Below are 121,896 nucleotides of genomic sequence, written 5' to 3'. Positions count from 1 at the left end.
TCACCGATAATTCCCTCTGAATTGAAACCCACCCAATCTGCCGTGGGGGCTACAGTTCCTGCATCTGCAGAGCTTTGGAGTCCGTCACCTGACCTTCAGCCACAGCATATGCTACAGCAGAGTCTATGCTCTGCCACTTTTCTAGAGGCAAAGGGACAGTCTGCCTGGTCCAGCATCCAAATGTATCACTAGTCCAGGTCCATCCTTTCCAGCTCATGGGGACTGGGGGCAAACCCTTGCACCCTCAGCCACACCACGGACCACTGCTGCTCCCCGCCATTCAAGCGCCCAGGCCAGGCAGAGGATGACACATGTTGGCTGAGAGGAACGGATGTCAGCCGAGTGATGGCTGGAAAATCAGTTTCAGCATCTGGGCTGTCCCTCTCAGTGCGTGTGGGTGTGTGGTCCATAGCGCCGTTGTTGGCAGTGTTTGTGTGTGTGTTGAATCAAGCTGTAGCCGAGCAGCCCGTCTGGTCATGCAACAGAGACAATGTCATTCAGCCTTGGGGCTGAAGCCTTACCAAAGTGGTCAGATGGACAACCGGCTTCCCTGTGGTTGCACCAGTGCTCCTGAAAAAGCTCACCACATCTGACTGACAGTCACATGGCCAGATTCCTTTGGACAGGGCTGTAAATAGCTGCACAAAACAGTAGGGCATCTCCCCAAGACCTCTCCCAGTGTTCCAGCCAGACCGTCTGGCCATATCATGCCATATGTGGCACTGTTCAGGCAGGATCAGGTGGTGAACTCATTCAGTGAGAAACCTTACCTTTGCCTAGTGTGAAAGGGTAAGGAATGATCTCTAGATCGGCCAGCTTGATCTCTGCAATGTGGTGTAGACACCCTCAATTCCCACCATAGCTTGCAAATCCAGTTGTCCTGATTGCCCGATGCAATTAAAACCACTAAAAAATACCAAAGGTGAAGCGTGATGGAGCTAAATGACTTGCGCCAGCGGGTAAGGACAAATCTTTGAGGAACTCCTCTTTGCCAATAAAACAGGTAGCAGAAGTTTACTCCACAACAAAGTCAAATGTGGTTTGTTGATATGATTATTATAACATATCTTGCTAAACTTAATGGCATTTGTTGCTGTAGACCAGTGGCTTTGTCTTACACACCCATTTCAGATCTAGGAGTCTTTTCTAATGAGCTAAATGACCTGAATCAGATGTTTGAATAATAGGGAGACATTCAAGCTGTCCAATTCTCTAGGAACAGGGTTGAGAACAATTTTATAGACTACATGATTTAGATCGGTGTTTCTCAATTCTTATCCTGGGGACCCACCTACCAGAGTATTTTAGATGTCTCCCTATTTAAAACACTTGATTCAACTACAGATTCATTTACTAACAGCTTGCACCAATGCAAACCCTCTTTTGGCATTAAAATTACTTTCAGGATTTATTAAAGGCACGCAGTGAAAAATAAGCTTTGTAAAGGCGTTGATGGTTATTTTTGCAGCTGATCTTATTGCATATGCATCTGTGGGAGTTTCCCTTTCAAACGCAAAATGTATGGGACGAGAATATTTAAATTAATCGTGCAAGGTTATTTAGTAAGGTTTGCGCTCGTCTATTTACTGGTATTTGCATTATTATTATAAACCAGATGCTAACTGTTTGATTGCATTATGGAAAATATCAGTTCTGTTTTTTCATTTGCGTGTCAGAAAACTTCACGTGCTGAACTTTCCACTCCCATTGGTGCTTTTTTGGAATTGTGTTTTTACACTAATTTGCCCTGTTTAGTCAATTTGGCCCTTAACATGTTGACTATGGAGACATCTAAAACACCCTGGGAGATGGGTACTAAGGATTTAGATCATTGTTTCCCAAACTTGTTTTTGGTATCCCAACTGTACACATTTTGGATGTCTATCACATTTCAAGCCATGGTGCCTTTACTAATTAGCTGGTAAGTTGTTAGATTAGGGAGTCATCCAACATATTCAGCACTGGGAACCAAAGTTCCCTGTCATGAATCAATATATTATTAAAATTAATTTTGGCAATAGGTCTAAACATTGGGACACTGATGAATCAATTACCTGCAAACAAATCTATGGGCATGCTTTAAAATGTGTTAATTTATAACATCACTGTATATCCTTCTGACATTGTATGTATAGTGTATTGTGCATCTACAGTAACACATCATATAAGCTTGCCCTCCATTTTTGTCTGACTGAGAGACATGTCGACAGTAGTGGAAAGTAAACAATGCGTATAGTTTTTTTTTCTTTTTTTCTCAGTGCTTTGTGGGGTTTTGTAGGGAGCAACCATTTTAGCACACTGGGGAGATTTTTACAATGGGACATGTCTAGATATGTCTAGGCTCCCTGGTCAGAGCAGTGATACTGAACTATGTAGCTAATTGAAACACACACTTAGATGGTGATGTGATATAATAATAGATAAATCCTAAAGCAAGTGCTTACAAGACAGCAAAAGGATAGCCTTTGGAGTATAAAAGGGTTGGTTTAATACTTAGGGTTTGGGATTTAGAACAAAACCTTACCCGAATGTTTGATGGATATCATTATAGTACTTCCTGCAAGCACTGTAATGGAGGAAAACTTCACTGGGCTAAGTCAATTCAGGATAATGGTGCCGGAAGAATACAGCTTTAAAAACAAGAAAAAGAAAAAAAGGTGGAGAAGCGAAAAAACTGTTGGTTAGGCAGCAGTTGGACTTTTGGGACGGGCTATGTGCTATGGAGCCATCCTCCATCTGTCAACACGGGGAGTTGTGATTCTTGCATCAGCAGAGCAGGGCTCAGCATCAAGAGAAATGGGGTGAGGAGGGAGGGAAAGTGAGAGAGTGAGAGAGAGATGGATTTTAACAGCAGCTAAATTCTCATCAGGCACGCTAGACTGAACGTCCCCTTTTCGTAGCAAAGCACGAAACACCGGTGAGGAGCATCTGCTCTGTGGCTTTGTTGCTTCTTAAAAAAGTGCAATGCGGCGACTCTGGAGAAATGGTTGTCCATCTTCAGTGTGTAAATATTTGTTTTGTGGTTCAACCATCGCATATGGTTCATAAATGGACATGGTTTTTGTGTAACTGTCTGTATCCCACCATATGATTATTCAAGATGATAATGGCTATGGTATTTTTACATTTGATTGATGTAGCAACTTGATGAATTTGTATGACTTGGGAATGGCCTGAGAGACTGTAACGTTGTAGCAGTTTTCCATTTTAAGTCTATTTGTATACTGATGCCTAGTCTCCTCCCCTTTGACTTGCATGGCATGAAAGGTTGCCTGCAAGCCAGACTCTCAAGATAAGATGGCTCCAACAGCTTATTTAAAAGTATCAAAACATGTTCCATTCTTAAGTCAGCCATCAAGCTGACTCACAGTATTTTGGATTGTATTCCATTTTGGAGAGCAGATTTTTTTTTAAAGTTTTTTTTTTTTTATCTTGGACAACTCACACTTTTTAAAGTTTAAGAATGTTTCCCCAAAACATAGAAAACAACTCCCTCTAAAAGCTTTAGAGTACTAACTCTACAAAATAAAGAACAAGGACAGAGGGCCTAGAGCATATAGGTTTAGGTGTATATACTACCTTAGGTGCTTTTAACAGAAGTTTCCCAGAGTCGACAGCCCAACGATTATCTTGAGGTAAATCCATGTTTTTTTCAGCTATTAAATGAATTGAACCTGAACTGTTATCACTAAGCTGTGCATTATATTACATTTGTTTTGTTGTCTTTGGTTAAACTAGGATTCCCTCCCATATCTAAATTGGCAATTATATTACAACTGAACCGTTTACAAATGTTAGGGTTGCATAAAGAGACTGGGAGTAAGCCATTATGGTTTAGCGTCTAACTCTCTTTGAGTCTTATACTTAATAATTCTGATATTATTCTTAAATTTGTGTAAATTAATGTTAAGTACAAAAAATGCTGCGGTTACAACCGGCCCCCACACTAGATGAATTAATTGTGATAATATATATATATATATATATATATATATATATATATATATATATATATATATATATATATATATATATATATATATAATTTGCTTCAAAATAATTAAGCCACTCAATTTCATGCTAACAATTTTAATTCAAACCAGCAAATGAATTAAAATGTTACAACTTATCTTTTTTTTTTTTTTTTTTTTTTTTTTTTTAAAAGCTTGCATGGATCTTGCATTAGTTGCTTATCAAACTAATAACCTGCTGATTCAGATGATATCAGCTATGTCAAAGCTGAAAATATAAAAGAATCATGGGGGATACTGTCTGTCAAGTGAAGAATAGCCATCACGCATAATCTCAAGGTGAGAAAACTGCTTAACGAAGAACATTAAGTAAATACACAGAGAAAATGATATCTATCCTCTACCAACACATCCCGAAAGGGGCCTTGTGCGTAATACAATTGATGTACTCAGTGCTCGCGCAGGATTTGTCATAATTGACACTCACGCGAGAAACAAGGAACAGCCCCCATCTGCTGGTAGGATCGCTCGTGTCTCACCCTCATCCATCCCTCTCTCACCGCAGCACTGCTGGGGCTTCAGGACGGCGCTCAGCGGCTCACGGTAAAAACACTTTTGAATTGCTTAGATACGTGAATATGCTGTTTCTCATTGTAAAGGATAATTTACGTTGCTTTGCATATTTGCCACAATAATTCGAAAAGAGTACGTATACGTAGTGGGCGAGGAGAGACCTTCAATTTGCACATATAGGGCAGGTGAGACAGGTAAAAGTTAATGCAGGCGAAAATACGAAATCGAATTAAATATCACTGTACATATTGAAGCCTGATTCGATATGAGCAATATTTAGATGTTTCCCTATTCGATTAAAATAGCCTATTAACATCTCGATTTTGTGTGATCAGATACAATAAAACTAAATATAACAGTAATTTAACTGATTACCTTTTTCGTTTGTAAAGAAAAATGTGATGGTCTTTGAGAAGAGAGCACAGATTAGGATATTTTTGGATAAAATTGACTAAAACTTGATTCATTTTTGCTTGTAATCATTTTTCCTCGCGTAGGCTATAAGGATATAGCCTAGTAAAATAATTAGATGGTTAAAAATTTTACATCTGAAAAACACGATTTTTTTTTCCGATAAATTAATTTCTGAAGAAAACATAAATGTTTTTATAAAGCAATTAGCCAGTACGCAAGCTCAAGACTCAATGTAATCTGCTTCGTATTCCTGTATGCAAAAGTTGCTGCTGTATGGCATTTAAAAGGATCAGATTTTGACATGATTTCAGAGGGACCAAATTAACACGCATAAAGCTCATTTGGTCTCTGACTGACATATTATATACACGTGAGATAAATATTTTCCGTCGATTTTATGAGGTTTACGAAAAAATAACCGCACGATTGTAAGCTGTATTAATGAGATGTAGCCTATAGCTACTCAATATCAGGATTTATTAATATCTTCTAATGGCTTAAATAATTTATGAATATTTTTTGGAGAGGAGTGCATGGAAAAGAAGAATATATTGATTGGCTAATTAAAACAATAAACATACTAGACTGAATAAAAAGATAAAATGGCACAAAGAAGCGGCTGTACATAGACTTTCGAAAAAAAAAAAAAAAATTGTAAACCAAAAAAAAGGATAATTAGCTACAATGCTTACACAAATCATTATTTAAATTTAAATCTAATAAATGGCCTGTGTAATTTAATAAATAAGGCAATGATCCTGCAATAATTCATGAAATAAAGTAGCGAAACGAGTGTTACAGTTTAAAAGCTGTAGGAGATGCAAAATATCGCCTACATAATCCATGCTGCCTTAGATATAATTACTATCACGACTAATTGGATTTAGACTGCTATCAAGAAGGTAATTGTTACCATTCTCAAATATAATTTTAGACCATTCCTAGTGTGTTTTCGTACAGAACAGAATCTGTGGCAATGAGATTCATTTGACGTTTGACATCTGAAAATCAAAGAATGTAAACAACTGCTTATTCCTCCTCCCAGCAGCCTCGCTCCCCCTTCCCTTCCCTTCCCTCGCTCTCCTTTCTCTCTTTCACCCGCAAACAAGAGAAAGAGACCATCACACACATACACACCTTGATGAAGCAGTTTGACAACTTTTTAAATTATGCCTCCACTTTAGTCCACTTGCATTTTACAAATGTCACACACTGTGCTCGTTGTTTTACATTTTCTTATTTAGGCATACAATACATTATAACTGAATTTATGCAGTGCAGATACAAGGTGCAGAGTGCAAATGTCTTATCAGCTTAAAGTGTGTGTGTGTGTGTGTGTGTGTGTGTGTGTGTGTGTGTGTGTGTGTGTGTGTGTGTGTTTATATATATATATATATATATATATATATATATATATATATATATATATATATATATATATTATACAAAATATGTGCATGCAAATTTTTAAACAGAATATACAACTGTACTGTTTTAGGGATATACATTTAATTATAAATGACACATAACAGGCTTCCAGTTGCATCATTTACGATAAGAAACCAAACAACCAACTCCAAAATACAATTTCCCAATCTCCAAATTCCTAAATTTCCCAAATTCTCCAAATTCCCAACAAGACACAAAACTAGAGAGGTCAGATGACTTACATTGTGATTCAACACTTAATTAAGTTACACTTTTCAACACTTCAGTTAGACTACGCGCATTAGAAGCACAAGCTAAAAACTACAAGAAAAAAAGCATCCCCAAAAAAGTGGCAAAGTGGCAAAACACCAGCTAAAAAAGAAGTAAAAGGTCTGTACCAAGTGCTTTCCAAGCTCGTGTTGCCCATCACCATCGGTTTGAAGAGAGAGTGACAGGTCTTTGTTGGTGAATAGAAATCAGTGGCATTGGAGAGAGGGAGGACTCCTCCTACCCAATTACCCGAGCTGGGCAGGCGTTTGCTCTCTTCACAAATAGGACACAGGATCTCTAACACACACAGTCCCAAACCTGACTTTCAAGCATTCGGATCCCCTGTAGGAGATTGGGACTATCTGAAAAACCAGGTTTAAAACATCCTTCAGACTTCAGCTTTGCCTTATATCGTCCGGACTATACTTTTTTTGACACTGGAGAAAGTGGACTTGTTCTCCAGACTGATCCTGCGCCATCCATCAAATTCCAACCGGCTATATTTTTTAAGTATTGATTGCATTTGTGTGAATTTGTTGGTGTAGATCCACTCGGATGTTTTAAGGATCCGGAAAGCTGTATATGGAAGTTGTGGGGTGCAAGGCGAAAGAAAGCAGTTGCACATTGCGTCCAGCAGCCATGCTTTTCCACGGCATCTCTGGGGATCATATTCAAGGGATCATGGAGGAGATGGAGAGGAGATCCAAAACGGAGTCTCGTCTGGCTAAAACAGTCCAGATGAACGGCCGAGAAACGGTAAGATTTGGGCATTTTAGCGTGTGTTTTCCGTTTGAGCAAATCTCCCCGAACTCCTTATCGTCGCACACAACACAGCGAAAATGAGTTTTATGCACGATGCTCGTTTATGCAAGATTAGCAGGCCTCAAGAAACAGATAAAAAAAAGTCATATTAGCTATAAAAGATTTCAAAAGTAGCTTATATGAAATTGTTTATCTGGCGTGGCTACCATTATATTTTGTAAGTAAAATATAAAGTGATGGATAAATACAAAAATAAATCAAAACATTTTAGCTATACTCTTACAAATATTATATAGGCTTAATTTGAGCGGTTGTCACAACGCAACATAATTTCTTATAAGACCACGAAATAAATAACACTACAACAAATAAGTAGGCTAGCTACTTTGCATATGCCAAAACATGCACAAACACACACACACACAGGCTAATAATTGTAGTAATTAGTAGGCTATTATTATTATATATTCATACTTTTGTAAATTCGAATTTTTAGAGTAAGATACACTGTATAGGTTATAGAACATATATAACTGCATTATATCTCATTTTAATAAATTGGTGTATTTATCTCGCACTCTAAAAATGATCCTAATAATTAAAAAATATATAGGCATATATATATATATATATATATATATATATATATATATATATATATATATATATATATATATATATATATATATATAAAGCCATATAGGTTAGTTTGTTTGATTTTTAACTTTTGTTCTAAATCTATAGCCTAGTGTCAAACTTAGTTGCTGTGCTATATTTTGATGATCGCATTCATTCACTCACTCACATCTCTTTGTTTTGGTTTTTGTTTTGTTTTGTTTTTTGTTTGAAGACTATGCCCTCCATGAGCCCAGAGAAGCCCGCGCTGTGCGCCGGCTGCGGTGGGAAAATCTCCGACAGATACTACTTACTCGCCGTTGATAAACAGTGGCATTTAAGGTGTCTCAAGTGTTGTGAATGTAAACTGGCCCTTGAATCCGAGCTGACGTGTTTCGCGAAGGATGGCAGCATTTACTGCAAAGAGGATTACTACAGGTAAGTTTAACTTCGAGGCTTAAACCCTGCATTAGGCCTGTTTAGTAGGCCCTGCTTAGTAACTTTTTTTAAACACCACAGCCAGTGTAAGCCATTGACCCATAAACGAGTTTGAGCGATTAACTTGACACACTTAAAGTAATCTAATAAATCGAATTAATTCATGCTGAATGCATTGTTGTTGTTTTTTTAAATTATTATTATTCGTTTAGGCTAATTCGTAAAAGTTGTGATTATGGAATTTAAAGGAAATCCAAAATGATTTTGTTGCTTTAATATCATCACTTTTATTAAAATAATTCGAAACATTTAAAATCCCTATTTGCACGTGCATGCGATTTCGATCTGTTTAGCGTGGTGTGATGTTTGTTAATAACCCAATTTACGTTATCACCAATCTAAGAGGTTATTTTGATTATAAATGGCGTGTGCTGTTCCAGAAGGTTCTCCGTGCAGAGATGTGCCCGCTGCCACCTCGGCATCTCCGCCTCGGAAATGGTGATGCGCGCCAGGGACTCCGTGTACCATCTGAGCTGCTTCACCTGCACCACATGCAACAAAACACTGACCACGGGTGACCATTTCGGCATGAAAGACAACTTGGTTTACTGCCGGGTTCACTTTGAGACCCTTATTCAGGGAGAGTATCACCCTCAATTAAACTACGCTGAATTAGCGGCCAAAGGCGGAGGGCTCGCGCTACCTTACTTTAACGGCACCGGCACAGTGCAGAAAGGAAGGCCGCGGAAGAGGAAGAGTCCGGCGATGGGGATAGACATCGGCTCTTACAACTCAGGTGAGGTGTGCATTAAATGGACTTTGGGCTACTCAAAATGGACGGATGCAATTTATTTGGTTGCACTTTATATCCTTCGATGTTCGTTTAATTAGCAACATAAGATGTGAATAAGTGTGCCCTCGAAAAAACATTGATTATATTTTCACTAGCTTAAAACCAGGAGGAAGTTCAGTAAAAATAAGCAATCAAATGCAAAAGTCTAATAATTATGAAAAGCTAAATGCGTTTCTCTCTATGTGTTATCACGTAATATTTATCATTTGTCAAATAAATTTAGATAATTAATGTGGTTCAGATAACAGAATATTTTGAGTTTCTCCATTGTAATAACTCAAATTTTAAATTTCAATTGACTCAGTTTTAAGGCAACCGGATAACTCACTTTTCTTAAGTTAAACAATATATATGTTTTACAGTGTATAGCCTATTTTAGTGATTTTATATATTGCACTACATGCAAAATTTCAGTACAGTATTTGATGGCAAAAAATTTTTTGGAGCACCATGTTAAAGTGGGACATGGTCTTTCAGGGAAAGGGAGACACTTTTAAAACTTGTTCTGTGGGATTATGATCATTAATCATTATACTGTTATGAGGGAACATGGCATAAACCATGTCATACAAGGAATAGAGCCTGCATAAATACTGCATAGACATGAGATTAGCTGGTGGCTGTTTCACGGTTTCATGCTGGTCACTTATGGTCATTAGTTGGTCCAAGCTGGTCAAGATAAGATCAGATGGATTATCAGGTGGTCATTGTAGATCACACAATGTTCCAACAATAACCATCTTGATACATAAAGATGTTTAGTTTTTAGTGTAATGTCTGCAAACAATAGCTAGCTGTCCCACTTTCAGGTTCACTTTTCAAGTGAAATGTCTATTATTAGCCTATTACATGGCATTACAAATTGTTTTAAATTTAGAATGCTTGTAGCATCACACACACACACACACACACAAACTGCGCTCTATCGCGAATTTACCTAAAATGTCTTGCAACTGTTCACCCTCCATTGTAGCCTACACCGACATTGTCTTAAAATTATTACAGTATTAAAACAGCCTAGTCTAATAAAATAATGGGATATGCTCTGCATAACAAAGGAGTATTGTTTTGTAGGCCTATTTTTTTAATCATTAGTCAGATTGTATTAGCGACACCAGTAAAATGCATATCGCGCTCGCGTCTTGATGAATGGATCTGATTAATTATAGGCCTCGCTCATTAGTGCGTCATCAAACATCTAATTTGAAATTCTCAAAGGAGTGAACCCGTGACCCAGCCCCACGTGCAGGCATCACAGCAATGTAAATCCATCGCCCACAGGCCTGCATCTGCCTTCCTATACCAGTCATGATTTCCCGTTACTCGCTTTTTCTAATTTTTCTACTTTTTTGAATTCAGACAAAGCCTACGTCATCACGCATCCCCGCTGCGCCTGTTTTGTTTTGGCTGTTACAATTACTGTCTGCTTGGAAAAATGTGGCTTTGTGTGCCAAGTTTCTGCCGTTCTTCATGAATGGAGAGAAATAAGGGTAATCTGCCTGTTAATTGTTCTCCGTTAATTGAATGTGACGTCGGAATCTCTGGCACTTGAAGGTCATGGCTGTTCTCAGGACACAAGCGCGAGCGCACGTTTACGCGCATCACTCCGCCTTTAAACTCTTTCGGGTTTTTTTTCTTTTTCGTTTTTTTTATCCAGACACTAACGTATTGTGAAGTTTGCAATATTTTATCATAGCTGTAGTTTGTCTTACAAAATTAAACGGTTGTCAGTTACAATAATTCTCAAGGTAGGCTAATAGGACTTCCGCGATATTATTGATGATTGTTGACAGTTTTATTTATTCAGGCCTATTATTGTCGTTTTCGTTGTTTTTTTTATTATTTAAGCTTTTTTGTTTGTTTGTTTCTTCTCATATCATTTTAGGTTTTGTTTTCTACCTTTTGGTGTTTTTCAGCCTTCAGAATGATTTGCTTTCAAATGGAAATTATTAGCTAGTTTTAAACTGTTTGTTTAGCATTTCAAAATTATATATAATTTAGCATAGCATTTAATCGTTTTATATTCGTTAAAAACCAATGCACCAGTCGACTTGTTGCTATTAGATATTTGTAGATAGAGACCTCTGGTGGCAAAAAAGGCGTGAAGGCAACACGCGTGAGAACATTTTGTTCTCTTCATATCTATAAATTCAAATGAATTCTTGCTGTGCAGTTTTCGTTTGTATTGCTGTAAATACAAACGGGTGAAATGAGCATCGTTCGGATTAATTAGCCAACCTAATGAATCAAATAGAGCAGCGATTTAACATATACGCTACAACTGACACTTTTGATTAATAAATCATTTTAGCCATTCATGGCACGTAGTTAACAGGTATTAATAGCTATACCTTCATAAATTATCAAGCACAGTCATTTTAGATCAAACGAAGGTGACGCAATTCATCCTGCAAAATTTTCAGACGATTATTGTAATAAATTACAAAAGGTTGGCAAGCAGTTGTTTTGATTTTAGGTGTTTTTAAATAAATTTCGTCATGTGATTTAAATTATTATATTTACAAAAAATAAAGGTTCTTTATTGGCGTTGATGGTCCCACGAAGAACCCTTAACATCCATGGAACCTTCAATGTAAAAATATTTCATGATTTGTTTCACAACTTTTTATATTTTGTCAAATCAACTTAACATTTAATAATTAATGTGGTTCAGATAACAACCAATCTCCTTAATTTTATTATTTCAATGAACTCAACAATTTAAAAAGAGGTGCCAACCTTTTTAAGGTTTTAAATTAAACCAACTATATTGCTCTATAGTGTTCTTTAAAATTGTAAAATGCTCTTCACACTAATAAATAATTTCCTGTTCAATGGTTTCTTTGTAAGCCCAAATGGCTCTTCTTTGGCATGGCTGAGAAAATCCTCTTTTCGGAACCTTTATTTTTAAGAGTTTAAGAAGTTAAATATGAAATTTGCGACCCTGGACCACAAAACCAGTCAAAAATGGACCACAAAATATTATGATTTATACAGCTGAATAAAGCGGACTAAATATGCATTCCACTGATGTATGTTTTGTTAGGATAGGATAATATTTGGCCGAGGTACAACTATTTGAAAATCTGGAATCTTAGGGTGCAAAAAAATCCAAATATTGAGAAAATCGCCTTTAAAGTTGTCCAAATGAAGTCCTTACCAATGCATATTACTACTAATAATACATTTTTGATATATTTATGTTAGGAAATTTACAAAATATCTTTATGGATCATGATCTCTACTTAATATCCTAATGATTTTTGGTATAAAAGAAAAATGGATCATTTGGGCCCATACAATGTATTGTTGGCTATTGCCACAAATATACCTGTAATGACTGGTTTTGTGGTCCAAGGTCACATTTGTGGTCCAGTAAGCAATTTATTATGATTTCAGCAGTATAGTTTTCATTGTACTCCATTGAATCCTCAATGTAGAGTTTGAAGTCCAATTTTACTCATTTATTTCTCATTGCTTTATTTCCGCCTTTGTTCCGGCACTCAGGTTGTAACGAGAACGAAGCGGACCATTTGGATCGGGATCAGCAATCCTACCCTCCTTCCCAGAAGACCAAGCGCATGCGTACATCGTTCAAACACCATCAGCTTCGCACCATGAAGTCCTACTTTGCCATAAACCACAACCCCGACGCCAAGGACTTAAAACAGCTTGCCCAAAAGACAGGACTGACCAAGAGAGTTCTTCAGGTAAGCGTTGCCACACAATAGACTCCATTTCACATCCACACCAACACCTTCTCATCCCGTCCCTGAGTTTTTTGCTTTCCATTTTAATCCATCAATCATTTATCTTTTGTTATGTCATGTTAGACATTTTGCAAGGCAAAAGGTTTAACTTTTATACTAAATAGAGGCTTAATTCAAGGGGCAATACTTGTGCACCAAAAGAGAAAAAAAATCCAAATTGATGGTCCATGTTTTCCAGTAGAATCCCTTTCAAAAGTTGAGGCCTGAGGCCTGATTCACTTTGGCATTGTTTAGTAGTGATTAACTTTGTGATGTGAAATGATATGACTTATAAGTAGGCAAAATATGACAATAATTCGCAGTAAAACACAAAAAGAGTAAAGACACTGGGATTGGTTTGCAGGTTTGGTTCCAAAACGCACGGGCCAAATTCAGAAGGAACGTTTTGCGGCAGGAGAATGGGGGTGTTGATAAGGCTGACGGCACGTCACTTCCGCCGCCCTCTTCCGACAGCGGTGCTCTGAGCCCACCCAGCACGGCCACCACACTAACTGACCTGACCAATCCCTCTATCACCGTAGTAACATCAGTGACCTCTAGTTTGGACAGCCACGAATCTGGGAGCCCCCCACAAACTACCTTGACAAACCTTTTCTAACACGGATTTGCTGTTTTTGTCTTTATCCCCCTTTATTTTCAGATTCTATTTTTATTTTCCACAAAAAAAAAAAGAACAAAAAAAAAAAACCTTTGGCGACCACAGAAAGACCTTTGGAAATGTAAGACGAGACCTACTAAAATGTGTAGCATTTGCAACCGCGTGGCAGCTGAGTTTGTAGTACTTGTCATTGATTTGTCATGTCATTTGCAATTGACGTTAATTTTATTTCTAGACAGTACAAATGTTTTTACATTGCTTTAACTCATCAAAAGCAATTTCAACTTACTTTTTATAAGTTACACAAGATTCAACAATTTGTTTGTAATTTAAGCTGAAATGACTTAAACATCCAAGTTGATTGTACTTAAACATTTAAGGCAGCAACTTTTTTATAATTTCAGACATTAAATACCCGCCACAGAAAAAGAAAAAGTATGTCCGCATTTCCAGTTGTATTTCCAAAATGATTTGAGCTTACAATGGGAATGTTTCCCATGAGCTCAAACGCCATGCTGTGACCTCAATAGGTCTGTTTTGTCACTGATGCCGGACTGTAATACCAAATAACGGCGGTAATTGTTTAAAACGTTACCACCTAATTTGCCACGATGTGTGCGAATCAGATCACAAGGTGGCCTGGATCGCTTGCCGGGCCTCAACTAGTGGAACAACTGTTTTGAATGAAGATATCCAACGCTCAGTGACAATATGGTGCCCAGTAGGAAGCGTTATGAGTGATTTGTGAATGCTAAACAGGAAGTTAATTGGAAAAGACAGCATCACCCTGTTTTGTTCTGCCCCCCTCCCCCTCTTTTTTTTTTTAAAGGGATAGTTCACTTAATCACCCTCAAGTTGTTCCAAACCTTGCGTTCTGCTGAACACAAAAGAAGATATTTTAAAGAATGTTGGTAATCAAGCAGATCTCAGCCCACACTGACTTCCATAGTAGGGAAAATAATATCCGTCAATTGTCTGGGTACCAACGTTCTTTGAAACCTCTTCTTTTGCGTTAAACAGAACACAAGGTTTGGAACAACATGAGGGTGAGTAAATGGCAGAATTGTAATTTCTGGATGAACTATCCCTTTAATGTTCTGCCACCGAACAGACCAAAAAAACAACAAGATTTACGGCTCAAGTTGGAGAACGGTCGGGGCTCCTCGCTAGGGTGAAACATTTCCTTGTGTGATGACAAATTTGTTCTGTTGTAGAACAAAGTGGTACACTAGATCTGCTTCATGAAGTAGATGCTTAACTCAGTTCTACTATGTGCCTTATGCGACTTGGAAGAGAGTTTGTGAAATTCAGGAGATACATGTTTGTTTGTTAAATGATTTCCATCCTTGGAACGCCTCACTAGTTTTGTACTGTTCTGTTTTTCATCTGATTTTTTCTGAAGATCTTTTTAATGGTGTATTCTGTTACAAGGGGGTGGCGATGTCATAGAAGGCAGTTGTGCACTCTTTCAGAACTAGTTGGTAAATCCGAGAATCATATATATTGATCTTCGTGTTAATAGTACAGTACGTGTTCTATCAAGATTGTCCATGTTTCCTTGTTTCTTGAAAAAAGATGGTGTATAGAAACTATTTCCCCTTAAATATTTATGGACCAAACAGTTGTTATATCTTATTAAATTTGTGTGAATAAAACTACTTTGCTTTACAAGCGTTTTATTTTTCATTACACAAACCATTTTTGTGTTGCTTTCAGATTTAAACTTCTGCTCACACCCAAAAAACACACACGACATAACAGATCGAACCTTGTCTTGCTTTCATTTTGACATTGATTTCAGACTTTATTCTGTTTCTGTTGTTAAAGTAATGCCCCATGGATTTGAACCAAAGCCCTGTAGTCAAGAAAAAAATGCTTTTTAATGCATGAACATGGCTACTTTATACAGAAATACCAGCAAAGGAATGCTAGAAAGCCTTTTTTTGAAAAACTAGTACATAAACCTCTCAAAGCAAGGTTGCTCTGTAGTTTAATATATTGTTACTTTATGATTTTTTTTCAGGGAGAACAAATCTTGGGGCATTACAGCCATACTTCACGACGTTTGAAAATTCCCTAAAGTATTAAAAGAAGCTTTGATCGGAATTCTTCACCATTGAAGACAAAGACAATATTAGGATCAGATTTTAGAGTGATTTAAACAACTACAAAAAAAAAAAAAATGTACCAAATCTACCAAATATGTATTCCAAATTTCTTTTTCTTTTTTTTTTTTTGGTACTGAATGTTTAAAAACATCTTTGTAAGAGAATCCACAACAAACGGGATATTTTTCTTACGACTGAAATGAGGCAGAAAGGCAAAGAAAGATAAGTTGTACAGTACTGTAGATACATAACAGAGCAACCTTGCTCCAAGAGGCGACTGCAGGAGATGGGATCTACGCACGCATGCATGTCTACACACACACACACACACACACACACACACACACACACACACACACACACACACACACACACAAACACAACCTTGTAATTCTGCTTGCTGTAAAACATTCCTGTGCAACAAATGTCACTTATCATGAACGCACAGCCTTCCTAAAACTTGGCAGCAAAATGTCCAACCAAGAGAAGCTGGAAAGGAACACCATATGGCTGTATTTAAAATGAAAACTTATTTAAAAAGGAAAAAAAGAAAAAAAAGATTCAGATTTTTGCATGCACTTCATGTTGTTGACGGCAATGTCAGATTGATATTATTTTATATTGATGTTCATTTGTTGTCTGTTGTGTACTATAACCTTTAAAGGGCAATTCTCCTTGTAAATCCAAAATCTTAACACAAAACAACAGTAAAAGTCAGTAAAAGCATGCTTGATTTGACAATAAAAACTGGTTATCTTAGAAAAAGAAGTATTTTGGGTAGCCTGATTTTTCTAGTGATACATTCTTGTGGTGTTAGTTAAAAATAATAAATAAAAGAGGGAAATATTCCAAAAATAATAATATTGTATGTTTGATGTAGTGGTAGGCCTAAATGTTTTAATATTATGCATATTGTAGCAATTTCTAGAAAGCCAGCTTTATTAAACAGTGCTTGTGTTATACTCTGTTTGGGGGCATTGGGCCACATGGGGGCCTAGTAAACGATAAAGTGTTGAATACTTGTCAAGATTCGAACTACATCACATGACCAAAAAACCTAATTATTTTCAGTCTGTGGACAATTTCTGCAATGATTTCTAAAATTGTTTAGTCATACAACACAATGTGCTTTATGTGGTAACATCCAAAGTCACTTAAAAGGTACAATTTGTAACTTTTGGAGCTTTGGCAATTAATAAAAAAAACTGCACGCGTCTGGCGGAAGAACACTATAGCCGGAGCTACTTCCGTCTGTTTATGTGCTACTCCGCAGCGGTCGGTATAAATTAGTCCGAATATAAACATTTATACAATGTAGCTTACCGTTATGATTCAGGATAAGACAAAACATTTGGAAGATGGTTTCCTGATGTAGCCTAATTTTGGAGAAAAAAAGAAAGAAAAAGTGACAGTGTACCTTTTAATGTGACTGATTCCGTAGGTAACAACAACGGAAGTCATTTCAAGTGTCAAATCCTCAAATCAGGTAGGCCTAGACATGCACGTTTTCAGGGTTTATAAGCGTATATATGGTTATGTATTTATACCCATGCACTCTAATAATAATAAAAATATATATATCAGTTTCTCTGCCTTTTGGCTAAGATCACATTTAAATTATATAAATTTAAATTCACCATACGTCATATTAGTCGTCGGTAGTGCTGTGGGCTACGTCAGCAGACAGGAGGCTCTTAACACCCTTGACCGTAGGGAATTCTCAGGAAAACAAGGGACCTTGAGGGTTCAAAAGGAGGCGATGATGGATTTATTTTACTTGGAGGAGTGGACGGTCACCATAACCAGAAGCAAACAGGAAGATGAATGCTGTCCTCCCCTGCCGACAGCGATTATATGGAAATCTCTCTTACACACACACACACACACACACACACACACACACACACACACATACACACGAAAACCAACTGCATGACGAATCAGAAAGGTTTGTGATTGTTTACACGAGCATGCGCTATTACGACACACTGATTTTATGTCAGAAAAACACTTTTTAATATGTTCTTTTATTTATACAGTAAAACAACATAAAAAAACACACCAGCCTATTAAAGAGACCCCAAAATGAAAAATCTCTCCTCATTTATTCACTCTCAAATTAAATTAAATATTTTGTTTTCCAAATTTGACACTTATGTCCCCACAGATGTACAAAAATTATAAAAATCTATCTAGAGACAAATGAAGACCGATTATGCGATTAACATTCAAATATTTTCTTCAGATGGCAATGAGATTAACAAATGCTTATCAAATATCAATAAACACATAATACAGTTTCAACATTTGCTTAGATTACCAAAGTGTGGGATTTAAAGTCAGAAATCTCAATATGAACGCTAATATTTATCAAATTCATCAACAACCGAATACTAAAGCTACGGTAATGTTATCCCTAATGAAAAAGAATTAGGCCTACATTTTTAAAAAGAAAACTGTGTACGGAAACAATATAATTTCAAAAAATACTTAAATGCGAACTGAATGACACTTAATTGCATGTTTCAATTAAAATGATTATTTTAAATGTAATTACATTAGATTGCAATTAAACTGCTTTTTTGACCCACTTATGTAGCTTACGTATAGTGTCACATGTAATTATAAAATTACTTATATTGTCTTTGAAATATGATTAAATACTGTCAAATGTACTGACAAGCATTATAGTAAACTACATGTAATATTTCTGTTATTATTGGTTAATTATAATATTAATAAAAGTCATGTATTTGTAATTACATATTTTTGTAATGATGAAGTTGCAGTGCATTATATTTTAAATGTAGCCTAATATTAAATAAAACTTGTTAAAATGATAATCATATTTTACAAGTGCTTTAATATGTTAATCCTCAAAGCGTGGCAAATTATAAAACTTTAAAAAAAATGTTTACTTTTAACTAAAACTTTCAATTTTACATTACAACGTGCACTTTTTAAAACTCTACTTAAGAAAAATGTGTACTCTCTTTAAGTAGTAATTAATATTTATTAATATATACTCTGCAAGTATGTTTAAAAAAGTACTGTGAAAGTTTGGAGTACACATTCAATACAATTAAGCTCACTTCTTTTTCACGAGTGATGCTATTCACATTCCCTTTATAGTTTACTGTGTCTCATTTGTGTATTTGTAATATAAAAGTAGTAATAGGCAAAACATCAGAGTCAAAGTTGATGCTTAAGGGAAACATGTCTCCATTTAGTCTCCTGAGCCACGAAAGAGAAACCTCTGAGCACTAAACTGTTCCTCTGGGGATTCTCAATGGTGTCTCTCTAGCGAATATCTGTGGTTCAGAACACAGGATGGTGTGTAAACAGCTGATGTGTGTGATGTGGACTCAGGTGCTCGTGTGACTGACACGGTAGAGTGAGCCAGAGAGGGACACACACATGCACACAGACACACACACATGCACACAGACAGGTACATTGCATATACACTGCTGAGACGAGAAAGCAAGAAGCCCGGTGTCAGATGATGTGTACAGTCAGCCTGGCACCTGTGTGTGTGTGTGTGTGTGTGTGTGTGTGTGTGTGTGTGTGTGTGTGTGTGTGTGTGTGTGTGTGTGTGTGTGTGTGTGTGTGTGTGTGTGTGTGTGTGTGTGTGTGTGTGTGTGTTGTGTTTCCATACAGTGGCAGTTCCACACCAGCACCTTTTATCCCAGGAAAGTATGCATATCACTGCCTCCTACTCTGTCAAAAGTACATGCTCATGTAGCAGTCCTCACTGAACATGCGCACAGAGAGAGAGAGAGAGAGAGAGAGAGAGAGAGAGAGAGAGAGAGAGAGAGAGAGAGAGAGAGAGAGAGAGAGAGAGAGAGACGCTGTGACCCTTAGCAGCAGCAGCAGCAGATGCAAATAACACATCAGAGATTTAGGTTCAGAGGTCAATGACTTGCATGCAGGTCGGTAAGTAGGTGGAAACAGGCACATCTATCTATCTATCTATCTATCTATCTATCTATCTATCTATCTATCTATCTATCTATCTATCTATCTATCTATCTATCTATCTATATGTCTGTCTGTCTGTCTGTCTGTCTGTCTGTCTGTCTGTCTGTCCGTCCGTCCGTCCGTCCGTCCGTCCGTCCACCCACCCACCCACCCACCCACCCACCCATCCATCCATCCATCCATCCATCCATCCATCCATCCATCCATCCATCCATCCATCCATCCATCCATCTATCTATCTATCTATCTATCTATCTATCTATCTATCTATCTATCTATCTATATCTGTCTGTCTGTCTGTCTATCCATCCATCCATCCATCCATCCATCCATCCATCCATCCATCCATCCATCCATCCATCCATCCATCCATCCATCTATCTATCTATCTATCTATCTATCTATCTATCTATCTATCTATCTATCTATCTATCTATCTATCTATCTATATCTGTCTGTCTGTCTGTCTGTCTGTCTGTCTGTCTATCTTTAGATCTATCTATCTATCTATCTATATCTATCTGTCTGTCTGTCTGTCTGTCTATCTATCTGTTTCTAATTAATTGTGAAATTTTCTAGAATGTCTGGATGAAAATTGTTGAAAATGCAAGCAGCTACATCTATATTATAGTATTTCTCAGTCACTTTGGCACATTTCTTTAAACATCCTTAAGAATTGCAAACCAGTCTAAACAGTTCACACAAACAGCATCACACTTTGGATTACTTGCAAAAGCATGGAAATAGCTCTCAAAAGTAAGTATTTATGTCAATGAACACACCAGTCCCTATATCATTGTTCACATACAAGACAGTCAGAATCTTTAGTCATAGTCCATCTAGTCAACTAGTCCATCGGTATTTTCAGATCTAAACTATGGCTACAATTTTGATGACAATAATTGAAAATTCACAAGAGTGTGCTCTATCTGATGGCATATATACATTTTAAATTTCAACAATACCAACTGGTCAGTATTTACTGTTGGTCTGTCAACAAATTGCAGTACAATATCATTACAATATAATGAAAATACAAGACTCTCTATATACACATAGGCCTACTGTATACAGTCAAACCAAAAATGATTCAGACACCAGACATAATATTTTACTGGACACTATAGTTCATGCATGTAAGTGAGGATAGCAAAATCTAGTAAGTTGTGACATATTATACCCAAAAATTCCTCATACGTTGGTCTATACCAGCAAAAGTTATACAAATCTGGGAGCAAAATTATTCAGACACTTTGACCTGAAGTGTTTTTTCTTTAATTGCTATTGTGACCTTTTACACATACTGAACAAAATGAAGCATCGCTTGGTCATTGGTTGACCTAAATTGGTGTTATCAAATTGTGTGCTTGCATTTAAAAGCTGATTGGTTGATTGTTATTTAATACATACCTTTCTACCAAAGTTATCTGACATTATCAAGATGAATTTGTTCTGACACAGTTTAACCTGTTAACTGTCACTGGCCCACCGGTGGGCCCATCTGCTACTGCATGTTTAAAACAATTATATCCTATATTTATCCTGATCTAATGTTGACATGTCATTAGAAAGCTATATACAAAATCTCATGGGAACTTCAATTTTTGTGATATCTACTTTAAATTTGGAACACAAATTGATTAGACATATGGTTTTGATTTGATAGTAATTTTACAGATAGTAATTTTACTTCTTTGACATGATTTCACTTGAGCAATACTCTGCTGACTGTCTTCTTTAAAATGAGACCAATGTCTATATTCCAAAGCATTCCTGAATTGCAACCATTTAAGTTTGGATGGTGAATTTTCATGTATATTTTCAAAAAGGGGGATGGCAGTGAACAGGTTAAAGGTAGGGTAGGTAAGAATGATCTAAAACACCTTTGTCCAAATTTGTTTAAACTTTCTTTATATGTCAATAAGCATTCAAAATGCACGGTGCCGGGATTTGCAGGCAGCGAAGGCAAACAATGCAAAAAAAAAAGGAAGACAGTAGGCCTACATGTAAAGGCAATGCACAAAAAGTCTTTGGATAAACAAAGAAATCAAACGCGAGTAAATATCAGCGTGGCTTTCCAACGATGGCGAGAACTGAGGGACCTAAGGGGCTGAAAAGCGACTCCTTGATGGCTGTATTTCTGCTGGACAGGTAATCTTTCATTTTGATTATACATTTTTTCAGTTTATGTTTTCATGAAGCATGTATCACTAGCACATGTAGCTGCCTAATATAGCTAACCTGACATTACTTAGAATAAAGTTACAATATTATACATTTAGCCATTAGTAGAGATGATAAATACTCAATATGCTTAGTTCAAGTTGACCACTGTCGTGTTGAATTTCGCAAAATTTAACTTAAGATAACAAAATGGATGTGTAAAAGCTAGTACATCGCATCCAGGAACTTTTTTTAGAACTAAGTTAGCTTTAGCTGCTACTAATCAGCAATGCTTTCATCATGGAAACTCTTACATGCAAAACACAGTATATGTTATGAATCTTACACGAAATTCATCTTCATCACAGTAAAACTGATGTTATTGGAAAAAAATTTTTTATCAATGCTACCCATTTTCTTTGACTTATAAATATAACTTGTTATTTAATCAAACAAAAATATATTTTAAACTTTACCAGTTTCGGTATTCTAGCTTGATAGTGAGTATAAAAGACATCTTATTTGTTTTTATTCATACTGATAAAGTTAGATGTTTTATTACATGTGATTCTGACATGATGTGACTACATACACACTGCTCTTCTGAGGTCAATAATGCGTCTTCCAGCTGAGCGGTCAGTGTGGCGCGTTCATGTGTTTTGGGGGCGTGGCTTTGGAAAGAGCCCAGAAGGAAGAAGGTGGAGTGAATGGAAATAATGAGCTGTCTTTAAAACAGTCGTGAGAGGTCTACAGACACTCAAATTTTATTAGTACTTAAATTTCAATTATGTATTGATATATAAAGAACATCTAAACAAATTTGGGGAAAAAAAGTTTTTTTAACCAATTCTTACCTACAATTCCCGAGTTCTTGTCATATTTTATAACCATTTTCCAAAATATAGCAACTACTGTAATATAGCATTACAGTAAGTGTCCAGTATTACAGTATATTGAACATTGTCTGATAAAGTCATGATTTAGAACATGGTCCACAAGTGGCCCTTACTTCATCAGAAACATGTCTACAATCTTGGCTGTCTATATATGCTTGGCACCTTTCATGAGGTGGCTCATCATTGGTTGATTTACATTTCCCTTCATTACTGAAATTCAAAATTCACCTCGACGATTTATCAATTCAGGAAATTTAGGACTAATAGAAATATATAGAAAATACACAATACATTTATGAAATCTAGTTGAACCATTTTGCATTTATCGACTGCTGCAAGGGACTAATGCATATACTGTATGTTTTGATATGTTGGGTCCGTTAGACTATTCAATGAGAACCAGTATAATACATTTGAATAAACATGACACAAGCAATTGGATAATGTAGAAAACAGCAGACAATAATCAATTGCATGACTGTACCAAAGCATTTGCAATTTGTTCAAAACAACGTGAAATTGCTTGATGATTTGATAATGTGAAGGTTGAACAAGTCACTTTGAGAATTTCAGTTGGGATGAGAAATGCACAAAAGCGACTGACAAAAAATCTGTGTATATATATATATATATAATTTATTTATAAATGTATTTATTTATCATAATACAGTTTTTTTTCCAATATCATACAATTTTTAAATTATGCATCCAAACTGAAATTAATCAATTCTAATCATAGTTTTTTTTTTATCACATATTGATCAATTCAAAGGACATTATTAAGTGTCATTAAAATTATTAGTGCTTTGATTTTAATTCATCACATTCTGTAAATGTACATTTATTTTAAAGCTTCGCACACGTATTAGTCAATGCTTAAATAATGCATTATGACCCTATGAAATATTGAAATATTAAGACTGAGATTCATGGAAAGCTCAGCTTTAAAATTGTGTCATTTAGGAACGTGTGCTATTACCTAAAAGATGGTCCTCAAGTGACAATAAAATGTGTACATTCATATAAAACAAAGCTGTCTCGAATACCATTACTACAGACACAAATGAACAGAAACAGACAAAAGGACACGTGTAAGTGTGTGTGTTTACGTATATGCACGTAGACATGAAGATTTGATTTGGGTAACTTTTTTTTATTGACAGCCGCAATAATAAATAAAATCAAGCTGGCTGTTTTTTTTTTTATTGTTTTTTTATTCACTACAGCGCGACCCTTTCGTGCTCTGCCAAAAAAGTTCATTGTCTGGGGGTAAAGACAAACAAGACCCGAAAAAAGACACGGGGAGGCTCATCTACATTCCAGAAACATATGAAATCAAACAAGGATTTTGGCAAAACAAATATCTAAAAAAAAAGAGAGAGGGAGAAAGAGAGAGAGAGTTAATATTATGGAACTGCCGCCGTTCTACTTTTAGAACAATCGACACAATCTGATTATTACACAGATTTCAAGACAACAGACTGTGGTGTTGAACCAGAGCTCCAGTGTGCAGTCACAAGAGCTGCTTCTTATCCATCTATCTAATTATTCCCTCAGAAACCAAAAATTTGAAGATACTAAAGACAGTCCCTATCTGTCATGAAGCAGCATTGATCTCATTGAGAGCAAAATGTGGGTGTTGAGGGAGCCCAATATAACTCATGCCATTAAATTCCAGCTTGCCGTTATTCGCCAACAGAATTGACAGATTTTTCGCAGACATTTCTTTTAATCTTCAACGCTTGTTCAAGAAGAGGGGAAAACACACAGTGTGTGCTTTACCTTTCTTATATGGTATTTGTGAGGAGGTTAGCAGAACTGCTATTGAAGTGTCAAGACAGAAAAAAAGAAAGAAAAGCAGCGCACAACACTTGTTGATTATCAACTGTCAAAATGTAGGAGAAAACATTGTTACTTTCCTTATACGGAACAGAAAATGCTCCCCTCAAATGCTCTGATTGAATGTAATAGTACTGTATAGTATCATCTCGGCTTATTGCAGCAATTTTATTGCTGACAACACAATATTGTTTATATTGAGACAGTTTGAGTGTTGTTGTGCGATTTAAACAAGAAACAGCCTTCCTTTTAACATTAATTTGACACTAGCAAGATTATTGTGTTGTATGTACAAACTTGGAACTGGCAATCTCAGGTAATTCAGGCCTATTCACTCCAAAATCACAAGTTGGTGGATAAATAATGGTGGTGTAACGTGAATCAAAACAAATTATGATGTTTATGTTTATTAAGATGTTTCAATGATAAGATTATACATATGTTACTTCAATGATAAAAGTGTAGTTGTTTTAGAACCAGACATTTTTACAATAAAATTATAAATACAATTGAGATTTGGAGGACAGGGCAACACATTGAACTCTTCATCATGTTCCTCAGACTATTCTTTAAAGGGGTGGTTCTGTGGATTATTCCTGCTTGGTTGTGTTTATGGTGCACAGTATAACATGTCTTAAGACTTTTTTTTTTTAAACGCTGCATTTTTCTTATATTTTACCTTTATTCCACACCGCTGTCTCCACTGTCCTTTAAATGACTCGTTTGCTTCCTGCTTCTATGACGCCCATCCCTCCGAAAAACGCAATGGTCTTAGATTGGTTAGATGGCCAAATGTAGTTTCATGTATTTTTATTGGCTGAAGTGCCAAGCACAGGTTGTCCGGAAACGCCACGCCCCTTACCATTACAGGCAGAAGTCACATCTGCAGTGACTAGCAAGGGTTTATGATGTCACCAACCCAGGAAGAAGCTCGTTGTAGTCCAAACCGGCCGTTTTTGTAGGCAATAAACTGCCATAACTTGTAACTTTGCTGTTTATGCTCAAGCAGCAACACTACACACTAACTAAAGTTAAAAAAGTGAAATTGCATGCAACCACACCTTTAATAATGTGTGCAGTGTGGCCAGAGTTACTTTTAAGTGTAATGCGTTCTACTATTGTATTACTACCTAAAAAAGTAACTGTTACTTAAAACTGCGTTTCCACCGCAGAAACTTTCCCCAGGATTTGGGCACTTTCGGGTGGTACTCAGTGGGTTTCAACCACAGAGACCAGGGTCTAAATCAGGGGTGGGTAACATTGATCCAGAAGGGCCACTCTCTTGCAGAGTTTAGCTCCAACCCTGAAAAAAATACTCACCTGCCTGTAACTTTAGTAATCCCGAAGACCTTGATTAGCTTCAGGTGTGTTTGATTAGGGTTGGAGCTAAACTCTGCAAGAGAGTGGCCCTTCTGGATCAACGTTCCCCACCCCTGGTCTAAATGAAGGATCCGGGTAAAAAATGTCCCCCTCAGAAAGTCCCTGCTCATGAGGTAGTACTTTTTCAAAGTCCAGGAACTTTGGCGCTGAACATGATGTTTGGTTGATTTCAAGCAGGATTTTATTTCAACCACAATTTTTTAAAGTCTGTTGTGGTGCATGCAGTAAGAGTTGGTTGCTATTCGAAAGAACAATGGACAAAAATACGCTCGATGATCGACAATGAGGTTCAGGCTTTAATAAGCGATTAGTACGAACATCAGCAACGAACCGCACCAGAGTTCACATAAACCGAACCCCAGACCACCTTCTTAAGCAGACTCGGGTACGGTTCGCGGGTGCGCACCCGAGTTCGGAAGACCGCGTTCACATCATCCAAACCAACCGAACTCTGACGTCAATCGATCCCGGGTGCGCACCAAAAGTTCCAAATTCTGTTTCTGGGACAAATTGTTCTGGGTAATTTCGGTGGAAACACGGCTTTAGTCACAACGCACTGTTACTTTTTCTCATCTGGGCTGGACTTGCTTGTTTGTTTTTTAATAACAAAATACTAAAGTTATTTTTGGGCCCTTTCATATCAAAAGTGAAATGAATAACCCTAATGCTGCGCCAATGCATTATCATATCTGTACAGAGGGCACAACTTAAGCCTTCAGTTGTGCTGCCATTCTGGACTGCAGCAAAATAGGATGCTGGAAAAAAAGTTAAACACATACTTACTTGCTTATTCATATAGTTGATCATCAAAGGTCAGCAGCAAAGACATTAGTTAATAAAACTGAGATTAAAGGGTTAGTTCACCCAAAAATAAAGATTTGCCCATGATTTACTCGCCCTCAAGCCATCCTAGGTGTATATGACTTTTATCTTTCAGATAAAAAAATAGGAGCTACGCAACCTGACGTGCGCTAAAAGAGTAACCTCTTGACGTGATATAATAGAAGCATCGGAAGCTTTGACGCCTCTTCATGACTGGTATTTTGTTTTGCTCTATCCTATGCGCTTCTGTGTTTGTCAATAAGCATGTGTTAAGGGTTACTCTTTCGCTGTAACTCGAATTGCATACCTTTGACCACCGAAAGCTAGTTATTTTAGTCTATAAAAATTTAAACTTACTTCACTTCACTTCAGAAGGCCTTTATTAACCTCCCGGAGCCATGTGGAGCAGTTATATGATGGATAGATGCACTTTTATGGACTTCAAAAATGAAACAACAAGTCAAAGCCGTTATAAAGCTTTGAAGATCCAGGACATTTTTAATACAACTCTGATTGTGTTCGTCTGAAAGAAGAATGTCATAGGATGACTTGAGAGTGAGTAAATCATGGGGTAGATTTCATTTTTGGGTGAACTAACCAATGCTTAAAGTATATTTGTGTTATTTAACATATTATTGCAGGTTTGAATAATATTCTGAGTTTGCATTTCACCGTTTTTTAATTATTTTGAGGAACACTACTAGCGGAAACATGAACCTCTCTCCTCCTGATTTCTCTCAACATGGGGACAGGGGAGCTTAGTCAGAGATTCTCTGACCCATTCGGCTTGCAATATAAATTTGGCCCCTGCCAAAGTCAGATTAGAATAGAAATGTGGTGACATGAAACAGAACTGTGAAGTGAAACTTGCTAAAATGGAATAACATTGAAGTGCAACTTACAGAATAGAATATAACTGAGGTGAAGCAGAACAAAATCAAATAGAAGTGCAGTGCAGTGAAGTGAAGTTTACATAGTAGACAATAGATTAGAATGTAAGTGAGGTTATGTGGAACTGAATAGTACAATTTGCAGAATAGAATATAACAGAATAGAAATAGAATAGAATAGAAATGTGGTGACATGAAAGTGACATGAAACAGAACTGTGAAGTGAAGAAAATACAAGAATATATACAATAAAATAAATTAGGCCTACAATAGAAGTGAGGTGAAACTTGCAATACAGAATAAAATCCAAGTGGAACTTACAGAATAGAATATTAGTGGACTAAAAAAACAGAGTAGTGGAATGTAGCCTTCATAAAAGAGAATCGATTGTGAGGTGATGACGTGAAACAGAATAGTGACACCTTCAGAATATAACAGAGCACTTGTGAATTACAACAGTTAACAGAAAAAAATAGAATTGATGTAAGAGATAGTTGGAGAATAGAGCAGAATAGACTTGGAGACTAAAATTAATTAGCATTGAAAACACAAGTGATGTGAGATGTACATGATGACAGAATAGAACTGAATGGCATCTTTCTGCATTGCCTACTCTTTTCTCTTTGAATGTTGAAGTTAGTGGCCTGTGTGAAGTTCCCCGCCCCTCTCCAGCAAGCATGCTGGGATGTGTGTAACTCACACACGTCGGGAATGGTGTGTTAAGGAGCTCGCACACGCACACACACTGACGCGAATACACACTCTGTAGGCGCGCGCGAAAAGCTCTCGTGTGTGTTGCGTCGTCGCGCAGGAACTCAACAGGAGCTCGACCTTGACAGACTGGGAGACCATCATCATCATCCTCCTCCTTATCAACATCATCATCATCATCATCATCGGCGCGAGCTCCAGTTCAGCGCGTGTGAAACTCAGCTGGCACTTCCTGGTAAGAGTTTAGCTTCATTCCCTCCTGTCAAAAACAGATTATGTCACTTTTCCGATTTTATTACCACGCTACACGGACATTTTGGGTCGGTTAGGCAATGTTTTATGCAATCAATGTTATAACAGAAAAGTCTGAGGAAAAGTTGACAGAACTTTGGGCTAGTTTGTGTTAGCGCGCTAGGCTAGTGCTGCTGTGGCAGTAATTCACCCGAGACAAGCAATCAAATGATTTGATATAACACCAAAACGTTTTTACTCATCCAGAAAGCCACTTGCCCTGTTGTTAAAGTTAGTTTGAAGCTGTTTTGAAGTGTGTTGGTTGTGTTTCTAGCAGTGACATGGCACGGTTAGTTAGAGCACTGTGGCTAAGCTAACGTCTGTCATTGTGACACATGCAGTAGAAATGCGATGAGAAATAACTCTTTATTGCTCTGTGATACGCTAAATAACTTTAAAACCAGATAGCAATGCTTTTTAATGCTATGTTCCTTCAGAAAAGTCATAATTAAGCTATTTATTTGAGAGTGTGATTGATTTCTTACTTAGGCAACACTTTCCAGCTGTTGACAGGAACGCGTTGATACTTGTTTTGTGTTGTTCCTGATGAACCTCGTTCATACTGTTCGCGATGATATGAGTGAACCAGGGGACCAAGTTTATTTTCACGTATTTTGGTCACAAATATTTTAGTATGTTCGAAGCCCAAGAAGATATTTGAAGTTTATGCAATTTATTACCTTATAAATTCAGTGAAATTACTGTGGAGTCAGGTTTTGTAAGTGACGCAGAACAATGAATCAGCACAAAATTTGAGCTACAGTTGTATGCAAATGTTGAAATATAGTGTTTCTTGGCTTGCTATATTTCAACCCAGACGTTTTCATTTACTCACCTCCTTGTCTTTCCAAACCTGTTATGTTTCTGTGGAAATCAAAATCTGATATTAGAATGACAGACTAAGGCACCTTTTACTGTCACTGTATGAAAGATGATGCAATGGAAGTGGATGGTAACCATCAGTAACAACAAATTTCTGCCTAATTTTTTTTTTTTTTGAGTTCCCCAGAAGAAAGGAAGTCAAACGGATAAAGCAACATGAGTGTAACTTTTACATGAGTAACATATTTCAGTTAACATTTAAATAATATTTTAACTGTCGGGGTCCTGATAGTGTTTTCCCTATCCAAAATATATATAAATTAGGTGTCATAGAAAGCTTAAAGGAATATTTCACCCCAAAATGAAAATTTTGTCATTACATACACACCCCCATGTTCCAAACCTGTATGCGTTTTTTTCTTCTGTTGAACACAAAGAAGAGATTTTAAAGAATCTTGATGGCAAACAGTTGATGCATTCCATAAGAGGAAAAAAAAATACTATGGAAGTCAATGTGTGTCGTCAACTGTTTGATTACCAGTTGTTTGTGTTTTGTGATAGAACACATTTTTTTTGAGAAAAGTTGTATCTAATTTGATGGAAAAATAAGATGGAAAGAATTGTGTAAATTAAATTTACTTAAATGTGGAGTGTGTAAATGAGAAATGTGTGTATGTACCATTTTCTTCAGAAAGAGTATTTAGGCCGTAGTATAAAGTAGGGCAACGGGGCTGCATGTGGCATGTTATATGCAAGGCTGTAAACAGGATGAGATTTGGCTTATATTAGCATCAACCTCAAACCTCAAAGCTGACCAATTAACAGAAATGTGACCTCTTTCTTGTGTCCGTTTATAGTGTTTGTTTTGTTAATAATTTAAAAAAATCTTAGTGCATGACTTTAAAATTATGCTGTTGTAAAGTTTCCTAATTTTGTTTTGGAGGTCAAGTTTTTGCGAGTCCTGGCCCATACGTGTCTGAGTCCAGCGTGCTAAAGGTATGTTCTGTTAGACACGTACACAAGCAAAACGATCTATAACAATGCAATACTATCACATATAAAAACACGTTTTACTCACATCGGTGTGTTGCACCATTCATGACAGATCCAAATCCAGAATCGAACGGAGATTTGTTTACAAACGATCCCGCAGTGAACTGAAGTGAACATGTCTTCCCACGTGAGCTGGAACTTCATTAAAAATAAAGGTCAACCACTCATTCTTAATATTAGGCTCAGAAGGAAGCTTATGCAGTGACTGTGTTCTTCCCCAACTAGGAATAGCGCAATATCTTGCTATCTTCCTCAGCATATATTGTTGTTGACCAGCTAGCACGAGCCCTCCATGAGTTGGTGGACAGTGCTACTGGATTAGACACGCTTTAGAGGGGGTGTTTCGTCGCGCACTGACGTCAGTAGAAGCACAGGACTGTTTGTTGAGCCTGGTGTCTATAAAAACTTTTCTTTGACTAACAAGGAAGTTTTCAGCTCTGAAACTTTGAGGATATTCTTAAATTACCATGGCCTTTTATATATCAAAAGCTCAAGGAAAAGTTGATTCCTCGATTCATCACCCCTTTAGATTAAGATTATGTCCATCGACAAACCTGTATATTTCTGATTTATTGCAGTGCACATGTGGGAACTGTATTATTAACTGTATCAATAACAGCGCATACATTAGCCGAGATGATGTAACATTGAAGTTTGCAAAACAAATCTAGCTCCATACTTTATCTTTACTCAAAGTAGCAATGAACAGCAGACAATGGTAAATGGACTGCATTTATATAGTGCTTTCAACAGACCCTATGACCATCAAAAACGCTTTACATTTTTGCCTCACATTCACCCATTCATACACAGACGGCGATGTCAGCCATGTAAAGCCCTGTTCACACTGCCAGCGATTTTGTCGCTGTATGTCGCCAGCTCCAAAAATTCATGTCGCAAGTGGGCGTTCCACAGGTTGAACCAGGGATTGAACCACCAACCTTTCCGTTTGTAGGCAATAGGGCTGTCATTTTTGAAATGTTCCTAACAAAATTAGGAAACTTTAAATATCTACGACCCATCCCATCTGGAATGTGTTCACGGATCAATGCCATAGCAACTCTCAACGACCACCAGGACTTATACGGTTTTATAAAAGCTATTTATTTGTTGTAAAGTGTAATAACCATATCAGAAAAAAATTAATTCTAATGTCAGGCGCAGACAAACGCTGTCAATATGAGGGTGTTGCCAGGTTATGTCTAAATAGTTTTTTTGAAAATGTAAAAATGCAGATTGTTTGCTTACATGGGTAGGTTTAGGGACAGTGTCATTATGCCAACATTATCTTCATAACTTCTTGCAAAATTAAAAGTTTATCCTTCAGAAAAATGTACTTTCCTCTCTTGTCAACATTATAGCTTGGTGCATGTGAGCGTGGCGCGTGCTTCTTCAGTTGTGGAGGCATTTTCATTCAGTTTGGACTTTTAAACCGATTACAGTGCTCCATGTAAACGCACCCCACTGTAAAAAAATGGTGCAACATGGCACTGTAAAAACCGGATAGTTTATTTATAGTTCGATTACGGATATTTCACGTCATGATCAAATGCCTATTCGAATATCGAATAAAAAGTGACAGCCCTAGTAGGCAACCTACATGAAACACTGAGCCACTGCCGCCACAATCTGCTTTAATGGACACTGTTTTATGTTATAGTGGCCAATAGCTGATTAGCAAAAGTATTTTAGTAAGATGGCAATAGCGTGAGTTAGCTTGAAACTTCAATATCAATCGCAAAACAACCTATTTTAAACACCCGGTAGAAAATGTATACGTCAATAATGAATCATACTTACTGGTTTTGATTCTGAGGAGCAGACGACTATTCGGGGGATATTCGAAATAAAAACATAATAGGGGGCACTTTAAAATGTCTTAAACTTATTTTGTGTATTAAAAATGGATCAATTGTTTAAAATATGTATTCATTTAATTTAATCTAATCTAATCTAATCAATTGACATCTTTACATCCAATGATTTAAAATATATCATTAAATCAGCCACGCAACACTCTAGATATTAGATATATCGTATTCATAGTTTTGTCACGTGACTGTCGCCGAGCCTTGCAGGGCAAAACCACCATAGAACCGCAGCACAAGCCTGTCAAATTTCCATCTTAAAACAAAAATATGTGATGATCCATATACAGCTCCTGCCGCAGTATTTCAATCAGTTAAAGCAGCGGGACATTTTTAAAAACCTTAACGTGAAAACACTATAAGGGTGAGTTGCACCAATAAGGATTCAATTAAGCAAAGTTTAAAGCTAATCTAATTTGTTGATATGGGTTTTATTTTAAATCGAGTTGTTGCACCACTTAATTTTAAACAGATTAATTGTGCAGTAAAACCGTGATCAAGCAGCAGACGGAGGGAGAACTGACGGCAGGCTACAGGATCCTTATTAGTGCAACCCACCCTTAAAGTGCCGTAATGTACTAAAACAGTGTTATTAAAAGATCATGTTCAGCTTACACTGTTTTGATGATGCATACTTATATACAGGCGAGCAGATGAGCCAAGAATATGAACGCGGCGCGGTTTCGATGGGAAAAATTACGCTTAACGAGAAACCTCGTGTTGCACTAATATTGTGTATGCTATCTCAATAAGGTGTATATTGAGTTTGGTATTTTAATATCACTGTCTTACTGCATTAATACTGACTACAAACCTGATAAAAATGACTGGCGGACAATGGAGGAAAACTTTGTTTTGCCATCCAAGTGGGTGTTCCTTAGCCTGACGTGGTCATACTCAATTCTAGTCAGAATATGAGTCTGAAACTGCTCCATTGGGCTGTGATTATGGGGCGTGTTTCAACCGAACCAGGAAAGACCTCAATTGGATAGAGCTACAACCAATCAGAGCAACGAAGGGACGCATTGTCAAATGTCAACAGAGCTCAACTGCACTGTGTTGCCAAGTCTGCGTCCCCCCCCGCGGGTTGTTTTCTATGTCCGCGGGTTGAAGCGACTATTGTGTGATATATAGACCCATGAGTGCGAATTTTAGCAGGCAACCTTGCCAAAATAACACACATTTTTCCCCCGGAGAACCCCCCCAGAGAAGTTATTGTTTAGGGCTAGTAGTTGGCGGGTTTTGCTGTAAAAACTTGGCAACCCTGTCTGCACGTGCGCTGGAATCAGGCCGGAATACAATCTTTGCTGGTGTTGTAAAAAAATTAAATAATTTAATGATACACAGAGTACTTACCCAACATGATCATCATTTCTGAGAGAAATTGTGAATGCATATACAAGCAAGCTCTCCGTTCCATCATATGTCCGTCATCGTCTAAAGCCTGCCCTAATGATTTCATTGGTCCGAACAGTGCTATTGTAAAGTTTCCTAATTTCTCCTCATGCGTGGTACGAGCCGCGCGGAAAACGCGTGCATGCTTCAAATAGTAGGGACGCCTATTTTTCACGCGACACGAGAGCGTGTTGGAAGCATTTCCAGGCAAAATAGAATAGGAAAAGATGTTTATATGCCATTTTGACACGAATAAATGACATTTTCATGTTTGAAAGACTGTAGGTTAACATAAATGCAGATATAGTAATAATAAATTGTAATAATAAAAAACAACATAATTATCGATTTTGAAATATTAAACCTGTCAATACATAATGAAATATTCTGTAGCCTATTTTGCCGTCAATACCATAGATCTGTATGGTCAATAGGCTACTGCCGACGTTGTCTTTGCTGTATCAATAGGCAATATATTTATATTTAACATTAAGTATAGGGCTTCCCTGTACATTAATAGCAGCAGCAGCGCCGCATCAGACACGCTTCTGGTGTGCAAAGACAGAGAAAACACCACACAGCTGACACGCAACAGAAACGCAGCGCTCACGCCACGCTTGCAGTGTGTCTCCGGCCTAAGTTCGGCTGGCGTCCAGGCTAGGCGTTCCTATAAACGTGTTGTCACTTGAAAACTATGAATTGGCTACTGAAAAACTAATTTTAATCAAATGCTAAATGGGATATTTGCAAACCTTTGAGATATTTGCAAACCTAATCACTATTGATGAGAGTTGATGAGATTTGAACGAATACATTAGTTTTTTTACACAATATTTTACAGTAGATAATTTAGTTGACCCTCACATTTGTCCTTGAATACATTTGTATGACATTGTCATTATCAGCAAGTAATCATGACTTGTATTTAGGCTATACTGCACAATTTGAGTTCTTCTTTTCGCATGTTCCAAGGCAGATGTGTGTTTGTGAAATTTGTCGTGTTTTTCAATAGATTTCCTCAGGAAATGAACTCTTTCGTAGCATAATTACTCTGCATATGCCACAGTAAACTCAGTAATGGAGACGCTGACAGCCTGCATTGGTCACAAAATACAAGAAAACCGTAATAAATATGAGCTGTGATCCAAAAGAACATCCTTGGACTCTCCGTACGGGTCGCTATCGGCGTTTCTTACGTCCTCGGTGCAAACAACACTTAATATTTCACACAGGATGACACGGAGAGAAGGCAAGAGGCCGTGTGTTTTGAAAGCCTGTCTCTCTTAATACGCAATACCCAAGTGTTGCAAATAGCCGGGTACGCCAGCCTGGCATACTAGCACTCATCATCTTTCCGCTGAGTTCCTTCGGCCCAAGGGCTGTCGAGGTCTGCGGCTGGAGTGAGACGTAACACCCCCTCGTTCCGGGATCTTCCGCGACAGGATCCTGCTCTCTGCATTCAATCAGTGAGGGAAACAAACAGCCGGCTCGAGAGCTGCAGGAGGAGGCTGTGGTGCTTTTTTTTGCTTTTCAGAAGTCATGCCAAGCTGGAACTCGGAAACCTTCGGCGGTGCCTTTGCAACTTTACACGTGCCCGAAGCCAAGCCTGGAAGCTCGTGGGGCGTTTGAACTGCTCTGGAAGGTCTCGAGAAGTGGGCCGTTCCCGGGCCTCGCCGCGAGCAGGCATTGGCGGGGGGGCTGATGGGGCGTAAACTGAGGGCGAGTGCCACCATACTGTGAAGGCCGGGCGAGTGGCCAGCATCGTTGACAGTTTAACAGTGAATATTTTACAGCACAGCATACTGCATGCTGTAAACAGGGGTGAGCTACATAAAGGCTGTTTATCGTACTTGGGAAGCCTTGAAAAAAACCCAGCATCTTTAAGCCCCGTATTAGAATAAAGCAGATGGCTTGGGCCAGTGCGGCTCGAGAAAAAGCCGGAGATGAAAGCAGGCCAGTTTCTTTGAACAAGGAGTCTGTCACGTTACTATCTCCAGGTCTCTGGGTCAAACCGTGCGCTGAGCCATGCTTTTTTTTCCTCCGGCTTCAGCCAGAAATATCCCATTGATATTGATGGTTTGATGTTGCAAGCATTTTCACTGGTTGTGAACAGGCCAAGCGCATTTTTAATGCACTGTTATGATATTCAAAGTGTTTTTTTAACTGTCATTTGTTGTGAGTATCCGTTGCCCAAGTACAACAGCAGGAGGAACTCAAGACTATATCTGCTGTCTTTACTGGTGGAGTTGGGTAGAACTCGATGTGACTAAATACATTTTTTTTTTTAAACATGAACATTATTTATCAGAGATCAGCTTTAAGGACTGATGTTTTGGCAGAATTGTAGTTCCTATTGCAGCCAATTTGGATATTTGGATCATGATTTATGAAGAAAAGTTAGCTGTTATTCAACAATCATTCAACAATCATGTTGAAACTGGTAGATTGTCTTAGTCAATGGATGCTGTGCTGTCTTGTGCTTTTTACCTCCATATTTTATATGATTTGAGTGTTGAAACAGATTTTCCAATAGTTGATTCGTTTTTAGATTTCAATTTGATTCAGGCTCATTGTTTGAGTATTTCAGATGTCTAATTTGTTTGCAAATTTAAAAAAATCTCAATGCTAATGGTATAAATTATACAGGACAATATTTTAGACTAATTACATTTTTCAAAAGAACCAGCTCAGAGTCATTTGATTCAGAAATAAGACTATTCCGAATACCCTGTATAGTTTTGATTCATTAAAAAGAACTTGTTCATAAGAGTCACTTGTTATTGAATCATACTGCTCATGCTTGATTCAATATAAAAAGAGCTGGTTTGTAAAAGGCTTTTGTTTGTGAGTCAACATTTATTTTGAATGGCTTGCATTTACAATGTTATGAAATATGGCAGGGCAGGGCACCAACATTACAGCAATCTTCAATGGTAAAATCGCTCCGAATGGGTGCCAGCCTTCACATACAGTACAGAGCAAAGCAAGCCCTACGATCTTTGTACAACTACAACGTTTTTTCCCCATCACCCTCATCTCTCATGAAAAGGGCAGATCCTTTGCGCCCCATTAAAGATTCACCAAAGACATTCTCTTTAAGTTCTGGTCTCTGTTCTCAGGAAGAAGCGCAGCTAGTTGAGGGAGGTATGAGATGGTTTGAGTTTTACAGATGTATTTTCATGAAAGAGGTGAAGGGCAATTGATGAATAAGCATAAAAGGGGTTCGTAGAAAGGGAAGTCCCTAATGGTAGGTGGAGCGGAGAATAGACCTCTCAGGGTTTCTGTGAGCTCCTCACTGCAGGAACGACCAGCATCAATAAACGGCCCCACTGAGCCCCCCTTGGTAACTTCCGTTCAACCTTCCGGCACTATGGCTGAACCTTGTTTTTTTTTCTTCTGTTTGCCACTTTTAATTGCCACTAGTTGATTAGTTCAGTTGACTTTATCTATATATTATCTGGCAATTATTCTACATGACTTTCTTAAAGGTCCTGTTTTTCGTGATTCCATCTTTCAAACTTTAGTTAGTGTGTAATGTTGCTGTTGGAGCATAAATAATACCTGTAAAATTATAAAGCTCAAAGTTCAATGCCAAGCGAGATATTATGTTTAGCAGAAGTTCCCTTTGAAAGCCTACAGCGAACGGCCGGTTTGGACTACAGCAGGAAGTGCAGGGATGTAATGACGTCACTAGAACCGTTTGTTGACTAACCCTCCGCCCACAAGAACACGCAAAATAGGGGGCGTGGTCTTGTTGCTCTCCCACGTGGAGAAGAGCGCGCATTGAGCGTGTGCATCTCCCCGTTATGGTAAGAGGCGGGACCTTTCCGGGCAAAGTGTGCTAAGCTGCTGTCCAATCACAACACGGGAAGCGCTGGCCCAATCAGAACTCGTTATGTGTTTCTGAAGGAGGGACTTCATAGAACAAGGAAATCATCAGGCCGTTTTTGGGACAGAGGAAACAGTGCTGTACAGATAAGTCGATTGTGTGAAAAATACTGTGTATTTTTACACACGAAACATGAACTCATGTTATAAATGTTAAAAAACGGGACCTTTAAGACAAATTAGTTGACTACTCGTTCAGGCAACCTACCAAGTAGTAGTCGATTTTGAAAATATGTAATTTTGCGAGCTCCTTGTGTAAAATAGTTAAATTATGTAGATTGAACTTTTATTAGTGGATACTTTTTAGTATTTAATGAAATTTTGCACAAATATTGATTAAAATACTTGTTTATGTAGATTTAAGAAGTTCAATCTACATACAAATGAACTATTTTAATTAATTTTTCATTCAGTGCTAAAACGTGTCAATTAAAAATTCTATCTACATAAAAAATGTGCCTATTTTAATCAATATTTGTGCCACATTTCATTCAATACTAAAAGTATCAATTAAAAAGTTCATTAATACTTGTTGCACAAATATTGATTAAAATATAGCTTTTAAATTGACACATTTTAGCATTGAATCAAATGTGGCACAAATATTTATTTAAAATAGTTAAATTTTTATGTAGATTCAACTTTTTTAATTGACACATTTTAGCATTGAATGAAATGTTGCACAACTATTAAATGAAATAGTAAATTTGTTATGTTTTTTTATGTTATTTGAATTTTCTTAGTTTTTTAATTATTTTTATATTGAATGAACTATCACTCTGGACTGGGTAAACCCAGCCTGATCTGCCGGCGATTTGATTTTGCCCTGCAATTTAGTCTGGAAACGGACATATTTATTTCTACTGCTTCTGTTACACTTTTGCGGGAACCAATCACAGACTAGCTTATCCACCTGGCGCGCTATTTGGCGGGTTTAACACAATAACGGATAGAGAAGCGATTGATCGACTTCTGTTGATCACGCCTCTTGTGGTCTGACTATCTAATTGCGTACGGAGTCATTTGAACTATGCCCGTTGATCACGCCTCTTGTGCAGTAGAAAATACAGAACAGACTCCCCAGACTAATGTTCAGTCTTAAAAGATCAAGCTTGGTCTGGTGATAGCCAGACAACTTTCACTCCAGAATATTTGGTACAATGGTTCTATTTAAATTCTACTTTTATTTCATACTTATTTTATTAATGGAATATAGATTATGGAATAATGGAATATATGTTTATTTTGCACATCCTTAATTGTGACATGTTTTTTTAAATAATAAATTGTAGATAACACATCTATTTGCATGACCAAGGTGTTGAAATAGTTAAGTATCATTCAGACTTGCAGAAAAACACAAACTGTTTCTTTCCTCGACTGAATTGTGATGTTGACGAACTGTCAAAGGCCGCAGAAGAACTCGTGTTATGATATGTGTCCGATTATTGCATCATGAATATTCCAGAGAAATGAAGCGTGATCAACATCTGTTGTTTTGGGTTTGCGTGATGCGGAGCATAACGGTAATAATGTATCGTGCGTTCAGTGATTGCTGGGACGCCACTGAAATCGTTGTCAAACTTTTAGCCGCTCCATACGCTGAGAAGAAAGGGCCCAGGAGCTAGAGATGGAGGGAGATTCAGGACTGTAGGCTTCTATTAGCGTGATTGCTGCTGGTGGCCTTGACCCCTGGCTGCGGAAAATAAAGGGAATTTAGGCCCGAAGTGGAAGTTGTCACATCCCGTTTGTGGTCAGAGGTTAGCTGGAGAACTTTGTGGTCAGTGACATGGCTTAGTCCTCATTAGACCTTGTGAGATGGGGTCTGCCGCGTGTAGGGTCACGGGTACAGCCAGGGGTCCTTAAGGCCACAAATAACAAGCAGTTGTATCATGCAAGAAAACATTTGTTCACTCTTTGAAATGGTCGCCAGTGAAATGTTAGTCCTAACTCAGTAACGCATTATTTTATTTAGACTGATCTTTTTAATTGACACTTATCAGTATTGATTAAAATATAGAAAATATTTTGAATATTTTATTTTATTTTATTGATATCATGTATTTCACACAGTTATTGCGTAAAATTAGTAAATTATTATTTGATACGTTTTCATGTTTAATGAGAAATCGTTAAACTATTAGTTGAAATGGTTATTTCGTTTAGATTTTATTCTCAATTTAAATACACTGAATGAAATGACAGGTCTATTGGATGAAATATAACATTTTATTTAGTTTGAACTGTTTGAGCACTACTTTTTAGTATTGAATAAAAACACATATATCCATGTGTGTCCGTGTGTGTATATAAAATATTGCACACAAATATTGGATAAAGTGGTGCATATTTAGTTGCTTCACAGACGCTTTGTTTAGTCCATTTAACTACACACGGATGTTGCAGAAATACTTTTTTTGTGTAGGGACTTGTATGCGCAGATTGCGGTTATATTTGCGGTAAGGTGGGTAAACATCACACAAATTGCGGGTGGATGAGAGAAATCCTTAATGTGTTGATTTTAATAGAGACGCGAAACTCATTTAACGGTAAAAGGCAATGAATGTGTGTCGTTCTTTAACTTTTAAACGCTCATGTCGAGATTAAAGACCGCAATGCAAGAGAGAGAGCGGCATTAGCACTGGTAATATCATTTAGTCTCGCTATTTTTAAAAGAAGACAACTGTGTGTCGAGCTTCAGTTGAACTTTTCAGTTTCGTGTGTGTGTGTGTGTGTGAGATGCGCAGTGCTCGTGCTTCTGAACTGCGTGCTTTCATTGATTTATGTAATTTAAATCTCACACTAATCATATTTATAGCTACTAACTAAAAAACAAGCTGTTACAATGATGAATGATTAGTTCAAAATGTAGATCTGTATGTGCGATGTAAATAATTCAGATAAATTATATACATCGCACATACAGTATACACTTCAGTGCAGCTACACTGTTCTCCATTATAACATTTTCTAGTGCCTGATCACATCAAAAATTGGCCAAATTGAATTTCTGTTTAAATTGCATCAATTTACAGAAATTCAATTTGGCCAACTGAAAAATGTAGATGTGATTAGAAAATTTTCTAGAAAATTTTCACTTGGAGACATGATTTTTTTTTTTTGCAGTGTAATATGTGACGATTGCATCACACCTAACACTGATAAATTGAATTTTTGACGATGGGGTGCGGATGGATGGTTTGTTTTTAAGAGCGGATTCGGTGACGTTAGAGCTGATCTGTGCATCTCTAATATTTTTTTGCTTCTTACAAAAAGCCACAAAGCCTTCAGAAGACAGTAAAGGCTTATGTCATGCCTGAGCTGAAACATGAAAGTTAAGTTGCAAAACATGCAATGTTTAGGCATTATTGTTATTTATATTACTATTATTTTGGTTTATTGGTTGTAGGTTTAGTTTCAGATTGAACTATGATTAACTTTTTAAAGTAATTTGAAATTGATTTTTATGATGGCAATTGTATCCATTAAAATTGTTTAGTTTCACAGTTATTAATAAAGCTATTTTTTTTCTAAAAAGAAAACAAATTGGATGTTATTTTCTCTTATATATTTAGTATTGCTCTTTAATAAAGAAAAAAGTTATTATTATCTGATTTCTCGATTAATCGATGGAATAATCGATAGAATACTCAATTACTAAAAGAATCGATACTTCAGCCTTAATTGGGTTAAAAAGTGATTTCTTATTTACTTATTTTTCATTGATACTTGGGGTGAAATTAAATAGAAGTATGCTTATCAGCATTTTTTTTACACTGTTTTTACACGACTCTTACTCCTTTACACTGAATTGTGCGTTTCCTTAGAATTGGGGCTGAATGAGGTATCTCCCTTTTAGATCAGAGCTGTTGTGTTTCTGTGAAAATAGCTTCCCCCCTCTCCAAATTCCATTCTTGATGACACTTGTTAAAAAAAATGTTTTAAAGACACTTTTAAAAATTGCTGCCTGCAGGTGCATGCTATATAGCGGAGATCTGAGATTTTTCAGAAGTCAATCAGAAAGGAACATTGGTTCACTTGACATCTCATTGACTCATTTTCTCTCTCTCAGTGCATCTTGTTCAGTTAAAGAAAGACCTATCGCATATCTTTTTTTGTAATGTGAGTTTGTCTTTGGGCAGTTCTTGACTTTGGCACATTCAAATCAACCTGTTTGACCAGATATAAGCTTGTTATGTAAAAGACAATCATTGTTTATTGTAGAGACAGCGAAATGTCTTAGTGTTAAGAAGTGCCGTATATCATCTATTCTCTGTTTGTCGGTCGCGTGATGTTATTAATGTGTTTGTGTCACTGAATGGTAATCTGGTATGTTCATTCATAGATCACTTTCATTTTAGGCATTTGTATTTTAAGAGCTAATAGAACATGCATGACATCTGGTACCTGCATTTAAAAAAAAAAAGAAAGGAAAAAACAACTTTCTGTCGGCCTTAAATGTGGCAGGGGTTTCCCCCCACATTAAACCTCATATTTAGGCGTGTTGCACATAAGCACCTTATAGAGATTCCAGAATATATATAATAGAGATTATATATATTAGTGGATTATCAGTATATTTTCTGGACTCTCTGTAAGGTGCTTCTGTGCAACAGGTACTAAAGAAAAAAAATTGTGTATTATTTATATATATATATGTGTGTGTGTGTGTGTGTGTGTGTGTGTACACATTTAATTAATTAATTTTATTAATAAAAATAATAAATTTTTTAGTGCATCCCTAAAATGCATTTTAGTGCATCCCTAATGTATACTGTTAACATTGAATTTGAATGTTAGTACAAATGTTGCTCTAAAATCATTGTAGACAAAAGATATACATATACACACACATTACAATAAATATTAAAATCCTCATTAACTATTAGCGGTCTAAATGTTTTCAGTGCATTTGTGTAAAATGTTTATTTTCTGCATCCTGTGTTATTCAAATCGGTCATCTTTGCGCAGACAACAGGCTAGTCAAGTTACCTCTAATGGATTATTTGCATCACTTTAGGACTCCCTTCACCACGCTCAAGCTCTGCACATCAAACAGCGTTTGGGGAGCTGCGCGCCCCTGCAGGGTAATTAACTGTTCCCTCTCAGACCCTCCACTATAAAGCACCTGCAGGCTTGACGGCGCACTCACAAAAGCCCGAGCCCAGAACTGATTCATCAAACTGGCCCTCGAGAAGACGCACACAAAAGGCAGGAGGCCGAGGTGGCCCGGGTCTATTGCTGCCCTGCCAGCTCCTCCGAGCCCCGTCCTTTTGACTCAAGAATACGTGAAGTGGATCATTACACCTGCACACACTCCAGCCTCCTACGCCGCATCCAGTGTTTGTGTGTGTGATGATTGAAGGAGGCCGACTTGGATGAGATACAAACGCTCACACGCCGTTACTGTAGCGGTTTCCGACCCCAAAGCAGAGTGGTAGGGCATCTGCGGTGCTCTCAAAAGTGTGCTCCTCTGAGACTTGCCGTAAAATAGAGTCAGGTATTAAAGGCAAAGGCCTGTGCACTACTTTGTGTGTGGGTATAAATCACAGCCGGCCCTCACATGCAGAGGCCATTTGTGCTGTGCTATTTACTTCCGCTGAGAAATAATCATTACCCTATAAAATGTGAAAGTGAAAAATGTAAAGGAGGCCTATAAATAGGCGCCGAGCAGGAATATGGATGACCGGGCCAGACTCCCTCAAGACTTGGTTCCTTATGGAAATGCAATCGTTGCAGGCTAAAAGAAAACAGCCCTTTAGGTGAACTATTGAGGTGCGGCAGTTGTATATTTGCAGGATATTATACAGTTAGGGTACATTTGTTGTTTTACATAAAGCTTTTTGAAAGTTTATTGAGATTAATGAAATTCTTTGTAATATTTGGACATTAGTGCAGCAGTGTAACTGAGCATATGGAGCAGATGAACAAAAGAACAGACTAAGAAAGCTATTAAAATGGTGTCTTAGTAATAATAAAAAAAAATTAAAATGAATATTATGGCATCGTTTTAGGTTTGAAACAGCCATTTGTCTATTCTCAAATTTCAGGGAAGAACTGTAAACATGGCTCTTTGTATTATGAATTGGCATGGTAATAACAGTAAACATTAGGGGTGGGGCAAGATGTGCCACGAGATCTCGCGAGATTAAAATGCGACAAGATTTCTCGTTGAGTGAAATGCTGCCGATATCGCCATGACAGAGCATGAAGGTGAAATTAGCATTATGCACCACTACTTTCACATTACATTGTTGTTGTTTTGTTATTTTTTTTAAATAGAAATAAAAACCATTGAATTCAGTTGGTTAACAATCGATTCAATTGCAAACTATTGTGAACGTCTGCACTGTCATGCACAGTGCAGCAAGAATCACTTTTGTTTTTATGGTGTGGCCATTTGGGCAGGGCAAGTTCAAATTTTTACCTTATCGAGCCAGTAGAGAAAATTATTTAAACATGTTTATACATAAAAATGTTGTTATAAACACTTTGTTCATGACTCAGATTTTTTATAAAAATACCTTTTTAAAGCTTTATTTGTCAATGACATCACTCAATTATGCTGTACACTCACCTAAAGGATTTTTAAGAACACCATACTAATACTGTGTTTGACCCCCTTTCGCCTTCAGAACTGCTGGGGGGGGGGGCATTTCCATGGTGACACGTCATTGCTTGTCACGTGACACACCGCAAAAGCAACCACGCTGAATGAATGATGAGCTGCTTTTGTCATTTTTCCTTTTTTATTCAGAATATTCACAAATGTGTTAGCTATGGCATGAAATATCTGATATTCCGATTGTCAAATACATGCAAGTGGAAGTATATTGTTGTTTAAACACCTTTATAATGATCGCGTTAGTTGAGCTGTGTGCGCGATGGGCGCCGCCGCGTTAGTTTGTGCCGCAGACGCAGTTCAGAGAATCGGATCTGTTGGAATTACGACCTCAATTTTTACAACACGTGAATTCATCCACTTCTCCCGAAATACTTAAAAGTAAGTGGCTGGTGAACTGGGAATGGAATAGAGTAAACATTGAAGTTACTTAAACAATGTGTATTTTTCTGAGAAATGCTTGTTTTTCACCGAACACGTAGTCATATCGAATTGTATCGATATTGAGATATCTGGCATTTCGAGATTTGAAATTTTGTCCATATTGTTCAGGGGCCATTTTAGTACAGAGAACTCATTGTCATTTTCAAGAAACCAATTTGAAATAATTCAAGCTTTGTGACATGGTGCATTATCCTGCTGGAAGTAGCCATCAGGATGGGTACATGGTGGTCATAAAGGGATGGACATGGTCAGAAACAATGCTCAGGTAAGCCGTGGCATTTAAACAATGCCCAATTGGCAACAAAGGGGCCTAAAGTGTGCCAAGAAAACATCCCCCACGAGTGGTTATTTCAGTCAAAGTTGCTCTTCTATCAGCTTGAATCAGTCGGCCCATTCTCCTCTGACCTCTAGCATCAACAAGGCGTTTTCGCCCATAGGACTGCCGAATACTGGATGTTTTTCCCTTTTCACACTATTCTTTGTAAACCCTAGAAATGGTTGTGTGTGAAAATCCCAGTAACTGAGCAGATTGTGAAATACTCAGACCGGCCCGTCTGGTACCAACATCTATGCCACGCTCAAAATTGCTTAAATCACCTTTCTTTCCCATTCTGACATTCAGTTTGGAGTTCAGGAGATTGTCTTGACCAGGACCACACCCCTAAATGCATTAAAGCAACTGCCATGTGATTGGTTGATTAGATAATTGCATTTATGAAAAATTGAACAGGTGTTCCTAATAATCCTTTAGGTGAGTGTACGTATATATAAATAACATTAATCTTTAGTGTTTGAATTGAGACATGTTAAATATCTTAATTGTCCAGTTAGTCAAAAAGTAGATCAAAAGTGCTCTTTGACAAGTTAAAATTCATAAACGGCATCGTTAAATAGCTGCATAATCTCCTGGACCGTTTCCTGAATCTTCAAACATGTCTTGAGCTTCTCCATGGCGACTTGCACTTCTATGCTCATGTTTCTTTTCGGCACTGATTAAAATAAACGTGCAAATGTCAGTCCTTTTTAATTTCCGACTATTCCATCATTAATGATCAGCCTCACTGACATAAAAAGGATTCTTATAATCATGGCCACTGCTTTTACTGTATTCACAGGCTCAAAGAGGCCTTTCATGTGCTGTTCATACCCCGCTCTTCTACTGTTGGCTTTCGTTTCCTTCATGCACTCTTGAATTTGTCTGCGTATGATCTGGTCTGCATGAACACCTGTGAGCAAAGGCTAATTTAAGTCTTGGACCAGTTAACATCCAGACTCCTTGATCCACAAAAAAACCTCTCCTCCCTTTCTTGTTACGTCTTTCTTTTTCATGCATGAAGAAGTAGCCAAGAAACAGGGAATAAAGGACATATAGGGCAGCTTGCCATCACATGATCATTTAAGTTGCCCTGTTGTGCCTTCTAGGCTACCGATGGGTTCAGTTATGTCCACTTTTTTTATATTCTGGACATGGGAATACTGGGTGAATCTATTCTTTGATTAACTTTTCCTGCTTCACAGAAAGGAGTATGCAGTCTATGCATACTTAGTGGAAAATTGATATGAAATCACTGAAGCCTTCAGGAGTTGATGCCTTTTAAAATTGCCATTTACTCATAATTTCCACATAACTAAAGGTTGCATTGATTCATGATGGACACCCACGCACAATGAAGACTTCTAGCTTGCTTTCTTTTTCGGGGATAGGAATGTTAGAAAAGTTAACTATGTTAAGCAACCTATTTCTTGTTGCTTGCTCCTAATATAAAAATGAATAATGTTAATACACAAAATTTCAAAAGAAAATCTATAATCATTTCTAGATATACAACTGTTGCAATGCCAGCAAAATCCCTCTCATTGTATTTTTTTTTACCCTTTTGTTGAAATATTTTCAATGAGCAATATTGAAAATTATGAAATGGATAGGATTTTCAGTGCACCCCCCCCCACACACAGTGGTGTGTGTATATATATATATATATATATATATATATATATATATATCACCCCAATTTCAGTTTTCCATTTTTTCAGTTTTCCCTTCACCAAACTTCACACTTGGCACAATGCAGTCAGGCAAGTACTGTTCTCCTGGCAACCGCCAAACCCAGACTCGTCCATCAGACTGTCAGAGAAGCGAAGCGTGATTCGTAACTCCAGAGAACACGTCTCACTGCTCTAGAGTCTGGCGGCGGCGTACTTTACACCACTGCATCCAACACTTAGCATTGCATTTCTCTACACACTGTTCTTGAGCTGTTATGAAGGCCACACGAAGTTTGGAGGTCTGTAGCTATTGAAAGTTGGTGACTTCTGCGCACTGTGCGGCTCAGCATGCGCTGACCCCACATTGTGATTTTTTTTTCGTGGCCTACCACTCTGTGGCTGTGGCAATGCTAATCAGCAGAGCCTTTATCACTTAAGGTCAAAAGGAAATTTCGAAAACTTGACTGATTATATGAAGTGAGTAAAAACATGTTATAGTATTTTAGAATCACACTAAGCCAATCATGATTTCAGATTGATTTCACTTAAACATGCAGTCCTATAATCGTAATAACAATACTCGCATTAAACTTAGTGGAGTACATACATTTTAGTCTCAATAAACAGGCATGTAGAGGCATGGTAAAAGTAAGCAAATAATCCAAATGAGTGTATAATCAATTGAAAAGTGAAGAGGTTTGCTTGTCGTGTAAACATCTTACTGTGATGAAGTCCTTGTGCTAATTATTGTAAAATATCATTATTAGTGGATTCAAACTTAAATTTCTAGCATGAGCACCATGTCTCCATGTATAGAACCTCTAAACACCAAGCCACAGCTATATCTTTTTATGTTAGATATGATATATTTTGAATAATTCAATAACTACAATGTGGCGAGTGAAGAAACAGATAGCCTTTATGCAACTATGCAGCAAAACTGCCGCTTGCGTTGTTAGTCAGCTCCCAGGCCTCTATTTCAAGTAGGTTGCCTACTGTCATCATGGCATGTAATGGCTCTTTTTGTCATGCAAAGCTATGTATAGCTTCTTAGTTGTTGCTGCGGCCCCTTTTCAGTATGTTAATTTTACAAGCCATGCAGCTGTAAACCACGTGGACACCGTAAATAGCCAGTGGAAAAAGCGCAGATGAATGTTTCTCCAGACAGTTGGGTGTTGTCGATGTGTTTTGTGCGTGTGTATTCAGTCTTCTCCAGAGGATGGAACTCCTGTAATCATTCTTGTTTGGGTGCTTGTGTGCTGATATCATGTGGCATTTTTAATTGATTCTGTTGATGAGGGTGTTGGTAAAAGGGCTGCGGATGGAAACCGCTGATGCCCTGAAGTCATTTTGACACTGAATAGGTCAATCAAAGAAGCCATGCTGCCAGCCTCAATCTGAACTGCTTGAAACTGAAGTAGAACTAACTGATAATGAGGGCAAACCATCCCGTGCCGACACCGTCAAATGCCAGACAGACTGTGCTAAAGGGGCAAACTTATATACATCTGCAGAGTGAATTATCAGCTATGAAACTTTATACTCAAAAATTATACTTAATGATTCCATCCATCCATCCATCCATCCAGAATTTTGACATCCATCTGAGCATCCATCCATCCAGAATTTAGCCATCCATTCATCCATCCATCCATCCATCCATCCATCCATCCATCCATCCAGAATTTAGCCAACCATCCATCCATTCATCCAGAGTTTTGCCATCCATCCATCCATCCAGAATTTAGCCAACCATCCATCCATCCATCCATCCATCCATCCATCCATCCAGAGTTTTGCCATCCATCCATCCATCCAGAATTTAGCCAGCCATCCATCCATCCATCTAGAGTTTTGCCATCCATCCATCCATCCATCCATCCATCCATCCAGAATTTAGCCATCCATCCATCCATCCATCCAGAATTTAGCCATCCATCCATCCATCCATCCATCCATCCATCCAGAGTTTTGCCATCCATCCATCCATCCATCCATCCAGAATTTAGCCAGCCAACCATCCATCCATCCAGAGTTTTGCCATCCATCCATCCATCCATCCATCCATCCATCCATCCATCCATCCAGAATTTAGCCAACCATCCATCCATCCAGAGTTTTGCCATCCATCCATCCAGAATTTAGCCATCCATCTATCCATCCACCCACCCACCCATCCAGAATTTTACCTGCCTGCCATCCATCCATCCATACATCCATCCAGAATTTTGCCTGCCATCTGTCCTTCCAGAAATGTGCCTTTCATCCATAAATGTGCCATCCATACATCCATCCAGAAATGTGCAATCCATCCTTCCATACAGAAATCTACCATGACTGCCATCCATCCTCCAGAAATTATCCATCCATTCAGAAATGTTCCATCAATCCATTCAGAAATGTTCCATCCATCCATTCAGATATTTGCCATTATCAATCCATCCATCCAGAAATTTTCCATCCATCCATCTATCCAGACATTTGCCATCATCCATCCATCCAGAAATTTCCCATCATCCATCCATCCATCCATCCATCCATCCATCCATCCATCCATCCATCCATCCATCCATCCAGATATTTCCCATCATCCATCCATCCATCCAGAAATTTGCCATCATTCATTCATCCAGAAATTTTCCATCATCCATCCATCCAGATATTTCCCATCATCCATCCATCCATCCATCCACCCATCCAGAAATTTGCCATCATTCATTCATCCAGAAATTTGCCATCATCCATCCATCCAGAAATTTGCCATCATTCATTCATCCAGAAATTTGCCATCATTCATTCATCCGGAAATTTGCCATCATCCATCCATCCAGAAATTTGCCGTCATTCATCCATCCAGAAATTTGCCATCATCCATCCATCCATCCATCCATCCAGAAATTTGCCATCATTCATCCATCCAGAAATTTGCCGTCATTCATCCATCCAGAAATTTGCCATCATCCATCCATCCATCCATCCAGAAATTTGCCATCATTCATCCATCCAGAAATTTGCCATCATTCATCCATCCAGAAATCTGCCATCATTCATCCATCCAGAAATTTGCCATCATGTCCATATCTGTATCAGTTCATTGGTTTAACCCACTAGACCACCATCTCTGATTATTTTTGTTAACCGTTTAATTATTTTTGACGATTAATTGAGTAATCTGTTAAAAAAATCTTTTTAGTAATAAAAATAGACCCAAGCAAACAATAGCCTTTAAAATGACTTAAATTACATATATAATCACAATGAGGCAATAATTGGTTCAATTAAGTATCAAGCAAATAATTGTTTTGTTTTATTGAACAACATTATTAAAATACATAACGTTTTATAACATGCCTGGATGTTTGTACATTTCAAACCGGAATGTCCATTAACACCTGTCTCAAACTGCTAATAAGTGCCAAGAATTAATCACATTAGTCACATTTTGAAGTTAGAAAGAACCGAGTGTGTTACATAAGTACCTTTTTGGGAGCCCGGGTGTTTTTTTTCAGTTAATTTAAAAACGTACTCTTCCAATACTAATTACATACTCAGAGAGGCTGTTTAAATGTGTGGCTTTAACGACTAGTATCTTCCCTGGAGAAAATGCGTCACGCAAGCAGTTTCTACAATCCGTAATGTGGAGACAAATTTAGCTAAACTGCAAAAATGGCAAACAGAAACAAATCTTCGGTGGCAACAAACCCTGTCCTGCTCGCACTGCCACTCAAATCTCAGACGTGGGGTTGGTGCTTAATTAGTGTTATTAACCTTCAACAAACCGGGCTGATTTTATTTTGCCATGGTGACAGCTTCAGCTCCATTTCTCCGTTCGCCGGCATGAGGTATTTTAATTGGCTCGAGCTCCTCGATCCACTCAGCCCTGACAACGCGCGGAGACGGACGTTCACCGCGGTGAGCGACATGTAAATGGCCTTTCTATGAAAGGAGTGTTTCTTTTTTTTGTAACCCCTCGCTCATATTCCTTCAGTACAGTGAGGACACGGCGAGCTCACCCGAGCTGCACGCCGCAGTGAAGTGACAACCAAGCAATCATTAAAAATTTTGATGGCTGCTGCACGCATAGGCCCATCTCCCGGCTTGATGTAAAGGAAAAGCACGCAGCCATCTTTTGTATTTGCTCTCTGTCACTGACGAGAGCTCAGGCCTAATTTATTCCTTCTTATCGTCGGCTCTGCAAAGACAACTCGTCTTCACTGTTTCTTACTTGCACATACGCTTTATTGTGCCCACATTAATGTCTCTGTAGGCTTTCAAGGAGCAGTAGACTCAACAAACAGGTATTAGGTGCTCTAAGGGCAGTCGTTATAGAAGAGTCGGTTTTTGCGTGTAAAAAATAATGAAGGAATCCTTTGGGTTGACATTTGTGGTTAAGCTTTTTTTTGTTTATATGTATAATGTCCTTAAATGAATATCTGGAAACCAGGATGACAGATTTTAAGAATTTATTCAAAATTAAAGTAAAACATTTCATGTAATATTTAGACTACCAATACATAAAAAACACAAATGTGTATTTGCAGAATGCAGATGGTAAATGAGAACGTATAATAGTGTTTGGTCTTCTGTTAAAATAATGTTAAAGCAGATGTTATACCATATATACCTGAATATAAGACAACCCTCCTCCCATTTTCCAGACTTATTTTTGTGGGAAAAAATCTGGTTTTCAACAGAAAATTATATTCTTCTGATAATTCATTGAAAAAAAAAACTTTTTTTTAACACATTCATTAAATATTTGGATTAATTTGTCACAAAATAAAGTGCACTCTGTCAATAAGTTCAGAAATGAATGATTGAGTGACAAAAATGAATAACCTTTTCACGAAAATACAATAATTAGCTGTAACTGTGAAGATAGACAGAAAATAACCATCTGCTTTTAATCAAACACATCTGACATTTAAGTCTTGAAACAAACCAAACTGTGGGGTTGCAATAAGAACCGCAGTGCAAATGGGCCTTTATGCTGGCGGCACTTTACTGTTAATGTAAGTCAAAACATTGAGCGCGTTTACGTGCACGTTCTTAAGCCGATTATGCCTAACAAGCCAACAAAGAACATGGTCATGTAAACGCTGTAACCCTTTTTTTATCGGAGTATGGTCATAAACGGCGTAAGGATAAACCGGTCTGAACAGAGAGGGGTTTTTTTTGCCTCTTACTAGATTTCGCGCAGCATTTAAACGCATGAACCTGCTTTCTGTCGGATTATTGAAGTGCGCATTTGTGATAGGTGACAAAAACGCAAACTTAGAGCAGATTTAAATGCATCCAGACAGAGCAAGCTAGCGTTTTGCAGCAAATAAGGACATATATCTAGGCATGTCATGAAAACAAATTTTGCTGGACCATAAATTGGCCAAGAAATTATGGTAAATGGTAAATGGTAAATGGACTGCATTTATATAGCGCTTTTATCCAAAGCGCTTTACATTTTTGCCTCACATTCACCCATTCATACACCGACGGCGATGTCAGCCATGTAAGGCTCCATCCAGCTCGTCGGGAGCAGCTGGGGTTGGGTGTCTTGCTCATGGACACTTCGACACTTGGTCAAGTGGAACCGGGGATCGAACCACCAACCTTCTGGTTTATAGCCAACCTACATGAACCACTGAGCCACTGCCGCCAATTATTGCGATAAACGATAATATTGCTGTTCTGAGACCATTTTCATCTAAAATAATGATAATGGCATAAAAATGCAGGTACACCTTTTCAAAGTTCAATAAACTTTAATTTCTAAAGACTATTTAACGCTAAAAATGAAAAAAAAACATTAGAAATAACCACAATAAATGAACAAAACAACCAAAAACAATTAAAGCATGGACTCTCAGTCTTTTAAAAAAAAATATTTAAATAAGTACCAAAAACAATTAATAAAATGGATGAAAACTGCAACGGATGATAGTGTTTTAGGAGCATATTAGGGGCGGCACGGTTCACAAAACCCAACGTTCGGTTCGTATCACGGTTTTAGGGTCACGGTTTTCCGTTCTGTAGGGTTCTTGTTGTTTTTTTTCTTTTAATCCAGAAATGTACTTCAGCATATGATGTATTAATCATCCACAATTTAGGATACAGTATTATTTTTTTTTTTTGTTATATCATAGCCTAATCATGCACAAACTGAACTTGACAATCTCTGAGGAAAGTGATATTTTGATACAGAAGGGAGAAGACATTGATGACATGCTTTTCATTTATTTGGCAACAAAAGGAGAATGTGTATTGCTATCTCTACAGGAACTTATGTGCCTTTTTAGCACACAAAGATTGAACTGAAGAATTAACTTGCGTTTATCAAACTTCAGTGTAGCTTTAAGCCTCGTTTATACACGACGCGTTCGCTCGAGCGCGAGGGTGCGCGCGGCAAAAATGACGTTGACGCGGAGTACGCGAGACCCCATTTCGCTTGGCGTTGTGCACGTCAAAATTCATAACATTGCGTTCGTAACAACCGAAGAGCCACGAGTTCCAGACGAATCTGCTGGCCGGGAATGACTTCTCATCACGCCGCACCCGGTCAACAAGAGAGACGAGGAAAACAAAAAAAGCATGCAAATGGCAATTATCGCGGCCGGAAAAATTATCGAGCTCATTTTTTTTTATCGTGTGATTAATTGATTTATCGACTATCGCGACAGGCCTACATATATCACAAACGCAGACTCTTTTAAAACCCAGAATATCGTAAAGATGTGGTCTCTTCTCATGCAGCAGAAGTAGAAGAGCTTCAGTCAAACCTGCATGAGGGATAATACGAGCCGAAAATTGAAGTTTTATTTAATATCACAACTGACGTAACTTGACGAATCTAACTGACGAATACTCCAAGTCAGATGCGGACATTTATTATTTTTGACGCATTCATGTTAATGTACATATCACGAATATAAGATGACCCCCCATTTTTCAGCCTATTTTTAGGACACAAACCTCGTCTTATATTCGGGTATATACGGTAATACTTTTTCAGGTACAGTTAACTTTTTTGCATTGGACAAAATTGTTGAAGAGAATGGAAGCAAAAGTCTGGCAACACCGTCAAAATAAAGGTCCCGGCCAATGCCAATATAAAAGAGCCAAATATTGGCTGATATATTGGCCCCTTGCGATATATCGGTCAATCACTTGTTTTAACTCCAAACAAAATCAGAATTTAAACCAAATACAGTATATTTTGGTTTTGTTATGTAAAAAGTAAAAAAAAAAGAAAAAAAAAAGAAATCCAATGGCATTGACAAATGAATATTGCGTGCAAGTCTTTTACTTGCACTAAACTTAATTTGTTAATTTAGTTTTTAATTTCAAATGATTTTAAAATTTAGTCTGAGATTATTAATTTCTATTTTTTTAATGCGGTTATTTGATTATTCTTGTGTTCTCTTACTCTTTAATTATTTGTTCATTAGGGACCCGAGTCTCATTGCACAAAGTCCTGATCTTAGCCGGTGGATCCAGGGTTAACTAATACCTTTTAAGTTCGCCGTCACATGCTTTGCTCATAACAAAAATTGCCGTGTCACATTCATACAACTTGCTAAGTCAGTGATAGGCTGAAATCAAAAGGTCCATAAGCTGTGACACGTTCCATTCATTTCTTTGCCTTCAGTGTGATCTGAATAACAAATGCTCTAATTAATCGACTGGAAATATTCATTTCAAAGATTTATTTTAGGTGATTTTTGCTTTATATTGTGATTGGATATATAGGGTTGACAGGAGGAGAGAGGAAGGGAGGGTGTGGGGGCGGTGGGCAAGATTGGGAAGGGTCTGTGCGAAGCGCAACTGCAAAATAATGCATTGGTGCCTGCAAAATAATGATTTCAGAAGAATACGGAATAAGTCAATATTATTATTTATCGGTATATTACTAATTGACTCATTTAAAGATCATGGAACTCATAATGTTATTGAGTTTCATTGGTGGACCTGATCCTGTACCTTGTACATATTGGCCTGTTCTCATCTTAAACTGTAATTATTGGTCTAAAGTGTTGTGACCCCACACTGTATTTGGTTACACCTATTCAAAGATCATTTTTGCGATAACTTCCGATGATTGGGCTTCAAGTTTCAACGGTTGATTTAATGCTTGATATTTGCTATACAGTTTGAAGGGTCTCCAGGACTGTGGCTCTATGACAGGTCTCATTAACACAATGGGTGTTGTGTTCTCGTCAGATCGGGTTCCTCGGGCGAGGTGACGCAGGCCAGCCGTTTTCGCTGCAGCTCGTGATTTGTCAGGAGTGCTGCTCCGGACCCTAATTCTATTACCAGATTCACACGTCCACCTTCACACGAGATTATTACAAGGAGGGAGGGTTTGTTCAGCAGCCGTGCTGGGAATTGTTGATGCATCTTATTTAGTTTGTTTGTTTGTTTGTTTCGCAGGGGTGTAAGGGACTGCTGCTGTCACGATGGACGCCCAATCACAAGGCCAGCAGCCGCCGGTGCCAGTGTTTCAGCCACAGGTTTGTGTTCTCTCGCACAGAAACACAAACACTCATACAGTCTAGCCAAACTTTCTTTGTAATCTCGTTATATAGCCATTCTACAAAGCCAGTTTTTTTTCTTCTTCTGGCGTCTACCATCCTGACTCACCACCTGCTTGCTTAGCAGCATGTAGCACGAGCCTGTCGCCCTCTTCCACATCCACATCTGCCCCCGTCAAATCTCCCCGTGTCTGTCAATCCACCCGCAGAGAGACAGGCGGCGGTCTGCTCCGGCTGTCTCTCTGCTGTGCCGGGTGAGAGGTGATAATGAGATTCTGCTCTCTGCACAAGCACCGTTTCCTGCACACCGGAGCCATCATGTGTTTCCAGTGCCAGAGACAGAGGTGTTGGAAATCTGCTGCTTTTAGCAGTCTTTTGCTCTCTCGCTTCCTCATACTCTCTCTTAATCTCTCTTTTGTCATACGTCCTTTTCACACCCCCAGACTAATTCTCTCCAATCATCCGATTATTGTCTTGAGTTACATTTAAATTAGAGGTTGAATTTTTGTCCGATAAATAATGGCTGCCGACACAAGCTTTTAGTATTGCAGAATTATTAAACAGTATTGAAGTATTACTTTTGGAAAGTTACTACTCATGCTTGTTTTTACTGTAGTAAGCTGATATGACATGATTGAAGAAGATAACAATGTATTTTGGGTTTCTCTCATCTGGAAAGAATGTTTTTTTAAGCTTTTTATTGTTAAAAGTCCCTCTTAATGCAAAAAATAAGGTACATTCTTCCTGTCATTGAATAATCCATTGCTAGACTCACCATGCCAAATATCTTCTATTCTTTTATATATTTTTGAACTAGAAGTCCACAGTTAATTAATTTTGGGGATACCGATAGCTAAGGTAAGAGCAAATCTGAATCCAAAAGTTTTTAAAATAAATGTGGAATATGTATAGATTTTAGGGATGCATGATTTTTTTTGGCCACCATAACGGTATTGGGCCGATATATGTTCATTTTTAATGTTATCATCCCAATAAGAACATTTGAACACAATATTTCAAAGCCAATAAAAAATAGATTATTTCCTTCCTCCGAGACACTTCAGATGCACACTGTTCGCCATGGCGTTTTTGAATTGCTTGAAATATGGTTGAAATCACTTCAAAAAGGAAAATACAATTGCAACATGGCACAAAGGCTACATCACAACATTACAGTTGTGTGCTTGGGACATTGCTTTTAATGGTGAGACTTTTGTTTTTGTACCCAGGCTCTCAGAAATTATATAAAAGCTTGGATTTATCGGCCAGTGTATCGGTTATCGACTTTCAAATATAAAGAATTATCGGTTATCATATCGGCCAAAATGTTCATATTAGTGCATCCCTAATACATTTCTTTAGTGGGATGGGACAGCCCAGACATAGAGATTGGAGTCCAAAATCTATTAAATCATTTTTTTTATAAATACTTGGTTATTTTTGGGATTTTTGGTTGCAAGCTGCTTCTGGGGTTTTATACATTCTAGGCTCCTGTACTCTCTTTATAACATTTTTTTAAAAGGTTTTTGCCGATAAATTGGAATATTAGCTATTGCGCAGAATCCATTTATCGCTTAAACTTCCTTGACTGGTCATAGTGTTTGGCCTTATATTACAAAATGTTGTCGAGTACAGCTGAGGCCTGCTGTCATCAATAAACATAAGAGGCATTTGACATTAATTTGAAGGCAACACTCACTCAAGGTAAGCCTGGCAATGGATTACACCGCAACAGCTTAAGCGAATGACTTTTACAAGGCTCGCAACAAGCATACAAGTTCAGCTCGTGTTCCCTTGGAAAAAAATGCAACCAAAAATGCTGAATTGTGAATGCAATCACGCATATGATATCATATCTTAAAGTCCCCAAGGTTTGATGGATATGCATAGGATATGCAGGATGAGTCGGTAAGGCGTGCATATTTGATGGCGCATTTGCTCTCAGAGCGAGTGGGAGGGCGAGATCTTCAGATCCGATTTTAATCGTCACGGCGGATTTTTCGACGAAGCAAAATCCCCTTGTAAAGCAAGGGGCTTTAAATACTGGAGCAGATTGAAGAGGAGCGGGGCGAAGGAGGTATAAATATTGCATGGGCCGGGCCTGGAGAGAGACGTTGATGAAAAGGATGCGAACAGGATCTCCTGCCTTGTTCCCCCACCACGAAGATCCCCCCCTCCAGCACCCACCAACCAACCAACCAACACTACCACCTCTAAGCCCGTCTTGCTACTCCACCACCTCTTCAGCGCTTCGGTTGTCCTTTCCTTGGCAGCCGCTGGCATTGTTGTGCTGTCAGCTCACACCTAGTCTCCGCACTGCTGCCGCCCCGTCCTCCGTCATTCTCCTCCTCCTCCTATCTCGCATCCCCTGTCATATGGCTGCATGTCTGCATTTCTCTTTTTACACTTGTGTCACCAGTGGCCAACCCTCCATCGTTTGCTGTTGCTCCTGTGATGTGTTGTCCCTTTGAGTCATTTACCCAGCATGCTTTGCTGCATCTTCCATCTCCTCTGACCTTTTTTTATTTTTTATTTAACCGAGATGGCTCAAGAATAAAGGCCCATTCACACCAAGACTAACTACTTTAGTATTCACACCAATGCACAATAACATTATATTTATTATAAATGTGCTATAGTTTTGTCGCCTGGCTCTTTGAATGCTTGAGTTCTTCAACACAGGATGAATTCTGATTGGCTGTTTTTGTTTATCTGGGGGAAAAAATAGTTTTGAAAGTCAAACCAACTTATCGGTATAGTTGTGAGACTTTCTTGAACTTCCCTTTTCTCTTAGAATTATAATTCTGATAATTATATTCTCATAAAATTTGAATGATTAACTCAGTTATTAGCTGTTATTAGCTGTTTCCACCATTTTGGAGTATCGCATTTAAAAAAATATCCCTTAATATGAAAAAAAAGTTTTTCCCCATATGACTAATCAGCAGTTTAGTTCCTAATTAGCTTTTGTTGCGATTTCTTTGAAAACATTTGCTTCCCGTTTGGATTGAAACCCAGCTATTGTTATTGGTATAGGTATAGTTTCCATCCTTGGTGTGAAAGATGCGATCATGTTTACTGTTGCTCAGCTAAATTTTCTGAGCATAATCCAGTCATTTCAATAGGAAATAGCACGATGTTGGATTTTTGTGTGAGGGTGGAAAAGTTCCCTACGCAGATTTCTCTCCATGAAGTTGGTCTCATGAATTCGCCGTACTGAGACAGAAAGCAGTTTGGTTTGACAGTGACTTCTTTGCGAGTTATGCTTTATACATTGCTATGCTATTGATAATAGCCTTTTCCCTGCAAACTTTCACTGCCATGTCACTAATGTGACCAGTGTTGGGGAAAGTTACTCTTACAAGTAATGCATTACAATATTGTGTTACTTAAATACTAATTAGTAAACTAATTAGGTTACTTATTTAAGAAGAGTAATGTACTACTAAGTTCTATTTTTGGCCAAATGTAAAGGCTCTTGTACACAAAAATTTAAATAGTAAGGCTGAAGGAAATGCAAATTCTAGGGTGTACAGTAGAGGGCGCAGCAAAAAAAAAAAATCAGCTGTGCTGCTATTCTAGATTGCAGAAGAATAAAATGCAGGAGTATAAGGTTAAACACTTGTGTCACCAATAAAAACAACACTTTTAAAGTAATTTTTGCTTGTGGTTTAACTGAATCATCAAAGGTCAGCAAATGCATTGGTCAATAAAGTGAGATGAAATGCATAATTTAATTTTTTTTTACATGTTTAATTATTCGTGATTAGCATAGTAAAACCTATTTATTTATTGGACTGTTTTTGCATTTCACTGATTTTATTCATTGAGGAATACTGAATCTTTTTGTGCAACTGAGATTAGTAAAGGTCTACTCAAATTTAGTTTAGAACAACAACAATAATGATAATAATAATAATATATTTTATTTATAACACATTTTTCAATCATTATATTCACACAATGCTTCTGCACTTACTCCAGATTTCACTCAACATGGGGACAGGAGATAGCCTGGTTCTGCCCTCCTACGTACTTCCGCTCAATTTTCATTTTCAGTACTCTGTCTGGGGCTGCTGTGTATTCTTAGGTTTTCTCCGAAGACATTTTTACCAGTCCAATCAGCGAACAGAGGGAGTGGCTGAGAACGATGACGTTCATGTCGAGCGCTAGTTTGACTTGTAGTTCGGTAATGGCGGCGGAGAAAGATGCATACGAAACCATTCATTCCGTTGTGGCACCGCTGCCGAATATCCAGAAGTTAAAGCTGGAGCAAGAACAATCTTTGCTGAGGTTTGTTGGTGGCCATTAAGTTTTGGGTCCTGCTCCCCAACAGGGTGAATTCGGGAAAAGTTTGATTTTCCAGTTCGCTCCGTTAGTGATGAAGGAGTTGGCTAAAGCCCTAATTGTTTCTTGTGGGGTCGGAAGGTATTGCCATCATTTGCAGGGGCTAGTCAGTGATTTTATTGCCGTCCGTTTCTCACCGGCCGAATTACCTACTGCTTTTAACAAACACCAAGGTCGTGTGGTGATGTAATAGCTCCATATCTCTGAGTTTTCAAGAATATATCACTTCAAAATTCACTGTTTATAATATAATTTTTGACCACTGCATAGCACCGTACGGTTGCGCTTTGATGTTATTTTGGTGCGTTTCTAGACTTGTATTTCTTTAAAATGCTGGCAAGTATTTACAAGAGCAATATATTTAATCACCGCTCAAACAAATTAAAATAAAAGCACGTAAACATTTGAATTGGTCTGTTATTTATAGCAGCATTTATTATCATACCAAGCATATGAAATTTTATTTACAGCATACAATCATGTTACGGACCACGTGAGCGGCGCATTCCCGATCACAAAACTCTCCCCTCCACCGTGGCGTGAATAAATCACAATCCGAATGCACAAATTTTAGATTTTATCCTATGGTTTTATCACTGAGGTGGCCTGCACATTTATTTTGACGGATTGCCATGTGTGAAACAGGTGAAGAACGTCATAACCAAACGTTAGCGATCGAGTTAGATCGTTAGATCCAGAGTGGCTCAGGGCAGATCCAATGGTTGTAAACTTTAACAGAGTTCCCGCCTTCGCGGAAATAAACGTTTGCCAATAGAGAGTGGCCAGACTCTATGTACAAATGAAATGTACGAGAGTCTGGTAAGACCAGGCTAATCAGGAGAGCTGTCAGACAATAATTAGGAAAATAATGTAACTTGCGTTACTTATTTGAAAAAGTAACTCCGATATTATTATTGTTGTACAGTTAAAAGCAATGCATTACTTTACTAGTTACTTGAAAAAAGTAATCTGATTGTATAGCTCGCGTTACTTGTAATGCATTACTACCCCACACTGAATGGAACGCTTTGCATAAAAGTTGTCCAGCATCCCAATTCAAGGCATTCTTGGCCCCTTGCCTCCCACATCCGTGTGTTATTTTTGTTTTCTCCACTTCATGCAGAGCGGCAACGAGCCCTTTGAGCTCTCGCCCCTCCTGCAAGCTGCAATCTGTACAAACCGCGTCACGCCGCTGTCGAGTGACCCCGGCGGTCGTGGAGATCCTCGGCTGCTGCGGTTCATCTCGTGTCAGCTCAGTGCTCTAAATTGTGTGACAGCGCAAAGCCACGGATGAGACAAGCTGTCAGTCAGGGCGCCCCTGCTGCCCTTTGAAGGCGAGGCCAGGGGGCAGAAAGGTGCCGCAAATGGCCTGTGAAGTTTACATACACTGCCCACTGCTAAACAGATTACCTCTAATGAAGTGTCTGGAGCTCAGGCCGCGTCAGACCTAATCCTGGCTGGCAGTGCGTCCCTTCGGCTGCCAAAAAAGCCGCCACCCTCTGGCCTCCTCCCGCCGCTATGCCGGCCTCCCCGGCGCTGGGAGGTGCCCATCGTTAATCAGGCCGGACAGTGCGCGAGCTGACATGCAAATGTAGGTCATTGCATATGTAAATGTGTGATTAGCGAGCCGCATGCCAGAACACATTAGCTCGACTTTGCTCTCAGCATGCGCTTGTCATGCCGCTTTAGAGGCTCATGCTAACATTTGTCAAGCAACCATGTGGGGAGTGAAAGCAATGCCTTGCCCCTCTGCGGACCATCCGCTGCTGACCAAATCAACACGATATGTATGTATCATCTATGGGTCAATGGCGTATAAGAGAGTCTACAATAAAGGATAGGAAAAAGGGCTTCAAAGATCTCCACACGATCCAAACCGAGAAATAAGGGTCTTATCTAGCGAAACAATGTAATTTTTAAAGAAAACGAAAGGGGGAGAAAAGTATATATTTTCATATACCAAAAATGCTCATCTTGCACTAGCATCCTTGACTTCATGCATTACGTAATCATGTTGGAAAGGAAATCGTCTGGAAATTTTCATTCGGAAGTTAAATGATCCTTTCATGTCTCTAAAATGTAATGTGGTGTAACTACAATATGTAAAATAATAATAATAAAAGTAAAAAAAATCAAAAAAATTATTCATGTTCCAATGTCCATTGAACATATTTTGCTGGACGGTAAATGTGGATGTTTGTACGTAGGTATTAAAAAAAATATAATATTTTGAATTGCATTTTTCATCAGTCGCACCACTTGACGTTTTTACAACACGAAATAACCTTGCGCACTCATAATTTATCTGATGTTTTAAGGGTAGGGTCTGCAGGGGTTCTCTGATGTTATGTCCTGTTTTTTTTAAATGCATTTTTCATGTTCAGTTGGACCACGCTAATTGCACCACATGGTTTTATTTGGCTGAAAATGTTTCAAATATAGGGATATTTCAATATATATTGATATTCAGATATAAGCAGATATTAATATGTATAAATTATATTTGAAATTTATTTCAATTTAATTAACTAATCAGTGTTATTTTAGCATTGTTTATATATAATATTTATTATTTTGAATGAACATTTATTTTAATTTCAGTTTTAGTTATTTTTGTGCTTTTTTATTGGTTTCTTTTTTTTCTATTTCTATTTAGCTTAAATTATTTCTATTTTCATTTATTTTTTTCGTATTTTAAAGGTTTAGTTTACCCAAAAATAAAAATTCTGTCATTAATTATTCACCCTCATGTTATACCAAACCTGTATGGCCTTCGTTCATCTTCGGAACACAAATGAAGATATTTTTGATCGAATCCGAGAGCTCTCTGAGCCCTCCATAGACAGCAATTTAATAAATACTTTCAAGACTCCGAAAGGTAGGAAAGACATTGATAAAATAGTCCTTGTGACTACAGTGGTTGACCCTTTACTTTGAGAATACTCGTACGAGAATACAGTGACTCGTGGTGCTCACGTGAACAGTATCGGCCAATGGTAACCCAGCATTCTGGAAGCGCTGCTCTGTTTGTGTTACATCAACAGCGCAAGAGTCTGACACAGGCCAGAAGAAATTGTTGAATGAAGTCATTATTTTGTTAGTTTTTTTGTGCGCAAAAAATATTCCTATCACTTCATTAAATTAAGATTACAATTTTAACGATGGCTTTACTACCTTTCTTGGCCTTGAAAGTGTTCATTAAATTTCTGTCTATGGATGTACAGAAAGGTCCCGAATTTCATCAGAAATATCTAAATTTGTTTTCCGAAGATGAACGAATGTCTTACGGTTTTGGAACAACATCAGGGTGAGTAATTAATGACAGAAATTTCATTTTTGGGTGAACTAACCCTTTATCTTTTACTTTCAAGTTAGATCACCCTGTGCCTCACCCATTTTGTATAACCTATAAAAACTATTTTATTTTCCAACTTGCTATTGTGTTGAAATAATAACCCCCCCCCCCCCATTAACTTCTCTGGATTTGACACAATATAACTAAATGTTGCCAAGAAACCTGGTATCTTGTATATTAGTTTGAATTTGTTACATTTAGTCAGATTCCGCTTTCTCTCTTCGCTGCAGTGGCAGAAAGAGCGCTTCTTCTGCTACACCAGATGTGTCCCTGGAAGAAGGGGCTGAGAGCGTGTTGTCACATGGAAAAACAAGCTACCTCAGTGTGTTAATTGGATGGGGCAATTCTTTGGCTCACACCTTTTTTTTCCCCCCTTAAAGCTGTCAAGTTAGAAAACAATGAAATTCTTAAATTGGTCGCCCCTTGATCTACATCCACCCCTCCGGCATCTGCAGTGCTTCCTCCAACTCATTTATTTCAGTTCAACCTGTTATATATATCAGACAGTTTTACACAATAATGTTGATGGATTTGACAGATCGTCCAAGTATTCTTGTACTGTAAGAAAGACGCTTATGCCATTCACATTGAGCTGTCATTTGTTGCTATAACTGAATCTTAATGGAGGAACATTTCAGGGAGTTTGTGATGCTTAAGCTTAACTTGGAATCACAAAATGAAAATGCATGCCATGACTATAAATAAAAGAGATTTAGTTTGTTTACAAGACTACAATTGTGTCATCCTTCCCCTCCCTTTGCCATCTTCACAATATAATTTGCCTTCAAGGCCATCTTATGGCCATCTTTGGGTAGTTCGCCATGACATGACATTGCGTTCCACTATCTGTCACCTCTAGTTGCCAGAACGTTTGCAGGATTCAAGTTTACACTCGAAAAGCCTCTAAAGGTCAGAGTGTTAATTCATTATTTTATTTGCTCACGCCACCTCCGAGGGGCTAATTCTGGGTTTTGTTTAGATTTTTAATTTTAGAGCACAAGTGTCAAGGCGCCGCACAAATTCTTGAGAAGAGCACTCTGGGCGGTTTGTCACTAACTGGTCCAGCATAAGTCACTTCAGAAGTAGGGATGTCACCACTTGCCTGATTCGTCCAGACAGTATACGGCAAGGATTCATACGGCGCTTTGGATTCAACATGGATTGTTAGTCTTGATTTGTTCCCACACTCTCTTGCCCTGACATATCGCCCTAATGACACCTATCCCAGATGCCCCCGAGAGTTTTCTTCCATCTCTTGGCATATAAACAAAAACAATCACGGAGTTTGGCTAGCAATGGCCGATCTGCGGGGACATGTTTGTTTTGTCATTTTAAATTTGAGACGAACGGAAAAGCGCAAAACGAAAGCTGTCTGATGCGCAGTGCGCTTTCTTGAAATGTACTTATTGTTTTGTTCTTCATTTCCAGAAAATCCAACAGGATATGGGCTACAACAATTTAGCCAATTTTGCCATTGAAAAGAAGATCGGAAGGGGACAGTTCAGCGAGGTTTATCGAGCTACGTACAGACTAGATCATACTCCAGTAGCTTTGAAAAAAGTGCAGGTAAGAACTTCCTTTTGTTACGTAATGTGTTTATTCCCTAAATATTCAAATTCTATTAACTAATTGCTTATTAGCATGCATGTTACAAAGATATTGGCTATTTATTAGTAGGAAAAAAGTATATACTAATACCTTATTCTGCATGACTATATTTTACATCCCATAATGAGGTTTTTAAGTGTATTGTACATCTGTAAATTATAGGTCCAGCATTATAGCTAAATATATTAAGTGTTTTTAGTTGCCTTTCTTATTATTTGCATTTTTTTTTCTGTTTCTTCTTCCGCTCTGGAAATCTACTAGGGATGGGACGATACACTTAAACTCACGATACGATGCACCTCGATATGCCAGGGTTACGATACGATACGTCACGATACGATATCAAATTTTATTTTTATTTTTTTCAAATCTGATTTTTCTACCACCAAAGTAATATACTTAAACGAAAGGTAGGATTTTTCTCTTTTTTTGCATTTTGGTTCTATGTTGTTTAAAAAAAAAAGAAGAATTTTTAGAAGTCCGCGACCACATCTTAAACAGGGGTGCCAATAATTGTGGAGGGCACTGTAGGGCTTTCAATCGATTAAAATATTGAATCGCGATTAACTGCATGATTGTCATGAGTTAACTCTATTTTAAATCGCACCTTTTTAGCAATTGTAAATGTATCTTAAATTAAGTTTAAATTAAGTTTTTAATACTCTAATCAACATAGGTATGGACAAATATGCATTCTTTATGCAAATGTACATTTATTATTAGTGAAACCATACTTATTCAATAATAATCAATACAGCATGAAGACTAGACATATCAAAGGTCAAAGATATGTTTATCTAAGAAATTGTTCTCTTAAGCCTAAACTTAAAAATAATGAGTAAGTAACTGTTAGTGATTTCTCTCATTTTAAGAATATAAAGGGAGTTTTTACACTGGCAGTTTAATTCAGAGCAGGGCAAAGTTCGTATGAAAAATTGTTAATGTGTACCAGTGAGCGAACCAGAACCACACCATACCTGGAGGATGTCCATATTACACGAGTAAGAATATAGTGCGGCCCCTTTAAGAGATCCGCATTTCCTGTTGAACTGCCGGTATTTTGCGCGTGCGCGCCGAACTGGGCCGCGATTCACGTGGACAGTGTGAAGAACACGGACTCGGGAGCGCGCTTGTTCAGGAAAGTAACCTGTGCATTCGTTTTAGCCGATTGTAATGTATTTAGTTCAATAAAACAGGTTTACTGTAAGCGGTGATGGTGTTAATGATTTACCTCAGACATGAGCGAGTGAGCTGCAGTGCATCGCGCTCAGACTGCAGAGAATGTGCTCAGTGAAAAAACGCCCTTTTCTTTCTGGAGTCTAATAAAAGTTAAACAGAAAATATGGTAGTTTATGTAGGCAATAACTGCATTTTTGGTTTAGAATATTAATGCTAATGTCAACCCTTTTCTTTCCCTATTAATGTTTGCTGCTGCACCCCACCCTCATTCTACGCAAATCATGCAGCAGTGCCATCTATCTTTATTTCGCGATACATTTTTTTCGACCTCGATGCGTTTCGTCACGTTTTGTATCGCGATATTTTGTCAAACGATATTTCGTCCCATCCCTAAAATCTACGGCAGCCCATAGAACCGCTTGCAGGAAAGTTATGAAATTTGCCACACTGATAGAGGACAGTCTGAACTGTCACCATAGCACATTTGGAGTCTCTTAATCAATCCCTGTAGCGCCACCATCTGTTCAAAGTTGGACTTATGTTTGCGCTCAACTTTTGAACCGTAGCGGTTGGAAACAAAATTCCTTGGCTCAAGTTGATTCGGTTTTACCCTATGACGTTATTTTCTCTCATGAAAATGGTTCTGTCGTAGGCCGCTGCTCCGATTTTTAAGAAAATTTAACCAGATCATCTTCAGACAATGGCGACAGAAATGTATGGAATTCAAGTCAATTGGTCAGTCCATTCTTGAATAACGTACGAAAAAACTCACCATACTGCTTACTGTCTGCTGCTTGTATTCTGACCAAACTTTGTACCACCTAGTGGTGATCGTTATTACTTATTTTTGTTTAGAACTTCTCTTTGGCCAAAAATCGGATACTGGCCCCTAAAGATTCAAGGCATTGCTGAGTCATGCGATACCCAATTTCCCCATATCGGTGATTTTTACAGCTATTTTAGCTAAAATTATTTTAATAGGTCTTTAATGGCTAATTGTTGCAGTTAGTCTGACACTCCCAGCCATGTTGTCATCTCTTATTATCTTTGCGCTTAGCCCCACTAATGGGTACTTCCAGCTATATTTATACATGTTTCATCCATTTTAGAACGTCTCTTAATATTGCTCTGATTGAAATTACCTAACTCTTTCCGCCAAACACAGAATTTTCTTTGTTTAAACTGTTATACGCTAGGGAGCGTTGACACATCCTCTAAAAGAGTACAGAATCTCCTGATCAAAACACGTGTGAAGAAGGTCCAGAAACAACCGATAGCATATATAGGCAGATACATATGTAAAATAACGCGGCCACCAACATCAAACAGCATATAAATCAAAACTGCTTTTTATGGTTCGAAGTTATCGTTTTTTATATGAAATTAAAGTTTTCCAAAACATGTTTTACTTTAAAACTGTAAGAAAATCAAAGCCATAAATCTAAACAAGCTTTAATCCAAGCATAATTTGAGGTTGATTAGATTGATTTTAGGACCATTTAACCTCTTCGAATCATGTCCATTTTTTTTTTTTTTTTGGTGTTCACACAGCAAGCGCCAAAACCTTTATCAAGTTTCAGACCATTCCGATGAAGTAAACAATGTTAAAAAAAACTAAATGTTAAATTATTCAGTAAAAAATTTACGAACAGCACCAGAGGGTTAAATGTGTGCAATGCAATTATTGCAAATAATTCTATTAAAATATTAGGTATGTCTGCCCAGTCATGGTGAATGTTGAAGTCTGAATCTGAACCTTCCATGTGACGAATATTGATTTGTTCATCTGAAGGGAAATTCAAATACTGTTTTCTACAATGTGTAATTCCAAATGAAACGACTTTAATCCAAAGCCATTGGCTTAGCAAATCAGTATTTTGGAACATTGAGTTTTGAATTTTGCACAACAAAAGCAAATATTATAAGATGAAAACAGTATGGGATTGAACAATTGAAAACCACCAAAACACCCTTCAGTACAATTGTTCGGATTTCATTTGAACAGAAGCAATCATCCGATTGGCTTTTGCGCTGAAAATCACGATTGACTGCGTTTCTTTTCTTGCCATAAACATATTCACAGACACAGCCAGCTCAAAACACACAGTTTCCTGCGGATGTGCAAAGCAGACGTGCTGGAAGAAATAATTGGCAAGCTCTAGATTAAAAGAGCGGTGCCCGGATACCATCGCTTCTGCTTTCCTAACACACACACACACACACACGGCACCTCCACCACAGTGGTCGTCTCCATCACTACCACTGACTTTATTAACACTAATGATGAGCCGAGAAAGAATTGGTATTTTTGTATATGCCATTATAAAATGACAGGTAGTAACACTCTAAACTCTGCGAATATATCCCATAATGCAGTTAATCCACACTGCCACTTATTGTGTTCTTATATTAGATGGATATTGACTTGAAAATGCAAGCTTCCTTTTAAGCACATTTAGAGCTGTGGAAACGTAATATTTCTTACATATTGCAATGCAAACTTCAATAACTCTGATTTTTGTATGTGCTTCTGAGCTGTCAGTGTGGAAGTCCACTATGGGCAACATTTCCACCTTTTGTGATTAGGAAAATGAACATATATGATGTTTCCTGATGCAAATATAGTGCAACCCTGATTGCATGAATGAAGAATGTGATATTTGCTTCAGGACTAGTTTTTGCTCTCTTTAGGTTTGAAAGTTTGGCCGTGAAATGTTAAAATTTCTGTTTGCTGTTTACCCCGTGTGCTTTATCATAATCAGGACAGACATGAACATAACAGTGCTTTAACAGATACATCTAACGTACGGCGTTCATGTGCGAGACGCTGCGAAAGATGCAAGACGTGAACAAAACGTCCGTCTAGCGCATTTATGTACGAAAACTAATGAAAAGTAGTGCATTGAAATGGAAAATGAATGCGAGCGTAAGATATTATGTACAGTCAGCTGATTATCGCAAAATAAATTCTATTAAGATGCAGACATGAAAAGTGTTTTTTTAAAGGTTATATATATATATATATATATATATATATATATATATATATATATAAATTAATTCTTGTATTTAATTTAAATATATTTAATAAAATGTTTATTGTATGTATTAAGTAACAGTAAATAAACAATAAAAATATGGGTTAATACTAATAATTTTTAATGCAAATAATTAAAAATAAATACATTAACTAGTAAATAAATAAATATAAATGAATTAAGAATTAAATATGAATAAATGCAAGATATATTAATTGATGCTAATCAATAAATTAGTTAATACAAATCAATAAATAAAGTAAAAATGGAAACATTATTTTACTGGTAAGAAAATAAAGAAAAATGAATTAATATGGGTAAATACATAAATTGAAAAATATAGTAATTAATACAAATAAATGCATTTAATTAAAAGATAAAAAAAATTGTTAATAGTAATGAATTAAGTTAAAATTAATCAATTGAAATATAAATTAATAAATAAATAAATCAGTAAATATATCAATATTGATTTGAATTACAAGAAGAAAGAAAATTAAGTGACATGACAGCCATGAAACAAGCACAAATAAACTGTTTACGGTTATTGCAAAAATATGTGACTGCCAAGGGCTGTGACTGACCAATAAAAAAAGCATTTCAAAGACAATATGTAATAATAACTGGATGAACTAAAAATGAACCTCCATCTTCTCGATAGACCATAAACATAGGTGAATATATGAAAACGGGTATGCTTGAGGCAGGAGGGGTGTAGATGTGGTGGGGCAGAAGTTTGGGGGTCCTGGGTCTCAGTGTGACGTGCCCCCCCCCCCCCCCCCTCCCCCCACACATCGTTCTTGCCCTACCTCCCTGTATCAGTAACATCTTTTACTTGTTTTTTTTTTTCTTTTTCCATCTTTATGCCATAACTCTCTTTCTCCTTCCTCTTTCTCTCTCCCTTTTGATCTTTTGATAGATATTCGACTTGATGGATGCCAAAGCTCGGCAAGATTGCATCAAAGAAATAGATCTCCTGAAGGTAAGAAACCAGAGAAAAGAGAGACCGACACCATGTGCCGCTATTAGGATCTCTAAAGGTGCCTCTGCCGAGACCCGATACCAGAGAAGCGCAGAGAGAGAGAGAGAGATTCAGAGACAGAAAACAATTGATCTGGATTAGACCTTCAGCTCTTTCTATCCGTCTCTCCCTCTTCCTCGTTCTCCTCTCTCTTTCTGTTTAGGCAAGTGCGAAACACAGTCCTCTTTGTGTCGTTCCTCCAGGCCAAGATTGACACTTTTTCTTTTTCTTTGCAGTGCCACAAAATGCAGTTTTTATCTCGTTCTGCAGGGCAATACGGATTTAAAAAAAATCTATTTTATTTATTTATTTAAGATTTTTAATGCCCTGCTAACATTTTAATTGGCCACAAAGTCATGAATATGATCAAATTATATGGTATTTCATTTAAAATGTATTTCACTATATTATTTTTTCAATCACTGTTACATTGAGGATGAAGATAACTGCAACATAAAGGAAATTTAGCACATTTTCCCATGAATCTTTTGATGTTTCATAATCTATCTTTCCTTTGTAAATCGTTTGTCGTTCATCAAACCACCTTAAACAGGCGGAGGCTCGCGGTAGCATAAGCACTAACGAAAGTTAATGACAACACCAATAAGAGCTAACGTCTAGCTGATCTGAGGTGTCTGGCTTCTCACTGCTCTGTTGTGTTTTTGCAGCAGTTGTCGAATAAGGACACACACACACACACACACACACACTTCTCTCCATGTTGTCATGTTAATTGCTTCAGCTCCGATTGCCGTCCATTGCCAAACCAGTTCTCGTTCCATTTCCGTCTTTAGGCATCTTCATTGAGACAGCATAATTGCTTCCTTTTTCGCCCTGGTGCTTTTTTTATAGTCTTGCTCTTTTGTATATACAGTAATAATCAGACAAAAGACAGATCTCTTGCAACAAAGTGACCTAAAGTCATTACTTTTCTATGACATTTGACGAATTCTGTTGATTGTGATGTGGGAGTCCCACAACATATTTGAGAGAATTGTATGCCTCAACTGAACATAAAGGATTTGTCTTTACCCACATGCACTGTAAGCCCGAATAAGTTGGCCAAAATTGAAATGTTAAGAAATGTAAAGTTTAGGCAGAACTTGCAGATTCTTATTTTGTAATCATACATTTTAATTGCTCTGAACTTGAAATATTTAAGTAAGCCAATTCAAACATTTAAAATATATATATAAAAAAATGTAATCTCAAATTTGATGGTGGAAACTTGACTAGCTTTAATTAGCTAATTCAATAAATGCCACCTTGCTAATTGTTACAGAATGATATGGTAGCATTAGCACTTGCTGAATGAGGACAGCAATGTAATAAATGTAACATCTGTTCTCAAACTAGCTCATGCTCCACTCGCCACCATGATGATAACCCTACAAAAAAAAAAAAAACTACATAACAGAAACTCTTCTAAAATGGCATAACAAAACATTAAGCACTACTAAATCTTCCACTTAACGTTAATCTTGCGCACAACATCTAATATAACACTTAATTTTGGCATTTACTAGTGTCATGGTGAAGCAGGCTGGGAAATGGAAATCTCAGTTCAATTTAATTTTGCCTAAATTAATAGAAACAAGTTAATAAGCTCAAAACAATGAAACAATTCAGATTTGTGAACTCTATAGAAAAAAAAAAAGTTCTAAATACTCATAAAAGATCATTTGATTGAACTTATGTGTTTAATTTGAGTTGGCTCAACTCAAACCAATTCATTATTTTGAGCGTTAGGGTTTACATTGTGCTTGGATATCTTTTTAATGATTTTCTTTGTGGCAACTGTACAGTGACCTGGCAACCTCCACCGATAAAATCAATATGAAAGAATAAAGCAGAAAGAAGCTTTTAAGTCCCCTGAGATACCTCCATTCCCACGGGAGAAGGCGGAGGTGTCGGGTGAAGAGGTCACGTAGCTGGCGAGGTGACTGAGGTCACCGCTACGCTCCTTAACAACACTTTGCCAAGCGAATGCGCCGGGGTCAGAGGCTGCGGCAAAACTGGCCTCGTTCCTGGTCTTCCTATCCTGTTCCTCCTCCTCTTCCTGTCGCTCATTCGCCCCCTTTTTGTCTCCCTTTACACGATCATTTCTACTCCAGTGCTAATGAATTCAGTCGTTATAACCAGCTCACCTCAAGCCGCTAATAAGCAGTTTGCGTGGAACACAGACTCATGCCTTCTACCTCAGTGGACAAAGCTGGGGAAAAATACGAAAGAGTCGCAAATCAAAATAATGAGGCAGACCGGCATGAGCAGCCCCTCCCTGATGTATCTGTCTATTTGTTTTTCTGTCACTTTTAGACCCTCCCGTTTCACAAAATTACGCTGTTATGCGGAAATGTTTTGCTTTCTACTTTTTTTTTCCACAACAGAAATCCAAACGATACTTCCACTTCATAACCACCCTCACTTGGATTCCTGCGATGGATCAATGCTGTAATCCATTCGAAGCACAAACCCCTCGACTATATTAACGTTTGGAGACTCGAGAGGAATCACTGGGATTATTGAATCGCGCGCAGAACCCACAAGTGTGAGTTGGGATAATATAATTGTCACTGTAATCTGCCTCGTCGTAAACAGAGGGTTGGCTTAATATTGTTCCCAACGGAAAACGAGAGTGAAATTACAGCGTTTAACATGATTAAAGTCAACATCGCGCCACGTTTCATGTCCGCCACATTGGATGTGCCAGCTAAGGGGAAGCAAGAATGGGGCTGACACCGCCGGCTGCACTCGCTGCAGCTGTGTGATCCAAAAATACATCTAACGAAAGTCACAGGATGGCGACAGAGGCGCGCACGTCCTCCCCTATATCAGCGCGGGGCATGAACATTTCTTTAATAACCCCCTCTGCTGTGTCACAGCACGTAGCGGGGGCCCGGCACCCTCCCGTCCGCGAGGGCCTTTGCCTGTCTCGCTTCTCATTGATACACTTGTTTCCTTTTATTTTTGCTGCCCCCACCCCCAGTCGTCTTCAGCGCTACGAACCGATTGCAACTCTTCTTCTCATTGACCGACCAACAGGAAACACGGAAAAGCTGAAGGCTTGGGCTGGGGGGGATCGTGCCGTTCTGCCATGCACTCCTCCTGTCTGGCCTCTAATGTTAACATCAGCCATAGGATTCAATGCGTTTGTTTTCTTCTGTTTGCAAGGCAAGCATCAGTTTTACTATTGCTCATATTGAGTATTAAACTTTGTAGCATAACTTGCATATGCTAATGATACCTTAAAAGCACGTGCCTTGAGGTGCGCTATTAAGTCTGATATTTAAATTCCAGCTGGTTGATGATAAAATACTGGAAAAATCCTTTAGACTTACATTAAGGGAGGGACATAAGCCATATGGAGAGACTTGAGGGTGGACATTTTGACTTTTGACCAACCAGAAGACCCTGGCAACCACCTAGCAATAGCTTAGCAACCATCTAAATGTGTAGTTGCAAAGTTTTTACATAGTGATAATATCATAATAATAGTATGTACTGTATATATGTATAACTTTATGCTTTTTAAAAAAAGTGAGTCGCTCTCTCTCTCTCTCTCTCTCTCTCTCTCTCTCTCTCTCTCTCTCTCTCTCTCTCTCTCTCTCTCTCTAATCTGTAATTAATGTTTTTAGTATTTTTATATTGTAATAAATTCACATTTACTCTCCAAAATAATGTAGAAACTACTTAAAGTATATTTTAAATATTAGTTTTAATGGCACCTTTTTATGAAAAGGACAGTATGAAATGATAGATATTCAACAGTACAGTATAATTGAAAGCTTTATCAATTTCAACATTTATTAGGCTTTAATAAATGATTAGGCATTATAATAAATGCCATATTTACCTGTGGCCTTCCTAGTTGTTATAAATACAGAAATTGAATAGTTATCAAACACTATCCACTGCATAAATAATAAATTAAATATAGATCTTTAATAAAGCTACAATTCTCTTCAAAATCTTTGTTAGCTTTTTTCTTTGATTAACATTAATGACAGACATTAAAGCAACTGGTTTATTAGGCTACTGTCACTTTATGGTCTACCGAACATGATGCGGATCTGACGCGTTGTCACGCGCATCTTATTTTCTCAAAACTCTTTAAGTTCGTTTTAGATGTTATTTAACTCATTTAAGACTGCTCTTATGAGTATATTTGACAAAGCGGCCATTTTGTGTTATTGTTTGTTCAAGCGCAAAATATATACATACATGCATACATTCACACACATACACGTCTGATTCACTATCATTGTGGGAACTCTCTATAGACTTAATGTTTTTTTTATTCTGTACAAACTGTATATTCTATCCCCTACCCCCAAACCTACCCAACACAGAAAAGCTTTCTGTATTTTTAGATAAAAAAAACAAAACAACTCATTCTGTGTGATTTATAAGTTTGTTTCCTCATAAGGACCACAATTTAGGTTAAATAAATGTGCTCACATCTCACACACACACATGTATAATTGCATATGCATATACATACACACACACACACACACACACACACACACACACACACACACACACACACACACACACACACACACACACACACACACACTATCGGACTGGCATATTTTTAATATACTTTTTTAAATCACACTAAATTGGTGCATTTTTACAACCTCAATTGCTCCTAATTTTTTATGTAATTTTTGGTTGTACCTCGGTTGTGTTCAATTCAAGTCGTTCGGTTTGGAAGACCCCAGTGTACCTAAAACTCTAGATGATAATGTCACGTTTACCTTCATACAAGCTTCGGCGTTGGTTTCTGCCGCCTTCATGTTTGCAGGCTTTCCTGACCTGCAGAGTCTTGTTAATATTTAAACAGTCACTGACACTCTGCCTTTTTCCTCTGTCCCTTCTCTCCACAGCAATTGAACCACCCCAATGTAATTAAATACCACGCGTCATTCATTGAAGAGAACGAGCTAAATATAGTACTGGAACTCGCAGACGCAGGGGACCTCTCACAAATGATAAAGGTAAGGACACATGCCGATTTGTCAGCAGTTTCTTTTTTTTCCCCCCTCAGAGTATTCCCACCACCCCGGCTGCTAGACGGCTGAACGAAGGTAAAATGATCTGCACCACAAACACGTTTTTGGGATCCCTTTGGTTGTGTTACAAGAATCGTATTGTTTATTAGAATCATGTAGCTCCCGCACGTTCGATTGGCTCAGCCATCCTGTTTCCTCCTGACAACCCCGCACCTCGCATCTACAACCTGATGCTCCACATTTAATGGTCTGCATGTAAAACCCTTCGCTGCCAAATCTCCACCCGCATAAATCATTCGCGGCGCAAACAAAGCGTTTGCAGAAGGATTGCGTCTGTAAATGAGGAACAGGACGGATTAGTATGACGCCTTCGACATATGCATCATAACGCTCGCTTGTGCAAATATCCCGACCGTCAGCTACTTCGGTCGGCTCCACTGCGCCGCTGGATTTCTCAGCCCTTCTGCTCAGCAGCGCTTTAATTAATTTTATTTTTAATAAACAATGTCACTCCAAAGATGTATACCAGGGATAATCCCTTCAGCATTGTACAACCGAAAACATTGAGCCATATGTAAAACAGACGGTCCGAATGCATACATTTTACTTGTTTTTTAATTCTTTTTGATTTTTTTTTTTTTTTTGTCTTAGCCCCCTCCTCAATTCTTTCTGTCCATCTCGGAATTCAAATGAAATCAAATGGCCCCTTCATTTGCATGTACTTACAGAATATTGCATGTGCCGTGTTTGCTTTTTAAAGGCACAGAGGGGGCTGCCGCTCTCCCTCATTGACATCAAACAGCCCTCTGATATGCAAATAGAAAGGCAGGGGAAGAATAGATCCACCGGCTTTGTATGGATGTGGGCCAAGGTTTTCTGGGGCTCGAGACCGCACGCTCACCGCTGTTCTGATCATTTTTTTGAAGCAGTATGAGTGGGGACGAGGCTCAAAATAGGCGGAGTGAGCATTCGCACAATGAAGTAATATGTCGCGCTAAAATAACCTCGGTTTTGTTTTGTTAATCAATTCCCGACCCCTTTTAACTGCCTCGACAAGCAGGTTTACTTCATTGCCGGTGGCTCAATTATTGAGACTGCATGTGAAAAGGTCATAATTACTGAGCCATTTTGACTAAGCAAGCTTCATTCTGTCTTAATTAATAGCATAACGTCATATTGGTTTCTGCTTTGAAGCAAGGTCATGCACTCAAGGACCTCATCCAGACTAAACCGAGCGCACTGGATGACACCGTACTAAAAGCTTTGAATCTTTGCAGAATTCTAAAGAGGATCATTTGATGCTTTATCAGACTCACCATTTGGTTTTACTAAGTGCTATTCAGAATTGTCAACGAGGCTTAAAGATCTGTTTTATTAAGAAAAACGTTGCACTTTGATGTCAAATTGGTAAAGCAAATAATACCAAAAACGCACTTATTAAGTATTCAGTTTTTCCCACAAACCTTGTCAAGAAATTATTGGTCAGTACAAATATGTGATTTAATAGCAATCTCCTGGTCTTAAAAGAGCCAAAAGATTCTTTTTTAAAATCTTCTTTTTGTTTAAAACATGTAAAATCATCAGGGAATTACAATACTGTAAAACCCTTGCATTGGGTATTGCATCCAATTTATGAACAGATTGTTTGCTCATAAACTTTTAACTCTTTACCTGCCATCGGTGGAAATGTCCGTCATTTACGAGAGACATCGCTTCCCTGCCATTAACAGAATTTTCAGTCTTTCCGATTTCTGTCTTAGAGGGCGCTATTACACATCTTCTGAAAGAGTACTCAATCTCCTGATCAAAACACAGGTGAAGAAGAAGCACAAACAAGCGATAGCATATGTAAACAGATGTAAAATAATGCAATCATTAACATATTAAACAGGATATAAATCAAAACTGCCTAATGTTACAGAATGAAATGTCAACCCTGGATGAGTGATAGGTCTGAAGCTTTGGGGCAGTGGATGGACTCGATCTACTCCATCTGTGTTTTGATCACGATTCTGAATCCAATTCAGACATAGTCTGACAAAACAACCCTGACCTGTCAATGCATGGACTCCACTAGACCCCTGAAGGTGTGATGTGGTATCTGGCACCAATATGTTAGTAGCAGATCCTTTAAGCTTCTCTGGAAAAAAAATGGCGTTTGGGGGATTAAATGCTTTAACCCCCGGAGAAAACGCAGATTTGGCAACACAGTGCAGTTCAGTTCTGTTGACATTTGAGAACTAACGTAATACGTTAACTTCGATTTATCAAGTTAACTCACTCGTAGCGTGTGCAATATCTTACAAACTCCCGATTGTCTGAATTCACACAGTGTACGCCTGCCTTTAGGTATTGTTGTTCATTACACGCCAACCACACACGTGTCCGGTACGAACGCACTTCTCATGTATCAAAGTATCTGCATACATTCACAAGAAAAGCTTGTCGTACACTGACAACTATACATTATTTAACCGTATTTCCATATTTAGGATGTTGTTAGTGCAAAGTAAGTGTAAAAAAGTGCTATTGGTGCATCATTACTATCAGTATCTATTTAGGGTATTGCAGGAGTACAGCAAACTTGTCTTGAGCATCCTTAGATAAACATGCAATATTGACTAATTCATATTCCGTATCGACCGATAAAACTATTTTGTTCAAAACATATTGTGCGTCCCCGATGTAAAGATCATGTCGGCATTATCTAATTGCATTCTGTCAGATTCATTGAGATGTTTTTTAGCGCTTGTATGCCGTAATCATCCTAAGCATGTGTGCATCTTGAAAGCCTCCCTAAATGTTTGTTTCCCCATGAGGCTCCTGCTGTACTCACAAACTTCAGATGTTTTCCATTGCAGTTGCTTCAAATGAAAAGGGAAGGAAAGTTTATTGAGGGGTTTCAATCTAGAGCCTGCATCAGATTATAGGCAAACCCAGAGCCTTTTACATCCATGGTCACCGCTTTAAACCTACCAGGAGTCCATGCTGAGCTTTTGGAACACTTAACATCTTAATATCCTTAAAAAACAGTACGTTTCAAATAGTCAGTTGAGCTGTTTGACTGCTAAAGAGTATCAAGTAAAACGTCGATGTTCTGGGTTAACGAAGATTGCATGTGTCTATGAAAAGCCTGTGCCGCTAACATTTATTTATTTATTTGTTTATTGCCTGCAGCATTTCAAGAAACAAAAACGGCTGATTCCAGAGAAGACAGTATGGAAGTACTTTGTTCAGCTGTGTAGTGCACTGGAGCACATGCACTCCCGCCGCGTCATGCACAGAGGTACACACAAGTCTAGTGACATATACATGTAGAAACAGACTTTTAAGGGGTACATAATCTACACTTAAGTGACATTTTATTGCTTTTGTCATATTTTTAAAGACATGTAATGACATTTCACCTACCCAATAAGGTCGCTTTTTTTGTTCTCAATAGTGTACATATGAAACACACAAATTTGACAGATTTTAAAAGTCAAGTCAATTTTATTTATAGCGCTCTTACAATGACGATTGTTTCAAAGCAGCTTCACAGTGTTAAACAGGACAATACTGTAACAAAATTTGATTTGGCTGTACAGTCGTTCTGGAGAAAACAGTGATGTTATCAGCTTATTTTAATTTATCATATAGCGGCAATGTTGGGAGATCAGTATTATAGTTCATACAATTAATTAAGGCCTAATAAATTAATTTTATTTGGATATTTAGTTGAATAACTTGCATCGAAATTTTAATGTCACTAACTGAGCAAGCCAAGCCAGAGGCGACTGTGGCAAGGAACCAAAACTCCATCAGGGCATGATGGAGAAAAATAACCCTTGGGAGAAACCAGTTTATCTCTGGCCTATTAACAAACAGTGTAAAATACGCATTTGAAAGTTTTCGGGAATCCCGGATTGCATGGGTTCCTATTAAAATATTTTTTTTGATATCGACCCCCACAAAAATGTGACGTACGCTAAATGTTACCCCAATAGTTTCAATACTATTTTCTTCCATATTGAGACGTATACTGAAGTGAAACAGCTTTTCCAACAAGAAAAAATGTAGGCTGAGACTTAATTTTGTCCATCATGAATTGATTGGATGGGTGTGGTTTGCTAATGTAATTCCTATGATCGCATGAGTGGCAGGTTTCATGGTGACTTTAAGGAAGTCTCATTTAATTAGACTTTTGTTGGGTTCATCTGACCCCAATCGGACAGATTTCTCAAGGGCGAGTTCTCATAAGATGCATTCTTGTGTTCAAGCTAGACAGAGTGCCAGTGTTAAAACATTAAAACCTACAAACTAGTCACACCACTAATCAAATATTCAGTTGTTGGATGACTAGTCGAACATCATGCTGTATTGCTAATTGGGACATCATTGACACCCCACTACATCATCCTTGTGTTTTATTGATATTATGAAGAAGAGAAAAACTTCTCATCTGTTTCTCATCAGCTCTGAGACGAGGCTCTAAGGTCTAAGCTATGCACAGGCTTGACCAGACACACTGCCGAGCGCATTGCATCATCCTCTTGCCATTTGAAAACAAGCACGATGACGCAACTGTCCATGTCGACCTGAGACCGTCTTCCCCAGTTCCCATGTATTTACGCAACACTTGTCGAAGTATTGTAACATGCGAGACCCGTGTGAGTGTATGTTTCGGTAAAGGTTACAGCAGGCCATGGGTTTACATTCACATCGTTTCCCTTGTTGATTGTAAACTCCTGTGGCGGGGTTTTTCACAGTGGTGGCAGTCGGTTCAGATCTTGTTCTTTTTAAGCACCTGGCCTGTATGTATATGTTACTGTTGGAAAAGTTCATGTCCAGAGGTGTCTGACATCAAACACGAGCACATGCTTCCTGCACCGCCATGTCCTGGCTGGTCTCTTGAAAGTCATTTAAGCCAAGGTGATGTGTAATACCGTGCTAATGGTAACCTTTCCGTTAACCTTTCTTAAACGTTTCCTAGCATTTATGTAGGTCGTTTTTTGTTTGCTTTGGATTTGAATGAAATGTTTCTTCAGTCCGACTGGTGCGTTTCTGTTCAATCGTATCAAGAGGTTCACACGCAATCTGCTCCTCATGATTTTTTTGCAAAATTTGAATGCTTTTTGTTCACAAAGTTACATACTTGTCATTTAGGGCTCATGGAAGAAAGGGCTTTATTGCCACTGGCAGTTTTATAATCGTTGATCATCCATTTTTATTCCTTGATAACCACATTTTTTGTTATCTGTAATGTTCTAAGTTGCACATTGATTTACTGATTTGAAGAGATAGTGTTATCTAGGTGCGAGATTATTGAAACTTTAAAAAAAAAAAGAGAGACTTTAAAAAGACTCGGTAAGACTATCTCAAATTGTAAAAAAAGATTTTATTTATTGATTTACTTTACATTTTGAATAATTTCTCACTTGCTGAAAAATCGGTATAAAGAGAAAATGGAAGACAAAGAAACAGAAAAAAACATTTACAATAAAGATATTAATAAGTTATAAAATATATATTTGCCTTTGTTATTATTGGTCATTGGACGCAGGGTCATTATATTATTATATATTAGATTTATATATTATAAAAAGAACAGCATAAATATTTCTTGAAAATATAAAAATACATTGCAAAAAAAAAAAAAAAAAAAGATTTGAAGGAAAAATATTTTGCTATTTTAAAAATGTGTCCGGTATCACAAAATCCAAAATACTCACCAGACTGGACCAGCAGAAAATTCTTTTTAACATATTTTAACATATTTAAGTTCATTCACACAACCCCTTCAAAAAAAAAGAAACAAAAAAGGCTACAGATACATGATGATCAACCACTAAGACTCACATTTACTCCGTCCACAGACATTAAACCCGCTAATGTCTTCATCACAGCCACTGGAGTGGTGAAACTGGGCGATCTGGGCTTGGGACGCTTCTTCAGTTCCAAAACAACCGCAGCTCATTCTCTAGGTAAGTGCTCCTCCCTCCAACCTCCTTGTCTGTTTCTTTTTGTCCTTTTTGAAAAAAAAAAAAAAAAACGAAGATTGCATGCAGCGGAAAGGCCCTTTAATTACTCAGTAGGGCCCGGATGCGTTTCATTAGGGCTGGCTGCGAGCAGAACCATGTGTCTGTTATAAAAAAGCGCCTTCCCGGCGGCCCCTGGGGCCAGTTGAGAGCAAAGCGTGCCAGTGGCTGTATCCATTTCATTGAACAGTTTGGCCTTTCCTGTCGCCTTGACCCCACGACCACGCTCCACACATATGATGTCTGGATGAGTACAGGATCTTGAATCCCTAACGATGCTAGGCTAGGACACCCTATGGTGACACAGCAACTTTTGGAGATGTTGCCCAAGGAGGTGCAGGTTTTAACACGCCTTATATTTGAGATGACCTGTTGTTTAAAATCTCATTTCAAGAGTTTCAAAATTTGTTAACAGCTTGCCTTCTGCTTTATAGACGTTGTTATTACTAAAAAAAAAGTAATTTTTCACCATTAAGGTCAGACATTTTAGTATAAAGTATCTTAAATCATATTTCTCGTCTAATCCACTTATTTGGCATTAGGAGACGCTAGTATTGAGAGAGTTAATTATATTATTTATTTAATTTAATGGCATAATATAATGAACATTATAATGCAGTGATGCCTAAATTCACTTGTAGCACTTAAACAGTTAGTCCTTAGTTTTTTATTTTTAATTGCGATACACAAATTATTATAAAATAATTGAAACCCAAACCATATCTACGGACCGAAATATCATAAAGACGCTCTAGCATTATGCTAGTAAGTTTTGGTCGGTCATGTCAAGCTCACAAATTTAATTCATACTGTAAAAAGAAAGAAATGCCTTAAATTAAGTACAATCATCTTGAATGTTTCAAGTCATTTCAACTTAAATAAAATAAAAATAGTTGCATCTTGTATAACTTAGTTGAAACTTGACTTATTTTGATGAGTTAAAGCAATGAAGAATATGTTGTCGGCTTATCGATCATATAACTTTTGCAGTGTATTTAGAATATTAATATGATCATAATTTTTATCCAATTAAGCTTGATGGACTTCTATTTCTGCATTTACAATTAATAGGCTATTGTTGAAAGGTTACAGTAAACACAACACAATTAGCATACAAGAATAGATTTAACTATTGTCTTGCATTCACTCTACAATATGATATGCATTATGTATAGTAAACTATGCATCTGTGTGTAGGAGTATAAAATGATGTTTTATGTCACCGTGATGATGGGTATGATGTTGGTGCAAACACAAAAAAAACACTGAAGATGTTTTGCAAGTGTCTCGAAATAACCTCAAGTTCGCAGCGTGTCTAACATTGCATACTTCCAGCATTCACCTTTGCTGAAAACAACACTGCGAGTCAGGAAGCGCATGCATCCTGAAAACCTGAACTCACAGCGCCCTCTACAGGACGCTTTGCTCCTAAATCCAGACGCTCTGCTTTTCTGGATGAGCTACAATCTCCGCAAGGGCTTAATCAGGGCTGTCCTTAATCATGTCTTAATGGCGCCTGCGTCACCTGGGAACCGGTGGATCCGTACGACCACATCATCCATTCGCACCTGCTCCTGGGGCCGGTGCCACACGATATCATTTACAGACTGCCATGTTAGGGATCTCTAACAAGGCTTTTTTAGGACCCCAACATGATTTATAACCGTTAATGCATTGGTGTATCATACCACCGCAGTTGCAGTTGTCTTTTGTAGAGTTATCTACCTAGCTACCTCCCTACCTACTTACTTATTTATCTGAGCGCCTGGAATTCTTCTCTCGGGATGTTTTAGTATTGACAGTAGGAATGTACAAACGAGCATAAAGACACCCAGGTAGAAACAGCACACGCGAGAGAGGGAGAGACTCCTGCGGTTCTCTGTCACCTGTCCCATAGGCTCGGGCGCGCCATACGAAGGCTGAAGGTTGAGCCGTAGCAGGGTATGAAATTCATGAGTGTCTACATGGCAGGTTAAATTCACCCATGGGCAAAGAGACCTTCGATCTGAGCCTCCCTCAGGGCGGGCAGACCAAAGCTTCACGCTCCCACTGCCGTTCTCTCCTGCTCCTCGCAATCGCTCCACCTCTCCCCCTCTTCGTTTCTCTCCCTGCACGGGGGCGGTTTTAGGGTGGAGGGTGCAGGGTTACTGCGGTACGGTTTGGGGGTTGACAGTTCAGCCTGTAATGAGACAAACCACCACGGTAGAACTCTAGGATGCACGTTGGATGGAGGTCCGGGAAGCGCCGTTCCACGGCTGTCAATTCTTCTCTTAAGAAGCCGAGCCCTAGCCTTTTAACTCCGTCTCTGTGTGGCTCTGCAGCCCACAGATACAAACAAAGCTGAAGACTGAAAGAAAGGAAAGATAGCTTCCTGCCAGAGGCTTCCTAGCCTTTAAATTAAGCTGGGTGATGAGCTGAAAGGGAGACTTTTTAAGGGGAAATGGGAACAAAAGAAAGTCAGGGAGAGATATAACAATATAATGGATAATTAAAATAAAGAAAAGCAAGCTAATCCCGAAACCCTCGTACTCTGCAGTTAACGCAGAGAGCATGTTAATTACGTGCTAGCGTCTCATCCGTGGGTTTTGAGGTGATGGGGAGATCCGTTCAGACCTCTGAGTCTAAGTTCTTTTAATCCCTCTTTTCGCACAGTTTACACTTCTTCTTTTTTTTGTAATTGAGCATGTTTGTGTATTTCTGTGTAATTAGCGTACCGCTGAGAGTCTGTGGTAATCTCTCACCGTACAAAAAAGGATCCCGGCCCCATCTCTCAAAGAATGCATTGTAATGTCATAATTCATGATAATGGGAATGAATCCCAATGCAACTTATGTTTTGCGTGAGTAAGTAATGCGCTCTTAATTTGACGGGCTGTCGGAGTAGTTGCTCTATAGCGCTAGGCTTTTATGAAACTATTAGCATGAAAGAAGATGATCCTTTTCAAGTCTCTAATGATGGATATCGAGGCTCTCCATTTTGGAACAGCACACATTTGATGACCACACTTTTTTTCTTCTAGTTATGCATGTGTTTCTCAGTTTCTACAGTTGTGGTCACAATTATTGGCACCCCTGGTAAATATGATCAAAGATGGCTGTAAAAATAAATCTGCATTGTTCATGCTTTTGATCTATCATTCAAAATATTTGTAAAAACCTAACCTTTCATTGAAGTAAAAGAAGGGAAAGTCAGGGGGAAATCACACTATGTAATAAATGTTTTTCTCCAAAACATGTTGGCCACAATAATTGGCGCCCCTAGATTTTTTTATTAGTTAAATATCTCTGAAGTACATTCCCATTAATATTTACATTTTTTAGCACACCAGGGTGACTAGGAACATGAAATTGTCTAGCTATGACATCTTCACAATGATTAAAACCAAATAATCTCGATATGAATCTGCCTGGAAGAGGCCTTGTCTATATCATCTTAATGCACGTCGAGGTAGAGAGTTTGAGTGGACAAAGACTCTTCAAGGATCACAGATGGAGAATCACAGAGATTAGTTGAGTCTTCGGATCAGAAAGCCTGAAAAAAAAAATCAAACAACCCCTATAACCACCATAAGTCGGGGAGGGATTCAAGAAAAATCCTTCTTGCTCATCCAGACATAAACTCCAGCATATTCAGTTCTCAAACACGACTTGAACTTCAAAAGGGACCTGGTTCTCTGGTCAGATAACTATAAAAAGAGCTTTTTGGCAGAAAACCCACCAGATGCAAACAGGGATAGAAAGTACCCCATGTCCACGGTTAAAAATACCACTGGATCTTTAATGTTGCAGGCCTATTTTTTTGCTGGAGGTCCTGGACTTCTTGTTCAGATATATGGCATTATGGATTCCATCAAATTCAACAGATACAAAATCTAAACCTGGTGTCCTCTGCTAGAAAGCTTATAATGGGCCATGGTTGGATCTTCCATCAGGACAATAATCCAAAACAAACATCAAAATCAACACACAAATGTGTCACTGAACACAAAAATGAATCTTCTGCCAGGACCATCCCAGTCCCCTGACCTGAACCCTATAGAAAATGTGTGGGGTGAACTGAAGAGAAGAAGCTCCAACATGGATCTGGGAATCTGAAGGATCTAAAGTATTTAATAAAAGGGTGCCAAATATTATGGCCAAAGTTTTTTCATAATGTCCCCTCACTTTCAATTATTTTACTTCCATGAAAGGTTTTAATGAATAAAAAAAAATAAAAATAAAAAAGTAGCCATATTTGATTATATTTACCAGGGAGGCCAATAATTTTGACCTCAGCTGTATGTTGTGTTTCAAGGTGTTTTTATATCAAAAAATGTAAATGTTAAAAGTTTGTCTAAGTAGCTTAGAAGCAACTTTTGAAATAGACCATTCGTAAGTTCATTCCCGCCGAAATTTACTTTGCAGAAATTCACTTTAGGGGTACACAACACAATATATCTCTAGCATATTAGTTATCGAACATTGTGCCTATTTTTACATTTAGATTAGCTTTGCTGTCATCTAACATTTACTTGGTAATTCTTTTAAAAACATAAATCATCCCTAGGTATGATCATGAATTTATGATAGTTGAAATCAATAATATTGACTAATCAGATCCCGCTGATGCCATTTGGAACTTCTCATAGGCTAACTCTCACCATCTGTTTGACTTTCCTCTTCTTCTATAAAAGAAAAGGCTTTTAACGGAGGTCGGTTTGACACACTGATTGCATCATAGGGCGAGACAGTAGGAGGGAAGGGCCACGTTTTTGCTTTTGTTTTTCTCAGCAAGCGTTTCAACCTCCGCCCCGCTAACCTGGCGCGGTTCGGTGTCGAGACGTTTCACTTTGGCTCTTGTTCTCGCCACCTGAGACTTCCTAACGCTTTGTCAGATCTGAGCTGTTTGTGCCAAGGCTAAACTTTCGTAAACTGTGAGCATTTGTCAGAATGTTTTTTTTTTTTTACTCTATTCTTTTTCTTTTTACCCCTCCCCCTCTTTCTATCATCAATCTTTCACGGTGGATGGCTGGTTGGCCACAGTCACTGAGCAGTAAAGAGCTTGTCACGGCTTCAGGGAGTACAGCGCGGGGAGTTTGACTGGCCTCTTGGGTCCCGCTCTTCTGCCTGATGGCTATTAGTCACTGCCAATTACCCACAATTCTTTGCAGGGCCACAGACTAAGCGACCTGACGCTCTGCTCAGTCTCACGTCTGTCACGGTGCTATTCTCGATGCCTTCCAACATGTGCGACATCATGCTAAGTAATTTGTGTTTACCTCTGGCAGTTTTCCCAAACGTTTCCACCGCCTTCCATTGGTTGAGCAAACCGATAGTTCCACATCCTTCTCACTTTATTGGTTATATTTAAAAACATTTTGAAGTAAATTCGAAGTACAAGACCAAACCAGTATGTGTTGGTGGTTAGCCGTCATGCATGAGCCCCGCGCTACAGTGTGAAATCATCAGATAGGACCTTGATTTTCCCGTGGCAGAACTGGTAGAACCATCTAAGACAGTTTTGGTACAGTGGCTGTTTTGGTTTTATCGGATTTCAAAGACAATCCAACGTACAAGAGTGGAGAAAGGGGAAAAACCCCACAAGCGAATTGATTAAAGTTTCATTTGGCCGTGTTGAATGGCTTCTGTTGTAAATCATTGAGGTTATTTTATAATGAGAGGTGAATGAGAGATTTTAAATCTGCTCGAATGTCAACTGAGATTTTCGTTCCCCAAAACTCATACTTGCAGTCTGAAAGCAGCCCCCCCAGATCTCTAAACCACCTACATGCACTCATGAACATTTACAGCACTTGCCTCCATCTGTAAAAGTTGTTCTACTTAAAAAATAAACTACTACAGTTCCCAAATGATACAGGTTTGTTCATTTCAGTGTAACATCATACATTACACTCCAAATGAATGCTGTTTTATTTCATTGCCATTTTTTATTAAATTGATTTGTGTGTATTAAATGTATTTCTGTTTTATGTTAGCTCATTTTCCTTAGTGTGTGTGTTTTTTATTTATTTATATTGAAGCTAAATAATAAGTGTAAATGTAATGTTTGTTAAAATGTTTAAAAGTGATAGCATTCATAGACCGAAGTGTATTTGTTTCTGTGTTTCTCATCTGGGTTTTAATTGAAATCATGGTCATTTAGAACTGTATGTGCTGATTTTCTGCTCAAGAAACATTTTAGGGATGCATGATATATCGGCCACCATATCAGTATCGGCTGATGTGTTACGTTTTTGATGTTATCGACCCGATAAGAAAACTTTGCCGATTATATTAACGCCGAAATATAATGGATGATTTCCTTCAGCGGAGACGCTTCAGATGCACACTTTTCACCATGATTTTGATTTTCTTGAAATATGATTGGAATCACTTCAAAAAAGGAAGTACATGTCTGTCATATAGGCTACATAAAATTATTGTGTTATTGGTATGTGGCTTTTAATGTGAGACTTTTTTGTTTTTGTAATCACGCTCTCAAAAATTATATAAAAAATTGGCATATATTTAAATATAAACAATTATCGGTTCTCGTTTTGTCCAAAATATTGCAGCCCTAAAACATTTTTTCTTATCAATGTTAAAAAGCAGTTTTTCATGATTATTTGACGAATAATAGAACCGCTTCAAAAGAACAGCTTTTGTTTTGTAACATTATTATTGTCTTTACTGACAATATAATGCATCATTACTAAATAAAAGTATTAATTTCTTACAAAACTGACCCAACTTTTAAACCGTAGTGTACAAACTGTTCAAATGTATTTCCCCCCACACTGTACACACGCATCGCTGAGTTTGTTGTTCGTAACCTCTCTTTAGTCATCTAAAACTCCTCAGTCTGAAACCTTTGTCAATGAAGCATCCATGGATGAACTCCTCGCATAGCAAACCAGACAGCCTAACTCTCTCTCTCTTTCTCTCTGTCTGTCTCTATCTGTCTTTTTTTCTGTTCCAGTGGGCACCCCATATTACATGTCTCCCGAGCGAATACACGAAAACGGATATAACTTCAAATCTGACATCTGGTCGCTAGGCTGCCTGCTCTATGAGGTAAGGTATAGAAACCCATCCCATCACTCCCCCTTCCTCCGTTTATACAGCCCGGCCCTCCCTAACTCTCCCTTCCTCTTCCCAAGCTTCTGCCAGCGCCGTTCGTCTCCTTTTGTGAGACGCAATCCTACACCTCGCGGTCTGTCATGAAAATTACAATATGGTTTTGTACTCTGAGGTAAATGGTCTCTGCGTAGGATACCTGGAGTATGTTCCCAAGCTGATGAGGAAATTTGAATGACATTTACATGTGTTTTGAATAACATGCACCGCTCTTGCTACGAAACGATACTGCCTGCTTTGATTAGGCTTTAATAGCATATGCTCCTCGAAGACACAGCAGACCAGGAGCCATTAGACTCGGAGCAGTTTTCTCTTCGGGCCCTTAGTCTAAATTGAAGATGAAGTTGCTAGGGGGTCCGTTGTTTTGGGGCTGTACTAAATGTTTGGACCTTTAAAGGACAGTTCACCCGCAAATAAAAGTTCTGTCGTTATTTACTCGCCTCATTTTGTTCCAAATATGGCATTATTTTTTCTGAAGAACATGAACGGTACATTTTTGAGTCTATTCAAAGTCTTCTTCAGTCATATGATAAACTTAAATTGATTTAAATTGTTATTCATTAGTAACCTTCACCTCCAGTCAGGTTTAGCAATGACTGGATCAATGATTCAGAGTTGAGAACCAAATCACCCAATTCATATATTTTGTGAAATGACTAATGGATTTCTAAAATCATCTGTAAATACAAATTCATTTGTAAATTAGACATCACTACTTATTGTGTAGTGATGCACCAAGAAGAGCTACAAGGGTTGATTTTCACTACAGATTTTGGACTGTTCAGAAGAATGCAAAGCTTTGGAATCATATAAACAGTTTTTATGATACTTTAATGTGCTTTTTTTGTAATTTTGAAGCTTTAAACCATCATATCACCGAATGTGCAAGGGTAAATCTTTGAAGCAGTGAATGAGATAATGAGTACGTATCTTTTTTTTCAAAAATGATTTTTGATAATTCTGATTCTTTGCTTCAATTTGTTTCGATTTTTACATTTTTTTTTAAAAAACGTTTCCCTTCTCAAACTTTTTGACTCTCAAGCACCCCCTTTGACCAAGACAATATTCGATGGCCCTTCTGTCTAGATATTGTCTGGTTATCACAAAAACAAGCTCAATTTAAGATTGAACATTAGTCTGGGAGTCTGCTCTGTATTTTCTACTGCACAAAGAGGCGTGATCAACGGGCATAGTTCAAATGACTCGCAATTGGATAGTCTTTCAACCAATCAGACCACAAGAGGCGTGATCAATGGGCAACCACTCATCGCTTCTCTATCCGTTATTGCGTTAAACCTGCTGATGGCACACCAGTTGAATATGCCAGTCTGTGATTGGTTCCCTCAAAAGTGTAACAGAAGCAGTAGAAATGAATGTACAGTTTTCCAGACTGAGCTGCAGGGCGAAATCAAATCTGAAAACTGGCAGTTCAGGCTGGGTTTACCCAGTCTAGTCTAGATGTGTACTTCTGTAATAAAATTTAACTCAAAAATATTTTATTGGATTCTATATATACTTTTCCTAATGTATCTTAGACAAACTATTCCAGACTGTAACTGGAAAGCATTTCTCAATGAATTAAAATCTCAGGGTGGAAATATCCCTTTAAACATCTGATGTTGCGTGAGTTCTTGCATAACAGCTTTTGCGAAAAGTGGGCATTTTGTGTGTTTGTTTTTTTGTGTGTGTGGCTCTGCTCTCCTTGTAACCAGGTGACTGGGGCCACCTGGAATGGGTAGCAGCAATCCGTAAATGACACAATGCACGATCCCGCGGGATGCACTGGCTACCAAAAACTGGTGTGTAAACACCCAAGCAGGCGCAAATTCACACTCGCACAGTGTGGAAATAGATACATTGTTAGTCCGGTACCCTTTCTATCCCTTCCATCCCTTGAGTGTGTTTTTTCTCCACTTCGTCTTTTTGCCTCTTTTTTAGGGGGGAAGCTAACCAGTAGCTACACCTCCCAAAGTGCCTGGGGCTGAAAAACAACCATCTGAGTTCACCGCTGCTTGGAGACAGTGTTTCTTGGCACTAATTAGTCTCCCATAATGCACCAGGCCCATCAGTGTGATCAGTCCGTCCTGCTTAGCACGGTGGCCATGGGTCAGCCAAGAGCAGGGAGAAGGCAAACGGGGAACAGTTGTGATCTCTTAAGCTTCTGTTAAAGCCAGGTCCGGGCTCGGCCTCGAACAGATCGGCGTTGCCGCCCCCTGGTACAAGAAGACTTTCATCTTGTCCCGCTTCCAGTAGGTCACGTGACCTGAAGGGGGCGGGGAGCTGGGAGATGATGAATTGACATCTGTTTGAGTGACAGATCTGATGATCGGCAAACCCGTCGGCAATTGCTGTGATGTTACTGTAAAGCTGTTTTTTGTTTGTTTTTTTATTTATTCATTTTATTTACTAATCAAAATTATTATTATTATTATTATTATTATTATTATTATTATTATTATTATTATTATTTTAACATTTTTGAGGAATCACAAAATTTTACATCCCAAACTAATCAAAAAAGTTTGTTAACTGATGAAAAGATATGAATGAAAAGATATGCCGTTAAGTCCCCAAAAATATCCAAAAGAAATATAATTCATAAACTTAAAGCATGCTCATCATAGTAGAGATGTATTCAAGCCATTGTTTGTTTGAAATTCATTTTTTAATATATTTTTCAGTCTGCCCCCAACTAAAGATTTTTTTAGTCGACTGGTATTCGTTCATTGAATAGTTGACTGATTGCACATTTATAATATAAATTAAATTACTATTAGAAGGGCTAAGAAGAATATTCTGCATAACATTGTTCTACATTACAGAGAAGCAGTAAACCATAAGAGTGTATTCTGAGTCACTGCAGAAATTGACAATGCTGTCTTGTCAATCTCCGCAGTATGGTGGAAGCACCTTTAAAGAAAAATGCAAGTCTGAGATAGCAGAAAGTGCATCTTATTTGGTTTCTTTATTTTTCAAAAGCACACATTTTGTAGTTATTGTTAGTAGGGTTGGGTACCGAAACTAGGGATGCATTTTACATTTACATTTAATCATTTAGCAGACGCTTTTATCCAAAGCGACTTACAAAAAAGGGGAGAGCAATAGAAGCAACGAAACAAACAAAGAAGCAACGGGATGTACCGAATTTTCGTCCGAAAGACTTTTATCACCGAAACAATAAGGCCGAAATGGTGATGACGCAAACAGAAAACGCGACCTTCACGTGCTTCTCTAAAGCAACATGTCTGCGATGTGGACGTATGTGGTTCATTGGGGGGTAAAATGTGTGTTATTTTGGCAAGGTTGCCTGCTAAAATTCGCTCTCATGGATCTATATATCACACAATAGTCGCTTCACCCGCGACATAGAAAACAACCCGCGGGGGGGGGGGGGGGGGGACGCAGACATAGCAACACAGTGCAGTTGAGCTCTGTCGACATTTGACAATGCGTCGCTTCGTTCCTCTGATTGGTTGTAGCTCTATCCAATTGAGGTCTTTCCTGGTTCGGTTGAAACACGGCCCATAATCACAGCCCAATGGAGCAGTTTCAGACTCATATTCTGACTAGAATTGAGTATGACCACGTCAGGCTAGCTGTAACTGTTCCTTATGTTAAATTATTGTAGTTGGGTTAGGTAGCTTTTATTAGGAATTTGTAATGGAAATATATTACCTTAAATGTATATATTTAAGAACACGTTAAACTTTTAATACATTTTTCACTTTTAAGTATCTTTTCAGGCAATGTTTAGGCACCGGTACTGCTTTAAAAGTATCAATTTGGCACTGGCATTGTAAAAAACCCAAACAATACCCAACCCTAATTGGGAGTATACATCTCTCATCTGTGTTACCAGAAATGACAGAGCATTTGACAAAGTTCTTTTTGCTGTTATCAGGAGAGAATGCAAGCGATCTCTGCACACTTGCATATGCTCCAAATAATGTATCTAGGTTTACATTAGATTGAGCGGCCCTGTAGAGTCTCTAACGTTAGGCTACTACTTCATGTTTCAAATGATAAGCCAAATTTGAGGTCGATGCATGATAGGCGAACATTTCCTGACCTACATTCCACATGGACCAGCCGTGTTAACTATCTCTCCGTTACGGACTGCATGACTTTGCCACTTCCTGTGGAGGTTTTTTTTTTTTCGTGACTAACCGACTAATTAAAATGTATTGGCCTAACTCTTTTCTTGTCACTAATGTTTAGTTGACTATTAGGGGGGCCACCCTATTATTTTTAAATAATTTAATAGATGGGACAAAAAGATATTCCATCATATCATTGACCCAGGTACTGTACATATAGGCCCATAAATTCTTTGTCCAGTTTCATCATTTATTTTGGTCTGTGTGTAAACATTGTCTGCGTAGACAATCGAAATCTATCTGCAGTGCTGAACTGCTGAATTGGTAATTTGCAGACTTGTGCCATCTTCCATTGATTCTCATTGATCTAGTTTGTGTGAAAGGCCTATATTTGTGCATGTAATTCCTTTATTCTGAGAGCATGAATCTTTTAGTCGATCTGTTATGGGGGATTCGAGGTGGGTGGGGGGCGGTGGAAGCCGTCGAGGTTGCGAGCGAGGCCTCAATTGAAATTCATCAATATCTGTGCATTGTATTCCTCCATATGCATCTGCTATTCCGTTTGATGCCGCCGCTCTTGGTTGGAGCTCATTTGGTCAGCTGATGTGGCTTGCCGGCCATCCTGTAATAATTAGGAGGGGTGCAGAGCAGAACAAGGCCAGAGTTGGGGTTGACTCCCAAATGGCCTTCACGGCAGACGGGACACGTGCTCTCCGATACGCATCGGTCAATAGCACTGCACTGTACACCACGGTCCATCTGCATTATTGACAGGTCTCTGCAATATGGAGAAAATGTTTGGTTTTGTGATAGGTGGAAGAATTAAGGGTCATTTGATCTGTTTGGGTGTTTAGTAATCTTTTAGGCATTCATCAAAGTAGACAATAAGTTTTTAGTAGGCTAGATGCTAACTACTATTAAAAGTTTTTGCAGTTCTTCTCTTCATTTACTTCCTCAATAGGTCAACAGCTGGCTCTGTTTTTATCGATAAGAAAGCATCATGTTTTACAGTTAATGGCATTTTTCAATACATATACACTACCAGTATGGAAAATTAGGGTTTTTGAATGTTTATGAAACTAGTTTCTTAAGCCCTATTCACACGGGACCTCTGGTGATTTGTAATAATTGCAGAGAATGTCTGTGATCTTAATCATGTGCGAATCGGCCATGTCTGAAATTTGTAAAGTAAAAATTCCTCCGCAAATTACCTACCATATTTCGCCGAACACAGAGGTACTGTGATAATATTAGTCCCGTGCGAATCGACATCTCTGTGATTTGGCCAGGATTAGGTGGATCATATATCTTTTTTGCAAGTTTTTTTTTTCCTATGCGCATTTCTATCTGTCATGAAGAATGGAGGCTCCGTAATAATGCGCACCGTTATGACTTCCCGCACGGATTATACTTTCACTTTAGAATGAGTATCAATTTGGGAGCAAATTGCTTGAATGGTGAGTTTAATATTAACATCAGTACTATTGTGAAAAATGCTTAATGAAAAACAGAAGAGAACAATGACAAGCTCGTTTAAATGTGCGCTTTTACATTTAGTTTTGAAACTAAATCTTCCGCCGTATATTGTCAGCTCACTCGTGATAAATGAAATCTGACTCCTGCCGCTGGTCTGAGCTCAGTTCATGGCGTCTGTTCTCTAACTGAACGAAATGATGCTTATTACTATAAAATAATCAAAACGATATCGATGCCTGTTTATATTTCATGCAGCTATATCTATAACGAAAAAACATTAACAAGTCTTGACATCATTTCCGGGTGAAGTTAGTAAAATCGAGTAAAATCACATGATTTGCTTATCTGTGCGAATGTGCCACGCAAAACTCGAATGTGGGGGAGTCATTTCTAAAATCACAGAGGTCCATAGATAATACTAATCCTGTGCGAATAGTACTTTAATCTTGCCATGGCTGCTTTTATTTAATCAAAAAATACAGTAAAATAATAAAAAAAATATTCCTTTGATCAAAGCTGAATTACTTACACAGCCATTACTTCAGTCTTCAGTGTCTCATGATCTTTCAGAAATCATTCTAAGATCATTTATTATCAGTGTTGAAAGAAATGAATACTTTTATTTAGCAAAGGCACATTTCATTGATAAAAGACAGTGAATACATTTATAAAATTAATAAATATTACAAAAAATACTTTTTGTTTCTATATTCATTTGGAGAGTAACTGTGAAATTAGTAAAATATGAAAACATTAATACTCTGACGATTTAATCACGATTAATTATAGAAAAAAAAGGTGACTAATTAATTTGTTATTGATTGTGTGTGTATATACTTGAACAAATTGTTCTCATTCATTTTTTCAATGTTACTTAAAGTGATAGTTCACCAAAAAAAATCCCATCTTTTTCTTATCCTAGATGGATTTCTTATCCTTTCAGATGAACACAATCAGAGTTGGATTAAAAAATGTTTCAAAGCTTTATAATGGCAGTGAATGGCAGCCCAAAATCTGAACACCAAAAATGTTCATCCATCCATTATAAAAGTACTCCGCACGGCTCCAGGGGTTTAATAAAGACCTGAAGTGAATCGATGGGTTTTTTGTAAGAAAAATATCCACATTTAATACGTTATAAAGTAAAATATCTAGCTTCCGGTGGACCGCCATTCATATGCAACGCAAATATTTTGAATTAATTTAACTAATTGCGTTTTTCTTTTTAGTTTAAGGTTTAGTGATTTCATATACAAACACTTTTTCTGGAATCCCTCCGTAGATTTGCATATGCAAATTTTAATAAAATAATACTTGTTTCTTTTAATGAATCATTTGGGTGAATCAATCAGTGACCAAATATTTTGCTGAAAAGATTCAAATAATTTGATTAGCTTGAGGTGAATCCTAAATCCCCACCACTACTGGTCAGTGATTTCGCCTTTCAGTTGACTCCAATATAACCTTGAATCAGACCACAAATCTTTATGTGCATCAAGACCATGTCCTGTGGCTGTATTAGCCGATGGTCCCCTACTAACCCATCCTTGGAGCACTCGTGCAATCGGTTTTAGTGTTGGGTTTTATGACGCTGAAAATGAAAGGATCGTCTCGAGCTGGCCCAGATGGCCCTCTCGGTGTCCTCGCCGTTTCCGCCCCGCACCATCTCCACTCTCTATTAAAGACAGACCGAGTTCACATTGGTAGATCTCTGCGCTTACGGTCTGGCTTGGCCTTTTGAAGTCCTCTTAAAACTCTTCTTAATAGCCGTTCTCGAAGGTGTTTCGGATTTATGTTGGCATAAATAAGAGGCAGAGACCATTGCATCTCCCTTCATCGCAAAAACACAAGGCCGGTTTTCCTGCTCCAGGTTTCACAATTAAAACTGTGAAGTCACATCTTCATTTACGACCATGTGTTTTGAGTAGAACATCGGCGATGAGAACCGAATCTGCTATGGACCGCTGAGCGTTAAAAGCAAGCGGATTAGCATGCGCACCGCGCAAGAAGGGTGTTGCATTTTTGATATGTAATGCTAATGATATTCTTTCATTAAATAAGAATGCTTAGTCCGTAGTTGGCGGGATGCAGCATAGCACTTTGCTTTCAGAGCTCGGGAAGTTTATATATTCAATTTTTGCATATTTTTTTGGGGAAGTGTTATCCCACACCTGAATAGTAAACATCCATCAAGCTAATTAAACCCACCCCGCATCCTATTCAAATATAGATTACCCAGTATACCTTGGTGTCTTCTCACCACGGATCTCAGATTTTAATTTGATAGCTTAGTGAATTAATTTGGCCCAACCGTGTACAGCTGCGGAATACTCATGTTCTTTAAAGACGCTTTGGGAGAGCGGCGTACGTGAACGGCAGCATCTCAGAAGAACTCTTAACATTCTGATGAGCAGCCGCGCCCATGTTTTGCTAATGATGCATAAAACCGAGAAGCGCTGCACAGTCATTCAGCAAATTTACAAACAACACGTGCCTGAAAGTTTTCTGCTACTAAAAGGAGAGGTGATTTTTACTCTTCTCATTTGTTCAAGAGGAAAACCCAGAGAGCTTAAACATCAATGTGTGTGTAGGTTAGGCGTTTGTACAAGTCGGTTTGTGGCATCAGACGGGGACTTTTCAAGTCGCAGAATATGGATTCATATTTAATTGCGTTCCTTCCTTATGCCTGCACTTCCATTTGATTAATATATCATTAAAGAAGAGTGCGAGAAGGATGAGCAACATGAAATAATGATGGTTTTCTCACACTTGAACACGACTCTTTTCATACGCTACGCCCTTTTCCATGGCTCCTGAGATCCAGGACCTTTTCTTGGAGTTTAATTGGCATGCAAAGAATTCAACAAAGTACAGAGATCAATATTAAAACAATGATCTCCTTGAATGAGACGTTCCCTATGAATTCTGATACAATAAGCCAGTATTTATTTTCATGTTATGGCTGACGTGATCAAAGGCTGACTTTAAATTTTGATGCTTTTTTGTCAAAATAAAACGCTAAAAACTAAAATTGATAATTTAAAATGTTACAAGTGAATTTTGGCAATAATGTGAGGTGTGAAAAATAGATATTCACTAAATTTGCTAAAGATTACATTTAAAGGCACAATATGTAATTTTTTCACACTAGAGGTCGCTTATACAAAACAAAGTCATGGCTTGAATCATGGGAGCTGTTGTCCTCAAATCTACAGCTGATGGAAAAGAATCCGACAGGAAATTCTATTCATTGATGAGCTAATGTATTAAAATGGTATTAATGTTACTGTAGTATAAAGGGGACCGAGGCTGCTAGAGCGATTTAGGATAATGTAAGTACACAAGTCAACAAAATATACAACATTGTTCTAGTGGTTTTTGGATATTTTAATCAAAAAATCTTATATAATGCGCCCTGATTCTAAATGTAAATGAGCATGCACATACTGTAATTTTTGACCAATATGATAATAAAAAAACTCTTAATATCTACCAATACACGATATGTATGCGTTCCTAGATGCTATGGGTGGGCGATCCACCGGTATAGACACAATTAACCAGTAGAAATGTGTCAACTGGTAGAGATTTTGATGTTGCTGTGCAACGCGGTCACAAAAGCATATCTCTCGCATCACGGTTAAACAATAAGCAACAAAAGAGAACTCATTTTAGTATAGACATGTGCCGGTGCTCATAGAGCGCGAACAGAGTGCTTTTTGCTGCCTAATTGGTCTTGAACAGTCAAATATACATACCTAAGTGTCAAAGTGACCACGTATTTGCAAGTAAAAAGGTTATTTCTTAAGCGAACATGAAGACTTGAGAAAGAAAACGCACAAGAATATTGGATCCACGCAGTCGTTCTTAAAGTGACAGCGTCCAAATTTACCTGCTGTTGGTATTAATGCTAGTCAAACAGCAAAAAAAGAGAAAATCTCTATAAATGTATATTTCATTTACACAGTAAAGACAAAAGCATTGTTTTTTAAACATTTGATTATTTTATACGTTTTATGTAGTATTTCTAGTGCTTGAACTTTTTCAGCTATATTGAAAATGGTGATAAGAGTGATGAAATTTGAATGCTATCAAACATTTTGATATCATAAACGTATTTAAAGCGACAATAACTCTCTTGTAATATATACCATTATCGTGTCATATTGCCCACCCCTGCAAGGTACAATACTCCACGCTAAAAAAAAGTATATAGAAACCATAGTAGACCTAAATGCAATGCTGTAATCAACACTTGTCGAAATAGTAAATCTCATTCGTTTATATTTTTATTGATTGCAAACATGATTTGATGTGCTGTTGGGAATTTTGTAGTTTCAACGCTACCGCAGTGGGTCAACTAGTTTTCTCTTTTGTCTATACAGCTTTAATGGCTAGGATACTTGAGGTTAACTCTGTAGTGTATTGAGTTCCACCAAAAAAAGGAAGTACTGTAGCAAGGTTGTATTAAGGTAGGAATCAGAAAAGAGTCTGTTTTTGTCTTCCTGGGTGGCCATATGTGGTTATGTCTTTCTTAGTTGTTTTCAGTTCCTGTTGTTGTGATATTGTGAGCATCTATCTATGTGTGTGTGTTTCTGAGGAGGCGTGTTGGGTGTGTATTTGTGTCAGCGCAACCACCATGTTGGTGGTTGAGATTCTGTTTAAGTATGTTCCTCTGAGCTTTGGTGTCTGTGTGTGCGTTTCCCCCCCCCCTCTTTTGTGTGCGCATGCGAGTGTGTAAACGTGTGTGTCTTTCGCCACCGTGCACCGGTAGCCGGAGCCCCGCAGACAGACAGCAGGCCAGCGTGGTGCGGGGTGGACTCCTCTGGAATACCAATGAGGGGAGCTGCTGGGCTCCGGGGGTCAGGGAGCAAGTCAATCATCTTGCCCATCGCCTGGGCGCCCCGAATCAAATTAGCCTGAAAAATTCAGGGGCCGGGAGCACGGGGCGAGCAGCTGTCAGGGCCAAGAGCGCCCAGGCACTAATGAACCAGATGAATAGTGCAAAAACTCCAAAATAAAAACAGGACAGTTGACATTTTTCATCTGTCAGAAGCAGAAGATGCATGAAAATATGGTGGTCCTTGTTTAACCCTTTGCTGGCTACAGCTGCTACTTGGCCCTGACCCCCCTCTGCGGCCACACTTCCACAGGTAGGCACACCGCATGTAAACAGTCAAAGCCGCGGCTGCGTTTTCATCTCGCTGAATGCCGTTCTACAGAACCGCACGTCGCAATTATCTTGAGGAACTCTTCGCAAGAGTGGCGGCACACTGGCAAAACAGATGTTGCTATAAAATGACACTATAGGTTTATCATCTTAAGAGAAAAACAAACAAAAAAACAACCCTTTTGTTGTGAAGAATTTTGTTCTCTGGAAAAACACACCAAATGTAGTCTGGTCAAAACACACTCATTCACAGAGCCCATTACTGTCTGAAGGGTTTTCAGTAACAGCCTGTGTGTTTTAAGAAACCAATCATACATGGCTGTTCTTTTCTTTCTTTCTTGGTTTTCATATTTAATTTTATAATAATGTATTATAATTATTAGTTTGATCATTTAATCTTTTTGTTAGTATTATTGATTGTTTTATATTTAATGACTTATTCCTTTGCTCCTGCAGTACTTGATGTTGTTTAATCGTATGGTTGTGTGGTCTGAAGGGATGTTTGTCTTCACGATTAGGAGATGAGAGATTTTTATCGTCACAGGCCAACGTTGTTAAGCATTTTCCATTGTTTTTCCCATTGGTATAATGACACTTGTTGGAATTGTACTGGTAAGACAAAGCGTAACATCTAGACAAAGTAAAAGCATTGAGTAGTGTAACATCTTGATGAAGTCTGAGCATTGAAACATGCAACTGACATTATTCAATCAATTCTGCTCTTTTTTTAATCACTTCGTCTCCTGTTTCTGCTCTTAGCTTTCATAGCTTTCTCAGTCAAACTCACATGCTGATAGAAGATCTTCTGGCCAGGCTTTGCCATTCGGGGTCGAATTTATATCTATTATTCTATATCTATTTCTAGAGATCCATCCGATCTAACATTTTATCTCTCACGCACATCCACACATTTGCATCCCCATAACTAATGTAGCAAATGCATTGCCCTTTGAGTACTAAACATTTATTTATGAGAAAAAAAGTGTTCATTTTCATGTTCATTAGTTTTTATCATATTCAGTCAACCTTGTCCTGTTTTTGTTTAGTCATGTTTTAGTCGATACTGGCCCGGTTTAGATAAAGCCAGGATTAGGCCGTAGTTCAATTAGGACATTTTAGCATCTTTAGCATATTTTATAATCGTTTCTTAGAAGAACAATAAAAAATAAAAATAAAAACAATGGCAGTGACATATTTTAAGATATGTCAATTTCAGTTAAAACAGCTCAAACATGCATTTTAATCTGGGAATAGCCTAGACAATATTCACTATTATTTTGTTTAAATTATAATCAAAAAGATTGTTGTCATTTCAAATATCTATTTTTACATTTCATCATCATTATTGCACTTTACCGTATAAGCACAAATCATGGGAACGCCAACTCATGTGGATGGTTTATTTTACCTCATCTATTTATCGTATACATTAACACACTTTCTACATTATTAAAATTGGTAAAACAAGACACTTTTCTCATTCCAATAATTCCAAATTACATTCATGTTTTTCAATTAAAAACAGCAAAAAACTGTTTGTATTGTCAAACAGAGTTCGTGAATTTATTCAGCAACCACAATTGCAAACAATATAGTTGAGATTCATGTTTGGATTTATTACAGTTTATCACTGAGGAAGTGGCTTGTGTATTTTTTCTTCACGTTGTTTAAATGACTGGAACACCACAAGGAACCTCAGAGCTCACCCAACCCACTCTTGAATGCAAGTGTGAATCCTAAAAATGTCACTTTGGTTATAGAATTCAATCGTTGCTCCCTTTTTGTTTCTTGATCATATTTTTGATGCCGTGTGAATGAATGCAGGCATTGAGACTTGTGTTGTTTCTTTGGGCTGAACATTTTGGTGACTTTTACTCTTGACACATTTAGTTTGTATATAAAGTACCGGTTGCTGTAAGTGGTACATGTTACAGAATCATCCCAGTCCTCCCAGTTCCTGCACTGCCGGTGATTAGAAAGGGACTCCCCCTTTCTCCGGCTCTCCCGTTCCCGCTTTGTGTGGAGCGGCGATGAAACCGGCTCTGCTCCATGAGTTCTGCCACTCTGCGCTCTTCTCCTCCGCTCCTCCTCTGACAGCCCAAACCGTCGTTTCGCCTCGCTCGATCACACCCCTCCAACACCCCCACCCCCGTTAACTCGCTCGCCGTTTCCTCTCTGTCCTTCTATGTCAATTTAATTGAGTTCTCGTCCAGTGTGCTTTGCGGTGTAGTGGTTTCGTGCGAGTACTGTGTGGCTTGCATGCTTGGCATCTGGAAAGCTTTTTTTTTTTTTTTCAGTTTTGCTTGGGGCTGTTTTTGCCAGTCTGCTTTTGCAGTATCATAATCTCATAACGTCATCAAAGCATCACCTTCCTGGCTGAGCGGGATTGCACAGCTCCAGGCTAACAGGATGCACTGCATCCATCTCTTCAGTACCGCTATGATTTATGACGTCGACGTTGTTTTTCATCTTCTGCATTAATTTCACAAAACATCTACTGAAATGATGAAATGCCATCGTCCTGTTTTTTTTTAAAAGCTTTGTTGTTTTATTTGATTTTTCCATGTTGTTGTGCTTTCTTGGGACAGGACATCCATAATTTTCCTTGCTAAGTGTATCAGGTCAGATACAGAAAGCTAATTGGCCATGAGTCGGCGAATGTGGCTTAGAAATGTTGAGATTTATACAGCCCCAACACATTTACGGTTATAATTCTTTGGAAGATACTTGACACCTGTGGCGTGAATGTTTTTATCATTTAATAGATGTCAGTTTAATTGTTCATTTCACAAAGAAATGTAAAATTGGTCATCATTTACATACACTTATGTCATTGCAAACCTTAATGACTTCCTTTCTGTGAGTACTTTGAAAAATGACGACAACATTGCAAAACAATTCCCGTTTTCACGGATCTGTGAAGACAATGTATTATGCTGTCAGGCAAGTACTTGGCGGTCACTTTGTAAAGAAACAATACACACCTATATACTGAACACACACATGTGCATCATCTGACCATTTGCACAAATTTGTGTTTTTGTAGTTTATAAATTGATAAAGAAATCGTTTTTCAAAAATGTGCACTTTGAAACTTCTGAAATTTTCAAAAGTTTGCATTTTCAGGACCCTAAAACACCATTGTTGTGTAAATGAATGGCCAAAATGCATAAAAAGATTTCCGTTTTTAGTTAAAGGGTACATAGCACACACCGTTTCTGCCAATCTCATGTTGATCCTGAGTACCTTTGGAGTAGTATTGAATCCTTCATATGTCCAAAGAGTCTTTAGTTTTATCATATTTATAAAAGAAACGTGCTGTAGCGATTCTTTTCCGAAAACATTATATTGATATTATATGCACTTACATGCCGATTGCCAACAAAACACAAACATTTGTTGCAGTTTCACTCACCGCCTGCAGTTTCAACTCGTGACCCGGGAACAAACACACATGCAGAACTCCGTCGCTGCTCTGGAAAAACAAACTGCATCCACTGTTTCCCTAACGCTGGTTATTTGGGAAGCGGAACAAGGTTATCTTCCCATCACAACCCTAAAAAAACCCTTCTTTAGTGACATTTGTTGATTTCTTGTTCTAAAAACAAAAAGGGAGCTCCATCATACAGGTTCCTGTATAAAACCTGTATGACTTCATACTTTGAAAAACATTTCAGAAACTTGTTAAAAGCCTGAAGGAATGTATTTGGCACAGAAATACTTCGTCATGCGTCCAAATGATTTTTTGAAAAAATATTTTGTCCGTGTTCAGCATGAGAATTCAACTCTAACAGTGTAAATAAGTCAGAATGAATGAAGTAGGACTAGACACCCCCCCCCCCCCCCCCCCCACACACACACCCTTAAAAGCTGTCGCTCTGCAGCATAACCCTATTAACAGGAATTACCTTATTAGCCAAAATTTTCGGCTAAATTAAAAAATTTGTTGTCTTCAAAATATATTTTTGTGTGTTCAACCGAACAAAGCCATAATGTTTTTGAATAAAAATTGTGAAATTGCAAGTTAAATAATCACATTTGTCTCCACACACATCAGTTGAATTCTATGTGAATGTAGCAAGAAGTTAAACAGCCTACAGTTACAGCTACAGTTAACTATATTATTCTATATATTACATTAAGGAACTATTTTGTTCTGAGTGCACTGTTAAAAATAAAGTTTCCAAAAAGAGGTTTTTGCAGTGATGCCATAGAGGAACCATTTTTGCGATGTCATAGAAGAGCCATGTTGGATTTCTGAAAAGTTTCTAAAAGATTTTTTTTTACCGTAAAGAACATTTTATCACTATAAAGTAACTAACCACAATAAAGAACCTTTTGTGCAGTAGAAATGTTCTATGGATGTTAAATGTTCTTCATGGAACCTTTATTTTTAAGATTGTAAGAATGTTTATTGTGCCACGCACAGCATCTTGAGGCATGCTCTATAGACTTGACTCTTAGCTTTTTGACGTCCCGAGCAAACAGATGGCAGTTGTCTGCTGCCATCTGTGACGTAGGACACCGTAGTCTCTTCCACAGACAGTCGGCCCCTGCTTGATGAAGATTTAGTGTGCATTGCTGGCTTGTGTATGAGATATGGGTACTTGCATTGGAGTAAATGAATTACTCAACCTCCAGGTGTGAAGTCTTTTAAGAGATCAATCATGAAAATGACGTAACATGTAAATGTTTGTTTTTTGTTAATAGGAATGTATTTTCATTACTTGTGCCTTTTTGTTTTAATGAATCAAGTTTATATTATCATGATATAAACTTGTTTCATAAGAGCTTGTTACCCATTTTTTAAGCTAGCAAGATGTCTGGAACCAGGCGTCCTTCTCTCTGAAAGTCACATTTCTTTTCTTCTCACATAGATGGCTGCCTTGCAGAGTCCGTTCTACGGGGACAAAATGAACCTGTATTCGCTGTGTAAAAAGATTGAGCAGTGTGACTACCCCCCACTACCGTCCGACCATTACTCTGAAGAGGTACGTTTCAAGCTTAAAACATTGATACACACATCTACGAAAATTAAAAAATACGTAAATCTACGAAAATTAGCTGAAATGTTGCTAATGTGCCTGACTAAGAGCTCATTTACAAAAGAAGAACTTTTGAAGAACTGTTTTTGTCCCTACATTGAAAGTCAATGGTGTCCAAAACAACACATGACTTTCATTGAATGTACAAAAATAACAGACGTTTTTAAGATTCAAACGGGTTTGAAACAACAGGAGTAAAAAATGATGACCCGAATGATCAGAACTATCCGTTACACCCCTTACTTGTGATCAGCATGTTCAATACTGGTCCATCAAGCAGACCATCACCAAACCAGCATGTGAATTTCCAGCGTGGGAAAGCGCTGTCGGTCTTTCCTCGTAACGTGCCAGCACTCTCTGATGTCAGCCATCGGAGTACCCACGAAATCTTCAGATAGATCCGGCACGTCCGAACAAAGCTGCCATTATTATTATTTACAAGCCTGGCACGACTCATCCTCCATTCAGCACTTCCTTCAGCTTTCCAGTGCTGCAGGAAGGTCTGCCTCCCTCCCTGTCTACATGTAAACAATGCTCCTGAAGGCGAAAGGCAAAAAAGTGTCAGCCGCTCATCTTTGGTGTGTCATTTACCGTCTCCTTGTATCTCACCTGACAGACAGCCCCCCTTAAAAATGGATGGGGGGGGGGGACTGCGACCATCGAACCCCCCGCGTTTCTCTCGTGCAAAAGCATGAATATTTTACATATCTGCATCCTTACTCGCCCCCACTGCTGCCGCCCCCTATTTCTTCTCCACTAATTCTCAGACTGTCTGCATTTGCATTTCACATGCCGGGCTGATTAGGAGACGCCGCGCCATGCAACAGCAGCCAGGCCCCGGCAAGAGAGGCGGTTGCCATGGCGATCCGACACAGGGGCATCTTCTTTCCTTCCGCTTTTTCCCCCCCCTTTCCCCCCACTTTTAATGATGCTGCTGCTGCTTGCCTGGGCTCAGTTTATTTCTCAGTGCAGCATCGCGACTCACATTCCCGTCCCTGACTTGCAGGGAATGTATGTTTGTGTACTTCTTTTTGTGTGTAGAATGTTTGTAGCAGAGAATTAACAAACATCCGCAGGGCCGGAGGGCTTCTTGCTGGAAGTTAAATGGCTTGGAGCCTTTCCCTCGGCTCTCCTGTTGCCAATTTTTTTTTTTATGTTTCATATTTATTAATATTATTATATACGATTTTATTGATGAGTTTGTTTGTTTTTTTCTTTAAAATATAAAAAATATAAATATAAAATTATTATATAAAATGTATTATATAAAATATTAATATATATATAATAAAAAAAGATATAGAAAATTATTATGAAAAAGTATGCATGTATATATATGTATATTATTAGTGCTGTTAAAATGCGATCATTTTTTTTCTCCAGTTTAATACGTTACAAATATTTATTGAAATAATGCAGCATCTGTTTTTTTCTGTCATCCTTTGGCTGTGCTACAATATATGATCACGCTATCATTCATTCAAGTGTTATTAAATCATTTAAGCGCAATAAGACGCCAAAAAGAACTTGATGTGATTTATTCATTTAATCTTGACTGGTGCGCATCTGTGAAGTGGCTCAGAAAGCCGTTTCAGACAGCAGCGCAGCACCGCATTGAGTTCTTTTTTGCGCCGGAATGGACAAAAACACAAAATTATGGCAAAATTGCCGTTTTGAGTATCCTCGTAACCTTTAAAAAGTCTTAAATGCACACAAAAGAGTTGTTTTACAACTTGTAAACTCTTGTCTGTGAAGTGTGATTTACAGATGTGCAAATGTGCGATTTTATTCGATTTGGCAACACACACACACACGTTTATTTTTGTGACATATGGGGACATTCCATAGGCGTAATGGTTTTTATACTGTACACACCGTATTTTCTATCCCCTTACACTGCCCCTACCCCTAAACCTACCCACCACAGGAAACAATCTGCATTTTTACTTTCTAAAAAAAACTCACCCTGTATGATTTCTAAGCATTTTGAAAAGTGGGGACATGGCCAATGTCCTCATATTTCACCCTCTCCTTGTAATACCTGTGTCATACCTATGTCATTATACACATTTGTCATATATCACAAAAACGCGCGCGCGCTCACACACACACACACACACACACACACACACACACACACACACACACACACACACACACACACACACATACACACACACACACATACACACACCCCTATTAAAAATGTTGCTTTGTATTAAAGATCTGTATTATGAATTAACATTTAATATTTTTCTTTTTCTTTTTTTTCCCCCACAAGCTGAGAAAACTGGTAGATATGTGCATCAACCCCGACCCAGAGAAAAGACCTGACATCACCTATGTATACAGCATCGCCAAGCACATGCAAGCCATGACGATCGCAAACTGAGTTTGCTTGCCCGATTCCTCTTGCTTCTACTTTGAAGACCTTCATCTGGCCCACCAATGTCATTTAAAGCTTGTTTTGCTCCATCATAATGAAACCTGGCACCTTTCAGTACAAAACACACAACGTACGGCACAAAACAAGGCCTTTGGTTTACCGCAACATCAGGAAAAAGACCAAAAAATGACCTTGACCTTGACTTTTCAATATAGCTCTCCAAAGAAGAAAATGGAAAATTAAGCAGTGTTGTAAAAACTGGTTTGACTTGATTTTCGCTCTTTTCGATGCTGGTTCAGTGCGAGGATTGCTTATATTCCTCCGCATTAGCACACAATTTTGATCTGATATGCTTTTCACAATCCCATACCACCCCGTCCATGAACTTTCTTTATGAGAAAAACATCTCTATAAAAAGAGAATGAAAATCCCCCTTAAAAAGCAACTTTCTAACATTAAAACGTTTCGCAGGTTTGTCGTTCTATTAAAAGAGCATGATATCATAGTGGCATTTGTCACTAGTCCATAACTATCTAAACCTCAGCAGTTCGTACTCGCATCTTGCCGTGATGCCAGAAAGAAATGCAGTCAACCAAAGTATTGTTTTATTTCATCCTTTAAACGTGTTTATTGCGATTCTTCTTGGGATTTAAGGCTTTAGACCTTAAAATGCATTCAATAAATCTTTGATCATGACAATACGGTGCATTCGCATCAGCGTATAACGCATTCAGGATGAAGTCCGTTTCAAAAAGCAAATTCTTCCCAGTATCCGCACCTTTACGGCTGACACTTGAACTTTTTAATAAATGATTAACGCAAAGGCAACTCACTTGCAATGCAGTAACTTATAAATATTCACACATCCCTTCATAGTGCCTTGTTCTGAAAAAAAGCGAAAGCAAACAGCGCCTTTCCTCTTGTAAAGAGATTGGCAGCAATTACATCATTCAATCGGTTTACATGCAACACACCCGGTGTGTATAGCTTCCCGAAAAAGAGGTACGTTTACAAACGACTGGCCTTGTCCAATTCCCGCTACGTTCACGAAAACTTTTGACCTCTTCCAGACTGTAATCTGTGTGCTCCTGTGCTGCTTTCCAGAACGTGGCTTGTGATCTTTGGCAAACTCGGTCTAATGAGTTACACGAGCGTATGAAGTTATACTATAAAGACAGCAGCTATTATGCAGCACTTTTTTGATTTGCTGTGATACTACCAAGTATAAAATGGTATGTTTTTTTTTTGTAACTATAGTCCAGAGCATTTTTAGTGTTTACCCTTTTCTTTTTTATATATATTTTTGCAGTAATCACCTTTTTCTTTCGGCTTACGTTAACACGATAACTGATTATGCTTGTTGCCTTATAGATAATAGTATGTATTTATCTCAACAAGGCAGGCAAAGCCTTCTCCAGCGAGATCTGGATCCTTTTACCGCGGTAAAGCACACATGAATCGGACGCTCACGGCCTCTTTACTTTCACCCAAATCATTTGGGAGGGGAAGGAAAGGCAACTTTTTATTTATTTGTCTTCTTTTGACGGTTTATTTGAAAATGTTTAACATTCAAGATGCACATTAATTCTTTATATGCTAATTGAAATGAAAAAGGAAATAAAATGAGATGACTTAAACCATTTTCCTCTGGTGTTTTTGATTATTTATTAAAGTTTGCTCTGTGTAAAATTAGCATAACTTTTTAACTGCGAAGCTCCAGTCTTTTTAATTGCACACGCCAATCATTCCCCCGAAGCGTCGCCCACTCGTATTTGCTTGTGTTTGTTTTTATTCTTTCAGCGACTGTCTCCACTTAGCCCCGAGCTTTATTAGCTGGCAGGGTGTCGCGCTCGTGCCCCAGGGTCCACGTCCGGCTTATTCCCTCCAGGAAAGACTTCGACAAGGGGACTATTTCCTCTCATTCTAATGAATTCCTCAAGGAGAGCGGTTCAATTTCATCCCTGGAAATTGCTCCCTTGAAACTACCAGAACAACGAATACAAACTATAGTAAACATCGCAATTGATATCTGGCTTGTTGTTTCCAGCCTCTTGTAAGCTGCCATCTTTACCCAGACTCGTACAGTGTCGATATTAGTTATGAAAAAGGGCTTTTTTTGTTGTTGTTTGTGCACTTAGTGTACATTTTGATATTGGAAAACAGATGCAGGTATCCATCTAGTGGTGATACAGTATAACTGCATTACACTGACAATAACCTTTCTGTTGGAAGATGAGAGGAACTGCTTGACTTTTTAAACATAATATAAATAATAATGCGTTTTATCTATATAGTGCCTTTCCAGTGCTCAAGGGTACTTTTAAACTGCTAGTAACTTAATGAGCTGTGGAATTAAAGAGCAAATAATCTTTTATATTATTATTCAATCATTGAAAACCTGTAAACTATCTGATAATAATTGTAATATCAGTTTTTTCTAGCCCTAGAAATGTCATGGGAATTAAAAACAGAAAAGCTAATTAAGAAATTAATAGTTTTATCCAGAAGGGATATATTAAAAGTGAGATTTATTTTCAACATTGATAATCATAAATGTTTCTTGCGAATCAAATCAGCATATTATGGTTTCTGAGTGGTTTCTGAAGGATCATGTGACACTGAAGACTGGAGTAATGATGCTGAAAATACAGCTTTGATCACAAGAATAAATTTTATTTTTAAATGTATTCAAATAGAAACCAGCTATTTTAAATTGTAATAATATTTCACAATATTACTATTTTTGCTGTATTTAAATGAAGCCTTTTTGAGCACAAGTCTTTCAAAAACATTACAAACTTTGAAATAGTACTGTACATTTTTCTAGTTACACTATTTAATATTTAATCATAATTCAATGGCTAATTTTGACTCTTCCTTTAGAGTTTCGGAGGCTCATTTATGACTGGATCATTCTAGCGTCAATGTGAATAATTATCAAAATGATTCATCTGGAAAAGCATTAAAAAGTTCTAATTTTGTGATGGCATTACGTATTTCCTAACGCCCAACCATTGCGTCAGTCAGCCTGAAGAAATTGAGATTTTTTTTTTTTGTTCGCTGTTCGCAAAACATGTTCCAAAGTAGTGTAGACCTGTTATTGAACAGTATGCTAGTTGTTACCCACTGATCCGTTTTACACTTTGTCGGCAGACTGCACAGACACTGAGAGATGTCACTACAGAAGCCGAACTGACTCAGATGTTTTTACCTTTTGCACCAAGGCCAAATATATTCTCTTTCCTTAAGATCCAGGTGCTTGGTTCAGCTCTCTATATCTGTCTGTTGCCAGAGGGACCAGCACTTGTAACGTGTCCCTTCTGCATTGGCAGCAGATTCAGCTGCTGGCAGCATTTTCATAGATTTTTTTTTTCTCTCTTTCTGTATTTCGGCTAGAGAAACGTGCCGTTTCTCTTTAGGTCTGGTTCTTGAGGCGAGTTTCGCCGTATGAAGTGGCCGGGAAGCTGACGCTTTATTGGCCGATTGTGTGGTCAGCAGAGAGCGTCAGCTTTTGAGCCAAACTTTGTCCAAGTTTGGAGCTGTGAGTGCAGCAGGGACAACAAATAAGTCCTAATCGGGGCAAAAAAAAAAACAAGTAGACAGAATCCGGGTTCCTCAATGTTCGTTTCCCCCAGTGGACACGCATGGAGGAAAATAGCTAGCGCATCTCAAGATTTCTTTTCTTTTTTTTCTTTATTGAAAGGATTTGTGCTTTGAAAACTGAAATATCAATAGCGTGCAGGTTTGAAATAGCTTGTGGCGCATGCTTGGCAACTTTAAACCAATTAGTTTGTGAGGGGAAGAGAATTATCAAGGGATGATCTCCAAACATCCACCATTCAAAATGTTGTTCTTTAATATTATTATTATTTGAAAAGTTTCTCCGAAATGCTATATCTGGCAATATCTTGGAACTGCGGTTTGTAAGGAGAAAAAGAGCAACAGCGAGTAAACTCTGCCTTATGTATTGTTAATGATTCTGTTTTACTCTCCGTCTGTTCTTTATTGGGTCATTCTACAAACGCGTTCCCTCATACATGCGTGGTAAAATGACTTTAACAATGAATATCCGATTCCAGCTTTTCTTGTTACCAAAGACGTTTTTCTACATGCATCAACAAATATATTTTTTTCCCTCCCCCATTTTGTTCTTTTTTTGGTCTCTTCCCACCTTGCTATATTGGCAAATGTGCAAATTTTTATGAAAAAAGCTAACTTTTTTGTCTCTTTTTATTACTCAACTTTAACATTTTGATTGATAAAATGTATTAAAAGGAAGTTATTCATCAACCCTGTTGCCATTTTATTAATTTGTTCCTTTTTTTTTCTTTTTCGTCAGTGAAATCGTTGTCCTGGAACACTTCAGTTAATGAAACATGTCTGCCTTTTTTAACGTTTTATTTTATACTGTTTTGTTCGTCCATTTGGGGTAATCTTAACATGTCAGCCGGAGTTGGGAATTGCCAGAAGGTATTGACGATACGATATTATCACGATACTTAAACCTCACTACAATAAACGTTATTCAGAGCGGTGTCATGACCAGCATGAAAGCTGTGAGTGATACCTCGACATGTTTTCAATGGCCTCTGCTGTAAAAAGCTGCTAGATCACTTATAATTTTCCAAAGCTCATGTTGTCAGGAGTTATTTGTCTACTGAAATATATTTTTGCAGTTTTTCGTCAGCAGAACAATCTAAAAAACATTAAATAACAGTACAACCTACTCAAGTATGTCTGTCCCTCACAACCTTCCTGTTTAAAATCAAATATGGAGCTGATGTTAATACTGTCTATATTACTGCAGTTTTAAACATGTAGCGATATGTTATAGTATTGCGATTTATTACCTTTTTTTCAACTGCAAATAGCCCAAAAGGAAAACTTTTCTCACATGTATTTTGATTATTTTGAAATTTCTCTCTTCATTTCACATCTTAATACCCACGTTCATTATTTTTAATGGAAAATACAGTTTTCAAATAAAAATGGGTGTGTGTATTCCACACTCATTTCAGTTTTTACAATTAATATTATTTTAAGCAGTTTTACACACTGAACATTTTTCCAATGGAAAGTTCGAGGGAAAAAAAAGGAAAAAAAGGTTTTGCGCTCACGTGAGGTGGTTTTTCAGGCAATTCGAAAAAGGAATATTTAGCAAAACTGCAATGGAAACAGATTTTTCACATTTACACGTAATCTGGCTTATGTTTTTAGAACTTTAACATGATTATTCTAAATCCACAGTTCCTCAAATGTGGCCACTCCAAAGTATAAGGGATTTCTTTGCCATTAATGTTTGAAGAACACTCCTACATCTCCTTTGATTAAAAATAATGGCTAGTGCGGCGGCTGCGCTATACGTGAACCTACCAACATCTTTGCCATGATTTTTAGAAAGACGTGAGAGGAAAAAAAAATGTTTTATAACATCGCATGACATCGGTTGATGGAAATGTCATTTCGCAATCGTTTTTTTATTGACATTTAGAAAATATTGGAAAAGTTTTGTGCAAATCTGTAATGGAAACCAGGCTTGTCTTCAGTTTTAAAATGTAATTTGTGCTGAATCATATTTATACTGCTGTTATAGGAAAATACATACATTTGCCATTAACAGCATATATAACTTGTGCGCTAGATGGCGCTATGTAGTTGTTTTGGTTGTGAAATAGCCTACGCAAAAACGTATAACCAGTATCACCGGCCGTATGTAAAGTAGGGATGTGAGGGTGAGGGAAAACAACACCGATAAAACCGGTATCACCGGCGGGGGCTTTTCAAATCGCTAATTTTAAGCTGAAAGTAAAATGTGCACGGCACTCGTAATGGAACGGTGCAGAACAAAGCGAGTGTTTCAATTAATTCCTATAAAAGTTAAGCTTCCGTAGGCATGAACTGAAAACGACCCCGACTAGACACGAACCATGACTTTGCAGCTGTGAATGAATGATTGTGCGCCCGTGCTCATTTTACTTTTGGTTTAGAATTTGTGCTTATTCGGGGGCAGGTTGCTTGATTTGTGAGTTTATTAGTCTATTATTCTTAATGAAAACACAACAAAAAAACAGTACAGTGAAAAACTCACTTACATAGGCGCTTTTACATTTCACTTTGAAACCAGATCTTCCGCGATCATCTTGTGTGTCAGCTCTTTGCTCTCGTGATGAATGAGATCTGACTCCTGCTGCTGATGTGCTGTGACTCCTGTTCGGCTCACACTGTATTGAGCAGACACGTTCAGTTTTTAATTGTAGTGTCGGTTCTCTAACTGAACTAAAGGATTTTATTGCTTAATCAAAATGATGGTGGGGGCGGTGTCACGGTTGGCAAGTGGTGTAATCAGTGTTTCGCCTTAACACCAAAAACACAGACTATCGCAGCAAGCCTAATGTAACAGTTGAGCAGTCAGTTACTGATAACGCAGGCTTTTTTAACTATCCTTCTTAAAAATCACTCCCTGAATATATCAAGACTTGACGTCTGTGTATCAATATATCTCCACTCAAATGAACGCAATACTATGCTGTATTGATTTCTCTACCAACCCCTAATGTCAACTGTTACCTTTTTTTCTTTCTTTTTGAAAAAATTATAAATGATTGATAATATAATGGTAGAATTTGTTGAAATATCCGTTTTCTAAAAATGAAATGGTAGCTTCACCACAAATTTTACTGCAAAAATGTCAATCCTTTTGCTTTTTTGAAGGTGTAATTATTTTCTAATATGCAGTATATGCATGTGATCTTTTATCTTAAAGTCTGAACGAAATGGCTGTTGTGGTACAGTCTTTTCTTTCCTTTCGTGATTTAATCTGAGTAAATCATCTATAATAAACACTGCAGCACTCTTTATAAACATAAGAATTGTCCATTTTGATTTCATGGCGACAAGATGCAATGCGTTAACTTTTAATCATCTTATTCCTGACTTAATATTTAGAATCGTATCACAATTTACATAAAAATTCATGCTAAAACAAAAAGGCCTGTTGTTTTCATTGCTTCTGTTTCAGATTGACAATGAACTGACAGTTTTAGGAGTATTATGCACACATAAGCACACACACACACACACACACACACACACACACACACACACACACACACACACACACACACACACACACACACACACACACACACACACACACACACACACACACACACACACACACACACACACACACACACACACACACTACTGTTGTTCTACTCCATGTATTATGCTTCTTTTTTTTCCAGATGAGGCATGGGGAAATACATGGTCATCTGTGGTGAACCTTAACTAAGTTAAAAAACCTCTGAGCCGGACCCATAAACATTTGAATAGCATCCCCTGGTATTTTTAGCTCTTGCTGCCCAGCCAAGGAAGCATCTCTAGAAACTTTTGGGGTTTTTCACAAGCTAACTATTGGAAACAAATGCTAGGTTGAGGTTTCAAAAGAAATCTGATCCAGAGAGTGTCTTTACAGGTGGTTTTTACCCACAGCTGCTTTGAATTCGGAAGCCTTTCCAACCGAAATGTCACATCCCATCCTGTTGCCTCCCTCCATCAAGCTGCGAACGAAAAAAAGTAAATAGACTTGCTTGAGTAAGCATGAAAAGAGAAAATGTTTGCCAGTATTTTCCTTTGGACTCCAATCTGGAGTGTAAAGTAATTAAAATCGTTCTGAGACTGAAAAAAATAATTAACAAGAGATACAGGGTTCATCCTGCTGTACGTGAATAGTAATGGTGCATCATTGATGTGTGATTTTTCTTTTTATGCAAATTAAGTCTGCAGTACATTTAACTGATCATACGTGTTTGGTTATTAGGATCACTGTAGTCATTCGCGCAGTTTTATTACACTGTGCTTGCGCTCTAGTAGGAAAATACAAGAACATTTGAAAGTAATTAACCAATTCATCCTATCCTCGAGTCATTTTTACAAAACTGAGTGTTCATTGGAGTGGTCCAAGACCTCAGCGCTTTTGTCTCACTTGAACCATGAATACACCCCCAAAAAAAGACTGGATTTGAGGGTGGGGTTATAAAAAAAGAAGTAAAATCCTTCACTTGCAGGTCAATTTGACTCTCATAATGAATGGAATGAGAGGAACGCTTCAGTACACAGAAAAACCTAAAAAATGCTCTAAATGAAAACTAAAAATGCTAAAAAAAAAAAAAAAAAAATGATTTTATAATGTCTGCTTGTGTATCTGAATGCTTACTGAAGAGATAAACTCAAGAACTTACTTTAGGACCCAACGGAATGGTTCATTTGAGCAATAAGGCCATCTTGTGGAAAGAGTCATGAAATATCATGTTATGTTTATTATAAGTGTGGATATATAATATTTACATAACCTTCATCCCTCCCTTACATTCTGTAACAAATCCTTCCCTCGTGGGTCAAAATGACCTGAAGCCCTAAAATAATACTCTTTTTTTTAATGCAGTTTTTATGGAGATTTTTATTTTATTTCACTTTAAATGAGTAGATTAGTAAATAATGTAATCTTATTTAGTCCTAGTTATTGTCTTGATGAAAATATCTTCTAAATTGAATTCAACCTAGGTCATAAACACTGTGTTTGTTTACTCGTTTCATTCTTCCCTCATCATTTTGTTCACATTCTTTAAGGGATTTAGATCATTTGCATTTATTTGCATTTATGTTGATTTTTGAATTAAGCACAATCTTGTCTGGATATGTTCAAGCTTTATGATAAATGAGCTTGCTGTACCAAACAAGATGTTATGCAGGAGGATTACGGAAAACGTATTGTGCTGCCGTGTCCCAAACATGTCAGATGTGATAATGTGATATTCTCTTTCAAGCGTTATTACCCTAACTGCTCTGACATGACTTCTGCTCCCTTTGAAAGGTTCGCGGGGCTTTTTCTTGGAGGTTCGTACAGAAAAACTCCTTTAAGCCGGCACATTTGCTCGTTGCCTCATATCCTGTGGAATGGCACGGCGCTCCTGGATGCCAACCGCTACGACCCAATCCTTTAGGCTGCGTCCGCCTGCACATTAGAGCCCTTTGGACTCGGGCTCCCACCGGTTTCCAGTGCTGTAATGTTGTGCAGGTCCCTAGTAAATCAAAAACGCTACCAGATGCAGGCGTCCTCTGAGCTTTGCCTCCCCAACCTCACTGAATGAAACGCTCTGTTTTGGAGCCTTGATTTACGCGGCGAGCGCGCGACCACAGGCATTCCTGCATAAACCTGTGGCCTCGCTGCACGCCGAAGCAAGAGCCTGCGTCTGCCTGTGCGTTCCCACGCTTTCCTCTATACTGCATGCCAGCGGAGGCTGCACCGCTGGTCTCCGGTCATTACGAGAAGAAAGACAGGCTGCGATGCAGGGAAGGCAGAAATTGTCGGCGCTGAGATGCTTCTCATTGCCTGGTGACCTTGCCGTGTCCTTCGTTGAGAAGAAAACGGCTTTTGAGTTCTCAAATGCATCACATTCGAAGTGGTTCGGAGTTGACGGCAATTGCAGCTGGAGATGTGTACTCCATCACAAGCAACAGCAATAGAACGTGTATATATATTTAGAGGTGAAACATCTGTTTTGGACAAACTCCTTTGCCCAGAGAGAATGTTGGGAGCGAGCTGTTGTCAGCTCTATTTGTTGACAGCTTTTAACGCAAGAGAAGACATCCTGTGCTTTAAAAAGTGGTTTGCTCTGACAGCAACGAAGCAACAAAGTGGCATGACCTGCCGCATCTGTGAAAACACCTTGTTTTTTCTTCTAAATGACAAGCATATCTATCATGAAGGTGGGGGGCATCGCGTCGGACTAGTCTTGACGCAGGCTTCTATCAGCCCCACCTCCACGTGGCAGGGCCAAAAAAAGTGTGAGGATGCCAGCCTGGAGTTCTGTCTGCGATTAAACAAGCAGACAGCGTTCATTTTGAGGGAAAACGGCAAGGGAAACGGCTGCGGGAGGATGGAGCTGCCTTTTCCTGACAAACGGCTCGGTGTGTTCTTTCTCCAACTCTGCAAGTTTTTTTTTTTCAACAACACCTGTCACGCTGTTACTGTAAAGTCCAATTAACACAGTCGTCCTAGACGCCTTCCTTCTCTCCCCTGCTTCCTCTCTACCTGTTCTTGTCAGCCAGAGCTCAGGCTTTGTCTTAAGACCAGCCCACTAAGAGTAAGGAGAACAATAATGTGTTGGATCTTCAATGCAGGTGCTGATTAGCGATGGATATTTGTCGGGTAAAATGCCATTGAATATATGTCGAAAGTAAATTTCTTTGCACTAATCGTTTGTTGGGATTGTATCGTAGCTAAAATGATGTTTTGATGGCCTTCTGTTATGGCAAATGTGACTGTCCTACCATGTTGATTTCAAATGGTTTTTGAACATTTATACCATTTTCAAGAGCATGTGAAATTTATACACTGTCAAGTTAAGACGAGATGTTTTAACATTGCTTTAACTTATCAAAATAAGTTATACAAGATTAAACTCATTTTATTAAGTCAGTTTAATGTAATTTAAGTTGAAATTACTCAAACATCTATGTTGATTTTACTTGATAAATAAACTTAATTTTTTTTTAGTGTATGTACAATTAAAGTGATAACCAAATAATACCGGAACTAAATTATACATTTCGTTGTTGGTTTATATTTGGTCAAACTTTAGATTAGGGTCCAATTCTAATGACAATATGCCTCAATACACTTCTAATTACTGCTTATTAATAGTTAGAAAGGTAGTCTAATATTATAAGGTAACACTGTAAATAATTTTTTTTGTGGTTAAAACTCATGTGGTTTTGCCTCAACAGAAGATGCGATTGATAACTGGACCCGTTGGAATCATCACAGGGGTTGCTTGTAACATATTTAATAAACTGTTACAACTATCCCCGATCCTAACAGCCATATCTTAGCTAATTGTTTTAGCATGCATGTTTAAAGTTAGCATAAATACAAAGCATCAAAATAAACTAGAGAAATAGCTTCAGGTCATGTAAGTGAAATAATTGTACACTGTAAAAAAATATTTAAAAAAAGTTACTGGTTGCCTTAAAACTTTGAGTCAATGAACTTTTTTTGAGAATCGACAACCTTTATTCAAATATTATTAAAAGATTTCGTAAGTGTATTGGGTAATTGTGTGTTTTATTTGTGAAGATGCATTGATACATTCCAAATTGTGCTAGTTTTGAGATTTATCACATTTTTTGTGGTTCAGATACAAGAATATTAGAGTTTCTATTTATTAAACCAATTTCCTTCTACTCAATTTTTATTTTATTTCAATAAACTCAACATTTTAAGGCAACCAGATTACTGACTTTAAGTTAAACCAACAATATGTTTTACAATGTAGTTATTAAGTTTAGGTAGCATATTAGGTATAATATGTACTTTATGAATACTAATAAACAGCCAATATCCTTTTAATATGCATGCTAATAAACCACCAGTTAATGGTGAGAATTTAACCCTAAAGTGTCACCTTATATTTTGTGTTTTATATTTATGTCCATGTAGATATTTTTATCTTGCATATTGGTTGCACCTCATGAGACAAACGTTTTTCAAATATTAATAATCAATGAAACAGTTTTAAGATATGAAAGGATAAGATGAAAGGGCCGTTTAATCACCCTGGTGCTTTTTGACTTAATTGTAAATGTTAATTTTTAGTGTATATAAATGTATTTTTATTATTTTTTAATAAAACAGAACCGACACCTGTAGTGTATAAAGATAAACATCAAATCTGAAATTGTTCTGTGAAATTCTCAAGGTCCATTCTGTGAACTCTAAGGTACTGCAAGTTAATACATTTTGTTTTCAACTAAAAAAATGTATCACTCTTTATGACATTTTGAGGTGTTGAGTGTGAAATGCATGTAATATGCATTTATGCAAATACATGAACATGGAAATTATTCCTTGAATTCATTTAAAGGCCAACATTTGCATACAGAGTCATAATTAACTATTTACAACTTCGGTCCCAATGAGCATACTGAATGTGAAATATTTCTCTCAATGCTCCACCAACCCCCCCTCCCCCTCCACCTCCAATTAAGTATGCTGCATGAAATCGCCTCCACCGAACCAGAGCCTCGGACTCTGCGTGTTTGTTTGAAATGATCCAGAGTGCAAAGTTTGGAGGCGAGGCACGAGAACCGACTCTCAGCACCTAACCTTTCCGACAATTTCCCCAGTGTGCATGCGAGAACGGGAAAAAGTTGCCCTGATTAGTTTACAGTTTGCTCGAAAATCAGCATAATAAAGCATTTGAATAGGATGAAGAGATCTAACATCCTCGACTTGTTTACGATTGCTCGGCGGAGATGCCACGTCGCCTCCTCTCTGACCCTGAGGCACGGAGTCACTTAACGCACCGCCTTTCCATTCTGCGCTCCCGATTCGGCGGCAACCAGCAGCGAGGGAGTTCCCGATGGAGGCCGGATAGAGCGCAGCCCCTCCAGGCAGTCCTGGGGTGCAGTTACCCCCGGCATGCGTCTCTGCATGGTAATGAAGACTAGATGCACCACCATGAAGTAGACGGAGGAGCAAGGCTACTCACCAAGGACTGACCCGTGGTTCAGAGGACAGGAGGCTGGCGCAGTGGGAGAGCCCCTTCGCCGCAATGATCAGAGGAACTGCGACGCTGAAGGCAGCGCTGGGAAAAAAACCCTACTGATTAGATGTTGCTGTCGCCCATGCAGCTCGCTGGAAAGCCTTTTTCTTATTCTGGGGCTTGTTTGTTTCTTGCCCCCTCTAAGCCTTTTGTCATCCTCAGACAGCGACGGATGCAAGTTCTCTGTGGTGTGGGGCTTTGCTCGTAATTAGCTGAAAGTTCTCAGAGACTTGACAGGAAGAAAGTGTGGCAGAAGCTCAGAATGTTCGCTTGTTTATTGTTTCTCTCTTTTTTTTCCGCCCCGAAATCTTTGAATACATCAAAAACTCTTTCGCTCCCAGACTTTAAGACTGATTCTGAACTCTTTATTTCATCAGGAGCGCAGAGTTTTATGGTAAGTTACAGTATCAAAAGTGTGTAAACTGAACAAGTCCTTTTCACTCCAGAAATCACAAACTTTCCTCACAAGAAGTTACGGTGCACAACTCCACACGTATTTCATGCACTATGCTGGATCGCATTTCACACGGTTTACACTCGGTTGATAGTATTGTAGGGGCTATCGTTTTGGGGCGTGTCCGCCAAAGCGTATTTTTCCAATTGATTTCAATGGGAGCACCACGTTTAATAAAATGCCAGGAGCGTAATGAGGCGCTGAGCATCTATTTCACGCAGAGCGCTGTTTTTTCCGGTCGCCGAGAGTTGAAGACACTCAACCGTGGAATAAAACCAAGTGGCAACCTCATGTGGTCTCTCTTAAAGCCAACATGGATGTGACTTAAAGAGTTAGTTCACCCAAAAATGTAAATTCTGTAATTAATTACTCACCCTCATGTCGTTTGACACCTGTAAGACCTTTGTTCATCTTCGGAACACAAATGAAGATATTTTTGTTGAAATCCGATGGCTGAGAAAGGCCTTCAATGACACCAATTTAATTTCCTCTCTCAAGACCCATAAAAGTCTCTCAAGACCCACTAAAGATGTAGTTACAAAGCCCATCTCACTACAGTGGCTCCACAATAATTTTATGAAACAACGAGAATGTTTTTTGTTCGCAAAAAAAACAACGACTTGTATAGTGATGGGCCGATTTCAAAACAAAGATTCAAACGGTTTTGAATCAGTGCATCGATGCATGATTCAGATCACGAAGTCACGTGATTTCAGTAGAATCATGAGTCAATACGCTGATTCATAACCGTTCGAAACGGCCCATCACTATATAAGCCGTTATTTTGGGGGGTTTTGCGCACACAAACAATTCTTGTCGCTTCATAAAATTATTATAGAGCCACTGTAGTGAGATGGACTTTGTAACGAAGTCTTTAGTGCCTTTATGGGTCTTGAGAGAGGAAATGATATTAGTGTCAATGAAGGCCTGTTTGAGCCATCGGATTTCAACAAAAATATCTTCATTTGTGTTCTGAAGATTTACGAGTGTTGAACGACATGAGGGTAAGTAATTAATGACTAATTGGGTGAACTGACCCTTTAAACTGCAATTTATTTACTAGCTGCTAGACAAAATGTCATTGAGCCCCATGTTAAAATGGCCAACTTTACAGCAGAATTTTTTTTACAGTCTGCAACAAAAAGTGTTATTTTTTGTATATACAGCTAATTTTGCCCTTATGACAACTGCGTGAGGGGGTGTATTTTTTTGTAAACTCATCAGTTTACATTACATTAAGCTTTAAAGTTCTGCATAATTAAGGGCGTGGCCACAATGGTTGCGTTAGATGGGCATGGTTGTAGCAACCACCTCAACTCCACCCACATCCCACGTACCTCTTTTCCCATTTTCAGTTTATCCGGATGTGATGCACAGTGATGTGCTGCCAATATGGCGATGACCGGTTCCTCCCACTTTAGGCTTCAAAAATGCTGTTCAGAAATCTACGGGTGATGTCACGGACACTACTTTCATATTTTTTACAGTCTATGGCTGAAACGCTTCATTTATCACTGTCACTTTTCACCCAGCCATCAAGTCACAGTGGAGGAGGGGCGGGACAAATACAACACAACCAACCGCCACATTCTGCTTGTTGTCATCTCAACAGATGACAACAAGAAACATAATAACGGAATAAAATTATTTAAAACAAGAGCCAGAATAAATACTTAACATTGTATCTGCATTTTTATATGGAAACAATACAGAAACAAACTATCTGTGAGATGAGATGCTAACACTTCCGTGGATATTCCGTACCATAGCAAGCAAAGAGCCTCAACTGAAAAAAAAAAAAAACATTGCGCTGCCAAAACGCTATCAAGTTTTCAGCTGGCTGCAAATGCTTTGTTGGCCTTATATATTATGAAATGCCTAGCTAGATCTTATGTATCAGCTTCTTCAGTTATACAAAGTTCCTGAGCTGTCAGATGCGTTTGTCTTATATCTTACTTACTGCTTACTGATGCAATATGCAATAAATTGGTTCTTTGTGTTAGGGTATTGGGTTATTTTTTCCCGCCCTTTTCTTTTTCAAATCGGTAACTGTCAAAGCCACCTCATTACTGATTTTCTGGAGCTCAGCTACAAGTACACTGTCAACTCACTCTCAACAGGTAAATCATTTCTTTCTAAAATATCTATACATTTTAACGTTCAAAATATAAATGGTTTTCCTATCAATCATGTTTTTACCTCTTTTTAGTTTAACAGAAAATGAGAAGCTATGCTCAATTAAGGATAGGCTATTTATCTTATATCCACTAAGTAACAGAGATACTGAAATGATGCTCCATATTGTTCTGTTTTTAATTACTTCATGCATAAACATACCTAGTCACAAACAACAGTAAAGCTATCCCATGACTTTTTCCTTTTAACATGGTAAAGGGCTTGCATACTTTCCATTTTTGCTAATTTTGGCCTTCATAAACATAATCGTTTTTACATAAACAATTGGAAGAGACACTGTAACAACTCAGTTGTGTATTTCAGATGCTGTCACGTCTCATAACCTCCTCCTCACCTGCAGAGAGAAACTACCACTACACACATAATGATGGACGTAAACACATCATAGAG

At 38.1% G+C, this 121,896-nt stretch overlaps 2 protein-coding genes across 5 annotated transcripts; both read left to right on the top strand.

The window, feature by feature from the left end:
* Positions 1–4,430: 4,430 nt before the first annotated feature.
* Positions 4,431–17,192, top strand: lhx9 (LIM homeobox 9). Of its 4 annotated transcripts, none has more exons than XM_067416074.1 (6): positions 4,431–4,574; positions 7,202–7,412; positions 8,269–8,471; positions 8,912–9,267; positions 12,832–13,034; positions 15,716–17,192. In XM_067416074.1, exons 2-6 carry the CDS (start codon positions 7,239–7,241, stop codon positions 15,770–15,772), a joined length of 993 nt encoding a protein of 330 aa, XP_067272175.1. In that variant the 5' UTR covers positions 4,431–4,574; positions 7,202–7,238; the 3' UTR covers positions 15,773–17,192. The 4 variants fall into 4 exon arrangements, with proteins under 4 accessions (XP_067272175.1, XP_067272174.1, XP_067272172.1 ...); XM_067416073.1 differs by lacking the exon at positions 15,716–17,192 and adding an exon at positions 13,438–15,363 and having other exon boundaries at positions 8,915–9,267; XM_067416071.1 differs by lacking the exon at positions 15,716–17,192 and adding an exon at positions 13,438–15,363.
* An 11,044-nt stretch (positions 17,193–28,236) lies between these two features.
* On the top strand, positions 28,237–107,890 carry nek7 (NIMA-related kinase 7). The gene is made up of 10 exons (XM_067416070.1): positions 28,237–28,717; positions 55,276–55,355; positions 64,507–64,644; positions 69,823–69,885; positions 74,817–74,927; positions 78,120–78,228; positions 80,798–80,905; positions 87,917–88,011; positions 103,695–103,808; positions 106,144–107,890. Exons 2-10 carry the CDS (start codon positions 55,302–55,304, stop codon positions 106,252–106,254), a joined length of 903 nt encoding a protein of 300 aa, XP_067272171.1. The 5' UTR covers positions 28,237–28,717; positions 55,276–55,301; the 3' UTR covers positions 106,255–107,890.
* Positions 107,891–121,896: the final 14,006 nt, after the last annotated feature.

The sequence above is a fragment of the Pseudorasbora parva genome, chromosome 14 (assembly GCF_024679245.1).
Source record: "Pseudorasbora parva isolate DD20220531a chromosome 14, ASM2467924v1, whole genome shotgun sequence".
NCBI lineage: Eukaryota > Metazoa > Chordata > Actinopteri > Cypriniformes > Gobionidae > Pseudorasbora > Pseudorasbora parva.
The sequence above is the reverse complement of the archived record's forward strand: the minus strand, read 5'-3'. Positions and strand labels throughout refer to the sequence as shown.

Coding starts and splice junctions, on each gene's coding strand:
- lhx9 (XM_067416071.1), top strand. CDS start 7,239: ATGGAAGTTGTGGGGTGCAAGGCGAAAGAAAGCAGTTGCACATTGCGT. Junction 8,472..8,911: donor TGCAAAGAGGATTACTACAG/GTAAGTTTAACT, acceptor GTGCTGTTCCAG/AAGGTTCTCCGTGCAGAGAT. Junction 13,035..13,437: donor TGACCAAGAGAGTTCTTCAG/GTAAGCGTTGCC, acceptor ATTGGTTTGCAG/GTTTGGTTCCAAAACGCACG.
- nek7 (XM_067416070.1), top strand. CDS start 55,302: ATGGACGCCCAATCACAAGGCCAGCAGCCGCCGGTGCCAGTGTTTCAG. Junction 74,928..78,119: donor ACCTCTCACAAATGATAAAG/GTAAGGACACAT, acceptor TATTGCCTGCAG/CATTTCAAGAAACAAAAACG. Junction 80,906..87,916: donor AACCGCAGCTCATTCTCTAG/GTAAGTGCTCCT, acceptor TTTCTGTTCCAG/TGGGCACCCCATATTACATG.